Source organism: Liolophura sinensis, chromosome 8 (assembly GCF_032854445.1).
Source record: "Liolophura sinensis isolate JHLJ2023 chromosome 8, CUHK_Ljap_v2, whole genome shotgun sequence".
In the NCBI taxonomy this organism is placed as follows: domain Eukaryota; kingdom Metazoa; phylum Mollusca; class Polyplacophora; order Chitonida; family Chitonidae; genus Liolophura; species Liolophura sinensis.
The window spans coordinates 21,551,070-21,669,719 of record NC_088302.1 but is presented as its reverse complement, the minus strand read 5'-3'; the positions used below and the strand labels follow the sequence as shown (position 1 = coordinate 21,669,719).

At 39.5% G+C, this 118,650-nt stretch overlaps 6 protein-coding genes and 1 long non-coding RNA gene across 7 annotated transcripts; 3 read left to right on the top strand and 4 right to left on the bottom strand.

The window, feature by feature from the left end:
* Positions 1-14,297: 14,297 nt before the first annotated feature.
* On the top strand, positions 14,298-31,373 carry LOC135473307 (kelch-like protein 8). Its single transcript, XM_064753154.1, has 8 exons — positions 14,298-14,309; positions 22,449-23,613; positions 24,429-24,572; positions 25,400-25,511; positions 27,625-27,793; positions 28,188-28,347; positions 29,409-29,610; positions 31,256-31,373. Exons 2-8 carry the CDS (start codon positions 22,572-22,574, stop codon positions 31,371-31,373), a joined length of 1,947 nt encoding a protein of 648 aa, XP_064609224.1. The 5' UTR covers positions 14,298-14,309; positions 22,449-22,571.
* LOC135472816 (uncharacterized) lies at positions 16,804-20,264 on the bottom strand. The gene is made up of 2 exons (XM_064752499.1): positions 19,851-20,264; positions 16,804-19,642 (listed from the first exon to the last, which is right to left on the bottom strand). Exons 1-2 carry the CDS (start codon positions 20,107-20,109, stop codon positions 18,174-18,176), a joined length of 1,728 nt encoding a protein of 575 aa, XP_064608569.1. The 5' UTR covers positions 20,110-20,264; the 3' UTR covers positions 16,804-18,173.
* An 8,670-nt stretch (positions 31,374-40,043) lies between the features above and the next one.
* On the bottom strand, positions 40,044-42,438 carry LOC135472881 (ubiquitin-fold modifier 1). The gene is made up of 5 exons (XM_064752589.1): positions 42,395-42,438; positions 42,247-42,303; positions 41,620-41,677; positions 40,835-40,907; positions 40,044-40,309 (listed from the first exon to the last, which is right to left on the bottom strand). Coding segments are annotated over exons 1-5 (258 nt in total). The 5' UTR covers positions 42,397-42,438; the 3' UTR covers positions 40,044-40,241.
* Positions 42,439-42,512: 74 nt separating this feature from the next.
* LOC135472882 (uncharacterized) lies at positions 42,513-49,176 on the top strand. Its single transcript, XR_010444563.1, has 3 exons — positions 42,513-42,733; positions 47,483-47,610; positions 49,159-49,176. It is a non-coding gene; the product is annotated as an uncharacterized LOC135472882 (long non-coding RNA).
* A 6,003-nt stretch (positions 49,177-55,179) lies between these two features.
* On the top strand, positions 55,180-57,899 carry LOC135473306 (uncharacterized). Its single transcript, XM_064753153.1, has 3 exons — positions 55,180-56,422; positions 56,918-57,587; positions 57,880-57,899. Exons 1-3 carry the CDS (start codon positions 56,300-56,302, stop codon positions 57,897-57,899), a joined length of 813 nt encoding a protein of 270 aa, XP_064609223.1. The 5' UTR covers positions 55,180-56,299.
* A 9,603-nt stretch (positions 57,900-67,502) lies between these two features.
* Positions 67,503-85,356, bottom strand: LOC135473304 (delta-like protein 4). Its single transcript, XM_064753152.1, has 9 exons — positions 85,263-85,356; positions 80,282-80,581; positions 78,416-78,476; positions 77,562-77,813; positions 76,549-76,609; positions 74,271-74,401; positions 73,583-73,746; positions 72,742-72,888; positions 67,503-67,532 (listed from the first exon to the last, which is right to left on the bottom strand). Exons 1-9 carry the CDS (start codon positions 85,311-85,313, stop codon positions 67,503-67,505), a joined length of 1,197 nt encoding a protein of 398 aa, XP_064609222.1. The 5' UTR covers positions 85,314-85,356.
* Positions 85,357-102,757: 17,401 nt separating this feature from the next.
* On the bottom strand, positions 102,758-110,172 carry LOC135472878 (CCR4-NOT transcription complex subunit 7-like). Its single transcript, XM_064752585.1, has 7 exons — positions 110,081-110,172; positions 107,012-107,226; positions 106,491-106,684; positions 106,073-106,234; positions 105,406-105,583; positions 105,169-105,246; positions 102,758-104,569 (listed from the first exon to the last, which is right to left on the bottom strand). Exons 2-7 carry the CDS (start codon positions 107,123-107,125, stop codon positions 104,387-104,389), a joined length of 909 nt encoding a protein of 302 aa, XP_064608655.1. The 5' UTR covers positions 107,126-107,226; positions 110,081-110,172; the 3' UTR covers positions 102,758-104,386.
* Between the last annotated feature and the right edge of the window lie 8,478 nt (positions 110,173-118,650).

Below are 118,650 nucleotides of genomic sequence, written 5' to 3'. Positions count from 1 at the left end.
TAAAATGTAATGACAAAGAAATACTGCGCGGACCAATATCGTTTTATATAAGTCCATTCCACGATACTGTGGTATACATCGAAGCTATGTGTATTATGGCTTTAATTAATCCAGATAAAATGAATGGATCTTCATTGTATTTTTTTTACTGTAACTGAAGCCTTAGAAGTTTTATAGGCTGAAAGCTTGTACAATTTCTCTCATTTACTATATGTTGATGGTGCTAAGCAGCTTATTGAGCTTCGATCGTGACAGCTGCATGTCGGATTATGAATCTCTCATGCCGAAATATAGCTACGTACGTGTGCATCTCCCTCGTGCAGGTAGTCCGTCACGGTTTTAATACATGATTAGATTAGATTATATTGTCGGTAGGGGCCTATTTAATTATACGCCAACGTTAGTCCGCAACATTGGCACTACAGCTGACCACATCACGTGACGTGGCGTTGCCGTCATGCATGACGTCAGACATAATTAACGCAGCGGTCTCGCGTGTTTGCATGCGGCACCACGCTACATGCAGTTGGAACTAGAGCTTTATAAAAATGATCAGACTTGACCTTAGTTGGATATTGATAAAGATATTATATTTATATGTACATGCATATTCTTTAACTTCCATACAAGTATATAGGACGTATACAGTCTGTAGACTAAGTTACACCCGGCATTTCTGCACAGTTCAGTATATAGAGCTGTAAGCTGGGATTTTGCATGCATATACTACAGTAGGTGAAATTTTAGAATACTTTAAAAAAAGACTACGTAATCCAGATCAAATGACAGAGGTGCATGCTTGCTACTAGATGGTAAAATGTCTTGTGTGTTTGTTTGTTCGATTTTTTGTTTTGTTTTGTTTTGTTTTTTGTTTTATTGTAAAGGGGGGGGGATGTTGTTTTTATCTTACGAGAATTCTGCTTTACATATTTAATCGTTCGCAATACGAAAGAGAAAATTATAGAACAAATTTAAAGATTCATTTCGTTTCAGTTTACGTGTGTAACGGCTCACGTGCGCGCTGATCGTTGTACAAGGCATTGTGGTGTGTGTGTAAGTAAGTACATGTAGTCCATGCACACGTTGACATTGTGTGTAAGTGTGAACCATTATAGGCACCGAGTGCCGATAACAGAGTGCCATATGGCCAGTGTTCCGAAGTCTGGCCACATAGTTGGTATATAAACCCTACGGAGACAGGAAACTGTTGATGGACCGTGAGCAGCCTTGGGGGACTTAGGGAACTAGATCGCTGAGTCTTATAGTGGGGCTTAATTAAGATTTATACGCGTTGTATAACGGATGAAACCAAGAGTTAAGCACGAGCGCCGGAGTTTGGTGCAAACACATGTAACTGTTAGACTACTCGAGCTAGCCTATATTGCGGCGCGAATTCCTCCCGTGCTATATGACCGTCCTCCTTTAACAAAACTTTAGTGCGCGATTTTTTTTTTATTCTTGGCGGATTGGGGTGGGATGGCTTTTCTCGGAAACTATTCATGTTCAGATCTACTGAATCCAGCTTAAAGCAAACCTTGCATAAATACATCAAAAACAATTTATAATGTTTCGTGATCGAGTAATTACGACTTCATGTTCGAAATCGTCTGATCACTTTTTGAGTTGACCTGATCTTCAGAACCCGACATCAAAGGCAGGGCGCAGGAATAAACACCGCAGCACTATGTGAGAGGCGTCTGCAGAGGTACGTTGATTCAGCTCGTCCAGCAAAAGTATAATTATCTCAGAAGTAGTTATATACACAAAATATATGCACGATTCACATGTGTCAGTTCGCTTACAAATGATGGTCATGACACGCTCAACATGATCCTGTCACACTCACCAACGCTTTTACACAAATTCTTCTGAATTCTCCTAATACAAGTACTATAAATGAATACGTGTGTCATGATCCTGTCACATTCAGATATGATTATACGTTTACCACCATCCTGAATTATTCACAAATACGTAGGCCAAGCAGCATCCTGCCTCATTGCCCAAAACGTATACCACGAATCCGACACACACAACAATATCCCGTTATAGCTACGATCCTATCACATTTACCAATGCTTTAGCCACTATCCCGTCACATTAAACTATATGTTTAACACGACTTTAACACGTTTTTGTCACATTCACCAGTGCTTTTGCCACTATCCTGTCACATTCATCAGTGCTTTTGCCACTATTCTGTCACATTCACTAATGCTTTTGTGACAATTCTGTCACATTCACTTATGCCTCTGCTACGACCCTGTCAAATTGACAAATGCTTTTGTCACAATTGTGTCACCTTCACTTATGCCTTTGTTACGATCCTATCACACTGACCAATGCTTTTGCCACTATCCTGTCACATTATCCAATGTTTTTGTCACAATTCATTGGTTTTGTCACATTCATCAATGATTTGGCCACATTTCTGCCACATTCACCAATACGTTTTGCACTGTCCTGTCACATTTACCAATACTTTTGCCACGATTCTGTCACACCCACCTAAAGTGTACCACGATGCTGCCATATTCACCAATGATTTTAATTTGTAACAATTCCGTTATATTAACCAGTACGTCACTATCGTATCACTTTCTTGTCACACTGAACCACACGTTTGCCACTATCTTGTTACCTTCAATAATAAGTTTGCCACTGAGTTGTCACATTCATCAATACGTTTTCCACTATGACGCAACATTCACCAATAAGTTTTCCACTATGATGCGATATTCACCAATACATTTTCCACTATGATGCGACATTCAACAGTACGTTTTCAACTATGATGCGACATTCAACAATACGTTTTCAACTATGATGAGACATTTAACAGTACGTATCCCACTATGAGGCGACATTCACGTTTTCCATCATTATGCCATATTCAACAACACGTTTTCCAGGCAGCATCAAGCAACATTCAACAATACGTTTTCCAGCATCAAATGACATTCAACAATACGTTTTCCAGCATCATATGACATTCAACAATACGTTTTCCAGCATCATATGACATTCAAAAATACGTTTTCCAGCATCATATGACATTCAACAATACGTTTTCCATTATCATAGGATTTTCAACAATACGTTTTCCATTATCATAGGACATTCAACAATACGTTTTCCATTACTATGTGCTATTGAACAATACGTTTTCCATTATCATAGGACATTCAACAATACGTTTTTCATTATCACGCGACATTCAACAATACGTTTTCCATTATCATGCGACATTCAATAGTAGGCCTACGTTTTCCAGACAACATCAAGCAACATTCAACAATACGTTTTCCAGCATCATATGACATTCAACAATACGTTTTCCAGCATCATATGACATTCAACAATACGTTTTCCATTATCATAGGACATTCAACAATACGTTTTTCATTATCACCCGACATTCAACAATACGTTTTCCATTAATATGTGATATTGAACAATACGTTTTCCAGGCAACATCAAGCAACATTCAACAATATGTTTTCCAGCATCATTAGGCATTCAACAATACGTTTTCCATTATCATGCGATATACAACGATACGTTTTCCATTATCATGCGATATTCAGCAATACGTTTTCCATTATCATGTCACATTCACCAATACGTTTACCACGATTCTGACAAATGCACCAATACATTTTCCCACTATCCTTCAACAATCAATAATATGTTTATCACAACCCTGGAGTATCCTACAATACGTGCACCACAATTTTGTCATATTCACCGATACGTGTGCCACGATCCTGACATATTCACCAATACGTGTGCCACGATCCTGTCATATTCACCAATTCGTGTGCCACGATCCTGCCATATTCACCAATACGTGTTCCACGATCCTGACATATTCACCAATACGTGTGCCCCGACCCTGCCATATTCACCAATACGTGTGCCCCGATCCTGCCATATTCACCAATACGTGTGCCACGATCCTGACATATTCACCAATACGTGTGCCACGATCCTGCCATATTCAGCAGTACGTGTGCCACGATCCTGACATATTCACCAATACGTGTGCCACGATCATGTCATATTCACCAATACGTGTGCCACGATCCTGTCACATTCACCAATACGTGTGCCACGATCCTGCCATATTCACCAACACGTGTGCCACGATCCTGCCATATTCAGCAGTACGTGTGCCACGATCCTGCCATATTCACCAATACGTGTGCCACGATCATGTCATATTCAAATTAAAGTGAATCGGTAGTTTTTAAGAAACATGCTCTTTGCGTAACCACCGCGACACAAGATACTTATATATAACTTATTATAACCACAAGGACAGAGGAGAGACGCATGTTGTAACCACTGCAACAGAGGACAGGCGCCAGTTATAACCACCGTGACAGAGGACAGGGGCCAGTTATAACCACTGCAACAGAAGACAGGCGCCAGTTATAACCACTGCCTCACATGTAACGACACTATACAGTGTAGCTAGCAAAAGAGAGCGCCTCGTTCATCCACCACGGTAAGGGGAAGAGTGTACTCTTACGACGCAATTATGTAAAATTGTCACATTTTTTAAGTGTTAAAGCTTTACAACATGTTGCTGTAAAATGTGAGTGGCAAGATTTTAAAATGTTCCACCGGGAAATGATTGTTTTCCAGTTGTAACATAGTGTTGGAATACGAGATTTTTAACATTTGTTATGCTGAACATAACACATAAAAGTGTTAATTTGACATAAGATACAGTGCTAGACACCAATATTTCCTAAGCAGTTTGTGAAGTGTTAAAATACTATCACTATACAGAAAGTGATTAAGCAATATTATAAACGTTTTAGCTCCATGTTAGATTTACCATTATTAAAGTTGTGTACATATAACAGTTCAGTTTTATGACAGTATAACTATGCATGTATCTGCAATACGGTTGATGCAAGACGCCCAATGCTAATTATTGCACTAGAATAGACTAACGATTCAAGGCGTTAGTGTAGACCTGTATCTGATGATGCGCATGACGAGTTACAGGTCCAATAATACAGCAGATGCATGTATCGGTTATTTTTAGACCTTTGCAATCCGAGCCAATAAAAAGAAAACAGCTGGAGTTATGATGCAAAATACCGATTGGTTGATGTCACCTTTGTTTCATCTCTTTTCACGAAATACATTTTCTCCCCTCCTGTTTTTTTTTTTTTTTTTTTTGGCAGCAAACTTTATAGCTGGTTCAGCAGAGAATCGTGGATCAGCAGAGCTTGTAGAGTCACTGCCCAATCGATGAACCAGCTAGTAGCCGTGTAAGAGTCGAGTTCCTATGTGAGTCATTAGGCTCGCTTATAATTAGAGTCAGTTTGACAGAAATAGACACGCAGTGCGGTGAGACTGCCCGAGGCAATACCTACTCAACGTGGGAACCGTCAGAAACGAGCTCTGTACAGGATGTGTCTCTATAATACACTGGTCCTCCATCTTACACCTCTATCAAGTGAGCATCTATACTGCTCTACTACACACTTGGAGGTTTAAAAAAGCGTCGTCGTGATGGTTGTGCTCAGTGCATGGTTGCCATCAGGTGAAACATTGAGGTCTCGGGACGTGTTGCTCTTTGTTGATTGTCGTGAGTTTTGCGTAGGCAAATATAGATAAACAGCTAACATTCATCATGACATTGAAAACAGGAAACAGCCAATCTCAGGAGAAAAATTACACCGCAAATCTTGGACTCGAAAACACTCAGTCGAGAAATACCACCTTTGGATATTCAGCTGAGGTTTTTTTTTTACATTCGCTACATTCTTTAAAGAAAAATGAGATTTAATTTCTTTGTTTGCTTATGTGCTTGCTTGCATACTCTTAACATAGCTATCAAACCCTAATAAAGACCGTAAGAATTCTAACATCCAACACGCCAACTTTATTTAACAAGTATTTTTAATATCATTTTCTTCAAAACTCTCAACTGATAAATTAGAAAAAAAAGAGACTGATTTGGAAAGCAAATCTGTCGCAAAAAATGTCAAATAAGCAAAATTTATTGTGATAACATTGCCTAAAACCTAAGGTTGGGACATTTTGGGCTGTTATGTACCGGTATTTTTTTTTTTGGGGGGGGGGGGGGTGTTTTGCTCCTCCTATACGGTTTTAATAACGTTTAGTCTCGTAGACGGCGCTGCCATTGAAATAAATGACCCTCGCTAATCCATTATTTAAAAAGGCATTTGTTCCGACAACCTCATTGACTCTGAATGCCAAACTGACTGCATGCCAAATTCAAGTTGGCTCTGAATGGTAAATTGAACGCAGAGCAATGGATCTGAATGTCTATATATTTGATTCTGAATGTAGATTCGCTCTATGTGCCCAATCGGGTTCTGGATTCATGGATGACTGTAGAATTGCCCAATGTCCCTAAATTCCCAATTACCCTGATCGAATGGTGAGTGCCTTTTAATGAGTAATATTATATAAGGCCTATTATTTAATGCTTACGTATTTTTTTTTTTTTTGTTTTTTTTTTTTAGTTTTTTTTCTTTCAGTCTTATTTGACTGATGTTTGACGCGTACTCAAGAATATTTCACTTATATACGACAACGGTCAGCATTATAGTGTGAAAAGTCCGATAATGAGGCCGTGAGAAACCCACGACAATTTGCAGGTTGCTGGTAGACCTTCCCACGCACGGCAGAAGAGGAAATCAGCATAGAATGAATAAATTAACATACCCGTTAAATAATTGCCTAAATTTTATAGGCCAACATGACAACATTTCAAAACCAGAACTTCATGCACATCCTGTTTATTTATAGGTTTTGCTTGTACTCATTGTAGCTTTATATCTGCGCGTCATATTTCATGATCAATAGATATAAGGTGTAGTACCAGATTACAAATGACCTCACACGCATTGAATTTCTTCCACCCTGAGGGCCTAATTTAGCAACATTCATGGGCATCCCTTTTTTGCTGCACCGACAAGCTGAGAGACGCCAAGCACTCAGAATTTGTGAAAATAACACCAAGTTAAAGTCCAGGAAATGCAATACCTGATTAACTACAGGTTAATTGGAGATTTCCGCTATACCACCGAAGTCGATTCTTCCTGGTCTGTTGCAAAAGTTAACTGTATCTGAGGAAAATCTGCTGATTTGATGCCTGGCCAACTCTTTTATACCACTGAGAGTGACTGCAGTGACGTGCGTTAGTGATGCATACCTGCAGGAATTCAGCTTGTTCAGGCGACATTCTAATGCAACAGTCGCGACTTTGCGATCGTGGTTTATAGTGTATAGCTATGGGTTGACGTTTGGTTGCAATACCAGCAAACTGACAACTTAGCGGAAATAAGTATCACTTAACAGGCCATTGCGCGCGCTCAAACGCGCATGGGCGTTGGAGCTTCATTAACAAGCATCTTTTATGCTAGTCTTATCTATGTAGGTAAACATCGATTACGAATCTCTGTAGAAAATAAGAGCATTCTTGTAGCGTTTTCTGGACATTTTCTGTCATCAAAGCGTCTAACCCACTGCTAGAAGTGCCGGCGGTATCAGTCTCATGTTTATAAGTTATCATGGAGAAAACATGGCATTTCCTATAAACTACCCGTGAAGTAACAATGCTAGGTTATATGTGGTGCGGTGCGCGCCGAGCAGACGAGAAATGATTTACGGTCATGTGACTGGCGTGGCCGGCCGGGCCAGTGATAACGCCAAAGTGTGGCAAGTCTCAGTCTCATTTTGTCGACGTTAACCGACGCCAAGAGTTGTTGGGCTGGATCAGAGTTGATCCAGATACACGCCGTGAACAAGACCCATTTATGCTGGAACTAATTTGATGACAGGTTCCCAAAAAAGAGTGGGGAAGGGAGATTTAAACATATAAACACTGATTGGGTTGAAATGAAGTGAAATTCTGACAGATTCGTACAAACGGTTCGCTGTTGGATCTAGAGCCGCTCGCTAACGTATGTCAGACTTCAGACAGCTATAAACACTCTTCCCACTTCCCTCCACCCCTGAATTATTTGTTAGAAAATGAGATTCTGATGATAAGGAGAAACTTAAATTCTGTAACGAAGAGTACAGAAAGAACTTGATGCCCTCCAACTGAATACCTCATTCCTCATATGTATGCATACGCTTGGAGTTAAACGTCGTTCTTAACAATTTTTCAGTTATATGAAGAGGAACATACACTGTGTGTTCTTGTGGCAGAGCGAATCCGAACCGTCAAAGTGCTGCCGCCACTGCAGTATCATGCCGAAGTCACCAGATATGACTCCCCACCAAGACACATTATACTCACACTGATCAAGCAGTCACGTTTCCTTGCTCAAACCTCTCAGTGCTGAGCAACAAGTGAGTTGCAGCAGCAAATATACCATTTTTAAACATTCGTCATACGACACATGTGTACATCTGCTTACTTATTTACGGCCTAAAGTCGGTAATCCTGTTGAACATAAGAAGAATATCAGTTTATTCCAAGTACAACACACCCCACTGCTATATCAGGGTTATACTTTAGTTCGGTTCAAATCACGTATTTATTGACACCACGTACGTCTGCTTTCACTCCCATTTTGCATCACTGTCAGTTTGCACTATCAATCCATTCCAAATCATTCCAAATTAATTCATTCACACCGCAAAAAGACTATCGCCTTATTTTAGACTTTTACCCTGAGAAATATTAGTTCAGCCTTGAAGAATTTACCGCGCCATGCACCAGTTAGTCGCAAGGAACTTAGCACGCCATCAGTAAGTCGCAAGGAATTTAACACGACATCAGTTAGTTGCAGGGAAGGTAACACACCATCAGTTAGTCGCGAGGAATTTAGCACGCCACCAGATAGTCCCAAGGAATTTAGCCCGCCACCAGTATGTAGCAAGAAAGGTAACACGACATCAGTTTGTTGCAAGGAATGTAACTCGCCAGCAGTTATTCGCAAGGAATGTAACACACCATCAGTTATTCGCAAGCAATGTAACATGACATCAATTATATGCGACAGGAATGTAACACGCCATCAGTTATTCGCCAGGAATGTAACACACAATCAGTTATTTGCAAGGAATGTAACAGGCCCTCAGTTATTTGCAAGGAATGTAACACGCCATCAGTTATTCGCAAGGAATGTAACACGCCATCAGTTAGCCTCCTGAAATTTAACACAACATCACTTTACGCACCAGGAATTTAACGTCATCAGTTATAGGCGCCAGGCCTAACATTACATCAGTCAATCACCATGATTAACACACCATAAAGGGAGTAGCATGCCATCAGCATAAGTAACCAAGTATAACAGGTATATGGCCGTCTCTTGTTAGCATAATACAGTATGAGTTAGATTCCAGGCATAACATCCTATAAGTTGTACGCAGTTAATTAGTTTTTATGCCAATGTAGATGTTGACCACTAAGGAACAGGAAAGTATTCTGTACTATTGTTATCAGTCACGCACAACAAAACACAGTACTGCTCCACTTTAACATAGGCAGCTCTGTTCCACTTCACCATCAGCAGCTCTGTTCTTACCCATCATCGACAGCTCTGTTACACCTTACCATCGGAAGCTCTGTGTTCCACCGTACCATCGGCAGCTCTGTTCCACCTCACCATCGGCAGCTCTGTTCTTACCCATCATGGACAGCTCTGTTACACTCCGCCATGGGCAGGTCTATCCACCCCACCATCGGCCGGTTTGTTCCACCCCACCATCGGCGGGTCTGGTCCACCCCACCATCAGCAGGTCTGTTTTACCCCACCATCGGCGGGTCTGTTCCACCGTACCATCGGCAGCTCTGTTCCACCTCACCATCGGCAGCTCTGTTCTTACCCATCATCGACAGCTCTGTTACACCCCACCATCGGTAGGTCTGTTACACCCCACCCTCGGCAGGTTTGTTCCACTTCACCATCGGCAGGTTTGTTTCACCCCACCATCGGCAGCTCTGTTCCACCACTCAATAAATCTTTTACAAATCACCAACAATCTGTTCTGTTCGTCCATCAGTATATTTCACATCACCATCAATATTTTGTGTCAAATTTATACACCTTGTGTTAAAACCGGGATACCGCTATAAATACATATTCCATCACACCGTTATCTCTTCCACTTTACCATCAGTTTATTCCAACTCCTTATCAATCGATTCCAACTCATCATAAATCTGTTCCTCTGCACCATCAACTCTGTTTAACATCGCCATGAATCTATTCAAAATGATATTTTCTGACATTGTTTTTATTAGACATCAAACTGTTCCTCCCTATATCGTCAGCTTTGTTCCATATAACAGTTCATCTATTCCACATCATCATCAACTCACTCCGAACGATCTATTCACAACAAATGCGATCTATTACATATTACGAACGATTTAACATCAATATTCATCTGTTCCGCCTCGCCATTCCTTACCTTTTACACCATTCATTCAGCAGATAACACCATCAGTCGTGTTAATACACGATTGATTGTTCATCATTACACATATCTATGCATTAAACAAAAATCAAAACAGTCCGAGAAATACCGACTATTATTTCTCACTATTACATATATATATATTTTATTATTTGATTGGTGTTTTACGCCATACACCAGAATATTCGCCATTACATATAGATTTATAGTCTCACTATTCTGATTTGTTTCGCGTTCATTTTACCGGTTTCCTTCCCATTAAACACAGATCTGTTTGCAAAGTTTCGCGTTCATTTTACCGGTTCCCTTCCCATTAAACACAGATCTGTTTGCACGGTTTTGCGTTCATTACACCGATTTCCTTCCCATTAAACACAGGCCTGTTTGCACGGTTTTGCGTTCATTTTACCGGTTCCCTTCCCATTAAACACAGATCTGTTTGCACGGTTTTGCGTTCATTTTTACCGGTTTCCTTCCCATTAAACACAGATCTGTTTGCACGGTTTTGCGTTCATTTTACCGGTTTCCTTTCCATTAAACACAGATCTGTTTGCACGGTTTTGCGTTCATTTTACCGGTTCCCTTCCCATTAAACACATATCTGTTTGCGCAGTTTTGCGTTCATTACACCGATTTCCTTCCCATTAAACACAGGCCTGTTTGCACAGTTTTGCGTTCATTTTACCGGTTTCCTTCCCATTAAACACAGATCTGTTTGCTAAGTTTCGCGTCCATTACACCGGTTTCGTTCATCCGTAATGCTGATCACCATCGCAAAAGTGAAAAATCTTGAGCACTGGTATGGAATTAAACAACAATGAAATCGAAATCAAATACTTCATTCCGTAGAAAACACATTCAGTCCTCTCCATATTCCAATTCTTCTATTCTGCTCCACTCTCAACTTACTCCACACCACGCCTTAAAATGAGGCGTGAACTTTGAGGTGAGTGTTCATCCACTGGTGGTGAGTGTTCATCCACTGGTCTGTTTTCCCATATTTAAAATTCGGTGAAACCGATCTTTGTGTGCTGGTATGTATAATGGAAGGGAGACAACTTGGATTAGCTAACTTGCAAATTGTCTGTGGACTTGTTAAAACCCACCAGTTTGACGTTGTTCCGTCCCCGTGAATATTTCTCCACATTCAATGGTTTCACTTTGATTAATATATGTGAATGCAAACGATGAGGGGAAGAATTCGAAAGGTCGGGTTAAGTTGTCGCAGCACTGTTTCCGTTTACACATTTTAGAATTTTTGCTGCCACATACAGAAAGCATTTTAAATGAAAACGAAGTACGTGGTTGTCCTTCCTGACCCAATGCGAGTGATGTGACGTCACAGCTGTTTCTTTCATTTTCTCATTCCCGCCCACGGAACATTTTGGTAATTGTTAAATTGTGTCAGTTTATCTCTGCATGGTGAAGTATATATTAGGACCATTTTAATACGTGTTCATATTAATGCTTTTTCAGGTGGTAAAAATAATATTAAAAAAAACCTTCTTGAGTTGAGGCGAATTATGTTTACTTCATGTACCGTACACTTCAAGATATGCGTACTCAAGGGTATAGAGGCATAATATTCGCACTATTATACATTGCTACGTTTGCTACAAAGTTTTCGTTCTATTTTTTCTGTTCTTTTCTCCACCTGGTCGATTTTGAATAAACATACCAAATCGAATTTTTCCTGGCTCAAAGCTCACTCAAAGCTCACTCAAAGCTCACTCAAAGCTGGTTACATGTATCGCAAATGAATTAGGAAAATAATCTCTGTACTTAAACATAATTACGTGAAGCGAAAAGCCAGTTTTCATATATATATATATACTGGCCTACTCAGACCAGGTCGTGGAAATTTATCCGGTCTTGCATTAATTGCACCTAAAAGCATCTACATCTACACCTACATAAAATCAAGCATTAAAAATTAAGCTGTAAATAAAGTAAGATTTGCTTGGTTGTTATAATAGAAACATGAAATCACTCTTCCATCTATGCAAAACCTATAAGTAAGGCAAGGAAAGAATAACCAAAATACATCATATGTTCCTAAACACGTTGAGAGATAAAAATTTTGCTACTCTGTAAAGGTACAGAGTTTGGATTAAGTCGCCTGAAGGGCCTTCTTTTGATTCTATGAAACCTGTCCCTTTGCCAAATATTTAGAGTATGTAAGGTAATAAAAAATCAAAAACATTTACGATCTAAACTTACGTAACAGATTGGCCTACTTTCTGCCAAACTCTCGATTTACGAAGTCCAACATAAAAAACGTAGAATCTGGGTTCTATATTCCCGGACAGTATCGAATGGTCTTTCATCTAACATGTACTTCATGCTAGTATTTTCTTTGCCGTTAAACTGGACAAGCCCTAACGGTGATTGGCATTATGATTTTAATTACATAATTAATTTCTATTCACTATATAAATACGATTCAGGTTAACTTAATCTGTGCGACGCTACTCAAGAATATATACTGAAGAGATTTTCTGACGTCAAATGCTATTCAGTATCTTGTCAAAGGTTTATTAGCGCCATCTTACGTGCTTTATATTCATGGCATCAACCAACAATCAAATAAATGAACAGTTTAAATAAGTCAAATTCACATTGCTTAACTGTAGTTAGTTATTGTTTTGGTGGGAAAAAATCTAAAACAAAAAAAAAACTTAGTACAGATAAATGTCTGTCTGTGGTTTCTTCTCCTGTCCGCACACAATCCGGGTACCTTGAGGACAATCAAGTTGCACAAACATTTGGTACGGTATTGATCAATGTATACGTTTTGTTTATTTTTCTAATGTGCATTTCAGTTTTTCTTCCAAATTTCAAACAATAATTTTACAAATATTTTTAACCAAATATTTCTAATCGATTGTCTTAATTATACATTTACCTTCGACATAAGTTGAAATATGGGTATTTTATATAGCGATTGAATGCTAACTACAGATATTTTAATGGATGCCAGATTCAGAGATCGTTAACATCTCGATCGCACGCAAATTTGCCTATTATTTATTTTTACTACCGGTATAAATAAGGAAATTGACACACATGTAGTTAGGCCTAAAAGTTTCTTTTAACCAAGCCTATAATCTTATTGGCTGAAATCAAAGCAAAATTGTATAAACAAAATCTTTCACCGATAGACCGTAAATTATAATTTCTGTTGTACAATCAGTTATGCTTGTATACATACATGCCTAAACTCTTCCCAATGCATGCGATAGATTTCACTGCAACTCGAATTAAAATGTTGCTACTCGAATCTGATAATTGTTTATCGTAGATTTAATATGTTTATTTTTACTGAACCAAACGATTCAGACCTGAATCTGAATCATGCTGTCTTCCTCTCTGGCCGTACGTGGGAAGGTCAGTCAGCAACCTACGGATGGTCGTGGGTTTCCCCCTGGCCCTGCCCGGTTTCCACCCACCATAATGCTGGCTGCCATCGTATAAGTGAAATATTCTTGAGTACGGCGTAAAACACCAATCAAATAAATAAATAAACGAGAACAAGTTTATCACGTGAAGCGGCCTTCAAGTAGGCTTTTGTCATAACATGTTAAGTAGATATTTAAACCGTATTAAGCACTAGATTTTTTAGTGTATAACTTACTTAGAAACAATGAATGGAGCAGTGGTAATATCTTGGTGCGATGAGGAGATTCTGATAAGCAATGACATGTATGATCGTCGCTTCGTTAACCAAACACTCCACACACAACGTTTGATATAAATAGGTCAGTGCCACTTTTAGGTATATTTGGATATGTTAATATTAACGGGTTTACACTTGCAGGCGAAAATAAACTTCGGCCGGGGCTTCGAGAACTTTGACGTTTCGGAAGAAAGTTTTTTTCAAGGTAAGCGAAGTAAAAGTTAACTAGATTCACGTGCAGACTGCATGACGGTTTGCAACTCTTATCAGTTACATTATTCGTGTTTTGCGTGACTACACCAAAGTCATACAGTTTGCTAAATGCTCAGATTTAGTAGCATTTATTTAAATACAACAACAACATTACTGAGACGTCTGTGTTATCGAGGGATGCAACCTGCTTGTTTAAAACCACAAGAAGTCTGTTGTATCTGCGACTTTCAACTGGTGGAGGTTCCTTCTACAGTTGTTCAAAGGCTTGAACGGGTTGTAGTATGTAGATCGGCATGGCTTAGCCTTGGATAGAGCCTATGGTCTGAAAGTAGGTTGTTTGACTTATCAGCGTAAGGAGATCAGGTTGCCAGTAATACAACCCCGGCGGGGCGCATTGATTACTACAGACGAATGTTCAGTTCTCCAGCTTAGAGACGGGGAGAAGTTACTCTTGTTAAATGGGGGTAAACAGTTGGTTTTTTATTGCATCACTGTGTTACCACACTAACACAGCTGTAACACAACCTATCAGATGCGTTGCTTGATACAATTCGCCCCTTTCCAGTTCAGCGCCTCCTAGCGGGTGAATCGCAGACGGAGGAATGTCATGGCCGCGTATGGGGTCATGTAGCAGTTTCGCCTGTTTTCCACAAAAGCTGTCGTCTTTTTCTTTTCATGACATCTGCGTGATTGAGGTGAGGGATTAGAAATAACCATGTATCTATATACTCACGTGTGTTTTGCATGAAACTCATATTTAGTGTTAAAATACAATACTTCGACAACGTAGATGCAGCGGACTCGTTGAAACAACAACAACACTTTCATGTTCAGTAAATGTTTCTTAGATGCAGAATGTAACACTCTGAGATCGAGCAACACAGCTGTGAAACTAACAGAAAGTACATCCCCAAATGTGTCGGATTGTCAGTAAGCGACTTTTACCGCTGTCTACAGTAATTTCGTCTTCCCTGGCGAACCTCACGCTCTTACACATTATCTAACTTAATCTTATATTGACCTTGACAAACATGGACTATGGCAGTAACACTTTCAGGGTCTACCACCATCTTGATAAGGTAATAAATCCTATACACTAGGAAAATGGGATTATTTCACGAACAGACATGATTGCCGTGAAAACTTTAGCTCATAGGCATTTACAGAGGGCAGAGGATTGACAACAATTCTAATGTCTGCGTGAACTGTGGCACATGTCGCTCATGATCAATCCAACATATCTGGAGCTGTTTGCTTCCGTAAATCTCATGAATGTGTTGCTTGATTTCAGAATTACATTAACCAATGTAGTCTTGGTTGGGGAATTTTGAATTTAAATTTTAAGGCTACTTTGTAATGCATAGTGCATAAAATACATAGGTAGTAATTTCTGACTAGTTCATAAATTGCTCTAAGAAAAATATATCCATTTAGCATGTTTTGAATGCATGTGCAATCTAGGTGTTCATTTAGGTTCACAGCTAAATATAGGCCTGTTAAAATGTATAGTTTACTATTGGTATTCAATGTTTTTGAAATATTTTGGACTTAATAAACCTTATTCATGTTCTTGTACATAAAGAATGGTATAAAAGAGACGAAGGGATGCTAGATCTACACTTATACTGACAACTTATTCTTCTGTTTGCTTCCAGAAAGAATCTAAAATGCCTCATCATTGCTGTGTGCCTTTGTGTTCAAGTGACACTAGACTTGAGAGCTGTAAACATTTGTCATTTCACAGTTTCCCTTCGGACAAAGATTTGGTAAAAAAATGGATTGTGAACATAAGGAGAGACATTGGTAAAGATTTTGCCATAAACAGACACACTCGTGTGTGCTCTTTACATTTTACAGAGGATTGTTATCCAAAACACCAAGGCATAAGACGTCGTCTTGTGAAGGATGCCATTCCAACAGTTTTTCATTGGTGTAAAGGCACCTCCACTCAGCATTCTAGGAGAAAGATTAAGAAACAGATTTCCTCAGTAGCATCCGAGAACAAGGAGAACAAAGCAGCTACAGGTCTTCAACAGTTTTCTGTGGAGGAGCATTCTTATTCCCGCCAATACACTGATGGGGCTATGTATACTATATATCCTACAACTTTGAGAAGATATTTGGAGAGCAGCAGTAGTGGGGATGACAGTTTAGAAGATTATGAACCTAGCGTCTCACCTGATAAAGCCTCTGTTTTACAGACCAATTTAAATCTGATGACACTGCGCTATGAAGAAAAGTTTACTTTGCTCAGATTTTGCAATTCTGACAGTGACATAAAGTACTATACAGGATTTCAGTCTTATATATCTTTATCATGTTTTTTTCAGTTTCTTCAGCCAGAATGTAATTTTTTATATTATGTGGGCACAGAGAACACATCATCTGGTACACCGTATGACTTATTAAAGAAACGTGGACCATCTAGATCACTCTCACCAATGGAAGAGCTCTTCATAACACTAGTGCGTCTTTGTAAAGGACTACAAGAAAGGTTAATTGGTGATCTGTATAGCATATCTGAGGGTCATGTATCTAAAATTGTCAACACATGGATTATTTTTTTAGCAGATAGATTTCGATCATTACCAATCTGGCCAAAAGCTGAACAAGTGCGAAAGACCATGCCAGCATGCTTTAGAGAACATTATTCAACAACACGTGCTATTGTGGACTGTACAGAACTATTCATTGAACAACCATCTGCATCTGACTGTCAAAGAGAGACTTTCTCATCTTACAAACACCACAACACTGCGAAGGGACTCATTGCAATTTCTCCGGTAGGTCAACTTACTTTTATTTCGCCATTATATGCTGGGAGATGTTCTGACAAAAAGATTATTCGTCACTGTGGGCTCCTAGACTTACTGGAAGATGGTGATAGCCTCATGGTTGATCGGGGATTTGACATTCGCGAAGATGTTGAAAGAAGGGGGGCTTCTCTTATTATTCCACCATTTCTGCATGGACAACAGCAGTTCACAGATGAACAGTTAAAATTCTCAAGGGGAGTTGCAGCTGTGCGAGTTCATGTAGAACGAGCAGTGAGAAAAGTTAAGGAATTTGAGATCATTCGGAACATTGTTCCTATATCTTTGTGTCCAATGATAGAGAAAGTTTGGCTTGTGTGTGGCCATTTGTCAAACTTTACAGGTACATTATTTAAAGGTTAGTAACTTAGATCAGTTAGCACTTTGTCTAAAGTAAACTGGTTTTAAAGATTAGAATTGCTTCTCGTTTGCTCGAACATCAAAGGGCTTTAACTGCAGCTTCGAGTCAGTAGGTTATCAGGTACTTGGCGAAGGTCGATGGTTTACTCCAATAAACTATGGTTTTCTTCAACCATACACTTCACGAGCCCTCATATGAGTAAAAAATTCTTAAGTACAGCATTATCAATCAACTAAATGTAAGTTGATAATAAGTAAAAAAAAATTATTTCATAATACATTGGCTGGCTTCAAGAAGTGAATTACAACAATTCAGGATTGGCATGGGATGGAATTGTTACATATCATGTGACACTGCGAACAAATTTTGTTTCACTTGGCTTTACTTTTATTTAAGGAAACTCATCATACTCAAAGGAGACATATACATGTATCATCACTTGCTCTATATAATAGATGAAGTTCCTTCAAACTCTCTTACAATTTGATTGAAAATGCTTCATTATTAGTATCATGGGAAAATAACAAATGGAAATGTGATTAACGAATCTTTGGTATGTAGGCATATTTCTCCAGTCATACACATGTGCATGTAAATAGAGTAAATGATGACTGGACATTCTTGAAAAACATTGCTCCACAATATGTAATTCTGACATGACAATTGAAAATGCTTAATATTTCTACAAATGAGTGTATTGGAGGCGATCAACAAAGCTAGGCAACAAATGATGGAAATAAATATCAGATAGCTTTGGGAGCATTTTGTTTTCAAAAAAGTGTTTGTCTTTTTTAATGGAAACAATAACAATATCATCTGGAGGCACAAACACCACCATATCACAAATATTTACACCAGTAATATTAAGCTGACCTTGAATTTGATAAAAATAATCATGAGTCTCAGACAGTTTCACCTCTCCGTCAACATATTTTAAGTAGAAATTATTTTCCTTAATTTGTTGACAAATTTTGACCTTCTTTTGAAACACACTGTAAGGGCACTTAACTTCTACAAGTTTCAATTCACTGTTGGTAAGCACAATTTTATCAGGACTAACACCTAAATATGGTATTTTGGGATTTATTATTAAACCTGCTGAGCAACTTTCACAGGGTTGGACTTCACTATACTTGGCAAATGCAGCTGACTCATAATCTACACCATGGCGGACACTTCTGCACGTGAAAAACTTCTGCTTTCTATTGAAAGTTATTGGATTAGTACATGATTTTAGTCTACAGAAAGTCCCAAAGTTGGATGCCGTTATTCTATGTTGGCGCTGGTCAAACCAAAACTTACTCTTACTCTGTAATCGAGTTTTCTTTTCAATACATCTAGATGTTTCAATATTTACTTCCACAATGGAACTGTAGTGTTGTTTCTCTGATGCAGTCAATTTAGTTGTGTAATCATCCACACTAAAGTTATATTCTGTTCCATTCATTAATTCAAAAAGTTCAGAATGAAGGCTTCCATCCATTTGCTGTTTAGGCAACACTGGAATACATTGATTGGTCCTGATGGTGTCTATGACTGGTAACTTAATACAATTGGAATCATATAAGTTAACAAGTTTCTGAATTTTTACCTGTGTCACAGTGCTTGCAAACTCAGGTACAGGATTATGTTGCTTCACACTACAACCAAGGTCCCCTTTTACTGGTCTCTCTGGGTCATGCTTAACAAAGTTTATGCCAGAAAAAAGCAGTGGTTCGTCTGTCACAGGTTTTCGGACATGCCACATTTGAAGTTTTTGTGTGCATGTCTTAGCATCTGGGATTTTGTTTATCCCTAGTCTGTACAGATCTATCAAACAATACAAAGTTGCCACAAGATGCTTACACTGGCCATCGATTCCAGCAGGGCACGAACAGGTTGACCACTTAAGCCTTCGACTGCCCTTGAAACAGATAAACACATTATAGGACAGCTGTCTCATGGATGCCTGACACTGACTACGGAAATATACATAATTTCCATTTTTATTGCTGCTCAGTCCAGTAACACGACCTTCTCGAAACAGGTTCCAGCCTTCAACACGATGTCTTTTGGTTTCTACTTGAATGACAGACTCATCGATGTCCTCCAACAAAAATTCTTCTCCCCATCCCTCTTTCGGTGCTACTCTCCCTTGAAACCCAAGAAAACCTGAAACGCAGTTTTGACAAATTACCACATGACTGGGTTAACTTTTTCTGTCCTGACGTGTTACTTTACAAATATGATTGTAACAGCTGACTGAAAATAGCCTAACATATTAACACTGTCAGATCAATTAAGTCATTACAATAAACAGTCAATATAATATTAATGTGCCCAAAAGTAAGTAGAAGTAAAATGACCCCGTTTTCTATACGTTTACGCGACAGTGATGGATTTTGTGCCATAACATCTGTACATGGTGGGCAGTACCATCTTCCAACATCATTAACTTCACCCTCTTCCAGATCAACACAGGCAGGATGGAACCATTCGTCACAAAAATCACACTGGATCATTGTTCTATCAGGATCATCTAATTGTTTACATAAACAATAAAGGCGAGTGTCCTCCTTTCTGGTTTTTGCATCACTGATATCTTCAGCCACAGTTTGTTTCTTTCTCTTGCAATTCATGGCTCTAGGCGAACTGTTTAAACAAAATTAGAATATCATTGAAAAATGAATATAATCATACATGTATTCATTCACATTTAAATGAATAAGTCTACCTATCCATAAACTAAATTACAGCTGATAGGCCTATTATGTTTTAAAAGCTTACAACATGTGCATACATAAACAAGTCTCTACGGGATTAAAGTAGGGCGTATTACACTACAAAGCAGTTCTCGGGAGAGACTTTCCATCTTACAAACGCCAAAGTACTGCGAAGGTTAGAACATTGTAAATTGTGTTGTTGTTGTTGAGGCTAAGCTAGCTGGTTGTATTTTGTGTAAACAGTACTATTTTAAGTCCTATACCCTTCTCACAACCATTCAGTGAATCATTATAAACAGTTTGTCCTGTTAATTCACTTTACCTTGATTTTCTGGCGGCTTTGGAATGAAACTGGCGCCTGATAACAGAAAAAACTTAGAGACGGCCCGATGACCCCATACGCGGCCATGACAGTCGTCCGTGTACGACCATCCGCTAGGAGGCGCTGAACTGGAAAGTCGCGAATTGCAAGTACATGTGTTCTGGATAAGAAAGTACCATGTGTACCCAAAAACGTTTCTTAAAGAAGTGCATTTTAGAGTCAAATAAACATAATAAAATATCTTTTGGTAGTAAAACTTATATTTTTGTGGTATGATATCATCTTACCCTCCTATAGATATATGTATTTATCCAAACAAGCTTAAAACACTTTTCTGAAATCAATAGAACTCTCTGAATCAGGTAAAATGTGTTATTTAAATTGGGATGAAATTTTAGGTCAAAATATTGTAGTTCAACATTTAATACGTTAATGGTAATATTACCAATTAGCATCTGTTAAGTTTTGCCTGACTTTTAATTAGTTTTTTCTAATCTTGTGGCATATTTTCATGTTTTGCATATTTATATATGTGTTTGTCATAGTTGAAATTGTACTCACCCTGTGACTGTCTGTTTACACTTTGATACAGTTTATGAGGCACATCTTTATGTATGTCAGCTATGTATGCATTATGATATAACAGTCATGACATATCACCCAAACACCAAACACCTACATGTACATGTATGTTTAAAAACTGCATGACAGTGGTGTTAACTGGTACAGTGGTAGCCCAATGATACAGTACAATCTATCTGGTTTTCTTAAGTTGACTCCTGCCATTAAAGTACATGTATAAGTGAAAAATTTCTGAATACAACATTAAATTCCAAGATTTCTGTGATAATTTTTGTTGACACAGAACTTGTAAGCTGTAGAAATTACTTTTTTTTCTGCAAAAAAAGTTTTAGAAGCCTCTAGGCTTCATTTAAAACCTATGCAAATTAGCCTTATATAAAAACATGTTTTAGTTACATGTAAACGTATCTGACATGCATTGCTTATATGTTTAACTCTTTTTTAAGTTAGTCTTTTTTGAATTTTACATAGTTACCTTGGTTTGTCAGTTTTCTGTCTTCATGTCATTGGACTTGAATTGGCTTGGCAGTCGGTATATACATATATATATATATATATATATATATATATATATATATATATATATATATATATATATATATACCCCTATTCTTCAGCCGTTTCAACCACCACTGTGACAAATATTTTGAAACATTCTGACAGAACTATGGAGTGTAGAGAAATAATGTGCACAGTGTTATGCAGCTTGCATCTTTAGTGACACAAACAAATCACTTTTAGTGTAGTTTTCATAATAATTGTATGCATCAGTTCCACTGAAAAAAGTGCTTTAATTAGTGATTGAAAAAATTGAAGATTTACAGTTAGCAGGGTTGTGAGACGCCTGACATGATGCAGTGGTTTCCCACATCACCCATAATTCTGCGGTCTATGCCATGTAACTTGGTGGTTTTTCCCGGACACTCTTGTATCCTCCACACATAAAACTGATACCATTCTGTAAGTGAAAAATTCTTGAGTATGGTGTTGAACATCAGTCAGCCTGACAATCAATCAGCAGTTGGATAAATATTTGCAAATAAATTCTTCGTGTAACATTTTGTAATGTCCAGCAGTTTTTGTGAAAATATAATTTGTAGTCAAGGACATTATTAAGCCAGACCCTCCACTATGTCCCACCTCCCACATCTGCACGGGATATGAATGCATGATACAGCGTCGGATGTAAATAAATGTGAATTTCTATGTGAATATACGTAAATATTTCCCCCAGGCCTTGCCCATTTTCCTCCCACCATAATGCTGGCCGCCCTCATATAAGTGAAATATTCTTGAGTACAGCGTAAAACATCAATCAAATAAATAAATATGTAAATATCATTTTCTTTAGGTGTGGGGAGGAGAAAACCTTGATGTGATTGTGGGTCTACAGCCATCCATGTCCAGCAGGAGCTGAGGTGGCCTGTTCACATCCATCCACTCAGCTGCCTGTAGGTTCATTCTGCCTCCAGCCATGAGCCTGCCCCACATCCCACTTCCACCCTGCCGCAGAGACAGCCTGCCACCCACCGCCTCACCCCCCATCCCACCCGTGCCTAGTAAGCTCACCCTTAAACCTCAGAAACCTGCCAATCTTCCACGCTACATTCCGTCCTATATCAAAGTGCCTCCAAGCCCAAGCATATCCAAGATGGAAGAATACAGCGTTCAGGACAGTTCCAAATTCGAGTTCTGTTCTCCCAGCTTGTGGCAAGACTCTTTCAAGACATTGTATCAGTTTTACGAGTCCGGCCAGCTGTGTGATGTTGAGGTAAAGGCAGGTGAGAGGTCATTCCGCTGTCACCGGGTCGTCTTGGCTTGTGTCAGCCAGTACTTCAGGGCTATGTTCAATTCCCCCATGACAGAGAGTAAGCAAAATGTAGTGACCATTCAGGACAACAATGTGGATGCAAGCTCTTTAGAACTCCTCATTAGGTATGCATATCTGGCGAAACTGAAAATCACAGTGGAGAATGTTCAACCGCTTCTTTACGCAGCTTCAATACTGCAGGTGGAACCTGTGGCTGAGGCGTGCTGTAAGTTTATGAAAAGGCATCTCCATCCCTCAAACTGCATTGCTGTGAAGAACTTCGCTGAGCAACATGGTCGCTCTGTGCTGATGAAACTTGTGGACGAATTTATATGTGAAAATTTCGTGCACGTGGTGGACAGCGATGAGTTCGTGAACTTGTCTCCAGGAACTCTGGAGTTATTGCTTCGTCAAACAGAGCTCAATGTTGACAACGAGGCTCAGGTTTACGAGGCTGTGATAAAATGGGTGAGGCACGACATCACCTTCAGAAAGGCGTTTCTGCCCCAGCTGATGGCCAAGGTCAAACTGCCCCTCCTGTCACCCACATACCTCATGGAACATGTGGAGAGTGAGGACTTGATCAGGAAGAACCTTGAGTGCCGAGATTTCCTGGACGAGGCCAAGTATTATCAAATGTCATTGGTCAGCCTAGTCCCTGATGTCAAAGTTACTGAACGTGCACGGCCCAGGAAGAGTTATGCAGGTTCGTATACATATAATATTTTGAAGAGAATGATATATGTACAAGTATAATGATAATAATGATAATAATCTACATGTAGATGTTCTCACCCATATCCTTTGCCCTCTTTCATCATTGTCTTTAGAAAACCCTGACTACCAGGAGACTACATTGACATTAGGTCAAAGCAATCATTTTTTTTCTGGTCTTAAAGCCTATACAGGTTTCAGAGAAGCTTTAAAGACATTCACATATGCTGGACTCTAATGAACACAAAATTTTGAAACATAGCCAGCATTCTGGGGAAAATGTTCTGCATGGGTTGAAAGCATACATATCATATACAGTGACTGTAAACATTTATGTCCAAATATCTGGTGGATATGCTACGCCTGCACGTATGCTCACTCTCTCTCTGAGACATAAAGACGTTTGTAATGTAATATTTATTTATTTGATTAGTGTTTTACGCCGTTGTCAAGAATATTTCACTTATACGACGTGGGCCAGCATTATGATGGGAGGAAACTGGGCAGAGCCTGTGGGAAACCCACGACCATCCACAGGTTGCTAACAGACCTTCCAATGTTGTAATATAATAACTGCCAGTATTTATAGATGCTCCGTAACAGAATGTACATGTATGTTATATAATAGAGTCTAAAGTACTCTTCATTAATTTTTGACACATAGAACAAAAGCTCATTTTAAAAAGCTCATTATGTCCATTTCTGCTCTGCTGTAATGGGAACAATTGGCAAACATTTGGGGACAGATGACATACATACAATCTTGTTGAGACTTTATGTTGGTCCCATGTGATTATCTACCCTCAGGTGTGCTGTTTTGTGTGGGGGGCAGAGGTGTGTCAGGAGATCCTTTCAGGAGTACAGAGTGCTATGATGTCAGAAAAGACTGCTGGTTTAAAGTCTCAGACATGATTGCACGAAGAAGACATGTCGGTGTATGTTCAGCAGGAGGTGCAGTATAAAGTGATGCGATTTATTCTCTTGTAGACTTCAAAAATTATTATAGAATTAGTTCTCGCAGGTATACATATTATATTATTGACCCTCTTCAAAAAGCTTCAAAACATGTATGTGGCCTTGTATTATTGCAGTCTATTTATCTGCTCTCCTGAAAGTTACTGGTTAGTGACCAATGAGGCAACAAAGAAAGATATGCCAAAAACAGTGAGAAAAAAAAAGTTTCATTTTTTATGCATATTTTATATTTCTTAATAACCTGTCTGTTCTGTCAAAGATGTTCAGAAATGATGAAGATACTGGGAATGGTGGACCATCTTAGCTCCCTCAATTCGGGCTTTCTCCGTGACAAAGTTTATTTCGACAGCTATCGCCATTAAGATCACTGCAGCAGGCTACTTAATTTCTGGACTAACCACTAAGGCCTTACGAAATTCATGGTTTAAAACCAGTTTTACACCCCAAAAAGAATGCTGAAAACCTTTTTTTGGTAATTTCATATGTTAAGCCACCTCATATACTCTGTATTAAGGAATAAAAACCAAACATTCCCCCTGTATCCTTGAAGGCAGGAGGTTAGTCATGTTGCTTGACACATAAAAGCTGCCATATAAGTTAAATTTTCCTGTGTATAGCAAAACACCAATTACATGTGAAGTAAGGAAAGGTATATATTCAAATTTTATCGCTGAAGCAAATACACATCAATCACAGGTACGGGTGTATGATTTTATAATAACATCTCAGGGAGGGACTCTGCCAATCACCTAAGTCTATTATCTCATCATCATGTTGATCAGTGTCTTATGTTGATGTTGTAGGCTGCGTGTACGCTGTAGGAGGGCATGATGGGAAGGATCACCTGTGTAGTGCGGAGATATTTGACCCAGAGATCAACAGATGGACGGAGCTCACCTCCATGGCAACCGCCAGGTACATGTACATACATTGTCACCTGCATCCACATACATGCACATACATTGTCACGTGCATTCTGATACATGTACATACATTGCCACATGAATCCACATACAATGTACATATACATACATTGGTCATGTGCATCCACCTACATGTACATACATTGCCACATGAATCCACATACAATGTACATGTACATACATTGGTCATGTGCATCCACCTACATGTACATAGATTGTCACGTGCATTCACATACATGTCCATAGATTGTCACATGCATTCACATACATGTACATACATTGTCATGTGCATTCACATACATGTACATACATTGTCAAGTGCATTCACATACATGTACATACATTGTCACATGCATTCACATACATGTACATACATTGTCACATGCATTCACATACATGTACATACATTGTCATGTGCATTCACATACATGTACATACATTGTCACATGCATTCACATACATGTACATACATTGTCACATGCATTCACATACATGTACATACATTGTCACATGCATTCACATACATGTACATACATTGTCATGTGCATTCACATACATGTACATAGATTGTCATGTGCATTCACATACATTTACATACATTGTCAAGTGCATTCACATACATTTACATACATTGTCACTTGCATTCATATACATGTACATACATTGTCACGTGCATCCACATACATGTACACATCTCATGTTACACTGAGAACTAATTTCAGATTTTTTTCAGAATGTAAGAAATGGGAAATTAGTTTCATGTGAAAGCATCAAAAGTGCATTAATTGAGGTAGCCTTGTGTATTTTATACTCATAAATGTTTGTTTTTTATTTCTTAACACACAATTTAGGATGTGTCCTTACATATAAAAGCATAAACAAGCTTCTCGGCTTTCTTCTTGGAGGATAAATATGAAAAAAAAGGATAATTTCACCGATGATGTCATTTCTGAAAATGACGAGTAGGCTGCTTTGGAATAAATAGAGTTCGCTGAAATTGTAGTGTGTATAAGTGCCTGAAGTGCGAAGTAGCAGAATTCCGGCACTACTCCAAGAAAATCAAATAAAACATTGTATAGCTCTACGCTGTGGTGTTAGCGAGGAGTAGAGGTATGTAGAGTATGCACCCAAAACACCCAAGATAAGTCACCTCTAATTTATAAATGTAATGATTTTTGCTTCTCTTGTCAATGCCTAACAAGTTACAGTATATGCACATGATGCTTGGTCATGATGTACCACTCCAAAGCCCGTGTTTTCTCTGTAAATCAAAGTTGTAATCTTAATGCTAGGTGTTTTTCTTCACTCACAAAACAATTTCCCCTCAATCCATAAGATCAGGGAAAAAATTTGTGAATGTGGCATGAAACCACAAGCAAATAAGAAACTTGACTTTATAGCACTGGACGCTGAATTTGGTTGTTTGGTGTTAGCTATGTATACATGTAGATATATATGTGCTCTGGCTGGAGAGGCCTGGTCCTTCATTGAAGGCCTCTGCTGTCAAATTTTAAATATGAGTGACTTGCTGATTGGGCAACATTTACATTTCACTGACTGCCTGTTGAATGGTGGCAGTTTTGTCTGACTATCTGACATGGCTGGTTGGCTGATGCTAGCAACTACTGCATTATTATATACATGCTAAGGAGATTGGTCCACATTCCAAAAGTTTGAAAGCTTAAGTTTTTCATAACCATTATCATAAATGATGTTACCAAGGTTAACACTCCATGGTTAATGGAATATTGATATTCAAGGATAGTTACAAAAAAATAATAGTTTTATTTTAAGTGCCACTGGTTGTACATGTAACTCACACAGACTTCATAAAATCACCTGAGACCAGAGGCCGATTCCATAAGTTTGACTTAAGATAAAACATACATGCTGATAGTAGTGGTTGTTTCACTTAAGTCAAAATGTGAAATACTACTTTAGGGCTTGTGTGTTAGGCCCTTTGAAAGAAAATTTTGACCACCATTTCAATGTTATCATAAGACAGCTGCGTCAAAATTTCTAGTTTCATTACCAAAAACTAAGCATAAGGTTTTAAATTCTGTTTTAAATCGCCCCCAGACCTTATATCTGTTTCCTGTTGTCAGGCGTGGCATCGCCCTGGCCTGTCTGGGTGGGCCTATCTACGCTGTGGGAGGCCTGGATGACAATACCTGTTACAGTGTGGTGGAGAGGTATGACCCCCGGTCTGACACATGGACCTTTGTGTCTAACATGAACATCCCACGAGGGGGCGTCGGGGTGGCAGCTCTAAAGGTATGTCCTGGAGTTTAAAATGCAAGAAGCCTATCAGAGTGGTTGTTTGTCATGTCCTGTTACTGGTGTAAAATTTGGAAACAAATGCTCTTTGTTAAAAATTTTGTATCGTTTTGAGTTGCACATTGAGTGTAAACATTGTGAGAAAACTTATTGTGGGATTTTTTATCATAGTAAATTATCACAAAGTGAATCCACCAGACAGTTATCTAGAAAATTAATTAACTAGATTAACTACAAACGTAAACAAAAAATACAATTGTAGTGTATTTTTTCTGTCCATTGTCCATTATACATATGCATTGGTAAGGCATTTATTTTGATTTTATACCTGGGTCTACTTTAATGAACCCTGTCAGGACCCTAGGTCTAACACTGTCCATGTATATTTTAGGGTCACCTGTACGCAGTGGGCGGAAATGACGGGACAACCTCGCTGGACTCATGCGAGTCTTACGACCCTTTTCTCAACAAGTGGTCTGTCATCAGCAGTATGGCTAATCGCAGGGCAGGAGCAGGGGCCGCAGTGCTTAACGGCTGCCTTTATGTTGTGGGTGTGTATTATTTTCCTGCTGTTACTCCTCTTCCAGGTTGTATGATTTCATGGTGTGTGTTCATAATTGTACTTGTTTACACGGCTTAATTTCATTCCCGTCATGAATGATGACAAATGATACTGTCCAAAGCAAAAGTCTTGACGTGCTGTGTTCTGGAGGAACCTGTCTCAGTGTATCAGGTCTGAAGCCACTTTCACACAACTTTGTAAATCAGTAATTCATAATTTTGTTAAGAAATGAGCTTGCCGTATGGCACTATGACCTATAGCCAACATCATTTATGAAAAATTTATGAGGCCTATAGTTTATAGAGTTTTGTGAAAGTGGCTCCAGACTCTCAGTTCAGACCACCAGTCCAAGACGTCACAAGTTCAAATCAATTATTGAGTGTATAATACTTTAATAGGTGCTGCGTATTTTTTTTCAGAATCTGCAGAGTTCACTCCACTGATAAACCAATCTGCTGTAATATAAGTTAAATATGATGTAGATTTTTGAAATAGTGGCCTTCATGGCCGAGCAGGTTAGCACGCCGGCGTGTTTCAATGGGAGCCTCTCACCAATGCAGTTGCTGTGAGTTATACGCTGGCTGCCACTGTAACAGTGATATATTCTTGAGTACGGCGAAAAACACAAATCAAATAAATAAATTCATGTACAATGTGAAGTAAATGTTTTTCAGTACATGTACCAGGTGAAGAGCATTCTGTTTTGGACAATCTGATCGCTGTCATATTCATGTACTCAGGGGCGGGCATTTTTGAGTGTGGTGTTCAAACGTCAGCAAATAATAAATTTCATCTATGTGCATCAGATCTGTGTGTGTGTGTGACCTCATCTGCCAGGTACTACTATATTAATCATCTATGTAGCTCAACACAGGCATTGTAGATTAATTTCATGAATTGCAGTGTGTTTTTATGCACACGGATATTGAGGAAATAGCAATAATGTGGGCAAAGTGTACATCAATGTCTGATGAATGGCAAATGTTCAAAAACAGGTACCTGCATCAAAAGTCTTCCAAATTTCAATTGAATTCATTTGTTTGTCTCCAGGTGGCTTCTTTGACAACTCTCCTCTAGACACAGTGGAGAGGTACGACCCAAAAACCAACAGCTGGACATTTGTGGCCAGGATGTCCTGTAGTCGAGGTGGTGTCGGAGTTGCCTCCCTTGGAGGTTTGCTATATGCTGTAGGGGGTCACAATGGCAAGAATTATCTCAACTCAGTGGAGGCTTATGACCCGCTGGCAGATCGGTATGTTTATTAATATACATGTAGTGTGATCCTGAAGAAAAAGTGGCCAAGGTTTACTGAGTTACTTTAGTGTGCATTTTCTGTTGCTTTTAACCAAGTGAAGGTGCGTACATTTTGTGTGAAATTCCTGAACTATTCCACAAATGAAAGATCAACTTTCAGAGATATTTATGCATGGTTTTAATTTGATTTTGGAGTCAAAACTTCATTAGTTGGATTGGATAGTTTCAGTGCTTCACAAAAAGTGTAATTTCATCAGTCTACACACAATAATGCTTTCAGAATATGCTTGAATAAACACCTTGCAAACATGCGAAAAGGTTGAAGAATTACAGTAATCATTTTTAGCTTGCTTGTAGCTTATGTCATAACCTGAGCGTCAGCACCAATAACAGGGAAAGCAGTGTTGGACAAAATCTTAGGGGTGGTATCTTCAAAAGTACTGCAGGTATTGAGCTCAGGGTTTGCAGACATGTAGAGCACATGCGATGTGATTCTTTGTGTCCATATTAAATGCTGCAGATTACTGAATTCCTGACTTAGTGTATTGTGTATTAGAAAGAAAATGTTAGGGGTGACACAAGGGGGTTTGTTCCATCGCTGATGTTCTGTGGGCATATTAATTACCATTAATTACCAAATTCACAACTTCAACTAAGGTTGAATTTCATGTGTCTCCTACAGGCGAGCTCTTAAATCTAAGGTGAGACTAGGGATCACCACTGGTTCCAGTTCTCAGAGACTGAGTGATCTCGAAGAAGCTCTGGGTCGATATTGATCAATTCTCTCAAGACTCAAGTCTACAAATCAAACACAGCTACAAATATTTTGTGCTAGAAAATTTGTACACCGATTCTTTACTGCAAAACAATGTACCAACCCCTTGCAGGTTATGACTTAACTCTTAAGTTGCTTGATAAATGCCATCCCTGGCTTCCCTTTTAAGACATACACAAAATGAGTACTGTAATTCTTCAACCTTTTCGCATGTTTGCAAGGTGTTTTATTTAAGCATCTCCTGAGGGCATGATTCTGTGTAGACTGATAAAATTATAATTTTCATGAAGACCTGAAATTGGCCAACCCAACCATTGTAGTTTAAGAAATGTGCATAAATTGCGCTTAAAGTTGCTCTTTCATATGCAGAAATTTTGAGGAATTAGGGTTTTGTGTAACTGTAATATCCAAATAAATATTTAGCGTCATTGTCTAATTTTTGTTGTGTATGGCTAGTACCTTTGTCATCCTGTTATGGTGACGAAGCACTATAAGTATGGTAGCATTGAGAACAGTCTACTACTAACAGATTATTACACTGTCATAATTGGATCTGGGAAGCAAGCCATGGTCCAGTGGTTGAATAGGACCAGGTTCAAACCCCACCATGGCCAGAGAATTTGTGTGTTCTCTCGCTCTCATTTTTTGTGTGGCCTTGGCGATAATAAGCTACACTTGAGTGTTCATTTACACAATCTGATGTTCATTGAAGACCACTTGTCTTCTGCCACTATGGTATGGTGTAACTTACCAACATCTTTTACCTTATAGTGCATAAAGCGAAAATTCCTAAGTGTGGCGTAAAACGGCACAACAGTATTTAAATAACATGCTGCATCACTTTGTGTATACGTGCTTTATATTTCAGCTGGACAACCGTGATGTCCATTCCAGAGTGGCGAGCAGGGGCGGGGGTGGTGTATTGTGACTCACCTGTCAAGGTCGTCCATCAGGCAGCCAGGCGAGGGGCAGTGAGCTGTGTATGACATCACCTGTACTCTCATTTATAGGACTTTTAATAACTGGCTCGGTGGGTGGAGGAGGGGGAGGCTGGAAATTAAGCTTTGTAGATCTGTATATGTGACCTCACCTGTCAGTTCTGAAGTGCTGTCAGTAATGAAGGGAAGGCTGCAGGGCTGATGTATCTCTCACATATAGATACATATGACCACACCTGGCCAGTTATAAATTTTGGTCTTGAGACAGAAGGATGGTAGTAACCTGTGAAACTGTTTCTAGTGGCACTAAATCTACTAGTGCTACAAGAATTGCTTACCAAAATTTTATAATACAAGGCCAAAGTTAAAAATGAACTTGAGATCTTGGTATTTCCACAGATATATTTGGCCATCATCGCCGTCCTGATGTGGAAGAATAAATCTTGTCAGAATGTTGAATCGGATATGAAGTTATCAATTTCAGAGTAATTTTGACCTCCTGTTAAGAATTGTTTACTTTCATAAATATTATATGGGAAAACAGTACTGCCTTGAGTGAGCCAACAAACCAAAACATTTTATCAAGTCTTGTGCATGGAGTCACAATTCTGATGTTGGTTGAGCCTGTTTTTATCTGGAATCTGTTAAACTGTTCATTTTCTATGTTTTGTACATGGAGTCTGTTCCGTTGTTCAATGAAATTTGATTTATACTTGCCAGCATGTTTATCCAGGTATGCATAGTTGCACTCCGAATAAATGCAGGTATTTGTTTGATGTAGAATAACGGCCTTAAAGCGTGCCTCCCGACTAAGGGGCCTCTTCATAGGAGTCAGTGATACAAGATAAGGTTTGTGCCTGACAAACGAATGCTTCCTGTGTAAACAAACTTGGTTGTGATGATGGCAACAGTGAACTTGAAAGAGCCTCATTTGACAGGGTGTAAAAAGAAAAGCTTATCTGTTCTCGTCACATATGTTTAACCTATCTATTTGAGATGATTATTTGATTTAAACACGTGTTGGGGGAGCTGTCTTCATTATCATTCACAAAAGGACTATTTGTATTCTGTTCTCTGTACAACTACAACACCTCAGCATGCTTTTTTGCAACAACAGGATATAAAATGTCCTCAGCATATAGTATTTGATAAATTAGACCTTGTCAACAAGGTCTTGTGTGAGCTGGAAGCAGGTCACGTGAAGGTGTTTATTCTTCTTGTAAGACACGTGTTATTTTAACTGTTATACTATCCGTATTATCTGTAGTTAGTTCTGGACTGTTTTGATACATTGTTTTAATATATTCTGTTATTCTATGCAAACATATATTACATAATGCTAGGGTTTTATATGTTAACAAATGTACAGGTAAGCTACATGTATGCTTTGCCCTGTATGGATGTTAAAACTGTTGTGTGTTCATACAAAAGCTGTGTGAAGGTGCTTTATGCTAAAACAGTGGGGAACTTTGATATGTTTCAGGGTAAGTACTGGTATTAAAATGTTATGGTAACTGAATGAAAACATTTTATTTCGTTTTCAAGTCACCACTACTGCCTTGCCCGTACTAATACATGGCCAATGTTCTGAAAGTTTGCAGAGGCCTCCGTGGCTGAGGGGGGTTAGCACGCCAGCATGGCACAATGACCCAAGAGCCTCCCACCAGTGTACAAGTCTAGCTCATGCTGGCGTCCTCTCAAGTCCTGCATTGGAAGGTCTAGCAGTAACCTGTGGATAGTCATGGGTTTCCCCCAGGCTCTGCCCAGTTTCCTCCAACCAAAATGCTGACCACCGTCGTGTAAGTGGAATGTTCTGGAGTATGGCGTAAAACACCAATCAAATAAATAAATTCTGGAATTTTGCCATAATGAATTAGACCGGTAAATCAGCCTGCAGTTTAAGCCTTATACACTGTACCTACACAAAACTCCAAACTCAAAATCCCACTCTTAGATTGTGGAACAAAAACATGTCAGAAATGCACTGTCTAAAGAAATGGTGCAGTGCTAAGAAATATGTTGATGTTTATGCTGGTGATATATTCTTCTTGATTACCTTGGCTTAAAACACAAATCCATCAATCAATTGAAAAGGTAAGTTTTTTTCTGAACACGAACACTTACAAATAAAGATTGCACAGAGGAGAGTCTTTATTTCTTCAACAATTCCAGTGTTTGATAGTGTTTCATGTATTTTGTCATTTTTGAGAAAACAGTTTCAACGCTTTGAAGAAAGATTATTTAGCGTGGTGATGTGAATGACTACATTGTAGATTTCAGATGAGTGGTGATAAATCCGTGAATCATTTCAGTGCCAAAGACGTGTTAGACTTCGGATGGATTGCAAGAAAACTACATAACCCTTAAGTTCACAACCTTTTCACACGTGAAAGAGCAACTTTCAGTGCAATTTAAGCACATTTTTAATTTGATTTAGAAGACAAAACTACATTGTTTGGATTGGCCAATTCAAGAGCTTTTGGAATATTGCTTTCAGAGTATGCTTTAATAAGCACCTTACAGTCATGTGAAAAGGTTGAAGAACTACATTTTATTGTTAGAGTTCAATGTCACAATTATGGTTTTTCCTAAAAGCCAAAATTTGCCGAGCAATTGTGAAGTCCATCAGAGTTTTAATTTACCGGTTCTCGCTGTAGAAAACTCCTGTAAATTTTGACTTGATGTTATTTATTTATGTAGCATGAACAATTATATAGATATTTGTGCAATAATTTACTGGACAGATCGAGTTTTATTAAATGTTTGTTAATCTCAATATTTAGTTAATAATTGTAAGAGGCTTGCCATAAGGCATCATTTTACTATGGCCATGGTATTAAGGTTTGCTATAATTACATGTATGGTCTTAGGGTTGTTACATTACCTTTTTATGGTGAAAGTTCAAATGATGTGTTCATTTTAAGTATCTGTTGTCATCTGATGTTGTACATTTTTTGAAACATTTTGGCATACAGGAACTATTTCCATGCTGATAGTATCCCAATGCTGTAATTTAAGTCCCCATTAGTTAATTTTTAGACCCAATGCCTACATTAAAATTAACTTTAATAAACTTTAATTGTAACTTGTTAAAGATAGATCGACGTAATACATCGTATTTATACACATTAATTTAAATAAAAATGACCAAAGTCATACACGGACAGATGTGAAAAAATGCTGGTGACATTGTATCATTTTTAATATACAGTCCAGTTCTGTTTATTATAAGCAATGTTTCTGAAATTATTACATATAACATCCACAGGTTCTAGTATTTATACACATTTAGATGCATGTGCTATAGATCTTTCTGTTGCTGTGGTATCCGGAGGTTTATGATGTAAGTAATACTGGAGTTTATTAAATATTTGTGTGGCATCTCGTCACGTGTTGTCGATAGGCCAGAGGTATTTTATAATCTATATTGCTTATTCTGCAATGTACACACAGTGGTCCGATGTCCTTCCTTATTGTTTTTACTGACTGTCATCCTGGCTATTGAAATGTATTTACATTTTACGATATTTAGATCTGATTTGCTCTCACGTTTCTGTGTTACATGTGCCTGTAACCATGTATTTAACATGAATTTAGTGTCAATAATCTATATGTCCCCATGTAGGCCTAAAAGTTTGGGGCAATTTAGACGCTTTTGAAAAATACGTACAGGCTTTGAAGAGAGCATTAGGTGGGTGTTACTTTACAACCTCATAACCATCAGCCAAAAAAAACCCACTGCCTTTGAGAATATACCAAATATGAAATTCAGGAAATAATTTCATAACTTCGTATTCATTGATTTTGACAGTAAAGGTGTTAGCAGTTAAAATGTATTTGAAGGTAACATTTAAGAGGGCCCATAATTATCAAACCATAAATCTTAAGACTTAAGTCAAAAATTTAAACATATCTACAGTTAAAAGATTTTGCTCTAGGAAGTCTGATTCTTCTCTTCAGAACAGTGTCCCAGCCATCATTTGAGTTTCTTTCGGCTCTGACTTTTCCAATAATTGCAATCCATGACTTAAACGGTAAGTTCCTTGATAAATACAAGCCCTGAATATTAACCCAGTGATTGTAGATGTTTATCTGGTCTTCATGCTGACAATGTTCATATACCTTGTATGTTTTGTGTTCTTCACATGGACATCAAAAATAACATAAACACAATCTTTACCTTGTTGAATTTACAAAATTTTTATATCCAAATATTGAACATATTTTTTATGACATTTGATGTCTGTGCCAATGCTTTTCATGTACCAGACCATGTTTATCTGAAGAGTGGACATGACCTACTTGTACATTGTATATCTTGTTACTCAGTAAATAAATGCTTTTTGGGACATTTTTCTAGCAGTTGGTTTTGTTATCCATGACAGCATACTGACAACATACTTTTTTTTTAATGAGTGGACTCCAAAGGTATTCAATCCTAACCTCGGACATGAATGTTCTTGACTCATGAATGTGGAGTTTGACTTCATACTTGAAGTGCCAAAGTGCTGCCGCCACTGAAGTATCATGCCGAAGACACCAGTCACCCCACCCAGTCACATTATACTGATACCAGACCAACCAGTCCTGTTTCCTTGCTTTTACTTTTCAGTCCTGAGCAGGAAGTGAGGAAGCAACAAGTACTATTTATAAAGTCTTTGGAGTGACCCAACCCTGGTTTGATCCCAGGCCTCTGGACTTCAAGGCAAACTATCTAACCATTAGGCCCCCGAAGCATTCGAGTGTTCTGGGAACTTTGGTGGCAATAAGCAGCTGACATGCCCAGCACCATCGAAGTGGTCTTACATGAAGTTCTCTGCTCTGCCAATGTCACTTGGTGGATCATCACGTCAGAAAGTTTTGTCAGTTAATTGACAATGGATAGTGGTTTACGCCAGCTGGCACCCCAGTTTCCTCCACCCATAAGCCTGAAATATTCTGGAGTAAACATTGAACATCAGTCACTCATTATCCTGAAGCCTCCCATTGTTCTCTAAACATCACAATGAGACGATTAAGGGTTTTATCAAAAATCAGAACCTCTATACTGCTTCGGTTGCCAAACGGTTAAAGCATCCGCCAGCAGGTTGGGTCATAGCAAGACTTTGAAAATGGTATTTGTTGCTGCCTTACTTGTCCCTCAGCACTAAGCGGTTAGAGCAAGGAAACAGAACTACTTGGTCCAGTGTCAGTATGTGACTGGGTGGGGTGTCATTTGTGGTGTCTTCGGCATGACATTTCAGTGGAGGTACCATTTCAGCAGCATGGACTCTACCGCAAAAAGACGCAGTATAAGTACACACACCTATTTACTCCTCGTCAAATGACTGAAAAGTTGTTAAGTCTAACGCTAAACCAGAGCACACATACATACATGTACTTAACCATCTAACCCAAGAACCGTTCTAAATAGTTTATTCATTTATTTATTTCACTGATGTTTTACGTCATAAATATTTCATTTGATACATGATGACTGTCAGGTTTATCAAATGTAATCATCACATACCTTACAAACAGTGAAACCTCTTGACATTGGACTGCAAATGGCTTTTGACTGACGTTACACAGTTTTGCTCATATTTTATTTCTAGGGTTCACTTTACACAATGGGCGGGTCACATGTCAATATTCTACACCAATAACATAAATCGAATCTTAAAATTGTTCTCCGTCCCTGGGAAAGTCTGCCAGCGACGTGCTGATGGTCAAGGGTTTTCCACGGGCTCTGCCGGTTTTCCTCCCGCCATAATGCTTGCCGCCATCGTATAAGTGAAATATTCTAGAGTACGGTGTAAAACACCAATCAAATAAATAAATAAAATTGTTCTACCTAGGAAGAAACCAGAAAAATCTTAGGAACTGATCATGTTGAAGCACTATACTGATTGAGCAAAGGGAGACGACTGTTTGTGAAGCATATCGATAAAACCATTTTTATTAAGCATTTTCTGAATTTAACTTCTTAAAATTAATCACATTTCACAGAGTTCAGCTTTAAAGGAAACTGAAAATCAGAATTACAGTGATTATAAAGTTACTTAACTTGGTTATATCTCATGTATTATACATAAAACAGTAAATTCACACAAATTGTTTCATCAGACGGTTTCATGAAATGTATTTAGTGTTAAGTAGCCATTAGCTAAATGCACTTTGAACATCAACAACATATTTTGTCTTGGTAGTTTAGGGCTTACTTAACTGAGTGCACATGAAACCAGCTCATATAAATATTTAGTATTTTCTGCTTCTGAGCAAGCTACTGTTCGTGAACAAAGTTCAAGTCGGTGAACAATGTTCCAAAACCATAAAGGTGAATGTCATTTTACACGTTTTTTTTTTTGCGATTTGTGGATTTAAAAAAAATCATCATCAGCAGATCAGTAAGATACAGGGTGAGGAATTAGCATTATAAATTTTTGATGTTTGCAGATTTAAGTACATGTAACTACCAACTGCTTTAATGGCTGAGACAGACACAGCTAGTTTGTAGATGACCCAGCTGATGATAAAGCAACCAATGGGCTAATGAATATACTGGCAGGTTGCAGTATTCCTATCATGTTTACCTAATAAATACAAAAATGATGAACAATAAACAATGCCATCAATAAAATAGGACTTAGGCCTACATAGTTTTATAGGTACTTCACAAAGCTTATGTTGTGCACATCATAATAAAAGGGATTAGATGATTTCACAGGTTGTCCACAAATTTCATGTCAACAATAAAATCACAAATTTTAACAGAAAAGAAACTCAGATAAAATACTTCCTTGACTATAATATGTCTACATACAGACATTATACATGAATTAATATATTCTAATTTTTTTTCCTTGTAATTGGAAGAGATATTTTGGGGGCTTCAACTATACAAGGGTTTTATAGTAACTGTCTCTCATTACCCACACCCCACCCCAGTCTAGCCTACAACATGTTTGATTGACAGGTGATCTAACCCATATTTGAGAATCCATCATTTACATGACAGTGTTCTGGTCTACGGGAAAAGAAAAGCATTGCACTGTGCCAGGTACCTGAAATCCCTGAACACCAATAGGTGAGCCGGTGTTGAGTGGTGGACATAAAATACAAAATGACAATTTGCATTTTCAGTTTTTGCTTACTGTAAATCTCATTATCCATATACTTCTAAAATGATTTGCTTGTGTCACTATAGATGCGGGCTTCGTAAAACTATGAAAATTAGTTCTCTACAACCCATAGCTCTGTCAGAATGTTTCAAAATATTGGTTTGCAGAGGCAGTTGAAAAGCTTGAAGAATTAGGGTATATCTGTTTTAAGTTCTTATTAACAATATCTGAGAAAAAAAAAACACACACACTAATGCGTCCCTCAGTTTGATGCACACACACAAACACACCTTCTGTTGTCTAGACTTGCTGACCAGCCACTGATCGCCCCACTCATCACAATTTATTTCTTCAAGAGCAAATATCAGTTCACAATCATCAATGAGGCCCAAATTTGACTAACCAGCCCATGTTAAAAGACGTGTCCAAAATTTGACTAACCAGCCCATGTTAAAAGATACAATGTCAAGCTTTGATGGACAGAGTGAGCCAAAGACCTGCTTGATTCAGCTCACGATAAAGGCATATTTCATGTGCATTCACATCCAAGTCATTACCTAGACATGACAAGACATGGGATCACATTTACCAGTTACTACACAATTCTACTGTTCACAACGAAGACTTAAAATAAACACAACTAAATTCAAACTTCATTATGCTCAGAACAACACAAGGGTAGCAGCCTGTGCAATTAGTCACCTCTGCTTTATGATAAAATGAGATAGTACCTAAGCATAAAACAATAACCTTTATTATATATTTTAATTTTCAGCAATGAATCATCTTTTCCAGAAGTGTATCAGGAAGCATTTTTAGTTGTAGCCATCATTAAAGCAACAGTGGGCCTTCGTGGCTTGGTTGGTTAGCGCGCTAGCGCAGCGTAATCACCCAGGAGCCTCTCACCAATGCGGTCGCTGTGAGTTCAAGTCCAGCTCATGCTGGCTTCATCTCCAGCTGTAAGTAAGAAGGTCTTCCAGCAACCTGCGGGTGGTCGTGGGTTTCCTCTGGGCTCTGCCCGGTTTCTGCCCACCATAATGCTGGCCCCCGTCGTATAAGTGAAATATTCTTGAGTACGGCATAAAACACCAATCAAATAAATAAATAAATAAATCAAAGCAACAGTAGTTAATATCCTTTTTTCACAAAGTTCAATGTTCTCCTGTACCAAGTTCAACATTGTCAGAAAGCCTGCCTTAAAGGAGAAGAAAATTTAAATATCAAACAAAAAAGAGTATGCATTTCCTGGCATGTGCATGCCATAAAAAAATTTTTTAATATGTTTCTCAAGTTGATAAATTATAAATAAATTCAGAGCCAAAATCTGCTGTGGGCGACTCCATTTTGCCTAAGAACTAGTCCTGAAGTCTTGGGTGTTAGGAGGAGAATTTCTGCGGAAACCACAGAAGTGCAGTTCGTACATTTCCGGTAGAACTCTTCTTTCCGCTTGACGATCGCGAAACCGGAATCTTGGATGTAGGTTCCATGTTTACACGAATAAGCCGGCAGTTTTAACGACTCTCATTGGCTGAGAAGCAACACATCCCCAGCATAAATTACAGGTTATTAAAGATGGAGGACACGAAAATTTATGCCAGCTTCGCCGTTTTCAGGCTTTACGTGTATGGCGAGAAAAAAATCCCAAAATTACGCAGCAGGCACCACCAGATGTGCTCTTTTCAGCCAAAAGTGCCATTTTTTAAATTTTCTTCTCCTTTAACGTTCTGCACATGAGGAGAACTAAGTTGAACTTGTGGATGAGATAAAGTGATGACTTGAGAGGTTACAAGTTGTTTTCTAGGTCAACAGGGTGTGGTCAGGAGAATCCTACTCGATCTCTGGGTATTAATCGTAACTCAGACCCGTGCTTCAGGAAAACATTTCCTGCAAGACAAAACATTCGGAGCCACCTTAACAAACAATTCTCATTTTAACCTTAAGTAAAAATTAAACACTTCATTATAAGGCTTTGTTTTAGGACCCAAAAGTTCAAGCTAAGAGAGACATTTCTTAACACAACAGATACTTAATATCTATATTTATAGTTCCCAAGTTTAAGGCAGAAAATAGCAATTGTCACCCGACTGCAATCTACTAGGCCATAATTAAAAACATGTTTCAGTATGGCATCTCCATACAGACCAAAACAGAGACCTATTAGGTCTTTAAAATGATTCTTTTTTATTCATGTCAATTTATTTATAATCCTTGTTTTTTAGTGTTTTTTGTTTTATTAGCGTAAATAAAAGACAAATGAAATCCATACCAACCGACACTACACGTGTGTATTTATTCACCACAAGGGGTCGGTTATGCCCAACAAAGAATTTTTAAGGATCGTCTTTTAGAATGCCAATGTGGTTCATATAACAGCACACTTCCGGACAGGACTTAAATCACACAACTCACCTGCATTTTGAGCTGGGTTAATTCCTATACCATCATTAGTTATTATAGCACTTGTTGCTGGGGGAACTTTGAACTGTAACATGAAAATCGTGGAGTTCTTATAGTCAGCCTTTGAGAACAAGAAGTCATAATTACTGATTAGAAGACATTTAATATTTCCTACATGTCTGTAAGTAACCTTTCATAAAAAAATAAAATTTTCTCTAATAAAACTTCCCAATAATATATTAAACAATTCAAAGAAGATTACCAGAATCCATCTTAAAATCAGTTTTGATTAACCATACCTTAAATACTTAGCAAATTAGCCCACAGACATGGTGAATGTTTCAGCAAATTACAGGCATGTTGGTTGATCTATACAGGTTATTATGTAATTCCTTTGAAAGGTCCCTACATAAACAATACATTTTATTCTTCAAAATATAATGAAATTTTTTTCTCCCCAAATAGCATCAAAGGTTGTTCTTTATTGGTGGAATTTGTTGAGGATTTAAAGTAAGTTAATCTGTCACATGCCATCAGTTCTCATACTCTCAACCATCTACTGTCCAACCAATAAACCCAATCAGCATTTCAGGAGTCTCACAAGTTCATTCAAGACTGGACAATACAGGGTGGAGAGTCACGCATCTAAAAGATACATCTCAGGATCAAATACATTTATGTTAGCTACTTTAGTTCAATTTGGCTGATACTCAGTAATAAGCTTGTTCTGTTACCGCCTTTCTTTTACACACTAGATCTCATGCAATTAAGAAATCATATATTTAATGATCACTTACTTCCTCTGCTGCAAATTTCAAGACAGCTGTGAAAGGTGTTTGTTCTGGAACACTCAGACTGGAAAGGGAGAAAAAGGTAAGATTATTCATTTCCGTTTACCAGACAGATCATCAACATAAACAATGGCCTCAATACATAAACAGTAGCTTTTGGACGGGTTTCTGAGTACATTTTAGATTAACTGCCTGCGCATAGCGAATATCCACATCTGGTTAGGAAACATATTAGAAATGCCTGGTAAGTGGAAAGGTCTTCCAGCAACCTGCGGATGGTCGAGGGTTTCCCCCGGGCTCTGCCCGGTTTCTTCCCACCATAATGCTGGCCCCCGTCGTATAAGTGAAATATTCCTGAGTACGGCGTAAAACACCAATCAAATAAATAAATAAAAAAATAAGAAATTGCTTAGAATGGACCCCATCATGTAATTTGACTGAAACAGAATTGGGGTCACTTCTGGGGGTGGTAAAGTGTTACTGTTTTGGTCACGTGGCAGTGGATAATTGTTCAATGTTGCTGGTATATTATTATAATATACTGTTGTTTACGTGGTCATTACCGGTACAAAAAGTACACGTTGTTGTTGTCATCGACGATTAGCGAACTGTCAAATTCTTTCTGTAACTTACACTTTGTACGGAAGTTTAGGATCCGAAGTCAGCGTAATCTTGAAAGTTACTTTCGACCTGAAACCACAAGAACAAAATCAGTGTCTATTTGGCCGTCAAATTTAAATATAAACGGTGAAATATGGTTTGACAAATTCAGCAGACTTACATGTTGACGGCTGTTTGGCTGTGCCCACGTTACCGGATGTGGAGAGCGCAGCGCCATCTCGCGGAGACTCCGCGCATAGGTACCGCCCCTTTCATGTCCAACATCGTTGATATGGGAGAAGGACAGGTGGGGTATATATTGGCTCAGGTGACTTAGACAAGACAGATGGGGACAATATGACGTTCACATCTGGACTCTGTCTATTCTTGCTCTGTTGTTTGGTGCCCACGCTGAGTGTTAAAGAAAAATCCACCGATCACCGACTGATTTACCAAAGCGAGGACATAATTAAACAACAAGATGCTGAGGAGGCCAAGTTGAAGAACGTATCAGCATTAGGTAAGCTACAAGTGACTTAACAGACCCACATGGTCATGCGTTAAGTTTGATATATAAAAAAAGGCTTAATAACAAATGTGCAAAGTCGAAGGGGATTTTATTGTTACATCTTGCATGGAATGTATATATCAATTAATCGCCGCTATACATAGTGCTAATGTTTCTTTTAATTGTTTGCTTCTGATCAATATGAATTATACACAGTTCATTACACCAGGTGTAACAATACTTTCATTATTAAATAGGGTATTAGTTGAGCTGGATTTAATATTAATAGATAGATTGATTTTTTTTTTCTTAAAATTATTATTTTATTCGCTATTAATTGTTTATTGGATATGTATTTATATAGATTTTATTTAATGAACAGTGAAAATTAATATTTTAACAATTAGTAATGGTCGTGAATGGGATAGCGGTGTTAATCAAAACATATGTCACACCCTGTATTAAAATTTAAAATGTTATAAAATAGCCATGTCATTTTATTTAAAACTGAAATAGGCCTACATTAATTAACCAGGTAGAAGTAAGAATTATGTGTGTATACCTAACAGAAGTTTAAAACCCAGCTATTATCTCGTTCTTTCCAGTCTCAAACCGCGCCTCGACACGTATTTAAAGCGTGCGTGCGTTAGCAAGATACGACAAGTGCGTTTTAAACTAGATGTATGTACGGATGCAAACAGACCCATTTAGGAAATGGCTTAAATAGGCGGTGATTGAAACAATGTCATGCCAGATGACGTTCCGACAGGCGAATGACACGAAGCGGTACTATCAGTCGTACGCTGATAAAACATGGTGGATTGTGTGGGAAAGAAAAGGCCATGGACGGCTTGTGCCGTCGGTGCGATTGTCGGGTGCAGGCGAGTACAGCCGAGCGCTGGCCTCCACTGCAACTGGCCGGTCGGGGACTTCCCGACCTGGAGGCCGTGAGCCGTCGCTGCTCCTCATCAAACAGACGTGCTCTCGCTAAACAGATTAACATTTTGTAGGATAGGCATTTCGACCAGCCCCTTATATGTTAACTGGTAATTAAGCTGTAACATTGATGTAATATAATCGCAGGTACAGGACCCTATATGTAGGTGCATGGTAGCTATCAATATATTCGTGTATAAGCCAATTCTTAATTATCATTTCTGACCATTGACCCTCGTTCACGGAGGATGAAAATTGTCGTGAACACGCTGTGTGTAAACTTGCCTTTGCAACGGAAAGACGTTTACCTTTCTTTACACATACATATTATGCATATGTGGGCTTACACGTATAGCGTGAGTTCAAGTCCAGCTCATACTAGCTTCCTCCCCGGTCGTATACGTGGGAAGGTTTTCCAGGAAACCTCTGCATGGTCGTGGATTCCCCTGCGCTCTGTCTGGTTTTCTCCCATCATAATGTTGGTCGCCGTCGTGTATAATTGACATACTCTTGAGTTCGGTGTAAAACTTCATACAGTCAAATACATGAAATAAATGTATATAGCTATTGGACATTTTCAAAATGTTCAAACCCAGCCAGTGCGGCCTTGGTACGCGGTCGTGTATACATTGTAACACTCATTGATGAAGATGTCTTCCGTCAGTGTATCGTGGGCATATCTTCACACGGGAGAAAAGTTCACCAGTAACTTCCCAAGGGTCGGCGGTTTAAGTGCATGTAAATATTTCAAAGCATGCATTTATTTTTCCTATATATGTGCTGTTATAGTAGTCTAGAGGTGATTAATATAAATTTCCTTGTGATAAATATTAACAAAAAGTTCGTTTTAAACTATTCACAATAATTTTAAACACTATATATAGTTCAATTTATTTAATTAATGTCGATCTGCTAAATTCGATCTATATAGTGAAACTTCTAATTGTGCTGGTGAACTGTTTCAGCTCCACTTTGGCCGAAATGCATTGTCTAAATTAAATCAGAGATATACTCATGCTTTTAATTATGCTGACCAGGCAGACAACAACTTAATGGAGGCGCGAGTTCAAATTCATCTTTCGCTGAATACAGTCGATTTGACGGTTCCTATAGCGCCCAATATAACACAATGGTTTTCGTCAACTCTCACGGTGACTTATTGTCGCATATATCGTGCAAAATGTCTCGTCATTTTAGCATCAAATCCATATTGGCCTAAATAGAATACTCGTATAGCTCTCTGCCTATGACAACGTATAATAGTTTATAAATCTCTGCATCTATAAAATATATAGATACATGTATAGTGTATATATTTCTCTTGACAATTACAGTACATGTTTATAAAAATAAAAAAAGAAACAGCACTTAAATGTCATCCTATATGTCGTATTTCACCATCCAGTTGTGCCTTGCGCGTATAAGATATGCCAGGTCCTCAGTTCATATTCTGGTGTTAACGGGTGTATAAGGTGACAGGTGGATGACATTGATGTGACAATATTAGTAGTTATAATCTGCTGATGTTCATTTAACTGTTTGTTATGAAGTCGGTACAAGTCGGTGCCGGATCGCATGTGCCTGCCCACACGGGCTGACTGTTTACCGATTCTACACCCCATAGCAAAAAGGTTAAACTAGGTTTAATGGTAAATACATAAAATAGTATGCCGACAGCTCCGCCTGTGTTTTTCCTGCGCTGCGAGCGTGAAAAGCCGTGTTGATAATGACATCCGCGCGCAAGGAGAAGGTCCACGATAGTCCTGTCGCCCTGCCCAGTACGGCCGTCTCGGCCCAGGGGAGTGTCCCTCACTGGGTACCTGGCGCGGCTTCACCCCATTGTTACACACGTCTCCCCGTGCCCCTGTGTCCCGCTCTGTCCCCCTCACCCTCTAACCGCAGAGCACATGGCCATACAACCATTAAACCAGCACTGAATATTGACACGGCTTAATCGCTCCCGTCGATTGTCCGTTCCTTCCCCGCGCGTACCTTTCATGTGCCCGGGTTTCCCTCATTCATTCACAAACTGTGCTCTTGCCGTCTTCTTCCTGCCAGGCATTGTTTGTTTGTCAAATGCTAACATGTGTATACATATCACCTCTTTGTGACAGCACAGCGTGTTTTGTGTTCAGCACGCCTTTCATCCGGCTCACATACAATTACTGGTCCGGTTACCTATATCTATGCTATACCAAAAAAAGAAATTGAAAGTTTCGGCTCTCTAACTGTGTAGTTATATTGTCAAATAAAATTTATTAAACCATATCTGACTTGGATTTAATTAAATGTATATCGTAACCAAGGTATTTTTTGGCTCACATCTTGATTTCCCTGAGAGAGACGTGAGGTGTTTAACGTTTTCTCGGCGGTCCCATGCAAAATAATCCCTATGAATATTTATAATGCAGCCTCCCTGGAAAGCAAAGGGTAAAACACAGAACTGGCAACAGACCCAGTTACAGTCATGATACAACACCCCCAAAATTAATCTGTTAATTTCAACAGAAAGTCAGTTATCTGAGTGATGCTAGAATGAATTCTGATACCGCAGCAGATTGCTTTGTTAAAAAATGTAACACTCATATTCCATTTATTCAACATAAAGATTCTATTAGACTGACAGGGTATTATGTGGAATATGACAGAATATTGTGTTATAATAACAGGATGCATTCTACAACTGTAATTCTGTTAATTTTAACAGATGAAGTTTTTGAGTGCATGAATTATATGGATCGTTTGTATAAATAAAGGGAAAATGCCAAAATCACTGAGTTTTTCAAGTCTTAAGTAAGACCAAATAATGCAGATTTCCGGTTTGTTTATACGGCTCGGACCATGACATCCCATCACATAATATATCTTAAGGCATTCAAGGAAAGAGATTGTTTGACATCGTTCTGTCGTCATATAAGGAACGAAAAACAGGCCTCATTTTATATATACATGCAGTTCTATCATCAACCGTAACACGTTAACAGAAAAGACAGCACATAATTTAGCCTGAATTATTTCGGAAGAAGGATGAAAACAGACCTTAACGTTCACAGGTTGCCAATTTGTTTTGACGTTTTTGATAAATCAACTTTTAATTGTGAATTCTTACGAGGCCTTGAGATACGCCATGTTAGAGAAACCGTGTGAGTGAGTGAGTGCTTGGGGTTTAACGTCGTACTCAACAATTTTTCAGTCATATGACGACGAAGGAATCCTTAGTGTGCATGTACGTGTAATGTGCCTCCTTGTTTCAGGACGGATTTCCACCGCTCTTTCATTTAATGCTGCTTCACTGAGACGACTTACCGAAGGCAAGTAAGCCGCCCCGCCCCGAGCCATTCTACTGATACGGGTCAACCAATCCCCTTGCACTATCCCCTTCATGCTGAACGACAAGCGAGGAATGTACAACTTCTTTTAAAAATCTTAGGTGTGACTCGATCAAGGATTGATCCTAGATCTACCGGTTCCGAAGCGGACGCTCTACCAACTGTGCTATCCGGGCCGGGTCCCGGAAACATGAAGTGGCTTCACTCGTACCCCCACGCTCAGATATGGCTAAAAGGCAAACGAGGGTTCGGATGACGTCGAAAACGGATGCCTTTTTGGGGTTATATGAATAAATCGCGTCTGATTTGTTAAAATTTACAAAATTTTGTTGTGAACTCAAATGCCGCAGCAGAATCCGCAGAAGCAAAACGAATTTGAACCAGTGATCTCACTTGGCAGATCAAGAGGCTAATGGACCTCGGACTGACATCTTTTAATAATTCAGCGAATCGTCTGTTTATATATAATTCCCGATTGTAATCGTTCTCATTCCAGGCTCTCCAAAAGATTCAGCGGACAGCAGTTCGAAAAAATTTCAAAGTGAGAATGCGATAGAATATTTACCAAAATCAGAAAAAGTGCGATGTTCGGGGAGGCTAACCATGGCAAACTGACTGAGACCGGTAAGTTACAACAACACTTTTTAAAGCCTTTGTTATAAACCCGAACCCGGGTTTGATCCCGTGTCTCCTACTTCGAGGCGGATGCTCCAACCATTAGACAACCGAAGGGGTCATTACAGAATATTGTATATTGGGCATGTGCAAAATGTTGAAGAAAGGAACAAGAAACAAAGTATCCCCCTATTTGGGGAGGGGGGGGGGGGGGTGGTAATACTAAGCGGTAAGAGAACAAGCCAAAGCAGTACCAAGGTACAAATGTAAACGGATTAAAACAAGAATACAGGAACATGATTCAAAGTACGCCGTTCCAAATCAAGAGCAGAATACAAAAGGTTGTGTAAAATCAGGAACAGGATGCAAAAGGTTGTGTAAATCAGGAACAGAATCAGGAACAGGATACAAAAGGTTATGTAAGTCAGGAACAGGATGCAAAAGGTTGTGTGAATCAGAAACAGGATGCAAAAGGCTGTGTGAATCAGGAACAGGATGCAAAAGATTGTGTGAATCAGGAACAGTATGCAAAAGGTTGTGTAAATCAGGAATAGGATGCAAAAGGTTGTGTAAATCAGGAACAGGATGCAAAAGGCTTTGTAAATCAGGAACAGGATACAAAAGGTTGTTAAAAACAAGACTAGGATACAACACATTGTTCACAACAGGATACAGGTACATTGTTCATATTGTTTCAAACGGTATCAGGGTGTAAAAGTTTACTGTTTAAAAAGGAAACAGGACACAAAGATACAATGTTCAAAAAGGAATATGGGACAAATGTACCTTTTGTTCAAAACTGGAACAGGATGCAAAGATACAATGTTTAAAACAGTATCCAGAATACAAAAATAGAATGTTTGAAACAGAAACAGGCAAAGCTGCCTAAACAACAGGAAAATGATACTTTTCAAGGCAGAAAGAGGATGTAGAGGAATACTATTTAAAAAACAAGAAGAGGGATATACAGATACAATGTTAAAAATAAGAGTAATAATTTATTTATTTATTTGATTAGTGTTTTACGTCGTACTCAAGAATATTTCACTTATACGACGGCGGCCAGCATTATGATGAGAGGAAACCGGGCAGAGCCCGGGGAAAACATACGACCATCCGCAGTTTGCTGGCAGGACCTTCCCACTTACGGCCGGAAAGAAAGCCAGCATGATAAGAGTAACAAGAATAAGGTATAAAAATTAGCAGCTTAAAACGTGAAACAAGAAGGTACATTGTTTTAAACTGGAACAAGATACGAAGTAACAGTGTTTAAAATGGGGAAGATTATACAAAAGTACAGATGGTTAGTGCAGATAATACAGAATGTTGTAACACTGTTAATAAATGGAAAATTGTTCAAATAACTTTCTGTTCAAGGGGGCTTTGTTCAGTATACCGATATGGGAATAGAGTGTGCATTGTTCAAAAGGTTGTTAAAGTTTAAATCACGTACTATGTAACTTTGACCATTGTCGTTACTGAATTGGTGGGTGGGGGCAGGAGTGAAGGTTGTGAGTATGGTGTTATGTTTTCACTTTGGCGGTTTCCATGTTGTAGTTGTTGTCCAGCTACCGGAAGGTTGCCGGAGATCTGTTCATTACCGAAGAGGACCGGAAAGTGCCGAGGACGCATGCCGCGCTATTTCTTTAATGTAAAGACAAAAGAGTGTGAGCGGTTTATATACGGTGGCTGTGATGGGAACGACAACAGATTTTGACAATCGAAGACTGTGATAATACCTGTCATATCCATCCCACATTGTGAGTACGATGGAAAGACGCTAAGTGCGTTACATGGTGTTGTGATTTGTACTATTAAATCAGTTGTCTCCCCTGATCGAATGCGTGAGCGTCTAGTCATGGATCTTGGTGGCGGAACTACGATTTGAAACAAGCATAATTGGCAAGGTAGTCAAATATGAAATCGCGGGGTAAATGATTGGCACGCTTACCAGTGACGTCACGGCATGCTTGCAATGCTATACGTTACTGGTTATACAGTGAGTGAATAGGTTGTGTATGCAGATTGCCATACAGGGCCTAGTCGTGTAGGTTTTAAACATAGACCTGATTTTTAAATTGATAACTTTAATACTCATATAATCATAGTCGTACAAAAAGCGTACTCACAGAATATAAGTGTGAAACACTTACAAATGGCTTGTGCCCATTTTTTAAATATATATAATTCTTTGTCATTTCTCCGTTTTTAATTTCAGCCCATTCCCAGCCTTGCATTTATTAATTGTTTTCAAATTCATGCAAAACGCATTTGATTCTAAAACAAATATAGCACCAGTATGATATTTTCTAAAACAAATACGTTTGTGTATGGCGTAATATTAATCTCTACAAAATGAGATGTTTTTGTCTCTTATCACAGGCAAATGAAGACAAAAGTGCTAACTTATATTACGATTTACCCTGAAAAAAAAGCAACACATGCAGAAACAATGCATCTCTGATCTGTAAATTCTATAAATATGCTCCTTTGATCTGTAAATACTTTATTTGTATATTTTAAGGTGTATAAAATTTACATAAATGTATTTTGTTAATAAATATCAAACATGATTTTTTATAAGTCTGACTGAGAAAATACCTTTGTTTGTTTGCTCATGAGTTCATGAAGCCAACTTGACGTGGTAACCGTTTCTGTGAAATTAAGGTGTCCAAATACTTTACGATGGACTTGCAGGACCGAACAGGACACTTCAGATTATTGCGTATTTTGGACGAGCGCATGTCTTTTAACAACATAATGAACTAAGTGATAAAATTTACTCAAGTGAAATTACTTAACTAAAGGTATATCATCAGGTACGTATATACTTTTCAGTTGGGTTTGAAAAAATTACAATGCTTTCTTGAAATAGTTCCAGATTTATTTATTCATTTATACCATACGCCGCACTCAAGAATATTTCACTTATAAGACGGCGGTAAGCATGGCGGCGGAAAGAAAACGGACAAAACCCTTAGGAAACCCATGACCATCCACATGTTGTTGGAAGACCTACCCAAGCACGTACGACTGGAGGGCAACATGAGCTAGACTTGAACTCACAGCGATCACATTGGTGAGAGGCTCCAGGGTCATTGTGCTGCGCTTGCAATGGGGCTTTAATATGTGAAAATTCGACGCAAAAAAGGATAAGTGGACTTTTGAAACTACTTCGGTTTACGGGTGCGTCGAGTTTGGGTGGTTGAAACATGGCACAAATAGAATACCATACAATAAAGATATAGCCCGGGAGGTCATTAACCTGTATTATCCTGCACGTACATGGAGATCTGTAGGTTTTTACGCGCCTGTTATGCGTCAGACCTGCATGTAGGCCCGTTATAATATGTGTGTGTGAATACTGATGTATCACAGAGTAAACAAAACGAAAAAAAGTGAAAGTGAAACTTCATTGTTTATATTGATACATGTACATACTTTACTTACACTAACAAGTCCTGAACCGTTCTGTCTAGATAACAAATGCATCGTCTGTAGCTTCGTCATTAGAAAAACATGAACCAGATGTGAACAAGGCTGTTAACCATCGAGGGCATCTCATTGCGACTTCCACAAAGGGTTCAGCGTTACCCACACAAGTGTGCCGGGCATCCGTTCATGTCGTTGTGTCAAGAAGGGAATTAAGTTCAGCCTAATTCAAATCCACGCGAAGGGCAGTCAGGAGCAATCTTTCCGCCAGTGTTATCGGGATTTCCACAAGGGTTCGGTATTGCTGAGTTCCACGATCAAAAGGCATTAATATATATATATATATATATATATATATATATATATATATATATATATATATATATATATATATATATATATATATATATATATATATTCCTGCACATTCCTGCACAGTTCATCATGATTTCCATTCCATTCAGAAGGGCTAATAACACAACCCGAATCCGTGAGAAATGAGAATCCAGATCATTACGGTGTCTCGACGGGTTCGATATACATCATTCAGATTCTTGTGAAGGGCTTTAAAGGGTAACCTTTCTGCTCATAACCTTAGCGCGATTTCCTAAAGGAAGATCCGTTCGAAGGGAATTATTGGTAACCTTTTTATGTAAATAAATCATGAGACAAGAATCAACAGAAAATGTGCAGATGATTCTTCCCTCTTTTTTGTATTTCATTCACCAAACTAATTCGTACTGTATTGTCTAGTTATACGTCACGTCAAAGAATCACTAAGAAACCATATTTAATAGTTTTGGGTATAAAAGAGATTACTTGAAGCGTATAAATGAAAGTAGATCAGCTGTATGCTGACCAAAACTCTTAGGCTCTGTAGAAATGATGTTCATGAAAGCGGACAAATTCCAGTTTTGAAGAACAAAGACAGCTAATTTGTCCATTTCTTATTTTACCAAAAATAGCATTCTGTACCTAGCTTGAATGCCTAATGAAAATGGGTAAACTTGCCTGGACGATGTACACTGCAGAGGTGGAAAAGTTTCATTGTCGCATAATTTTTTGTTCATGACCACACTAACTATGCCATAATGCATGTAAAGAACGCGAGACTACAAACGTTAATTTTGCAACCATTCAATGGCTACATGTATATTATGTACGAATAAACCACGACGTTAAACCCCAAGCAAACATACATACATGCTTACACACATACATGCATGCATACACACATATATGCATGCATACGCATACACATGCATGCATACACACATACATCCATGCTTACATGCATGCATGCATGCATCCATCCATCCATCCATCCATCCATCCATCCATCCATACATACATACATACATACATCCATACATCCATACATACATACATACATCCATCCATCCATACATACATACATCCATCCATCCATCCATACATACATACATACATACATACATACATACATACATACTAATAAACGTATTGTTTCTGTTGTGAATGACCGCGTACCGTGCGTGTATTTGACTCTGACATATCTACGTATACCATTGATGGAGGGAGGTTTCCGTCGGGCTCGGCCCGGTTTTCTCCCAACATAATTCTGGTCGCCGTCGTACAAGTGAAATATTCTCGAGTACGGCGTAAATCACCAATCAAATAAATAAATAAATAAATAAATAAATACATTTCCCTCGCAATGGTGACTTGGGTCAGTTCTTGACCCACTTTTGCTCTCTGGCAAGTCACGTGTACTACATTGCCAGTCTTCTCATAAACCGTCATGACAAAGGCAGCAATCCAAAACAGCGTGTATAGCTCAACATGACAAAAACAGCAATGCAAACAGGCGACATAGCTCAACATGACAAAGACAGCAATGCAAAACAGGCGACATAGCTCAACATGACAAAGACAGCAATGCAAACAGGTGACATAGCTCAACATGACAAAGACAGCAATGCAACAGGCGACATAGCTCGACATGACCTAGACAGCAATGCAAACAGGCGACATAGCTCAACATGACAAAGACAGCAATGCAAAACAGGCGACATAGCTCAACATGACCTAGACAGCAATGAAAACAGGCGACATAGCTCAACATGACAAAGGCCACACAAGCACGTTTGTCGCTTATTGTCTATCACCTCCAGAACAGCAAGAGCTAGATGCAGATCCTAGAAAACAGCTATCAAATCATAGGTTCCACACCTAATCTGCCTTGAATGAATGTATAACATGCGGATCGAGTGCCGGGCGTAAACCAGCGACGTTTACATGTCATACGTAGGCCAGCTAAGGAATGCGATATCCACCGCATATTGTCATTAATTTAGGCCCCCGTAAACATTGCAAGCCGAGAAATCTTGAAAAATTCCTTGTCTGAGAATGGCATAGATGAGTGAATGGATAGGCCTACCAGAAAGGATATGTACCATATGAGCTTGTATACCGGTACATGTATTGGGATTTACATGTCTTATTTGATATATATATAGAAAGAGAGTAAAGCAGATAGCTCTCTACAGGTTGTCTGTCGTGAAAATTGTGGTGACGACAAACTTCAACTAAAACGCTGAACGAAAGCTCCCTGCCAGGGCCCTCTGCGGTTTCAAATTTGGTCAAGGGGACATAACTCTCAGTGACAAATGCCTGTGGTGATGTCAGCGGTGGTTTGCGCACAGCATGCTGGCAAAGCGACTGAAGGTGTCAGGTAACATTAGCAAATACTTTACAGATTAAAGTAAATAATATCGTGAAAGTTGTTAATAAGAGGCACATCTATGCATAGTACAGTTACGGGAATAGGTCATTTGTGTCATAATCATATCTTGATTGTCATCGAAAACTGGACACTCTGTGGTGCGCATAAATTATATATATGGTTTTTCATATTGGTATAGCGGCAAGTTTGAATGTTACACCGATTATCGGGAATTTTAAGCTTGAGAGTGGCGTCACGTGGTAAAGTGACGTCGATTCATTGAAGAAGCAGCTTTTCACAATGAACATCTGAGAAGGAACTCATTGACAAATTGGTCACCCAAGTTATTACAACTGCCGCTGGCTGTTTTTGTACGTGAGGTATTGCAGTCCGCGTACACTGACTGCTCGTTTAAGAATATTTGGATGCGACTTTTAGGTTGAGCAGTCATGAATTTGGCGTTCCCAAAAATTCTTTAAGCAGCAGTCAGCGTACTCACTCAGATTAAGATACTAGTAGATGATACTGTATCAGTTAGGTGAAGAATTCTTTAAGCAGCAGTCAGCGTACTCACTCAGATTAAGATACTAGTAGATGATACTGTATCAGTTAGGTGAAGAATTCTTTAAGGAGCAGTCAGCGTACTCACTCAGATTAAGATACTAGTAGATGATACTGTATCAGTTAGGTGAAGAATTCTTTAAGCAGCAGTCAGCGTACTCACTCAGATTAAGGTACTAGTAGATGATACTGTATCAGTTAAGTGAAGAATTCTTTAAGCAGCAGTCAGCGTACTCACTCAGATTAAGGTACTAGTAGATGATACTGTATCAGTTAAGTGAAGAATTCTTTAAGCAGCAGTCAGCGTACTCACTCAGATTAAGGTACTAGTAGATGATAATGTATCAGTTAAGTGAAGAATTCTTTAAGCAGCAGTCAGCGTACTCACTCAGATTAAGGTACTAGTAGATGATACTGTATCAGTTAAGTGAAGAATTCTTTAAGCAGCAGTCAGCGTACTCACTCAGATTAAGGTACTAGTAGATGATACTGTATCAGTTAAGTGAAGAATTCTTTAAGCAGCAGTCAGCGTACTCACTCAGATTAAGGTACTAGTAGGTGATACTGTATCAGTTAAGTGAAGAATTCTTTAAGCAGCAGTCAGCGTACTCACTCAGATTAAGGTACTAGTAGATGATACTGTATCAGTTAGGTGAAGAATCTGCTTTTAACGGTAATAATGAACATTTGGCTAATGACAAACAATTGCATCCACTTAAACTTTACAACTGCCAAAGTGAATTCAGTTTAATTTCTTTAATCTGCTCTGAATGAGCAAGTTCCTAGATGTTAATACAGGTAACAGTAAATTTGGCATGATTCGAAGTAGACTTACTGAATTTCCTGTATTGTTTCTTGTAGATGGGGGATTTTGTGGTGAATTGAGTAAGAGATGGGCTTATGTCAAGAAGTGTCAGCAAAACCTGTCCTCTTCTGGCTTCCAATCAGACAGTGAAACACACAGTCAGTCAGACAGTCAGACAGTACATGATATGACTCAGACCATTCTGTTCTTGACCACGTGTAAATGGGGACATGTCGGCTGTAACACCTGCCCTCACAAATGTTCTGTGTGTGGACGAATGGTCTCACAGAATGACCAGGCATCACTGTCCACTGAGTCCCAAGCCTTGCCTTTGTCTGACCATGCCTGTGTGGACTGTATGTTACTGCTGGCAGTGACCACTCTCAATATGACCTTGACCCAAGGTGAACTAAGCTCTGATGACTTTCATAGCTGTCATGGCATGACACAGGCTATGGTAAATAGACTAATTTAATGCTTATTTATTTACTTTGATTGGTGTTAAAAAGACATTCCAAGAGCGCAAACGTTTGCCACAGCAAAATGTCTGAATATCTTCATTAAAACACAACTACCAGTAGATGTATTATGAGCTCTAGCAAAGGGACTCTGCTAAGCAATATGCATTTGTGTCCTAAGTTGAAATGATGAAGAATTATGTATAAAATTCCAGGATCCACTACCAAAATGTAATATATCTAGTGGTTTGATGACAATTTCACCTAAATCAGTGACTGACAAATAGAGGCTAGAAAAACTTCCTTAGTAGGGGTAATATGTCAGTTATTGCAATTCTTCAACCTTTTCACATGTTTGCAGGGTGTTTATTCAAGCATGTTATGAAGGCATTATTCTGTGTGGACTGCTGAAATTATACTTTTTTTTTTGAAGACTGAAATTGGTCAATCCAACTAATCTAGTTTTGTTTCCAAAATGAAATTAAAAATGTGCATTAATTGCAAGAGCTCTTAATCGTGCGAAAAGGTTGAGGAATTAAAGTTTATCATCTTCTGAAGACCATTGAGATTGTATTACCATTAAAGGCCAACACTAATTTGTAAATACAAATTGGTGTGATTTGTCTTAAAAATTGACTCATAAAAATTTTGATATTTTTGCCATCTAAACCTTCAGATGTTCTTCTTCCTTTTTTTTGATTATGATTTTTGTTTTTGTGTACTTAATGTACTTTTCGAATGATATCTGTGTATTTCCCCGATTCATATGTACAGGAATGGTGTCTATTGAAAGGGAACCAGTATCTTGCCTATGCCACTTGTAAATGTGTACTTAGCAGTGTTACTGCTGATGCAATTCGGGTAAGTCTGATTATCTGATTTGAATTCTTGTTTTCATTTGTTGATATCACAAGGTACCACAGCCATATTCATAGATATTTGCGTATTATTTCATTGGAGCTTGCGTAGTTTGCTTGACCATTTGTATTATCTGCTTTGCATTTAATCAGCATTACCTGCTTTCTGTATTCCACGTGAAACTCTAGGAGTATATTGAGAGAGCAAACACCACTGAGGCCTCAACATGGTTGAATTACCTCCCTTTATTAACAATTACCGGTATATTAAGAAATTGGTCAAAAAATTGCTGTATACTCTTTTGTACTAATCTTGAACTGCGTTTGCCGTGATCTGAGGTTGAAGTTCCTTGTTTCACGGAACACTTTGTCTGACTCGCTGGCTCTCATCAGTCTCATGCTTTTGATTTTTAGCGAGTGGGTTTTGTATTTGATATTTTTTGTCCTTTTTTTTTTTTCACCCTGATCATATGTATATACGAAGGCTGTATATTTGTAGGCAGAGGAGTTACGGAATTTCCTGGAAAAGCTTGTGCAGGAATTGGGTTCTGTTGAAGACAGGCATGCAGAGGGAGAAACCAGTTGGAGGGCAGCTAGTATTCTGGACCTGTTCCAACATCTCTTTGGCAGCACCACCGAAGAGGTGAAAAGGATCTGTGTGGATTCCCTGCAAGAGCACTGGATCAGCTTAACCTCTCGCTTCCTCCAACCTCCAGATTCTCAAATCAGCCCTGTTGCCTTATTCGCATTCTTGTCCTTGTGGAAGAAAGTCTTGAACGTCCCTGTAGCAGCTGCCTGGTGTGTGGAGGAGGATAGAAAAGCAACTTCAATCTTGTTGCAATATGTTACGTGTGCCAAGACTAAGGGTTATGTTAGACTGAAGACTGTAGGTTTACTGAACAAACTGATGGCATTTGAAATGGAGGATAGAAGAGACAAGTCAGACGGTCGTTTTTACAGTTACGAGATTGCTGACCAAGTGGTTGACTGGATACAGGCTGGTAGGCTATCAGAAGCTGTGTGCAGGGAGGGCAGTGCAGTTTTTGGCTGGACACTGACTGACCATGCTCCTCAACACACTTACAGCACTGATATCCTCTTCAGAAGAAAGCTTGCCCTTCTCTGTCTGAGAACTATTAGTTTTACCTTAGCCAAACATCGCAATGAAGGTAAGAATCAGTGCCAGGCCTGTACAAAGACATGTTTAGAGTGCTTATATCAGATTACAAGAATTTGGGATACTTTTAACAATACTGAAATGATACATGTCAAGGTTAATCTTGAGTTATACATATACCTGAATTCTGCCCCACCAAATACACATATTGGCAAAAGAAGGTTTCCATTATAGGCAAAAGTAAAGAAAAACTGACCCTTTCAAACTGTTAGCGCCCTTAGGGATAGAAAAAGTATACCTTCTATGGTACACCTACATTTAGGGTCTGTTGTTGCAAATTCTAGAATATATTAGAGAAGCTTGAAAATAGCATAGGTTAATAATAATGAAAATCTTCTGAATTGTAGCCACACATCACGTTACATATATTTGATTTACATGTAGATAATGAAAATATGGGGCTGAGCTGTTGCCAAATGGAATATTTCTTCACCAAAGATGTAAACAGGTAGGCCATTGTTTAATCATCAGAGCAGTGTTTTCACCTATTTGCAGGTGACTGGACTGGGTTACTGGAGTCTGTGTGTGAGTTTTTGGTGTGTGGTACAGGAGCTACACCTTCAGCTTCTTGGCTTAAGGACCTCTTCTCTGAACAGGATGATGACTGGGTCTCAGCCTTGCTCTTTGTCCTGGACATCCATGTCTACCTCCTACACAGGTAATTAGTGAGTGATCACTTTGGTATTAGTGCAGTGTATGTGTGAGAGGTGAGAGATTTTGTCTTCAGTCCTTAGTCAAGACTCATAATTTTCTAAACTTACATTGTTTGTACATGTTTCCATCATCAAGTGGGTCATGGCCAGTTAGTTAGAGATGATTGTCTTTGAATTGCTTCAGCCCACGGAACAATCCGGATTCCTCCACCCGTGAAACAGACCACCATTGTTTAAGTGAAGAAATTTATACAATAGATTACCCTAATTCCTCAACCTTTTGGCATGTGAAAGAGGAACTTTCAGTGGAATTCAAGCACATTTTTAATTTGATTTTGGAGACAAAACTACATTGGTTAGATTGGCCAGATACAGGGCTTCAGAAAAAAAGTATAATTTTATCAGTCAACACAGAATAATGCTTTCAGAATGTGGTTTAATAAACACCTTGCAAACAGGCAAAAGGGTTCAAGAATTACAGTAAAATAAAGTAAAAATTTTACTCCCCCGACTGTTGTCGGTCAACGGTGCTTGTTGGACAATTTAGGTGGTTTTGTTGGAGATCAGTTGCCTCACACCTATTTAGCATGCTCATTGTGCTTGATCTGCTGGTGAAGATCTGCGCATCACATGTTGGCAAGTTCATCATTTACTTGCCAAAGGCAGGTTGTTTACTCTGGTCACTCTGGTTTCTACCACGTATGAAATTGATTGCTGCCATGTACATGTAAGGGAATTGTAGTATCCAAAACTACTTGTTAAAGTCTTTCTGCTACTGTTATTGATTGAAATGATCTTACATTACACCATACCTGTTATTATAGCAAAACTGTTAATTTTCTGCCAATTGCACTCGTTACGTTTTGGGAGATTGTGTTGTTAAATCTGTGAATGACAGAGAATCCGATTTCACAAAGCCAGACAAATTCCAAATTCAAATTTGAATTGAATGCTTATTTTGTGAGCAGGAAGGTAGAAGACAGTGCTGAAGCATCGTATTTAGCGAAAGGCTTTAATGTACACCACTGTTTCCGGCAGTTCCTGGAGATGATGTCACACGACCACACAGTGCTGGTGGATCTCTTATCTTCCCCAGAGACACAGTTCCTCCTTTTTCTGTTAAGGTATTTGAAGCTTGTCCATGGCAACTGGCAAGACTTTGTGAAAGCCCATAGTGAACCCAGTCCAGATGCAACGGGGCTGAATCAGACCATAAACTATGGTGAAGGTCAGAGAGAGGTCCATTGCAAAACTTCCGCTAGTCCTGTGGACGACTGCAAAGGTGTGGAACCAAGGTTTATGTGTTCATCCAGTTTAGAAAATCGAGGTGTGACAGCATTGGGGACACTACCAAAGATGAATCCACTAGAAACAAGCATACATCCAGGACAAAAGCTTGCAACAGACGTTCTGCCAACAAAATTGTCATCCACCAGCTTACCTCCAGGGATGACGGCACCAGAATCAAGCACACTATTAGAAAACAAGCTTGCAACAGACAGTCCAACAAGCCCATCTGAGGGCACTTTACAAACACGACATGATCTTTTGACTAGATGCTCCTCAAACCCATCAGCCCAACAATTGATTTACGATTACAGGGAGCCGGCCAATGACTTGCCCACCGATGATAAAATACTCTCTGGCTTCAGGAAGGATATGCAAATTACTGAGAAGAAATTAGATAGTAAGGCACTGAATTCAAACATTAACAAAACTGACCATTCAATTGAACTGTCAAGAAATACATCAGCTTCACCAGAGAGTTCATTATCCATGGAGATGGATATGGATATGGAGTCCTCTACTGAAAGCCCAGTGCTGTCAGACCACTATGTTGTGAGTTTAGACTCAGTTGATACCAGTATGTGTGACACAGTTGTGGACCAAATCATGAGCACCTTAATTAGACTTCGGTTTGGACTGGAACGCCTTAGCTTAGCGGGGCTGTTTCCCTATAATGCCAAACCCCTTCTGAAAGTGTTACAGGCGATTGAGGACCGTTATGAGACCATGGACAATTCAGAATACAGTCAACAAGAAAGTTAAAATGTTTCCAAAAAAAATACTAAAAGAAACAATCCCAAAGTGTATGTCATTATACTGATTGCCTATATTATGTTTGGCAGGTTTACAGTCTAAGTCATACTTGAGAGTTCATAAGTTACGTGTGGCCATTTGCCAGCTGTCACACACTGTCCTCGCTGCTCTGGTTTTATTCTCCATGCTGTCTTTAATTATATTATAAATCGGCATGGTAAGGGGATTTAATGAGCCTATCACTGACGGGTCAGTATACTTTGATTGGCTGATACATCCGGACTGGCCTACTTTATGGTGACGCCGTCTGGAACTGACCACAAAAATGATGAAAAACTAAGTCTCAGAATATGAAGTTCTCGCTGAGCCAAAACTGTTCACATTCGAAATATTGAAATCGCACATTTAACACGAACGAGAAGGAAAATCTATCCATCGTAGTTCAGTTACTTGGGGTTTTGACAATTATGTCCATCTCTTTACTTCCAGAGTTTGAATGAACGAGGTGTAGAATCTTCAACATGGAAGGGGGGGAGTAGTGATTTTACGATATTAGATGGCGTTGGTTTTTACATGTAGCATTACATATTTTAGTGCTCATTGTAGCCCAACATTGTCTTAACAAACGCTGATTAGGGATATCTCAAAAAATCTCAGTCAGCTTGCACGGTGAAGTTTATGGTTCAGGTTAAAACAGAGAATGTCAATTATTTTGCGAATCCATCGACCAAAAGACTAAAATGGCGACATACAGAGCTGATCGTCGCTAGCCAAAAGTGTGCCTATATGGCACCATGTAAAGATGAAAGTACAATCGACTGCATGTATAATAGTTTAAATGTGTGAACAGACATATCAACTTCTACACTCGCCGCTCCTTCGTTACGTTGTCCACAGAGCCCGAGAATGCCAGAGCTGTTATGAACCGAGTAAAATTATAACCAGAACACATGGTCTTGTTATTTTTAACTTTGGGTCCTAAATAACACCTGACAATTATTAAAGTTTCTGCTCCAAAATAATCCTACCATGAAGTATTACCTATTTTTTCTTGCATGTGTAGTCATATAATTTTGCTAGTTAGTTCTTCCGCTCTGGAGTTTGCAGACCCTGCTGTCAATCAAAGAGTAAAATAATATGTTAATTTTTGTCCAAGAACCGTGCAATTCTTAGAGAACAGACCGTCAAAAGTGACAACTCTTCAGTTATCAGGCCATGGCTTGTGCATGGTCAGTGTATTTTTAATTATATCTGAAAGCAAATCGGGTAATCTTTTCACCTACAGAACCCCGTGGTGTGATCCAAAACTGTCAGTCAAGACAGCCCGTGTAGAATTGAAGTTACTCAGGTTTACTTAACTGAAGTCAGCCGAAGGCCCAATCCTTCGGGTTTAAGGATAGGCAAAGCCTTAAAAGAAAGATTACTTACAGCTATGCGGTTTACTTGTTTTATTTATTTATTTAATTACTTGATTGTTGTTTTACGCCCTACTGAAGAATACTTCACTTATACGACGGCGGCCAACATTATTATGGGGGGAAACCAGACCCAGCCCGGGAGAAGTCCACGACTATCCGCATGTTGCTAACACCTTCACGTACGACCGGAGAGGAAGCTGGCGTGAGCTGAACTTGAACTGACCGCGACAGCATTGGCGAGAAGTTCCAGACTCCACATGCTGCACTAGCACGCTAATAACTAGACCACGGAGGCCCCTACAGCTATATGGCTGTATTGAAAATGTTCGTGCAGAAAATAAAGATGATATTTACAATCTCAAGCAAACGCACATCACACAAACGTGATAAACACGATCCATGTTCTACGTCTCGTTCAAGCAGCCACTGTTGTACGAGTGCGTTTTCGTTCGTGGACAGAAACTACTCAAAGCTGTGAGTGAGTGCTTGGGGTTTAACGTCGTACTCAACAATTTTTCAGTCATATGACGACGAAGGAATCATTAGGGTGCATGCACGTGTAATGTGCCTCCTTGTTGCAGGACGGATTTCCACCGCTCTTTTATTTAGTGCTGCATCACTGAGACGACTTACCGAAGGCAAGTAAGCCGCCCCGCCCGAGCCATTATACTGATACGGGTCAACCAGTCGTTGCACTATCCCCTTCATGCTGAACGCCAAGCCAAGTTACAACTTCCTCTTTTAAAGTCTTGACCAAGGATTGATCCTGGATCTACCGGTCCCGAAGCGGACGCTCTACCAACTGTGCTATCCGGGCCGGTCTCAAAGCTGTGGACTTAAGCCAATATCCCGAAGATCGAAAACTGAGGATTGGTCAAAAGTAAGTCATAAACTGAAACATTGCTCAAAATATTGGTTTGTCATTTTAAAAAATGATTGTGACTTAAATACTGACTTAAAGAGGTCTCCGTGTTCGACAAACAGCAAACAAATTTGCAAACTACTTTGTCTGTCATTTCCTGTCACGAGCAGTAGTTCCGATACTCCTTTTAAAATGTTTTTTATATATATATTTTAAAACGCGTTCTCACGACACTGTTTTACTCATGGCAACAAATACAGGTGTTAAGAGCCGCGTTTGACGCCGTGAGTTCGAGTCCCAAACCAGACAACTAAACAATGGTCGATGAGGCGTTGGGTGGGATCTCAACTCCAGCTTGTGCACCCATGGCCTTATACTTTAGGCGTATTGTCAGGTAGGTGCTGAAACGCTACCATGTTGGGTTTCATCCAAAAAACAATGACGATGATATTTTTAAAACATAGTTTAATACATTCACCTCCCGGCTTTCCATTGGTCAATGCCGGTCGTTGCATGTTTCCCAGCCCCCATTGTTCCTACGGTTCATGGTTTCCCCCACCCATAGACCGCTCACGTATATACCGTATGAAATATTCTCGCGTATGGTAACAATCAATCAATCGATCCATGGCATGCAGCACTGAACAGTAGGTTTATTGAATTTGTGACGCAGTCAGAGAGTTCATGAAATCTTGTATTGGTGTAATTACCATCATTGTGTCAAAGCAAAGTGATGATATAATCATAATTGTCTTTCAAGGGGTAACTTGCTTGTAGGTAAGCACTCGCACACATAACATTTGTTGTCGAAAACGAGATTCACCCGCGTGCTGATAACCATGACAAGAATTCCTGAATCTGGAACACTTGATCCAAAGATTCAGCTTGTTTTATATTGGACAACAAAAAATCCAGAATCAAATGAGCCGGGCACCATATTTTGCTCGTGTGCGAACAATCTGGATCTTGTAATATCGTTGTCGTCAACATCAGTCAATCAGTGTCTGTGGATATGTCATGGGGGTGCATATAAAATGGAAGCTGTGACTCAACTTTTTGGGGTGACATGAACTTGAACATATGCCATGTGACCGTCTTTCGCCGCTATTACCGATATTCCAGATCATTTGACACCGGGATCTGAAAATCAACAACAAATGGTAATTGTCCGTGTGCGCTATGCTTTAGGCAGAGCAGTTTGAAATAAATTCCAAGCGATGTCACTTTCTTGACTTACTAATCACCTGCATTAAGTATGGAAATGAGTATCAAAACTTACACATATTAGTGACAATTGGACATTTAATCACGCATGACCACGAACCATGCAAGCTAGCTGTGTATGTTGGCTGATTTTGTCTACAGAACCCGGGGAGTGTTTTGGTCATTACTATATGACATCCGGTGTTCATGAGCTTACACTTCTGTTTCTGGTTTCAATGCTAAGTAAAAAACAGCTGACTCTTGCCGTTTTTATTTTCTCCCATGTCCCTAAACCTTGAACTTGCACGTGTTCTGGTTACACGTGTAAGTCCACTAATACGGATACATCTTCAAATATTTGGGCAAACTCAAAACTAAAAAGTCCACAGGAAGGAATTCTAAAGATCCATACTTCTTGGTAACTTTTTTGACTGAATAACTGGTAGCTGTTCGACACCTGCCGACCTGGGTAAACGAAATATTCCAGATGCTTTTCGTCATTTATCGGATGCTTGCCAGATCAGTTAAACTCACGGAGAACTTACTGGGTACTATGATGTACAGGCAAACTGTCGTACCTTTAGAACATCAGTAAGAAATGCTCAAAATGCAGCCCACAATCCTAAGCATCAGCTGTGAAGGACACATCTTCATGCCGCATACAACTGCAGGGGCGTAGGAAGCAAATGAAAAGTGGGGGTGGGGGTGGGGGTGGGAGTGGGGGGGGGGGGTCATTATCCCGACCAATGAGGCGAGGGTTCAGTGGCCGCCAAGGCCCCGAAAGCTCTTGGACCCTATATAGCGATGCTAGTACGCACGTTTTAAGACCAAAAATATCCATCCTCAAGGCTACGATGAAGAAGGCCTATAGGCTACTGTGTATTTTAGCACAAATTTAGTTTTCGGATGGCTTCCATTCTTGACATATGTATACTCACTTTCCGTTGAAATACCAATACGCGCTATGTGAGTTGTGAAATATTTACTCTTTTAGCGCATGCGAATAAACTGAACAATGTTTCTTATACATTTCCCAGAGTAATCGGGCCTGTAAGCAGCTAGGTGGAGAGGTGGTGGGGTCATACATGAGCAAGTGGAACGACTATCCTAGTCAATTATAGGCTAGGGTCCAGGGGCCACCCAGAAGGGAATTCATATCCAGTATTATGATAAAAAAAACCTAGGTAAACTCGACATGTATATTCTTACGTTCCTTGTGTTAGAAAACATGCAAGCATCGCTTCATAATACATTAGCATCGTTTGTAAGTATTATCGCCTTTCTGGAAATATGCCATAAAAAAAGGGCAAATACTTCACTGTTTTGCTGAGTGCTGGAGGCTAAGAGGCCTTCCGGAGGAATTAACAGACGTGAGAATTAACTCCGTTTGAATGCTTAGTTACATAGCCCAGTTTTGCAAATTACAAAAATTGAGATGCCATGACGACATGATGACATGAACGCTTTTCCCCCCGAGGCTAAAATATCTGACCGATAAAATTACAGTACTTTAATCTGTTTTAACAAACTAAAAGAAATGCTTTAATATCCGGCTGAAAACAGTGAATAAAGCAATGAGCTTCCACTGTGGTGTGGTGTAAAATAGTTATGCCAGAACATATGCTGCCCCCCCCCCCTTCCCACACACACACACTTCCCACTTTTAAAGGTTTTGGGCACCACCACCCCTCTCCCATTCTCAGGAAGGGCCCCTGTAAATTCGCCGGCGCATGCGCACCATGTGGGTTCTTGTTTAAACTTAAAGCGAATGAAAACAAACTCTGCTTCTCGTATCCTCGAACATTCCTATTACGACGGCTTATATGACATACGTCCCAATGCAGCACTATCGTTCAAACAAACAGCCAGTAAAATAGCCACTTCCATTCAATGTACTGACTTAAGCTTACAGTTCTCCCCTGTACCTCATTTTCCGTCATGGAATTTGGTCCCTCCAAATGTATCCGCCGATCTCCATAATAAGATTAACAAGTCTGATAATCCTGCTATATACTTACTATGTGCTAAAGATCATATCCAGTCTAATTGGTCTGAATATTTGCAAATCCATACTGATTCATCTAAATGCCCTGACACTTGTGTAGTGGGAGCGTCATTTTGTGTGCCAGAAATTAAGTTTAGCAAGTCCTATAAACGGACAAACTCGTTATCTGTGTTCACTGCCGAACTCACTGGAATTATTAGTGCCCTCCAGTCTTTGATGGAACTAAGACCAATCCGCGCTGTTATTTTTTCTGTCTTCTTTACAAGCTCTTGTTAATTTTGGGGGAACAGATCATCTACACTAATATTCGAAATACTTCATCTATGTACCATGCTTAATCACCGTGGAGTGTCTGTGTCGATTGACTGGGTGCCGGCTCATATCGGTATACCTGGCAACGAGCTGGCTGACCAGTTGGCTAAGCAGGCTCTTCGATTACCTGATATAACCCTCACTGTCCCTTTATCGTTGCAAGAGGCAATTAGTTCAATAAAGCAAAACTTCACAGGTATCTGACAGAAGGAATGGGATAATTTAATTCAATTTTAATTCTAATTTTTAATTTAATTCTTTATTTATTTAACGAGGATTTCTCACAGCCAAAAGCCTACTACGGAGATCTCCTCAAAGCATCAATTAACAATTCTGAGAAAGGGTGGTTTTTCCATGAACGTAACGCATCTGTTAGTCTCTACTATGACCTGTCGCTTAATTCGTCGTCAGGGTGAAATACTATTATTTCGACTTCTATCTGGTCATCTATTGACCAACCTATACTTATTCAGATTTGGTCTCCACCATACAGGGCTTTGCGAGGAGTGTTTTGTCGAGAACTCGAATTCACATCTCATACTTCGTTGACTACGTCACACATACCCCGGCACCTGCTGTACGCGGAATTAGGGCCCTCCGGTATCCGTCGTTTTAATGAAGTATCGGTGTTGAGCGATATGAAAAATCATAATAAGGTATTTCAGGCTGTTGCCATATTCCTAACTCGATGCCATAGATTCTAGCTAACGAAATGACATAAATGATTATGGCCACTTAATGTATGGAGCCACTTTTTATTTTTTTTATGAAATGTGTATTTAATTAAATCGAAGGTAATGACACCAAGCGCTGGCTGGCGTGCATCGCCCCATTGGGGTTGAAAACGCGATTACAAATCAAGACATTAACATACATGCAGGGCCTAAACGATGTCTCCCCCCACCCCCTGTTTAATTGTACTTTACATGTATGCAAAATTTGAGTTCAGTTCATACTGTAGGGCCTGCTTTTTGAAATACCACTTTCAACATTCACCTTAACATTGATTCATCAACACTGGAACATCCCCACTCGTGCTATTATGCTTTACATATACATGTATACATAACCTGACTTTAACACATGAAGAACCCAGATATTACCCTTAACATTTAACTTAACATTTATTCCAGTACACAACAATACATTTACCTAAACATTGCTGTACCTTTAATTAGACGAAGACGCTCGGGATATGACATGAGCTAAACAAAAAACAAAAAAACAATATATGTGCAAATTACGGGATTACTTGTATTGCAGGAATAGACTTTTGTCTTACAAAAAAGTTGTAGGAAAAAACTGTTGGTCGTGTAGTTTTGATCGGTTAACATACGTATGAAAAACCAGATAATGGGCTAAAAATTGGAACAAATTTCATCATTCTTGCAATTACAATTTTTATTTTACAAGGCTAAATGGTTTCTTCAAAATGGCGGATATCCTGAAAAAAAAAGAAGAAAAATACCGGTATGTCTTATTACAGATGAAATAAGCACCACTGAACATGGCATGGCAAATTACATATAAGACGCTCCTCTATCTCTAAGTTTTCCCAAAAAACAATCTCGTTGTTTTTTGGTTTTTTTCACTTCGGGTAAAATGTTGAAACTTCCGGTAAGAAATAAATTATTAGGATTCTGGGCCCATGCATGTATATATATATATATATATATATATATATATATATATATATATATATATATATATATATATCCAAATTTTACGAAGCACCAGTCTGAATGATCTTTTGCAACATAGATATTTTTGAGAAGCACAAACATGATAGTTTTGACGCAGGTCTGTGATAAAATTGGCATGATAATATTCCGAAAAAATACGGGACGGTTTCAACCCTGATTACATTAAACCCGCCAAAACCAGACTGATTTTTCCCCGAGTAGCAGGCAACATATGTACAGCTTCAGGTTCGTGGATCAAATGGGTTAATGGGTTAATTGTATGGATTCATTTCTTCCAAGTATATATATATATATCCCTCCCAAATCCCTTGTGATCTCATATCTATAGCATTAAATAGCCAGTATATGAGTCTCTTCTTTGAGAATACAACCATGACTGCTCCTACATATGTTTAACGAATATCAAATGGATGTGTTTTATGTTATGAGATAACAACAGAATATCTCTTCTCACACACGGCCAAATTAGGTTGTCACTTAAGCTGTCGCCATCATCAGAATACGATACGAGAATGAAAGTCTTAAAGTGTCTATTTCTACATAGGCATGGGGAATTTATTACATGATTGGATCCATGTGTGCTTAGCACAAACTACGCTGTGCATGATCGTAAATTGACCACAAGCGTATTTCAGTGAAAATTCTCTCCTTAGCCGTATTGGATAAATCAGCAATCAGTTATAACACCACCCAAAATAAATCATTTCGAAATGGAGGCTGATGCACTGGGAAAATTAGGACGAAGGTTTGAGTACAAAAATCAATGTCCAAATGTAATCATAAATTTATTTATCTTCCAACAAAATAAATTATCTAAAAATGAATGCATCATGGTGTTTGCAATCTACATCACATATACATGTACTCAACGACAGTTAGGTGATCTTGACAGATCGAAGCACCGTTACATGTGTACACATAATACCAGTTGCAAAGCACAAGGTTTCACTTAATTAGTTCACCCCTAGAACACCAGTCTTATCATCGCTCTGGGAACACTTTCAAAAGACTTCTTGAATCAGCTTTTCGTAACATTTCTCATTAATCATGTCACCTTTTCGTTTTAAAACCAAGAAAACGTCATTCCTTCCGAAAAATATTACACGAAAATTCCAATTGTTAAGTTTTGCAATTGTAGCCCAATTTTTTTACTATTGCTTGCGTCTTATATGTCCCTTTCCAAAACAATTGCAGTAAAATCCAGAAGTTTGTCTGTAATAGAATTCTTAAACATTGCACTTTCTTTAAATCCTTGAGCTTGGTTTATACCCATGTGTTTGAAAGGACCTGGTATAGTAAGGCGGGGAATAGGCCCCAGTGCAAGTAACTGTGCATTGGGGCCTGACTATAGTTATGGGTGACAGCTGCTGACACACTCGTGAGGCTACCTATTTTTCAGTTCTGTTTTACACTTGTTTTCCTGTTATATGGCAAACATACACTGAGATAAAGTATAGGTCATAAAATCGAAATATAATAAACTGCTCCAGTCGCACTGAAATATCTTTTTCGCATCAGACACTGTGGAGTGTGGAAAATCACTGCACCACAAATATATCTTTCTGAAAAATTACTGAGTACGCAGATATGCACCAATCAGTTAAATACATATATAACAAATGTTCAGCCTTATACTACCGCTAAGCATAACATGTTAATGTTAATGATAGCTAGAGGACCACATGTGCTCTAAACAAGATTCACGTATGAGTTCGCTATAGTTGCCACACGTTACGTAATACCATAACTTTATCCATTCTAATTCATGATTAAACTTTTTAATGCCAGACAGCCTATATCTTTTCTCACACAAAAAGTATGTTGCTAAAGAAAAAAGATTCGAACTCTTTCTCGATATGCAAACTGTTGTCCATAGAGACTTCGTTAGTTCACTATACTATGAAATGTGCCCGACAGATTACGGCCGAAATACGAATTTTAAACTTGTTAAAATGTGGCAAATCTGATCACATTATAGAGTTTATTTTTTACATATGAAGACCAACGTTAACCAGAACGAAACTTTAACAGCACGTAGAAATACACTTATGAAGGTTTCAGTATAGATATTTTTGTGGTTAACGTTGATCTTCATATTGTAAATTAAAGACACCGTGTCTCGTTTGAACGAAAACTTGGCGTTTTTGGTCGAGAGTGCATTTTTAGCGGGTTATCTCAGCAACCATCTCTGTTATGACCGTTCAACTTTTATAGGTGATTAGACCAAGTTTTTTTACTTCTGATTTGGAAATTTACAGAATTGTGCTGACATTTTGAAATTTGCACTTTCCTATCGTACCTCTCTGGGGCCGATTCCTCACTTTATTGTACCAGGTTCTTTGGACTTGTTTTGAAAGATTGCAAAAGTTATCCTACGCTCCTCGACAAATGAGCCTTTCTTGAAATGCAGACGTTCAGGTTATTCTAGACTCCCCGACAAATGAGCCTTTCTAGAAATGCAGACGTTCAGGTTATTCTAGACTCCTCGACAAATGAGCCTTTCTAGAAATGCAGACGTTCAGGTTATTCTAGACTCCTCGACAAATGAGCCTTTCTAGAAATGCAGACGTTCAGGTTATTCTCGACTCCTCGACAAATGAACCTTTCTAGAAATGCAGACGTTCAGGTTGTTGTAGACTCCTTGACAAATGAACCTTTCTAGAGATGCAGACGTTCAGGTTATTGTAGACTCCTTGACAAATGAACCTTTCTAGAGATGCAGAAGTTTAAGTTATTCTAGACTCATCTTCAACTGTTTTTTTCTAGAAATAAACACAACCTATATGAAATGACAAAAGCTATACTTGATAAGTCCTTGCATATTAAAATGACGATATGTTGAGACTATACCAATCCTCAAAACAAATGACGGGAGTTTGATCTGTATCTCTACAAGTTGCTGTCGACTGCCACATGCTGGACATAACACGAGAACGTGGAAAAACAGAACTCTTGTGTCTGTCAGTGGCGGTAAACAGAACCCGTCCACATGGCGGGCATCATGGGGCGCGCCTCCTTCTTTCCTTAGGCCAGCCTGTCTCTGAAGTAAACACTAAGAAACGAACCACAAGGTCAAGTAGATTAACCATGTGCCTGCCAAAGTTGAAACCTTACACACAGGTATAATAAACCTGTTATCGTCGGCGGAAACTTCCATTTCTAACCTTAGATAGAGGGGGCATGGGTAACGTTTAACGTGGCTAATGGGTCCTTGAACACCTGCCCTGATTTTGGACAACTGTTTCTAGACGAGGTTCTACTCAAGAAACCTCATTCGACGACATACTTTATAATAAAATGCGCGTAAAGTTCTCGCCAATTAAGATTCGATCTACGACAGACAAGGTTGAAATCAGATACAGCTGTAGAGACTACCCTTGGAAGTCTGTAGACATATTCACAGTAAATCACTCAGGTATGCTTACTCACTCATTTGGACACGACACTCGGATAGTCTATTAAGACCATCCGATAGTTTCAGTTGCAATGCAGACTAGCAGTCCAATCAAACTGTCCAGCTGATATTTACAAAGTTGCCAGGCCCATCCAGACTGTCTGGATTGTCGGGTATGATAAAATGGGCTTCAAGCCTTCCAAAACTTACTACCAGCACATATCCTGTGGACGGTTTAAAGCACTCCGAGAAGCTTTCTTTCTGCAAGTGAGGAGAAAGTATGGCGAAGAGAATTTACTGCGATAAAATCTCACAACTCAAATACGGCTGCACAAAGCCAGCAATCGTTGAAAAACAGTTTATGAAACCGTCACATCCAGCCACTATTCCTGATCTCCAATTTGGCCGTCACAAATACATATGTCACACAAATGTATATGTCACACAAATGCATACATCACACAAATTCATACGCTGTAAAACAACCTAGAATCGTAGAAAGCGTCGAGACCCAATGAAACGAGCCTTCCGCGTGGGATATGACAGGGACAGATTTCAGCCGTCCCATATCTTCTGTTATTTCTTTAGACATGCGCAGTTCTTGACAATTCCCTCCACCAAGTAAATCCTTCGAACACTTTTTACATTTCGAAGGCTTATTTTTACACAGATCAGTCTTTTTACAGGCAGGGGAATGGCAGCCTTTAACAGCTGTTTTGCAAGTCTGTCCCTTAAATCCTCTTCTACAGAAGCACATCCAAGTCCCCGTGCTATCTGCTACACATGTACCACCGTTTGCACAGCGAGATGGCGGACAAGGTTGCACGAGATTCTCGCACCTGTCCCCGGTAAACCCGCGCGCGCACCGACACCTCGCTGCACCGGACACCTCGCTACAGCTCCCACCGTTCTCACACCGAACCACAGCGCATGGGTCTTTAATGATCTCGCAGGAGACACCAGCAAATCCCGGGGGACAGTCACACCAAAACCGACCAGGTTCGTCAACACAAGTTCCACCTTCAATGAAGTAAAATATAGTTACGGTGTAATTCTGTCAGCATATCAGAAGTCCAACTTCAAACGCATTTGCTTTGCTTGGTTATAATACCAGTTTGCAGAAGAATGGCCCAAAGGCAGTTGAATGTTAGTTTCCAAAACATGTGTTGTTACGTTCTCGTTGCATCAACCTTCCGGCCACATGCATATCATTTTAGCTAATGACGTCCTAACTATATATTGTAAACAAACAATATACCATGCGCGTAGGACACAACACTTATTATCTCCACAAAGAGGACATATGAAAAAACAAGGATCTTGAAGGGTTAAAAATCATCTGAAAAACAAACATTCGGTGTGCGAGTATGTTTCCGCTAGATATTTTTACAATATTCTGATACGCTCATATCCTGGCTAAGAATAAGTATTAGCATCTATAACTGCTCCGAATATTTTTTCTGTAAACCTGTTCAATATATCAACTCACCATTCTCGCATGGAGAGGACATGCATTCATGCACGTCCATCTCGCACGTCGCTCCGATGAATCCTACCGGACACAAACACCGCCGACCGGAATCGTCCACTGTGCAGGTCCCATTATTCTGGCACACTAAGTCATCACACGATAAACGCACGTGTTCGCACCGCTCCCCGTAGAAGCCTTCCCGACACCCACACTGTATGAAAGAGGCTTTTTCCTGCAAAGGTAAAGACATTTCTTTTGCATACTACATATTCATAGATACATCAAAATACATATTACGGTTCAAGTTTTAATGAGAAAATGCGGCATTCTTGAGAAGTGTAACTTTGTACTGAAGCCTCCCTGTTTGCTGTCCAAGCTTTTTTCATCATGTTTAATGTCGGTGTTTCTAAAGTGATGCCTCACTTGACCACCAAGCTGAAGACACCAGATATCATTGCCCATCTAATCACAGTTTACTGAAAATGGGTCAAGAAAAATTGACTAAGGCTATACCCCGACTGACATTTTTAAATCTTTTATCTAAACCAAAAATTAAACCGGGCTAATGCAATTAAGGTCAAACCTGTGTGCAATCTATAACTTCAAATCTCGTGAAATGTCGGGTGGTCGATTAGTTGTGGACAGAATATACTGCGGGAAAGGAGCACAGCAGTCCCCTTTGTGGCACACTTCTAACCTTTATTTCTTTCTTTTTCATAATATCTGAGATGTTAAGGGTAGGGTTTGAACAGAATATCGTGAAATTGAACACTGGATAATACAAAAAGGTGACACTTAACTCAGTACAGTTATTTCAACAGCGACTAAAGGCAAACTGCAAGTTAAAAAAATATATACTAAGTTGCAGATCCAGACCATTATACCTTGGGTTAAAACAATGACTCCAGTGTAGCCACATGACTTACCACACAGGAACCGCCATTAAGACAGATATCGTCGGAACACGTGACTAGCTGACAATCCTTCCCACCAAAACCACGTGGGCACTCACACGTGTAGTTGCTAGTCCAGTCAAGCCGACACGTGCCTCCGTTCTTACACGGTCGACGTTTCTCACAAAACCGGGCATCTGGAGATGGCGAAAATTTATTTTTCAGTTTTGTAAAATGGCTAGCAAATGTCACAGTCGATGACTTGTTGTTAGTGTTTACAGAATGGACCAAATTTATAGGGATGTTGTCACCAAGACAAAATCGACAATAACCATGAAATACCATGTTGGTACTGCAAGATCCCCTATTCATAATGGTGTCCATAAACTTAGATATGGTACATGTAGCAAGGCTACCCAAAAGTTGGCCCGCAGGACAAGTGAATACAAAATTCCAGTTTAATACATAAAGAGCTTAAATATGTAATCAGAAAAAGAGACTTGATGGTCATGAATTTGGTAATTAGTGAAGCAAGTTAAAAAAAAATCTCGAAAGCCCAAAGTAGGAGTAAGGAGATTTTCAGTCATGTTGTTGTCGTTTATTTCCTTGTGTGTACAGTAAAATCACTCCATACCAAAGTTACTTGATGACATATCAGTGACATAATAAAAGACTTTGCTTTACACAAATTACCATGGATTGTTGATTTATTACAACTTACCGATGTCACAGTTGATGCCTGTCCATCCCTGGTGACACACACACTGCCATGGCTCGTAACAGAATCCATGGTGACAATCCGGGCTCTTCACACACTGTTCGCAGTACTCGCCCTGCCAGCCCAGGCGACACCTACATACAGTAGACATGTATCATTAACACAGACCGATGCGAAATGGGGACAAGTCACTTTGACGATTTGCAGTTTTGGCACACCGCAGGAATTACTCCAACAACCAAGAGAAGATAACTCCCGTTTCAAATTGGCTTTAGTGACTAACAACTCCCATTGTCAACTCCGTTTAATGCACGGTTTAAGTTACGCATTACGTCATGGAATGGTTGTGCATGCATCCAAGTTTAAACTAAAGTTGCAGTATACGTGTTAATTCCCGTAGCATTATTTTGATATATTATAGGTTAGGTTAGGTTCAATAGACTGGAATGTCCCCACTGTGAGTTACGCTTGAAAATTTCATAAAAGTAGTTCTAGATTACTAAACATTGACTTATGAAGGTTTGTATGGAACAGTCACACAGGATCACATTTTGCAGAGGGATTTCTCCCCATTCTATATCTATACATGCACTGTGTAAGGACACCATGAATGACTTCTGCTAACAGTACAACATTCACGAGACCAAAGATGATCACGTAACCTGTCCTACACTGACGAGATTTTACGAGCTAGTACTTTCAGGTCCTTGACTCCTTCTTAAAATCGCGGTGTGTAGCGATATCTCAACTGTTTACCTGAAATGTTGCAGTGGCGTTATTTCATTTGGTATACTTGCACATTTCCGACCACTGTTACCGGTGCGGTCTGTTTTATGAGTGTGACTAATTCCACTTAACCTGGGGGCTAGGGGCGGTACATTACTAAACATAAGACTTGTGAAGTTGTAATCAAAGCGCAAATGAGATACATATTATCGACAACTGGTATTCTAGCAAGGTACACGATGCAAATGCTGATTTCACTCAGTTGCCTAGAACATACCTTGCGTTTTCCCAACATCACTAAAAATTGTTGACTGCTTCCCTTTGCATGATTCCGTCCAATTATCGTACTTTATATACTTTCTTAGTTCTCTGGTGATTTGTGTCATACGTCGTTTGTGGTAATTGGCCTTGCGATTATTGACCTGGAACGTCTTTATTGGTTGACCGCCGATGTACGAATGTATATTTCGACGCATAGATTCAATCCATTTCGTATACGAGTGTACTAGCGTACCAGGTCTGGATTCCAATATGATTCAATAGGACTGGTCTTAAAAAATAAACTGTGTTACATTTTTATCAGGAGTTGGATTAAACACATAACGCATTCCCAAGTAATGGATAACAAACTTTTTCACAGAACTTTTTCACAAAACGATGCTGCAAACCTCATGCTGTTCGCCTCAAAAATGTGTCACTCTGAAACGGAAGTACTTTTTGCTTTTTTTAATATAACTTCCGTGTGCTCACATTCAGAAAATTTCGAAAATATTTTTTTTGGTCTGAGAAATTAAGAGGGCCATGAATATTTCTTATTTTGTAACATAAGCTGTATATGCATATCGGAGAAGCAAACTGAAACTTGTCTCTCTGGGCGGGTTGTGATAAGTAATTGGCTAAGAGCTCTGCACAGTATTCCAGGAATGTCGTCCCCCGCGCTAAAGCTTCACGAGGCTAATTAACATTATCGGTGACACTACCTTAAGGTTCCCCGCCCCGGGCTTTGACATACGCGGCCCGGTGAGCCGACTCGTGTCGGGGCTGATTACCGCACCGTGGAGAACGACATATGGCCTCAGAGAACAGAGAACTGTGTGTATACAGACTTGGATTTTACCAGTGTGTGGAAGCCCATTCGTCTCACATACAAGCAACGTATGTTGCGGTGCGTGTGGGTGCTTTTGCTAAGAAGGATATTTTGAACTGACGAATCATGTACATTGGCTATGACGACAATCCACAAGTACATTGAACCATATGGCATGAAAAGTTTCCCTCTGGCTTTCGTCGGTTTCCTTCCCCCCCCCCCCCCCCTCCCACACCTTATACTCATCGTCGTCGTATAGGCTAAATAAAATACTCCTGAGTACGCCTTAAAGCTCCAATTAAATAAATAAAGGTTCTTCCGATTCTGAAATGTAAAACGTGATTTGTTTCAGCAGCCTATTGAACTGTTGTTGTTCCTACCTGGCTCTGCCCCGGTTTTTCCCCTAATTCATCTAACAGCCGCGACAAGTGAGTGAACTTAGTCCGACTGTTTCATCCCTTAACTCACCTGCACAAGGCGGGACTGTCACAGAAACTGTGAGACAAGTTACAGCGCTCGTGACACACGGCTGTAAATAAACATGATGTGTTTCAGTCAATTTGAATCGGTTAAGCAAAGTATTAAATTTAATTTAAGTTTTATCGATTTGTTGAATGCAAACAGTTGAATGAGAGTAGAACAAGCTCTATTTCATTCGATTTTTAATTTCCCGACAGCAATCGGCCAACAGTTCCGACACATTTCACTTTTGCTGAATTCTACAGGTCAGCAAAACAAATTACACTCTGTGAAATCTGAACCGTTTCCTTGCTGTCAAATTAAATATACCCGTGCTTAATGGTCTAACCTTCGTAAAAACGGCCATTTTAGGGTGAAAAGTTTATTTTGTGAATTCAAACTTAAAGAGAATAAATGGAAGAATACAGGCACACTTCATTTTATCAAAGTCTCATTTCTGCACATGGAAAACACTGGCCACTATTTCTTCACAAGGAGAACACTGGCCACTATTTCTTCACCTGGAAGATACTGTCCACTCTTTCTTCACATGGAAAACATTGACCACTATTTCTTCACATGGAAAATATTGACCACCATTCTTGCACATGGAAAACATTGGCCACTAATTCTTCACAAGAAAAATATTGGCCACAATTTCTTCACATGGAAAATATTGGCCACTATTTCTTCACATGGAAAATATTGACCACCATTCTTGCACATGGAAAACATTGGCCACTATTTCTTTACAATGAAAAAATTGGCTACTATTTCTTCACAAGGAAAATATTGGCCACAATTTCTTCACATGGAAAATATTGGCCACTATTTCTTTACATGGAAAATACTGACCACCATTAATGCACGTGAAAACATTGGCCACTATTTCTTCACAGGGAAAACATTAGCCGCTATTTCTTCACATGGAAAATATTGGCCATTTTTTCTTCACATGGAGAATATTCGCCACCATTTCTGTTCGAGGAAAATATTGGCCACCAAAACAACACAACACGTACCTTGTTCACAGAACATTCCGGTCCATCCTTTTAGGCAGAGCTTGGTGCCATTATGGCTACACACGTAATGACCAAAGCGGTCATCTCTTGCCTTGCACAGGCGATCACAACCGTCCCCGTAGTAATTTTGATCACAAACCACACGGTAGGCGAATGTTAACTCGGCATGATAGTTCCCCTGTTGTCCGATCTTCCACGCTTTGGATGGCCCAGCAGATCCCGTCTTGGTCACCTCCAAGATACGCTTCTCTTCTACATATCAGTACGGATGGATAACCATAAATATTTGGCTGCACGAAATTTACCACGAAGATACTACTTGAATATATGTAGATAATATTAACTACAGGTTCCTTTATGTTGGAAGAAGCTTTCTCCTACTTCTGTTTTATCTGATGCGCAGCTCGCTGTTGATCTCAAGAAGTGTTTTATATGTCAGAAATCTGGTCCTTATCACTGAAGTTGCTGTAACTAGGGAGGTGAGATCCCATTAGTATCCATTAGTGCTGTTGATCTCAACAAGTGTTTTATATGTCCGAAATCTGGTCATTATCACTGAAGTTGCTGTGACTAGGGAGGTGAGATCCCATTAGTATGGAAGCCGATAGAGGGCCTTTTCCTTCTTCCTCGACCTTTGCAATAAAGGACAAGGAAGCGAAGTAGCGAGATCACACACTTGGCTACCTCGCTGTAATAGAAATGTCGAGATACCGAGAAAGCGAAGTAGCGAAGCCCTCTATAGGTTTCCATATATTAGGTACTAAATTTACTACAATGATAAGACTAAAACAAGGGTACTTTGCAGAAATCAGTTCATGCAGACTGACTGAGATTGAAGATAGCTGTTTAAGTACCTGCTATTGACTGGTTCCCATATTCGTCGTGCCACACCTCTATGATAAGTGTGAAGGATTTCTGAACAGGAAAAATAATGGATATTATTTACACAATATCAAACAAACATAAAAGGATTGTTTATAATAGTCTTATAGAATATTTCATTAAATACGACGGTATTCAGGTTTTCATACGTAAAGGTGAAACCAAGACAAAACATACATATAAGTATACATCTAACACAGACACCTATATAAAAAGAAATACAGCATAAAGAGTAAAACGACAGCAACGACGAGAGACTGACAGTTGGCAAATGGTCACAAGTGACCGATGAAATACGGCCTCTTTTGTCAATTTACCTCACTCTTAGGGGTCATTCAAATTGTTCATGTAAATGTTTTAATAGTAGCAAATTACATGCGCCCTATAGCACCATCCCTTAATTAGAATTAGGTAGTGAAAAATATGCAGTGATGTTAACGGCAATATATTAGACGTCACTGATCTAGAATCACTCAATATGCTGTATTGTCATCACATTTAATATACAAACACATTAAAACAATGCATAAACCTAACAAACTTTTGGACAGTCTAAAACTGTACATGAGGATCTGGACTCAAATCCACAACCTTGATGATGACAGATTGAAACAACAGTATGCTTGTATGATACAGTGCCTTACTGATCACTCTATTTTTGTGCTAACAGAGAGACAGGTGGGCTGAAACGAGTGTTTCACAAAACAATTGGTGAGGTACGTGCTATAGCTTATACATATTATCAGTTGACATCTTCGTGTCAGTTTAACTCAAATAATCTTTAGTAATCAAACGATGCCTCTTTGTCGCAGTCAGCTCTCAATACCAACCCTGCTGGTACACTTGGAAAGCCATTCTGATGACCCGATGCAGGCATTAGGCTTTACCCAGTGACAATATATTGTCAGCGGACTGATCCTTTAAGCTTACCACAAAATGAGGAATTACCAAATTTGACAAACCCAGTTTGAGATGTAACTAGAAAGCGTGCAGCTAAGGGAAATACATTCTAATCACTCAGCCGCCAATGCTTTGTTGCCTCTGTGTTTTGATCGATATATATAGGTTTCCAGGGCATATTGCTCGACTTGTTTCTTCCCAAAAACCCGCTGTATGCCACCTTTGCGCCTGCTCAGAGGCACGTTGATCATTTTATTTCAGGTCATGCACAGACCTCACGATAAGGTTATGTATTGCAGAGAAGTCATCATCTCAGGTGGAGAAACAGCTCAGGGCAACGAAAACACGCATGCGCCCAGCGGACAATATAACTGCATGTAACTTCACTATAGAGTATATAGAAAAACAACCAACAGACGTGTGAACCGGCACGTGAGAAGTGTGTATACCCAGGCAGATAAGACCGATTAGTTAGTTAATGCATTATTTAACTAGCATTAAACGATCGGCTAAGGTTACTTTGGGCATACGTAACCGCTGACACAAATTCCCTTCCCCGCATGCAAGTTTTGCTACAAATGATGTATGTTTGCTTAAACTTGTCACTCCATACATGGAATACATTTATTCTGGCTGGTTGGTAGGTTTGCTTGGAATTAAACGTAGGTGTAAACGTTATTCCGACTACGCATCGTTGTAGGAAGACTGTGTTAGTGAAGTCATTTTTACAGTGCTGCCTCACTAGAAAGCCTTGATGAAGATATGGCCCCCAGACATGACACCACAGCCAATTACGATAGACTGACACAGGAGAGACCACTGCTTGACTTTTCCCTTTATAATGAGCGTCTAGCAAAGTTCCACATTTACCAATCATTCTCTGCTTACTAGTTAAGTACTTCTAAACCCCAAGATGGTTTTGGTTTAAAATTACTCACCGGCCAGGAGAATGTGAATGGTAACTTAACGCTGTACGGCCCGTCACCGGTTTCCTCCCTCAGGTCAATATTGTTGCCCCCTAAGAGTGGGGTGGCAAACTGACCGAACGTACAAGACGGGTATGACCGGACAATTTTGTTCTGGTAGTGCATCAAGCAGATGGTGACAAATGTCCGACACTGTTCCCGGCACGAGCGCCGCCCCTCGCCGTCTGATTGGCAGCACTCTCCCTGTGACGTCATGCCTTTGTCGTTGGATAATGACGTCAGTCGAACTTCAAACACACCAGAGCTTTTCACCTTGAAAATAATAAAACATGTAAATGTACATAAACCAAAATGGCACCTGGATAGGATTGCAGTATTTCTAAACACAATAATGATAAGTAATATTTAATGGCGCTCATGATGAAACTGACTCCATGTTTATACATTTTGGGGGTATCAGTTTAGTTTAAAGTCTTGTGTAAGCCGTCACTGTTAATTAAGTGGTTATCAAGGTAGCAGTTTCGACGGGGAAATCTATCCACGGCATTAAAAATGTGCTTTGAGACTTGTAAATGCATCATTGATTGCACCAGAGAACAACATATTGCTTTGGGATCGGAGGGTTGACTTTCTTATTACATCACGACTGAGATGTATCATATAATGATTGCTAACATATGGGAAGCACTTGCAGAGTAGTCGGAATCCAGTCTCAAGGAGGTTTTAGTTGGACTTAGAGGCTGGATTTCACCGGCTACGCCTGATCATTTGCCAATTCTTTCACCGTTGTTGCTGCTCTGGTTTTGTTCTCCAATGCTGTAGTCTTTTATGAAAAAAAAACGTTCAATTATGACTAATATGCGAATGTCCATTACGCTGCACTGATTGGAATTATGGTTGTTGTCGTGTTGCACCCGCGCATAGCAAACATTTACGGGGCAATCTCATCACATTACAGTGTACAGTCGTTATTGTTCTGTTTTTCTTTTCATGTGTTGGGTGTCTTCTGAGGACAGTCCGGGTATCAGTTTTATCATGTTCCCAGACGAAGATGTGCTACGGGACCGACCCTTTCAGTTCACAGCATCAGTTCAACACTCCACACACTCGCGTCCTTGTACTACAGACATCCTCTGCCTGCCTATCTCCCCTTCTAACACACACACACCAACTGATCTCTTCTTAAAGTAAACTTATTTCAAAGGAAGTCATTACAACCTAAACGGCGCTACAAGTCGGTCAGATAAACACTGATTCAGCCACAGTCAGAGTTCTATGTATCCAGCCGCCATGTGCGGCAGCGGACGCTGACTCGAATCTTAATATCCCTGACCCTTGCCTCTATAGATAGGCGTTAGAGACTTGGGGGATGGTCAGGAACAATAAGTGTGGGCATCTCGCCCACGGATATGGCCCACGTAAAGTGACAATAGATATATTATAGCAAATCGACCACGCCACTGGCAGAAAACAGATGCAAGATCTAGAAAATTCTACCATTAACCAAGCGATTACATCGCTTGAAAACTCTAATGGTTTCGCGAGATACATGTTGGACTTCAGTGCAACACCAAACGTTTAAAAGAACATCGAGAGTTCAAGACAAATTTGTTTTGACATATAATTCGCACTTGTCCCTGGACAACAAATAAAGAACCTTCCACAATTTAGTTTATTGCAAAACTACTATCAACCTTAAAACAACCTTAAAAATCAGATTCCAAGGATATGAGCAAACATAACATACGTGCATTTGTGGAAACGAAAGCTGTTTACGCCCAATACAAAAATGTTCATTTCAAGCGAAATCCAAAATTAACTCTGACTTAAAAACATGGATTTAAAGCTCTCTGACGGACATATTCTGCCTATCTCAAGAATATTGTGCATACACTCGGCAACTGAGTGTGTAAATGGATAAATTTTCAGGCAAACGACTGTTCCTTCAGTACACTTAACATCAGAGTTTTGTTTAAAGGCGTTTGATGGAGTCTCCGATAACGGCATCTCCATCCAGGGAAGATCTCTGCATGGCGTATTTCCCTATACATCTGTATAAATTCTGCTTATCCCTGGTCTGCATGGTTGTATAGGTATAAATCCTTTTATTCCGGCGTGGTGTTTACATAAACCCAATTGCAATTAAAACTCAACCGAGATCAGTTTATTTGTTTTAAACCTAGGTTGGCGTTTATGACTTCAAGTTTGTAATCGGGCTAGATTTTGTATGTGGAGTGACGACAAGTAGCTTCTAACATCTGTGAAAATTCGTGACTGCTCTTTCTTTACATCCAACCAGCATTTTTTAAAAAGCATGTATGGTGGTCGTCTATAGTCGTTGTGTCGGAAATGGGGCGTGTGATCATCGCTTCTTGACGTTTCTTTTTCTTTTGAAGAGCTGATAGCGGTTATTGGATATCGTATCTTAAATTTCAAAGAAACTGAAACAAAAATGTATGCTTATAGGCACATAAAAATACATTTTACTGCTGTTTCTATGTTTTCGTTCTTCATTGAATCCTGTTGCCACTGGACCACTGACCACGATAAAAGCTTTAATAATGAAGTGTTATTTTATTGAGTCTTTTCCAGAAAAATTAATATGCACTGCTTACCCTAAAGTATTTTAATAAATATCATGGTAATAAAGGTTTCTTTCGGTTGAGAGAATTGCACACTGTGCGAAAGTAACCACTGCCATATCCAGGTATACATATATCTGAAAATCGTATTAATTCTCTCGCAAAGCCCGCGACATTGAAACTTCAATAACACGATGGCGTGTAGCCATGGTCATTCATTCCAAAGCTTATTTTTGTCAAGGTTTTCTTTTTCGCATGTTTTTTATTCGACCAAACATGCCCTTGGAGGACCTACGACGAGCTCATTTACGCTACAGGGTTGTTAGCAACCTTAATGCGAACAGCATCATGCTTTATACGCCAGATCAGTTTCAGTTTTGACAGGTCTGGAGTCGTGCGACGTGTTATAAGACACGATTCACGTCAGCGCCACGGAAACTTACTAAAGATTCCAATCAGCAACCATCCTATAATGGTAGCGTGAAAGACCCAATTGTAAAATGAAGTAAGCTGTCAACAACACTAACTACTACTCGACCAAGGGGTACGTCCAACAAGAGGCTAATAAACGATGTAAAAATCTCTTCCCTTGAAACTTAGCTCTGATAACCATATAACTCCAGCTCAAGAATTTCTGATAAGGCCGGATGTGTTAAAGTTTCATTTACATGTAAAACAAATCCGCCTTTCACTGTCGATCTAGCGTGTGTGTTGAGGGCTTGACAAGCTTGTGTAAGACCAGTGTCTCTGATCACTGACTCCGCTAAACGAGTAAAAAGAGGTCAACCAAGATCTCTATAATTAGTCACCGATAAAAAAAACACGAAACCCTATCAGCATTCAAAAATGTCTTCTCTGGGACTATTTATATCGGGTATATGAGATTCACGGGTTCCGTAATATACTATTACAGCACGTGTCTAATGGTATTGGCGAGACAGGGAGGGGATAGCGTTAATGATGTGGGGAGGGGGCACAATGACGCTGCTGTAGTGATTCATCAGACCCCCCAACCCCAAGGAGTCGCTCGGAGGAACTGACGGGGGATAACATCTACGAAAAGGTCGAAGACGTGTTATCTGGGATTTAGGTTTGGTCTGACTGAATTGTGTACATATAGGGCACGTTAAGCCCGCTCTGCTCTATCTACGAAACCGTTATTTTATGACCGTTTTACTTTATTACCGTCATTAACACACTCCAACAGGTGGTTGTTAATCTGCCCCATTACAGCTGAACGGCCTGAAGATATTCTCCTGCTTTTTCCCTACCTACAGCGATGAAGTACATGAACAATTTCTGCTTTCGGCATCTCTATTTAATGATTACAACAAGATAGTATGATCACACAGATTGGAGAAAGTAAAGTACAAATCGTTGAGACGATTCAAGAATTTTTTTTTACTTCTAGAATGCTCAGAAAATCATTATTTTGTGATTTCTAGCTATAGTAAGAGCAGGCTTCGAAGACGTGTCTGCATCGCATGTTTATATTTCGGTGTTCAGTAACTGAACATGCCAGTGATAACTGCTCGCAATGTAATTGTGGCCATTGCATTACAGTCTATATTGCATTATTTTCAAGTTCAATAGCATATTACGTGTTACAGAGTAAGCCAACGAACACATCGGTTTTAGTCCATCTAAGAAAAACATAAAAGGTTCGTTATTTAGGTGTATCGCATAAGAATGTATTTAGCATATGGTATGACAGCACATCGTAAGCTTTAAATGTACGTAAAAGTAAATTAATATAGGACTGACCTGTTAGAAGGGGACATAATATCCATGTGTATTTATTTGATTGTTGTTTAACGCCATACGACTGGACTTTTCACAGTACAGTTGAGAAAGACAAATGGTCTCCGGAAAAGATTAGAATTTAAAGTATACATGTAGCTGGCATAAATATGAATTGTGTAGTTCACTGAATGATGCATTAGCGGTTTGTATGTCGTCTATATATAATGATAAGGAATCTGCTACGACATCTGATATTTATCCTAGTAATAATAATAATAATAAGAAGAAGAATATAATAATAATAATAAGAAGAAGAAAAGAAGAAGAAGGGGAAGAAACAGCATACAGGTGCATGCATTTGGAGTACATAACATAAGTGTCTCTCTACAATTGAGAAATTTGAGTTCGTTTTTACGCCTTGAAACTCGAGATTTATCAGTGCGGAGCTCAGCAAACGTACCATTAATCAAATCAGACGTATCATAAATGTGGTATTCTGTATCAAATTAACCCGGTTACGACAAATTCTCAGAGAAATGAAAACTCGGCATAAAAACGCCTAATGGTTCTAACATGTAACAGCCGATGTGACTTACATTTGTTCCAGTGGAATTTCCGAAATGAAATCTATTCGATGATAAGCCGTTTAGCAGCAACATGTTACTTACCATAGTTAGCAGCATGAAGGCAGCCAACAGCGCTGGGGTAAACGTCCGCATCTGTAAAATTAAAAGGAAATAAAGGCAGTCATTTAAACAACTGTTTCCTTCCCAAGATGAACGTTTAGCGAGACACACATGGATGGACATTGGCGCTGTGGTATCTGTGAGACATCTGCATAGTGGGGAAACCCGTCGGCAAGCGGCGGCCAGCTGACGTCAGATCGAGTCCTATACAGCGGTTGGTTACCAGCACGAGTTGTTCGCGCTGCGGCTGAGTATAGGATGGATATGAGTGTACTGGACAGAAGACAAGGCTGCGTCGGGGCTATCATAAAGCACAGACTTTGTGTAAATATTTACATTAGCAATTTCCATCGGTAAAGAATTATAATCTTATCATAATGCCAATATCCGCTCGCTGAGGAAACTCTTTAGAAACACAACTGGCCTAAGTTTATCTCGGATAAGTTCGCAGGCGGGAAGCGAGTAAAACAGTAAGCCATATAAACACGTTATGCTGCGCTAGAACCAGCACAATGTACCAGCTAACTCCAACACAACACACTGCGCATGGTGTAAAATGCACAGTTAAAAAAATTAAAAGATATTTTTTAAAAAGAACCGCCATGCCAGTTTATAAAAGAATACAAACAGTCCTTTATTGCCATTTCACTTCAAAGTGACATATTTATGATATTTTGAGGGGCAAGGATTTTTATTGTTCCAGCAGTTGGTCTTGTTCTTAAAAGCGTTTGGGGATGTGTTTTTACCGTTATACTAATTCAATTAGACATTACAAGGTTTTTTTTATCCGAATGGGGCAGTATAAGAGGTTATGTGGTAACTCAGTCAATCCCCATAAAAGTAAAAACTATGTCTTACCAGCAACAGTGTAATCTCTTGTTGATACAATGAAACTCCTAACATATGTAAGCTGTAATGACCGTGTAGAGCTACAAGATATGGTAGACAACGACTGTGTGGTGGAAATAGTGGGAGTGGACTGCTTTTTAATGTTTCTTTTTTTATCTCAAGAAATGCATACACACCATTTGCGTGAGTCAACTATTGTTTACATTGAAGGCTTTATATACTGTAGCACTAGTAATGCGAAGCGTCCATCTACTTGTCAAACAATAGGAGTTTAATATCCAGAAGCTACCCTTCTACCAATTAAACAATATAAACTATTCATCAGGCAAACTCAAACACTAATAAATCAATATAATCAAACAATATAAACTATTCATCGGGCAAACACAAACACTAATCAAACAATATAATTAAGCAATATAAGCTATTCATCATAACTCAAACAATATATGCCGTTCATCAGACAAATGCAAACAAAAATCAGACCATGAAAGCTACATTCATCAGACAAAGGCAAACAAAAATTAATATAAGGTTTGGATGTGCTTAATGGGATGGATTGATGGATGAATGAAATGTTTGCTTCATGGATTGGTGGATAGATTATTTGGAATATCTGTATAGTGCATTGACTGATAAATGGATGCATGGATTGTCTGATCGATGGATGGATGGATGGATGGAATGACTGCTTGAGGGATGGATAGATGGACGGATGGATTGGTGTGATCGATCGATGGATAGATGGATGGATGGATTGTGTGATCGATCGATGGATAGATGGATGGATGGATGGAATGACAACTAGAGGGATGAATAGATGGATGGATGGATTGTTTCATCGATGGATGGATTGTCTCATCGATGGACGGATTGTTTTATCGATGGACGGATTGTTTTATCGATGGATGAAGGGATGGATGGAGGAATGGATAGCTTGTCTGATCAGTCAGTGATCTTGTCAGTGGATGAATGGGGATGGATGGATGGATGGATTGATGGATTGTCTCATCGATCGATGGATAGACGGATAAATGAGCGGATGGAATGTCTGATTCATAGATGGATGGATTGTCCGATTGATGGATAGATGGATGGATGATTCGACTGATAAATGGATGGATGGATGAACGGATGGATAAAATGCCTGGTGGATTGATGGCCTGATGGTTTGGTTGATGGATTCACCATCAGCTGACGTGCAATATAATCAAACAATGTAAGATTGGGATGTGCTTGATGGATGGATTGATGGACAGATGAAATGTTTGCTTCATGGTTGGTGGATAGATGTATGGAATATCTGCGTAATGCATGGATGGAATATCTGATCGATGTATGGATGGACAGTCTGCTTGATAGATGAATAGATAGACTGATGCTTGATGGGTGGATGGATGAATGGATGGATTGTCTCATCGAAGGATGGACAGATTGATGGATGGAATGGCTGCTTTATAGATGGGTGGATGGATTGTCTGATCGATGGATGGATGGATGGATGGATTTATGGATGGATGGATGGATGGATGGATGGATGGGTGGATGGATGGATGGATGGATGGGTGAATTGTCTAACCGATGGATTGAGAGATAGATGGATGGAATGCCTAATAGATGGATGATGAGTTGATATATGGAATGGTGGATGGTTGATGGAATATCGGATCGATAGATGATAGATGGATTTTCTTATCGATGGATGAGGGACGGATGGATGGATGGATTGTCTTATCGATGGATAGGTGGATGGAATATCTAATCGCCAGATGGATTGTCTTATCGATGGATGAGGGATGGATGGATGAGGGATGGCTGGACTGTGATCGATGGATGAATAGATGGATAGATGGGATGGGTGGATGGATTTATGGATGGAATGTCTGTTTATAATGGATGAAATGTCCCTTTGATGGATTGATGGATGTCTGTTTAATAGATGAAAAGCCTGGTGGATTGATAGCTTGACGCCTTGATTGATGGATTCAACGTCTGTTGGACCATCCGGATTTATAGATGAATCTGTCGACTGTATGCTTTATGGACAGATGGGACGGATGAATGATGAATGGTGGAAGGATGGAATGTTTGCTTCGGATGGAGAGATGGATGAATTGATGTGTGGGTATAATGTCTGCTTGCAGAATTGATGTAATGCCACATTGATGGTTCGTCTGTATATATAGTTTGGATGTATGGAATATCACCGTTGTGGGTATTTGGATAAAATGTCTGCTTGATGGATGGATGAAATGTTTGATGGATGGCTGTGTGGATGCATGGAATGTGTGTGGATGGATGGATGGATGGGCCGATGGAATGTCCGGGATGAAATGGATGGATGGATTGTCGTTTTGATAGATGAATGAACGAGTGGAATGTTTCCATGATTGACAGATTGATAGATGAATGGATGGATGGAATGTTTGCTTGATAAATAGATGGATCTATGGGTCGAAACAGATATTCGTATACTAGTCGTCAACCAAGATGGGCGCTCCAGGTAAATAGTCACAAGGCCAGTTCCCAACACAAGCGACGTTCAACACAAACTACCAAAGAACTAAGAAAGTATATGGAGTACGAATTTAATACGGAGTAATGCAAAGAGAAGCAGTCAACGGTTTTCAATGATGTTGGAAAGACGCAAGGCATATTCTAGGAGAATGAGTGAAATCAGTATTCAAACCGTGTGCCATGCTTGAATATCAGTTGTTGGTAATAAAAGATGTATCTCAGAATCGCTTTGATTGCAACTATTCATATATCCAACGTGGCGATCTAATTCAACACGATGAATATACAGCCCCTAGCCCCGGGTTGGTGATGGTTTCAAAGGCGTTGTCTTTGTGGAAATCGACACGTACAGCAGATGTTCAAGGTATCTTTGCAACAATTTTTGATCCACAGCTCAACAAAGAAAATTAATTTGCTCCCTTGAATCCTGTGTTATTCTTAATTCACGCTATTAAGACCTGTATGTTTTTGCTTTGTTGCTGAGCACGAAGCTTAAATAGCAGGTGCGCGGTGTCCACACGCCGGACTGACCGATGGTCACCTGATACGCTGTCCGGACTGGACAATAGAGCGGTCAGTGTCCTTAGTACCACCTTCATTATAATACACTAGCCTTCATCTCAAACCCTAAGAGCAAGAGAATAAAAGTGTAAAAAAACAAAAACACCAGCTGAAACAACGCCGAGCGTGCTTTTAAAAGGTTTTTCCTAATATTTATTTTAATAGATCAATATTTTATTTTGAAATAGATCAGGAACATATTATAAAAGTAAACACATTTTTGTCCCTGTTATCACACATTTTAATACTGTGATCATTTTTTCTTTTGGCTATAGACTATTTGTATTATCCGCATAATTCATCTACTTATTTCCCGTTACCCATGTAATGTATATTCAAATATGTATCAACAACTACTGGACCATGGGGCCTCTCACCAATGCCGTGACTGGGAGTTCAAGTCCATCTCATGCTGGTTTCCTCTCCGACCGTGCAAGAAGATCAGTTTGCAGCGTGTGGATGGTCGTGGGTTTCCCTCGGTGTCTCCCCGGTTTCACCCCACCATAAAGCTGTCCGCCATGATATAAGTGAAATGTTTTTGAGCGTAAAACACCATTCAGATAAATAAATAAATAAAACCAACGGCTCAGTGCAGAGCCTATTTGACATAGTGCAGAACATGTATGTATCCGTGGGAACATGTGTTTGTCTGCTTGCCTGTCGGTATGGTACATGTATATTCTTTGTGCGCATAGTAAATGGTTATATATACAGTTATATGGCTGTCTACGGGACATAACGACCGCGAAATATTCCCCCAGACAAGCAGGCGTGAGATACCCTGAACATGATGTATGACACAATGGTGACGAAAATAGCCCGTCATTTGGCTGTGCGGGGTCACATTTGATGGTTATGGTGTGAGAAGTCGGTTTGTTCGATTACACAGTCGTCCACATAACCCTTCCCACAGGCCTGGGGGACGGGACGTGAGCCGTAACCGCCTCGTAACCCAGACGTGATTACAAGGACGCACCCTGATTTATAGTAGCTTTTAGCTGAATTATTTTTAAACTGTATAATTAATTTAAGACCTCTATATTCCTCTGTTTTTTGGCACTTCCCTTACTCTTTCTAATCACATGGCTAGAAAAACTTACACTTGAAAGGTGCACGGTAGTTCTGCGTGGCGTATACTTCACCATGTATGTAATCTGGCAGGATTCAGTGCAGTAGTATTCCCCACCCCCACGCAACTACATGGTTGCCCCACTCACGACGAATTGTGTAATCCGTTACGTTACAAAGCCCTAACGTCAAATGGCGTCGGCATGCCTATCAGATGACCCGCCAGTTTCATTTATATATACGCTCAATTCTCATCAAAACTAAGCGGCCTACTTCAAACTTCACTGGCATGTTCATCAAATTCATAATTATATACCACAAAATAAATAGAAAAATAAATAATAGCTTCCCCATATGTAACATTTCCATGCTTTAATTTAGCACCTAGGCTACATTTACGATAAGCATATAAGCAGATGCCATTAACCTATATGGCAAATCGTCTGGCAAATACATAGATCCTCGTTAAAACAGACGCCAGCGCGTTTCACAACTATGAAATTAAGGGTATACGAGATGATTTATTTTCTTTTAACTGGTACTAGCTATTCAGCTTTCTACTTCACACATTTGTAATGTCCTAACAGAATAATCGATATTGCCACATCCAAACAGTTTAAGTTTTCAGCTGACAAACTTTATTTGTTGCATCGAAGAGTATCATCCAACCAGTTAGCGTGAAAACCGACCTCTACCATGGGCGTCAACATTTTTTAGCAAGTTCCTGTCCTGCTTTTTTTTTTTTTTTTTTTGTCTTGCAAAGAACCCGCATTCTTAACGCCTGGGGTGAAAAATAAACTTTGAAATGTTTTTACTTGTGGAGTGGAATAGTCTTAACGAACACGTTTCTCGACGCTAGACCTGTCATTGCTCACTGTAAGTTCCAGTCACCTTGTCGTTCCATACCACCCGCGACAGACCCGCTGTCACAGTCAGTGTACACTCTGACGGAGAACAGAAGTCGCTCCCCGTGGGTGGTATAAGTCCCTGATTGATAGATGCGCCGTTAGTCTAACGGTCATGCTGCAAAACCTGGTGGTCGGACGGTTAAACGGTTAAAACGCTCGAGTGATAAACTTATGTAATGCAAGCTCCTTTGATGGAGTTTGGGGTACGCAGAACTGGCACACACGGCTATGTGCTGAAAGAGATCCCGACCACCAAATTCATAGATCACTCCGCATGAGAGAGTACGTGGTGATGATGGTGACTTGGGTGGGGTAGGGGGTGGTGGGGAGGTGGGAGGGGTGTGTGCAGGCAGTCTCAGGGCATGCATGGTGACACGCTTACAGCACCTATATGATCCTGGCTCTCACACATACAAACACTTAGTCATTGGCCAGAAGGATATATACCCATGATGACGCAAATTTTAAAAGTTCTTTGATGGAGTGCGGTTTCAAGTAGAGGTTAAGAAATCATCTGATTCTGTCGACAGTTGCCATAAATCTTCATTCACCACTATTACGACTATATACGACGTTATCCGAAGCTATTCACCAACTGGTCAGATGTCTGGTTTCTAGATTCTTATCAGAGAAATCATTTCATAAAACTATACTTGGCTCTACTCTCTTTTTTTACCTTCTTTTAATAGGAAAACTTCAAATGATGAATTTCCATAGACAGTCAAAATCGTAAAATCTGAGTTTTATGTTCTGTAGGTTCCTTGAGGTTATTTCGGTCGTCAAAGGAAAATAATTTATCTTTTTTCATAAGGCATATATATTTTCGTACACGGCATTAAACTGGAAAATTAATGATCCAGTTCAATTATCTGAAAACAGCCAGTCTAGTTATACGTGAGCAGATTTAACCAAGGTTTCTGGGTTCCCAAGAAAAAGTAGGCTTACACGATGGTTCGTACAAATGTATGTACCTAAAGAACGTATATCCTTGCAAACATAAAGATCATCTGTGTGCTTGATTAAGATTTGAACACACTTTAAACATTATCATGCCAAAATCATTCACAAGGGTAACCTTTTCAACTTCAACAATGAGCATATTCCTGATCTGAACCGTTATATGCAAAACGGTTCAATTCAGGAATATGCTCAGTGCTGCCCCACTGCAACGATATGCCACTGACACCAAACATGATATATACACCTATATATTTCATTACGATTCAGCTAAAGATAAGACATAAAGCAGTTTCAATTAATGCCACAAAAAGCGTGCTTCCATATCTATCCCAAAATTTCAAGAAGATTTGTAAATTTATAAAGTAACTGATTGTAAACAAATCATCCAATATATTTATACTGACCTTCATGCACGATGATCGCAAATCTCAGAACTGAATTGAACTTCTGTAGAATATAGTCCAAGGCTGTACAGACTTCTGAACAATCACTTCAGATATCATCCGAGCCCATAAACTGTTCTGTTTGTATGATTCTTGTGTGATTACATATATCCAAAATGTCTTGGCTCAGAAGATCCATATGTCACTACACAGCACAATTTGTATTCATCAGATATGATCCCAGGTTGTATCCAAGTCTATAAGTGGTATATAAAAGTTATCAGACAACATGCTGGATCGTCCGAGTTCTCCAAGGTGTATTCTGCGAACAGAACAAATTCAACTCAAGATGCCAGCCTATCAAATAAGACACTGGCAATGTGACTTTAAATGACATGACTTTAAACCATCTCTAAAGTTTACAGACGGGTCATAATCAATTTCTTACTGTCACATCGCCGGCTTACGTTATAACCAGTGTTGTTGGTCAGCATATGGCTTCCAGACAGAGTAACAAGAAAAACTCTTGGACATGGCTCATCCTTTTACGACCACAGATCGCCTGACGCTGTGTCCCGTTTAGTTGACGAGTGTGTCGTTGATAATGGTATCCAGACGGACTGATCAGGAAACCTCTTGGAGTACATGAAAACACACAGACAAAGGCGCGCTCACACATGACATTGTCAGCCGCGGAATTGGAGGCACGCAGCCGACACGGGGCGCTCAAAGATGCTTCAAAAGGCAGCGTGCTTCGGTCGTCTGTCGTGCAAATGTCAGGCCGGGCGACGAGAGACAGCAAACAAGCTCACGGCCACAAACCACTGCATTGTGACGTGGACATTTCTTAATTCAACCGGTAAACATCTGATGATGAAATCTACAGTTGCAAAGATACAATGCTTTTAGGGGATTTTGGGGAGTTTGTGTTCTTCCGGAATGCAAGTCGCCCAAACACTGCCCAATTCCATTGTCTGAACTCTGTTACTAATACTGCGTATTTTCAACAGGCCCTAGACTCTGTGCAACCTGTACATAACTATTCTCACCTTCAAAGGAAGTTAAATACCCTTCTACAATGGAAATCTCAAAAGCTTGATACAGGGTACAGTTATTACGTAAGAACTGCGTGGACGACACTCGTGTGCTATAAAAGACGTACAGCACAGATAGTAAATCCAGAGCAGCAAGGGCAGTGTGATAGTTGAAAAATCACTACGGTCACACGTAGCCGGTGAAATGCGGCTTCTTGTCAATTTACTTAAGTGAGGGTTTTATTCTAACTGCTCACGTACATGCATAAATAGCAGTAAATTACACGCCCCATAGCACCATGGTTTGATCAGAATTAGATAAAAACAATGCAGTTATGATAAATGCAATTTCTTAGAAATCACTGGTCTAGAATTCCTCAAAATGCTGTGTAGTGATCATATTTAATATACAATAACATTAAAACAATGCAAGGGCACCAGGCCTCGGGGATGCTTATGACCGCTGGTTTAGTCTAACTTCATTGAAGACCACTTGTCTTCCAAACATACGGTGTGCAAATCTGTACGTCACACGTGGGAAATTTTTTTTACCCATAGAACTGATCGTCATCATTTTATAGTGAAACATTACATGTCCATGAATCAAGATGGATTGGTCATTCCATGTAAAAAGTTGTTAATTAATGCCAGCGTTGAAATGCCAATAACATAATGAACGTTGACATGGTATGTAGTTTTCGTGAATCCTATAGTTTCTATAAAATCCGTGGTGTAATATTAATGCTGCAAAACCCTGAAAGTTCAAACATTGTTTGCAATATGAATGAAAGTTAGGCATATCTGGATCTAAGATCAAGACCGATCAATCCAGATTTGCAAAGTAAGTATTACTACATATACATGTATACTCTATCGATCAATGCGCACTTTTTGTGACAACAAATTACAGTTATTATTCTAATAAATCAATTAAGAAATGGAAAAAAGGAGATTTACTGAAATCTTTCCAAAGACGTCAATTTTTTTTTTTTTTTTTTTTTTTTTTACATCTTCCATTTCCTCGACTAGGGGCTGTATATGCATTATGCGTTGGGCATAATCGCTAAGCTGAATATATCCACAGTTCTAATCAAAGTTTAACAGCATGGAACGTGTGTTTTTGATTAACGACAAATTAGCATGCTACATGATTTGGAGATTAAAATTGGGCGTGTATAGAACAATCCTTGCGTCTTTGCGGCATCGGGGAAAAACAGGTTCTCTTCACATCACACCGTCCTAACTTCTTAGATCTTTGGTGATTTGTGTTGTTTTGGAAACTGGCCTTACGATTAATGACTTGAAAAGTCCACCATAGGGTTGACGATTGGTATCCCAATGTCTCTTACGACGGCCAGATTTAGACATCACTACAGGGATTTGGACAAAAAATACCAAGTTAAGTCGACCCGGTATAAACTTTTTGCTGTATCGTGTTGATAAGGTACATGCTTTTCTACTAAAGCATAAACTCGCCATTAATTGCACACACAAAAAATCACCAACCAGAGAATGATTCAGGGAGTCAGTCTCTAGTCATTAAATGTTATATGGTGAAATAAATGTCAGTGGGAACTACGACATCTAGACGTAATCATTAGGTTCCTTAACGCGAGACATAACACATAATTAAAGGCACGAGGGTGAATTTCGTGCACATTCTTTTTATGAATTGCGGGATTCATTCATAAAAATGTAATAAAACTGTATCAAAGGCCCACATGAAACGGAACTCTTATTAAACGGAAGTTTATGGTTTTAAGGCAAATTACGAAATTTATGCAAAAAAAATTTTTTTTTTTTAAATATCATTTTCAGACATCATCTTATATAATAAAATTTATAATAACCCCTCTATTTTATGCATATTTTCAGTCAGTGATCTGTAATTTAAAGCCATTTTACGCCTCAAGAAGAAAGAGGAGAAGCTTTTTGTTCTGTTATATGTTAGAACACATCCGAAACTGCATATTAAGAAGTAAAAACCAACGGTTTAATGTATTCTTCAACGCAAGTTCAGCCTGCGTGAAAACCCAGCAACAATAAGGAATAATCATTGGCTATATACGAGAAGAAAGCGAGGTTGTTTATGCTTACCTCGACGAAGATATTTCCTGGGCGATCCCCTCTGCCCATATATCAGCTGGGGATAAGTAAGTGGAAGTCACAATTAGGGGCTAAGGGAGCCTATAGAAATCTCTTGGGTAGCTCATGCAAAACCGTATTTTCTCCGCTACACAGATCAGTCTCCGGTCTCATGTAGGGCTACATCTATACGTAATTACTTCTACGTTAGTGGGACTTGCGTGGTTGATGTTGTGTGGAACAAGAACACATATACCTAACACGGAATTAGCTCTATTTGTATTGCTGTCCTTGCTAATCACGTTCTGGTTCAGGTGTCAACCCTGACACCAACATCTACTACCTCTGTTTTTAACTCGCCTTAACCAAACAAACCACAGACTCTCGTGCTGGGTGGTTTTGCCGGCTACCCACAAGATGAAATTCTCCGAGTCTTCCCGAATTAGGAAAGACGACAAGCGTCTGCTTGAGATCGGGCGGCCGGAAGACACAACACGGTATACAAATACTAGCTAATACTGAACACAACCTGAATTTTACTATGCTTTACCACGTGGACATTTGCCAACTATCACACTGTCCTTTCTCGTCTGGTTTTACTCCCTATATGCTGTACGTCTTTAATTACATGATTTCCTTTTCAATCGCCACCTGCTCACCAGTTTCCACCGGTTTGCAGCACACTCAGTCACTTCTATGATACCTTCAGTGCAGTGGACATAGAAAAAGCATAAAGAAGTTAACAGATGTCCATCACATGGCTGCTCGTTTGATTTCAATTATGGAATATGTTGGATTAACGGGAAATATTCCGTGTTGCTAAATGTTCTCGTGATAATGCGGAAAGCTGAAAGATATCCCAATGCTAAACATAACATATATCTTTGATACTGGCTGCTGGTCCCGCACAATCACTACATAAATAGAGCCTCATTTTTTCTGTTGATGGAGTAGATCCCCTCAATAGCGAATGCGATCTCCTCGGTGGAAAATATTCAGTGTTGACCTTGAACAGGTGTTTTCGGTAATTAATGCCCTTTTCTCTATCAGGGTCAGCAATGAACTCGATTTTCGTAATGCACCTCTTTATCATAATCAGGCTCATTATAATGGATGCGGGGGCCCCCGTGGTTCAGTTGGCGTAATGACCCGGGAGCCTCTCACCAATGCGTTCACTGAGAGTTCAGCTTATGCTGTCTTCCTCTCCGGCCGTAAGCGGGAAGGTTTTCCAGCAACCTCCGGATAATCCTGGGTTTTCCGCGTGCTCTGCCCGGTTTCCTCCCACCATAATGCTGGCCGCCGTCGTATAAGTGAAATATTGTTGAGTACGGCGTAAAACACCAATCAAATAAATCAAATAAATATAATGGATGCGATCACTCTAATGAACGACTTACAGCCTTCACTCACTCGCAATAAGATAAAGTAATTCATTTATTTTATTCCATTGTAGTTTAACTCCGCTGTCAAAAGTGGTTCATTATTGCAACGGTGATCAACTATGCTTATGTGTGAAGGATATATCAGGTGGATGAAGGTATTTATCAGGTTCAGTAATATTGTGCGATCTCCGTAATGGAGATACTATATATGAGCTCCGAATCGTGAGTTTTCGTTTATTTATTTATTCATTTCATTGGTGTTTTACGCCGTACTCAAAAATATTTAACTTATACGACAGCAGCCAACATTATGTCAAGAGGAGTCTGGGGGAAACCCACAACCATCCGCAAGAGGGCCTTCCCACATATAGTTATACAAATATCTCATTAATAAGTAGTCAGTAAACTAAATGTATATTTTTCGATAATTCGGATAGGAATCCGAATGATCGGATAATAAAACATTCTGAATAGAAAACTGTCCAGACATTCCATATTCGTTAATAGTGCATGCACTTCGACGCGCATGGAGTTGGTTGGAGAGCTTGGGGAATGAAGGCATGCGGTAGGCCTGCACGCACAAGTTTCTCCGAGACTTATTTTGTGCTGGAAATTTTGTGCTCGCGCGCGGTTTCTCGAACAGTCTCTAATCTGTCTATTCGTGACATCAGGACACTGTGTACACATTGCTGAGACAACACTCCACGAACTAGTCTGTATCTCCCTGCTGCGTCCATCAGTCCTGACTCTTCCCTCGGCATTTGTTTCCCAGCCGTGAGTGCTGTCCCACCGAACGGTAAGTGTTGACACGTGAAGACTCCAGGATCATGACGTCCACTCGACAAGCGCCTCCCCATCCTACTCCTCAAATTCAATTACTTTGTACGAAAGTCGGCCAGAAAGCCGATGAGCGGAAAAGTCGCGGTGAAGGGGATTAAAAAAGTTCCACTTGAAGACAGGATGTGTGCTGATTTGCCATTGTTCTGATAAACAAAACTCCATACTTTTCAGGTGTCTCCTAATTCCATGGACAAATCTCCATGTATCTCGGCTGACTGCAGGTATTCACGACGTAGACAGGCCCGCAGATGGCGGCGTGCAATCAGGACTTTGGGGTGAGCTGTCCAATGTACAAGTAATTTAATACAAGCCACAAATCGGGCATTACTATACCACTCATCAGTCGAGAAAAAATTCGATCAGTTGATTTCTTTTCATCGCCAAAATCAAGAATCTTTTATTTATTGGATGGCCAACAGTTTTACTGGAAGGAGAAACCGGGATAAACCACAACAATTTGGCAAGCTACGGGCGACCTTTACCACGCGTCACGTACAGAAAGGCAAAACATATCGGTGAAAGGCAAGCAATCTTCAACGAAAACACAAACACCATTGCCCGCTTATTGCATCTAATTTGGGCACCCTAGGAACTGTAAAAGCGGAAAAAATGGCGTTGAAATAAATGATCAAAAGAGTCCATTTCGGACACAATTAATCGTCAACTGCAATTCCCACAGGCATCTTAACAAATTTGACTGAGAAAGTTTGAAAGAGAAGTGGTTGTCTAGCTTTAATGATAATATGGAAGAACTCATATCATGCAGATTCACACTTGAGTTCCGAAAATACTATATAATTTCAAATGTAATGTATTAAATCCCGCTGGAAAGAACGCCCAATGAAATATCCTGATTACTGCAGAAGCTTCCTCTTCTGTGTACAGTTCACACGACATAGCTATCGTCTGGTATTTTGGCCTGTTTGCCTTTGCGCATGTGCGTCAGATTCTGGTGTTCCTGTGTTAAGAGTGATGATTTCAGATCTATGCCACAAGTTATGGATTCAAAAACTAGTGTGTCAGGGCATCACTCTGTCAGTGCCCTAAATGACCATAAATTACGCCAATGACTAACTTGCCCATTTTTCCTAATTTTGAGAGTACCATTAATTTTAGAAAGGTGTTTTGAGGTTTGCTTGGAACATGACATGACATTCTTCCGGAAGATTGCAAGTTTCAGCACCAAAAATAATATTTTGTGCCATTTATTTGCCTCTAAAAATGCATTTTTGTGTCATTCACGTGGCATATATTCATAGAGCGTCCAGGTGATCTGTGCTACAGTTGTATCTATTTCCGCGAATATTATGTATAACAGTTTGAACTTTTTCGTATCGTGCATATTGAAGCTTTAAATATTGACTTAACTAACACTACAGTCGGACTGTGGAATCGACGGATGTTACTCATGCGATGGAGGTCAAGTTTACGTGCACTTGAACCATTAAACACCAGATTTCTGAACACGCCCGAAATAAAGCTACAACCAGCTACAACAACATTCGAATATTCCACCACATTGTTCTTGAAGTGCTACAATTGGCTTCCTGGACAACTCGTTTTGACCCTTCCCCCAGCGAGCGACCCAGAATCAACATACACTGTAAGGCAGTGGACAACTTATAGGTATTTATGTATGCTTGGAGTTTAACGTTGTCCTCAACTTGTGACGACCAGCAGTTATTAGGTCTGTCTCCATATATTGTTTTCTTGCGGCAGGGGGAGCCTACGTCACAATAGTGCTGACGCCACTGAAGTAGAATGCCTAGGACACCCTACCCAGTCACATTATACTGACATCGGGCCTACCAGTCATGTTCCTTGCTCTAACCTCTCAGTGCTGAACGCCAAGCGAGGCAACAGCTTAAGTGTTTGGTTTGACCCACCAAAGCGGTCTGGCCAATTACTTATATGTAGCATAAACAGTGCCTCGTGGAATCTCTAAGCCTTTAAAGGTAATTACAAAAACAGAAGAACAAGTGACAAGTATGTTCTGCTATGAAAATTAAGGGCTCGATTGCCTTAATTGGGTTTTATTTACAAGTCCTTAAAAGAAGACAACAGATGTCTTTTAGCATAGCAAAATAACCACTACTTACACTAGAATAAAAGCAACAAAAATGTGCGAAAATAAGAGGTCATTGCAAGCAAGACAGATGTACTCACAGTTGGTTTAATTTTTTTAAGGAGTCCGGCAGACAACATATAGCGCCAAGGGCCGTAACCCTCACACTGTTTGGTCAGAAGACCTGGTCGGACAGAGCCAGACGACCGCTGGCCGGTGTTGTCAGTCTCAAGGTCTTATCAAGGTCACGATCTGGGTGGAGGTGTGGTTTCTCAACGCCACTCTTAAAAACAATTATCACGCACACAGCTTTGGACTAGCTCACACTCTGCTTGTGCCTTGGGTTTACAACGTCAGCATGATGGTGATCAATCGGATTATTTCTCGTCGCAAGAACCTCATAGAGGTATTTACTCCCTCGACATAAAAATGGACGTTGATGCACAAGCACTTGGCATTGGTCAGTAAAATTATAATCCATCTAATTATAGCTCTAGAAGACACCTAACTGATTAAATTCTTCAAAGAACCATAAAAAGTTATTACCGTTTTGCCAAAAAGTCTAAGGCCTGTGTTTTTTTAGAATCCAAGCCACAAGCAGGTAGTCTGTTGTCGTCAACAAACTATTAAAATAACCCAGAAAACCGTGGGGAGAAATTCCTCCAAATGTCATTTTTTAGTGTGGAATGAACGGCCTAGGAGCAGTGCCTTTCTTTGCTGTTATAGCCCTGTTGAAAAACAATAATCACTGTTGGGAATCAACAAGACTGAATTGTCGTTGTTTGAATTCTAGGGAAACGCAAACCGGGTTGGCCATTGTACAGACAGATCAAACATAGATTTGGGGGAGAGAGGGGGACGACGGGCAGTCGGGTTGGTGGATGCTGCTGCCTTCAGTCAACTACATTGTGGAAACACTCAAGGAGTCGCTGGTTCCCGCACCTCTATGTTCCTAATATTTCGGTACCGTGCCTGTCGTCGGATGTCGTGTCCGCTGATGTGCAGACCGGAGCATTCCACATAAAATCGATCGGTTCACAAACGGGTTTATAATTTTTACAAAAAAAAAAAAAAAAAAGAAAAAAGGACAATAAAACCACTTCCAATCAGCTACATCCCTGTTTTCTGAACTAGGAATAAATTAAAATCAAAGCAATTGTACAGAATTTCATTCGTACTGATTGTAAGGACGATAGCCTGTTGTTTCACCCTGTTATAGTAGCAGGGATATAGAATCAATACATCCGAAAATTCGGTGATCTAACAGCAACTGATCTATTTAACTGTAAACCATGGAGAATTTGTCATCTTTGACCTCAATTTGATTAGGAAACAGAGTTGGTGGCCCTTGTCAAAGACTGGTAAATCTATGGCAAGCAGTATTTAAAAAAAACACTGAAGCTACCATGTGGAGTATTAGGTTTGTTTACAGCCTTAGAACACCTACTTTTCTTAGAAAATTGGGGGGGGGGGGGGATGTGTCCCTTGGAGGAACACATTTGTGGCTTGGAGAAACCGTTTGCTTTTCTGAATCTGTCGATAGTCTTTGTTAAAGAAGGGATATGTCGTCATGGAGTTACACGTACGTAGTAGACCTCCGATCTGATACGCTGGTCAGTCATCAAGCGGTCAATTGTATTGGTCATTTTGAAGTCACAGGTCACACAAATTATCTAATAAGTCAGGCCAGTTTTCGTGCGGTTCTCTTCTCCAGTCAATCGATCAGGTCACTGTAGTGAATTTTTAATCATGAGTAGTCCCTGTGTGTCTAGGTGGCTCGACGCTACACTTTTACCATTTGCCACAGAGACGCGCCCGCTTCACACTTCAAAATACCTCGCAAAAGCTTTCCGTTGTGTCGGTTTTCAGTATTCCCTCCAAAACTGGTAAAAATGTTCAGAACATTAGCAGAATTTGTACACACAAAGAAACTGGACAAAAAAAAAAAGAAAAATACACCACATCAGTCAAGAACCTAGCCCACTACAGCAGGATCTTTCACAAGTCACCCATTCAGAAGTATTTAGCTAGGTCGAGTCCGGCCAAGAGTTAATTCCCCTGAAACGTGTGCGTTTAGGACAAACGGCATGGTTACAGTTGCTCGCTGGATTGGTTTTTTCTTATGCCAGATACAGTGGACTCGGAACGGGAGTCCGCAGGAGATGTCAAGGCAATGTAGAACTTATCCGCCCGTGCCTGCAACTCGTTAATAAATTTGTATGTACCAGTGACATGTATTTTTCGAATGTTTTGATGAAAAGTGATGATAGTGCTGCCTTCAAATACAATCTAAAACATCTCCCACTGGATGAGAAAACGACCTGTTTGGGTCGCTATGACATGTTCCCTGTACAGGGAAGTTGGGAAGGGGGTGGAGGGCCCTGATGGTTAAGGGAGGTGGGGGTGGGGCACAGTAGGGGGAATGGAAGAGCCTGAATAGAGAGGCTCTCTTAGAACATCCACTTCATAAGCTCTACTGTCACATGCACACATAATCTCTTCTCTACTTGTTACAATCCATGATTTAAAAAAAAAAAAAAAAAAAAAAGCCCTTAGTTGTGTGTCTAAAGACACCTTGACTTCTATCTACCTTAGTCAAATCCTAGTTACTTTAAGTCGAGAGTATTTAAAAAAAGAAAGAAAAGGAAACCAGCAAATCAACAGTCTCATGCTACTCTGTCATTCACATCCTGCCAGCCTTTCTTTGAGGAAGGTTGGCCTATACATGCATATCAATACACGAACAACCCTCAAATATCTTTTCATTAAAAAACCTGTCGGAAAACAATGGTCCACTTAACAACAGAATAATGTGGAAAACGTGGTTAAGCTTTAAAATAAAAAGTCAGGGAATCACAAATCTAATCTGTTGAAAAACATAACTTCTCCAGTTTATAATCGAGCGTCTCACAAATCATATAGACAATTATATGGAAGACAAAATACACAGATGTCCACCTTCCAGTTAAAAACAAAATGGCCTCCAGACAAATCAGGGAATCAATATATTTTAAAATAAAAACATAAAAATTCCTCAAATATTTGGTCCAGTGTAACAGTCTGGAAGCTTAGTGATCTCCATATACAAATCAGTAGAAGCCACAGGCCCATACAAAGACGTAACAAGTACAAGCCATCTGCCTCCACTGAGGGCTAAGTTTCACAAACCTTAGTAAATAAATTTTCCATAACTTTCCTAATAAATAACACTGTCATGAGGTAATTTAGCCGCAACAGCGCCGCTTAATTAAAACAAAAGTTGTGAAAACAGTTATTTAGAAAGTTTTTATGAAAGTGGGCCCAAAGCTTTACAAAACAGCTGACATTTGTGCAGAGACAGTAATGGCGCCACCTACTGGCCTGTCCAGAGTCTTAAAGGGGGAGATAACAAGCTTAAAACTCTTATATAAATACAACACTTACAGCAAATCCAGATTTAAAACCAAGATGACCCATTGTCTCTGTATAGCTTTTCTTGAGAGCGAAACTGGTAGGAGAAGAGACAAGAATATGTGGTAGCAGACAGGCCCTATTAATTTAGGCTGATTAAATACTGGTTACATTCACCAGAAAATCATTTGATTAGCCTAAATTTACCAAACCATCCATGCCTATAACCAACGCATCCAAGGTGACAACGGTACTTGGCGAACGTTCCGCCATTATCATCACAACTGCCGTAGGGTAGATGATCTTCCACAAGAACAAAAAAAGACTAAGACTTTTCTTCACTTCTACAATCACAGGACATTAGCTATCCAGATTTCATCTCGTCATAAAAATTTAAAATACATCCCCAAAGGGCTGACTATAGGATAGAGCAAAACGCTTACACACACACATGAAAACATCCCACCCTCCCTACCACAGAGTTGCCTGCAGTGACGTGAGTATGCTTAACGTCCATGCTTTTCTAACAGAATAAAACAATGGTGTAGAATTGTTTAGTAGACTAGACAGATTTAGAGAACAGATGATATGGAAGGTGTGACGCTGAAGTTCTTGAGTGGCATTGTGTATGATCCTTTGTTCATTCTGCACCCCCCCAAAAAACTAACAGGAGATTAACCTGCGACCTCAATTCTCTAAAAAAAAAAAAAAACAGGTATACATTACTAGTTTGACAGAAAAAAAAACTTTTTAAAAGCCAGAATGTAGCGATCTTGAAAAAAAAAACACAGGTGAAAATGACCGACGAAAAAAAAAAAAAAAAAGATACCAGATTTAGACTTTACTTTGGCAGAAAATATCTTGAGATCAACAACGCATTGTGCCTGTAAATCGCTGAATAGTGTACATTGATGACAGCAACAGAATAGTTTGTCTGTGTAATGATTATATGAGATAATCCCAATCACATGTACCGTCATGTGACTAATGTTCTGAACATGGGCAGGCCAGGCCTGGGATGTAGGAGAGAGAGAGAGGGACGACGACTTGGGACACAATGAGTATCAACTGGATGATAGGAGGTTGGAGCTGGACTCCTCCGTCCCGTTGTTGACCGGTGGCGTTGCATGAGAATTCGTTCCCTGAAAATTGTTCTCATAACCGCCGCCATTCTGGATGTATGAAGTCCCGAGGCCATACAAATGTCCGCAGTACTTGGCATCATCGATGTTGTCTTCGAAAAACATCTGAATAAAACAAAGAAACAAAACCTGGTTTTCAAGCATGAAATACATGTATCTCTACTATGAATGCCAACCAATAAATGAAACATAAAGGCAGATTCTTGCATGTCATACAAATAAATAACTGGTGTAGATGTTTGCTACATCTATGCTGTTGCTTGTTAGGCAATAAAATCAATTTTTTCAGTGCAATTCTGTACCCAGTTTTCATAAAATGTCAATGCTAAGCTTTCCCTTTGCAGCAATAATTCAACAGCTAAGCAAATATAGGGGGACTTTTTGTTTGTTTAGGGTTATATCAGACATGACACTCCATGCTCTCACGGTGTACTGACACCTTTTCCCAGTTTCGTAAGACTATTACTAGATATGGGGATCATAGGTTTCATAATCACTTCCTATTCCTATGAAATTCCCATGGAAGAGATGGGGCAATTCTGAGAACAATCGCAAAAAAGACACAAGGATTTCAAAGTCTCACTCAATCTATGCATAGCATGGTCCACCACACCCAATCCTTAAAACGCATGTTCCTTTGTATACTTTGGAGGTAATGGCAGAAAAATCAAAGTACACAAAAATAATTGAAGTTCTTGGCTTACCTCCCTCATCTTGAAAAATGCTCCCCCTGTAAGCAAACTGTCACTGCCTGCTTGATGCTGAGGGCCTATCCTCTCGATCTGAAATGAGAAAGTTGGCCGACATTTAAAGTCAAAAATTGCTGAAACAACTGAGAATTTATTAATATTAAAACTTGAATACTAAAAATATATTTCACCTATACTACAGTTTTCAACTTTACAGGCAGAGCACACCGGGCAGAAACAGATCAAGCTTACCTCTAGCTGCTCGGCCACCTCCTGTAAGCCTCCTTTCAAATTCTTGCAGCTCTTCATTAGGTACTTAACATCATAGATGTTGGGAAAGTAGATCCTCAAAAGATCAAAGAAGTCAGCCTCTTCTTCAGGGAGGTTACAACTGGTCAGTAACTTTAACAGGTAGCCAAAGTCATAACCACTGTTAAGTAGAACGGAGCTCATTTATTTTGCCTGGAAAAGTGCCTGACGCTTTCACACACAACTCACCATATTTCATTATCTGAATTAATTTAATACATACTGACAGCAAAGTCAATGCCTTTTATTAATCTGTGTTAATTACATGTACAATCATTCCCCACCAATGCTTGTTTTGCAGGTAGTTTAAGTCTATAAAACCAGGTAAAAAGGGCAGATAACCGGGGGGAAGGTGCAGCAAAAAAAGGATTATCTCCCCTTTCAATACCATAGCAACAAGTTGTCAGGTCCTTTTATAAATGCACCCTCTCGCATCATTATAGTATTTAATTATAACCTACTGCAGTGACGTGGCAATTCTACAAGTTGAATTTGTTTTGCAGGGTAACTCTCTTCCAAAATAATGTCAGATTCCAGCAGTTAACCTCAGCTATCTTCCCAAATCTTACCTGTTTAGGAACATGTCGAAGATCATAAACAAGTGAATTACCTGTGAAATGACAGCCATTTGACCTGTTCACTCAGAACAATCCCAGACGTCATCAACAGCTCAGCAAAATCAAACACATCGATTCCATCTTCTTCATGTTTCTTGAACTGGATTCCCGAGTTTTGTAAGAGGTCAATTGATTCCTGGGCATACATATCCTCCCTAAAACACCAACAAACCATTCATTACCACATTTTATGTTATAGCAATCGCAATTCCGTTTCACTAGGGTTTTCTCCAGCATCTAATACTCATCATTGGATAACCATGCTACCACAAAAAATTATAAGTAGGGCCTAATGTACCTTACTATGTAGACGAAACCGCATGGATATCAGTTAATTTTCACATCAAATAATAAAATGAGCATTTATAAATAAGTCTAAAATGTTAATGATATTAAACAAAATACACCTACGTTAAATTAAATTTGAAGTTGAACTGCCACGTTGATACTGGAGTAGCAGACTGTCCATTTTCATCCATAAATGACATGCCCAACTGAATAATTTTAAGAAGGTCAACATTGCATCTCAGCAGTTGATACTGGTAGTCCGCAGTGCTTCGAAACTCCCCGATAGGTCTGGCGACAACCCCAGGAAATTCTGTATCCTGAAAAACCAAGTGCCACCATTCTGCGGTATAAACATGACCTCAGTACACTGTACAAATACCCTCTTCAACAGGTGGTTAACAAATATGGCACATTTCTAGGGTGGCATTATATATTTTCGACGTCTTATAATAATCTTATTTATGCATTATTTGACCATTTAAACATGTGACAAAAAACTACAATTTATTTTAAATGAAAAATGAAAAGGGGCTAAGACCTGAAAGTTTACATCGAGAATGTGTTAAATTTCTGTTGGAAAATTGTGTTTCTTTGTAAAAATAAATAAATAAATAAATAAATAAACAAATAATAATAACACAAACCATTGCGACATATTTGTACTTCTGGATAACGTGGCGTATTTGTCGAAATTCTTCCTCTAAATTACTGGCCCACACATCGCGGATCCCATATGCTGAAGATGCTACAGAGGGCATCTTAGCTTCATAGCCACCTGTCTGTGTGTTCCCAACTACACACACTCAGTATCTCATGGAAGGCTGAAGGACTTCTTAAGGGTTTCAGCTAAAACACAGGGCTGTGGATGAAAAGACATGACGGACTTCAGTGTTATTGTTTCAAGACGAGGTGGCTTGTCATGATGTGCTACCATTTAGCTGGGAAAAGGCTCATTTCATGCATTCTTTTCATTTATTTATTTGACTGGTATTATATGCCTTACTGAAAAAAAAATTTCACTTATACTGATGGCTGACAGCATTATGGTGAAAGGAAACCGGGCAGAACGCGACCGTCCGCAGGTTGCTACCAGACCTTCCCATGTACATTCGAAGAGAAAGTTAACATGGGCTGAACTTGAACACAGCCACCTCACTGGTGAGGGGCTCTACAGTTGTTATAAACCACTAGCACACTAACCACTCTGCCTCATATGTATTCTATAACCTGGGAGTTGATGTGAAATCAGTTTGTTCAATATCCTTTTGGCACATTTTCTTTACCTTTATAAGGCAGTTCAGAAGATTGAAAACTATGGGATACAGCTGTTACTGGTAAGTCACAACTGAAAATGTATTGGCAAGCTTTCATCACAATCCCCATATCACTGCAAAAAGAGTTCTACAGTGAAGCATAGGTATACTTCACAGTGAAAATTTTGTTGAACAGAAGGAGTTATTCCCCTTGTTAGGCCCTCATAACAACATCTGATATTTCAGAAGTAATGTAAAAAAGGGACATTAAGACAGCGCTGTTCATTTACGAGATGAAGGACATGACAACGCTACAGTCATTAGCCTATTTAAGCCTTAATATGAACATTTGAAGTTTCTGGGAAAACTCACACGAGCCACAGGATTTCGCAAGTTACTATGGGTAACAGAATGAAATTGTGGAAAGGCTAGTACTCAAAAGTTATGCAATGATATTACAAGATGAATCATCTCATTACTCCTTCCTTTTGTACATAATGACCACTGCTGTAAAGTTACTGATGTAAATAGTCAATATCAAATCAACAGAAATCATTGTATAAGGTGAAAGAAACTGTCCAATTAAGAACAGATGAAATGAGATTTAAGGGTTAGAGGTTAAAGGGTCACAAGTATAATGGCTCCCTGATGAAGATTAACTTTGTCCTGATCTGTACATGTCTTTGTTAATTATTGTGTATCATCTACGACAACAAAACTATAGTTACCACTAGGTATACTCTGTATATTAAATAGAACTGCCTAAAACTAACAAGAATTACAGAAGGCCTGATTTGGTGTCAGGATTGAAAAGTTGACATGGAGTGCTTACCTTCAATTGACCATGAATAAAACAACAGTTGTTAATGTTACCAGACCCCAAGTTGTTTCATGATTCGACTACCAGATGAACAACAATTCCAAAACGACTAACATGGTCACAGCGTGTATGACCCATCCATGGTCATGTCTGCAAAGTCCCCAATGAATTTTTATTGAGGAGTGAGTGAGTGAGTGAGTGCTTGGGGTTTAACGTCGTACTCAACAATTTTTCAGTCATATGATGACGAAGGAATCCTTAGGGTGCATGTATGTGAAATGTGCCTCCTTGTTGCAGGACGGATTTCCACCGCTCTTTTATTTAGTGCTCAATTTTTATTGAGATGAGATGCACTGCTATACAAGCATCAAAATAAATAATAATTAAGATATGGAACAGTCGTCCATGCAAATCCAGTGTAGTGACCTGCCTTCCTGCAAAATGATAACTCTCAATTTACAAGATCCCATGGCTTTTGTGAAAAGTCCACCAAACTTGAATGGGGCTTATTACATTCTTATCCAATGTTTAATTGCTTGTTTATTTTCTTGTCCATGATGATCCAGGTTACGTATGAAGAAGTGCAACTCTCAGAAAATTAAAAGAGTCAACGTTTTGTGATGACTGCTCACATACGATTTTCTCCCATCCAAACCCTGCATCGAAAGTCCATTTTTCATTTTTGCCAGCAATTATCACTAGATGTGAAATTATCATAAATATTGCCAAAATAATAAGGAAAAATGAAAACTGTTCCACCCTTCACACTAGTCCTTCCAAAATACTACAAGATGAACAAAGAATCAAGTGTTGTAGAAATTATGTTAAAGAACATGCTGCAATGAAGTTCATCTAAACTGTAGTAGCAAAAGTTATATTTTGAAATGGAATTGTAAAGTTTATTTATTTTATTTTACTCGGTGTTTTACGCCGTACTCATGAATATTTCACTTATATGACGGCGACCAGCATTACGGTGAGAGCAAACCAGGCAGAACCCGGGGAAAGCCCATGACAGAGTCTGCAGCTTGCTGGCAGACTTTCCCACGTACGGCCAGAGGAAGCCAGCATGATCGGGACTTGAACACACAGCGACCGAAGTGGTGAGAGGCTCCTGGGTCATTGCGCCTCGCTGCCACACTAACCTCCTCGGCTAAGAAGGCACCAGTATTTGTAAAGATAGGTTTCCATGACTGTAGCTGCACAAATCTAACACATTGCAGTCTCATTACAAAAAGGTTTATAAAGCACACCATTCACAAATCATGTCAGACTTAGAACACTGACACTATTTACAGCTCTGTTATGATTGGATATTCACTTCCCCTTAACATGTTGTTGTTGTTGTTTCGATTACACCTTGACTGCCCATTAGTTGTGCATTTGTAGGTGAAGAAAACATTTACATCATTATCACCACATTATTCATAACTGCGATAGTGTGAAGAAGGCCAGGGAGCGGTCAGATATCAAAATTTGTTTTGAAAGGTTTTAGTAAAAATAAAAACTTCAGGTGACCTGCAAATCGAAGGGCTCCCGGATTTTATAACACGCTTTTCAGGTAGCATATCAAGAGCTAAAATAATTATTCATGCAATTTAAATATACATCAGATCGCTCAAATTTCACACTATACTTACTTGTACACACAAAAGAGACAAAATGTGAATACAGGACAGAAAAAAGCGTTGTAAGCAAGCACTACATATTTCCTTTGTAGGTTTCACTAGTATCCATCGGCATATGCGCACAACTACCCGGAAGACGAATAGAGGGCAGGTTTTGATGACGTTTTGCACGTAACGACAAGCCATTGACGAGTACCTTTTCTACAGCAAATCAGAAAGCAACACGCTTTTCGCGGTAATCTTGAAACATGAAGTTGAAACTGCCTCGACATGAGCTAGAGTTTTTGCGTTCGGCTTTTCAACGCGTAAAAACTCCGACTTAATTACAAACCACAGTTACAAATATTGCGCACTGATGAGCAACACAGATCTAATCACATGAAACCACCTATGGAAATAATGGCATACAGCTACACTCGCTTACTCAGGATTGTTGATCGCTACAATCATCAGGCCCTCGATCATTGAGCTAGAATGAAGACGTCCGCTCGAATCCATCTGAGATCTGGGTGCTTCGGCTGTGGTTTTAAGCCAGGAGATTCACCAGGCACTTGGCGAATATCGGTGGTTTTCTCCGCCCCATTTAACCTGACCTGGTACGTTAGGTATATCGGTGAAAATTTCTTGATCACAGCATGTTAACACCGATCAAACAGAAACAAGAAATTATTCACACAATGTTCTGCATTCAATACCCTGACGACGGTATCTTCTTAAAATGATTGTATGCACGTGTGCTACAGGTGTTACGCCGCACTTAACAGTTTTGTAGCCATGTGACGAGGAGGAGTCATTAGAATAGGTGTGTGTACATAGGCCTATAATGTGTCGTGCTGCCAAAGTGCTGCCGCCACTGAAATATCATACCAAAGAAACCAGACATGGCATACCGCCCAGTCACATTATACAGACACCGGACCAACCAATTCTGTTTCCTAGCTCTAACCTCTCAGTGCTGGGCGCCAAGCGATTTTATGTGCAAAAGTTCATGCATAAAGCAGTGTATAGGCCTACCCACTGAGTAGACATTATATTGTCCAGAGTAGTTTGTATCGCAAACATGGGCAGAATCAATTAAATTTTAGAAAACAAACCTGTGTGAAGTCATTGACGCCCAAAATGTAAATATTTTCGATGTCAAAGGCCATCTTTCAGTTCAAATACTTAATGTACCAGTATGAATTTAGTTCTGTTCAAAAATGTTTGAGAAAAAGTATCATTTCCAAGAGTATCTTAACTAAAAAGTTAAAGTTCCCTTGGAAAGTAGTTGTATTTGTATTTTCTTTACAATTTCAAACGCAATATTCCTGAACTGAAAGCCTATTCTACCATTGGGAAAGTCTTTCTGATGGATATACAACTTTTTGATTTATTCACCCGACGTTTCAGTGTAGTTACTAACATCGTAATCAAGTGAATCTCATCAAAATATTTAGAGCTTAAATATAACAACTAGGGAAACAAATGTCAACAGATGGAACAAAGGATAGATGTGATAAAACAGTACTCTGGGTGATTAAGGGATTAACAGTTTTAGACTGGGTGGGGTTCTGGTCGTTTTGGAGGATTAACAGATCATAAGCTGAGGCGAGATGAAAACCTTGATCTCTATTCTGACTTGGCTTTAATTTCTTAATCTAGATGGCTTCCTGTAGTTTCCGTTTCTTCTAGTTGGGTTGATTAGAGTTCAGCGTTGTGGCTGTGTTCCAGTTGATGTTGTGGCAAGGATTTCCTTGGATGTGGTCACCTATGGCGGCTTTGGAATCAGATTTTTCGACGGCTGATTTATGTTCCTTAACTCGGGTTTCAAGCGATCTTTCCGTTTCTCCAATGTAGGATACGCTGCAAGTACATTTTATTTGGTATATAACTTGGTGGTTTCTCTCTTTCTTGAAGCTTGGAGATGGGATTTTAGCGTAGCCTGGCTCCAAAGGTAGTTTCTTGGACTCTCGGTTGCTGGTTGGGTAGAGGTTTCATAGCGTTCCGGATTGTTTTGTTGATTTTGTCTGCTGGGTATCCACTCAGGTAGCTGAGGACAGTGCTCAGGTGTGTGATCTCCTCGTCCAGGTTGCTAATGCAGATGAGTAGATGGTGTAGACAGGGCTTTGTTCTGTAGTTCGGTCAGATAGATCTCGGAGACTATCGGAGGCAGTGGGGATTTAATAGGTAAACCATGGATCTGCTCTTAGATTGTGTCCCCATTTGAAGTATGTAGAGGATAAGCAACAATCTAATAGGCGTGTCATGCTCTTTGAGGAGAGGGAAGTAACGGGTGGGGAGTTCGTTATTTTGTCTTTTATCACACCCACGGCTTGGCTAGTGGGGTCACTGGTAAATAAATCGACAACATCATCGTTCACAAGTTGATATGTAGAGGTTTTACACCTCTATATATATATAGTCTTCAAATCCCATCTCTCAGTTACCTCAAATGGCTGAGATGCCGCATATACGAAAAGACACCCGCAGACTGACATGCATGTATGGCCCAAATGGAGTCCGTTAGATAACTATTTGTACTTCGACAGCATGCAGATAATGTATACACTATACACTGGACCAATAACTCCAAGCAAATCACGCTATATGTATTGCCCAAATCTATAGGCTAATGCTGATAATGCAGTCTTCTTTTCCCTATGTATAAATGACTATGCCATGTTTTAATACCTTATTCGTGTCTGTACTCTCCAAGCTTCACTCATATTTGGGCGTTCTCAATTGATTGTCATCTGACCGCCTTTCCGATTTCAGTTTTTCCTTGAACATGTGTCTAAATTCATGTTCAAGGCCTGCTTAGATCCGCTCATACATGCACGTACTCTTAGTCCAGACCGACTATGTACATACAGGCCTTTCAGTGAAATATTCATGAGTGTATGGCTTAAAACGTCAATATATCAAATAAATACATAAATTATATACTCTCTTTTCTGTCTGGCCTGTTTCACCCTTTGATTTCTCGCATGTTCAGATTCCGATCCCCGCCCCATCACCCCTTAAATGTTTTACCCTGTATGAATTCACTATGTGAGAATATGTATATGTTACCTCCCCTTCCCTCCGATTCTGATGTATGTATCTCCAGTCATCCATGCTCCCACCTATGACGTTATAAATTGTATATGTATGTATACATAAACGCTTCTATATATAGGTTAATAAGCCCCCAAGCAGGAGGCAGTATATAAATGAATCTTTATTCCTCCGTGGTTCTATACTATCCTATGTAGCTCTCCCACATTTTCCACTGCATGCACTTAATTGCCCGATGGCTCAGTTAGTAGATCGTCCGCTTCGAGGGGCGGTTGATCCAGGGTCGACCCTGAGTCGGATCACACCTAAGACCTTAAAAGAGGAAGTTGTAACTTCTTCGCTTGGCGTTTGGCGTCAAGGGGCTAGTGCAACGACTGGGTGACCCCTATCAGTATGATGGCTCAGATGGGGCGTCTTGCTTGCCTTCGGTAAGTCGTCTCAGTGAAGCAGCACTAGATAGAAGAGTGGGGAAAATCCGCCATGCAACAAGGAGGCGCATTACTCGTACTGTACTCTAAGGACCCTTTCGTTGTCATATGACTCAAAAATTGTTATATACAATGTTAGCCCCCAATCACTCTCTCACTCACTTAAGTATTTTACCATCCATATACACCAACGAACTCGACCTAAACACACTTACATGTATATAGACCTACATATGTCAGTTTGATTATACCATACGGCCATTTATAACCCTTGGCTTTACTGTATCGTTGACTTACATATTTCATAGCGTTCCACGTATACAGATGTGTTGGGTGTATATGCATATATAAGAGAGGTGCGGCCTTTGTTTTGTTTTTTTATGTAGCACGATGAACATTAATGTATGTCATATACTGAACCGGGGAGATGACAGATACGGGTATGTATATGCAAACACGCACGCATATATGTATGAACCAAAAGGGCCTGTCTGAGTCGGTTAGAAGCTATGACGCTGCAGGGTATTTGGGCAACATGCTTACATACAGTGACATCCTGTAGTGTCCCACCCACCCATGTATGCGTGCTATACGCTTTACGCATGCACGTACATATGTACTCTGTTTAAGGTTTACGCTACGTGAATAGCATAACGTTGTTTATTAGGACGTGAAATCTCACATACGCATACACATTGTGTGTGTACATGTAATGTATATATCCACAGCTGGGCGTTGCAGTATGAGTGTGTATTGACAGAGTGAAAGTAAAGAAACAGTTATCAATAACCTTTTCACACTGTATGATGAATATTGTACTTACTTGTAAACTTTATACATAAAGCACTGCACAAACAAATTACGTCTCACAAGTGTAAAATGTGTTTTTGCGAAACATTTCATATATTTTCGAGTAAAATTCACAATCCTTCAGAGTTCACTATCGCATAAAACATTTCGTACCTAAACAGTAAAATGACGTAAAGGATTCACCCGTCAGATAGATTTCATCATGGAATAGTGTATCAAAGACTCGAGCATAAACAGCCGGCGCCGCCCATCTGTGCTATATACTCAGTTAACCAAGGCGAAAAAAGGCAGACAACATCGTGTTCGTGTACAATATGCATGTACGTACTCTCCCAAAAAATAATCTGCTAATTTCAACAGAAAGTCTATTACCCGAGTGATGTTAAAATATATATTCTGTTATTATGACACAATACTGTCAGTGATATATATATTCTACATACTATCCACTTAACCTGATGTGTTTAATCTGATATTTATGTTTATTTAACAGAATATGTGAATTACATTTAACAGAATAATCTGATGGAATAACAAAATACATTTTAACATTACTCAAACAGCAGGCGTTCTATTAAATTTTACAGATTTTTTTTTAGTATATGTAGGCTACATATACAGAAATGGGATTAACACCCGATTCCATCAGAAAACCAAAGTAAAACATATACATGTAGGCTATATGTACATATGAACTGAGTGACCTTCTTGGCTATGTTCATAGCAGGTTTGAAGAAGAATATGTGCTCACGTTCTCTATAGAAACACGGCCATCATATAGCACCATCTGCACGTGACCTAATTAACATATACAACGACCTAAGACTCTTTATACAAATATATACATTACGTAACGTTTAAACGTAACGACATGTTACCTTTATACGTGTATATAATATTACTTCGGGATTTTAATCCGGCTCTACAAAGCAACCGTCGGCTAAGTTCAGTGTGCCTATCATGGTTATCTATATACATATTGACGATATCTGTTGCCATTTGATAGTTACAATCAACTTAGCCTGTACGCTCAAAAAATCAATCTGTTATTTGTAACAGACAGTCTGTTGTCTGTGTGATGCGAGAATATAGTCTGTTATTTTAAAACATTATTCAGTCAAATTCAACACATTATCCTGTTAGTCTAACAGAATCTTTATGTTGAATTAATAGAATATGCATGATGTGTTATATTGAACAGAATAATCTGCTGCAATGACAGAATACATTCTAGCATCACTCAGACAACAGACTTTCTGTTAAAATTAAGAGGTTAACTTTTCAGTGTATATTAACACCATGTTTCCTTGCTCTCGCCTGTCAGTGCTGAGCGCGAAGCAAGGCGGTAACGTACCATTTTCAAAGTCAGTGGTATGACCCGACCCAGGTTAGATCCAGGGTCCCTCGACTTCAAAGCTGACGCTTTAACCTTTAAGCCGCGGAAGCGGTCAAATGGTATATACATTTGCTATTTGTCAAAGTTTGGAAGACTATACAGGATTTTATTCCGATAATCATAAGATCAATCATATCGGGGCACGTACTCACGAAGCGTGAACGTGAATCTCAAGGCGACTAAGTTGAAGATGTTATGTTGTCACGCAATCAGAGTCCGTATCGTATATATAATCGAGGGGTCCGGGGTTCAGTCTTGGACTAGGTAATATTGATCAAGCAGGAAAGTCCCGTCACCTCACCCACACACACCTACTCCTTTCTAATGTGGATGTTAAGACTTTTTTCATGTGTTGTACATAGGAACGCATTTTTCCCCACCAAAAGGAGTTGCTGTGATAATTTATTATGTACACTGCCTCGGTGAACCAATGGTCAGAGCGTCCGCCACCAAGTCGGGAGACCTGGGATCAATCCAGGGTCGGAACATACCAAAGACTTTAAATAATGTACTTGTTGCTGCTTCGCTTGGTGATCAATATTAAGAGGCTAGAGCAAGGAAACAGGGCTGTTGGCCTGCCACAATAATGCTGGTCGCCGTCGTATATAAGTGAAGTATTCTTCAACATGGCGCAAAACTGCAATGATATAAATAAATAAATGTTGGTAAACCATCGACCCGCGACAAGCTTATGACAATTTTTCCCTGTGCAAACTACCGATCTGCACGCCCTACAGGTGAATGATCAATGGTGCTTACTTTGAGCTGAATTTGACCAAAACTTGTTGTAAAGTTGTTACAGTAATTCCTGAGGCTGGACGCGGACGAATTCTGATACTTTTAAAGATACCCCTTTTAAGTCCCAAGAAGCCTTCACCCCTGTGAAGTGGAGGGACACCCAGCAGTCCACAATGTCATACACGTGTATACTTGTTCAACCTACCAATGATTAGTCTCATTCAGCAGTGCAGCTCCAAATAACTGTATTGGTCACCTCTATATAACTGGAGAACCAGTTAGCAACCTTGGTCAGCAGGACCACCTCTATCCTCGACGGTGGACAACCGGCGAGTGATTCACGTATTCCAAAAGGGGAACTGCCTTGTTTTCCTCTTTAATACGAACGAGCGTTAGACATCAGCCTTGTTAAACCGCTACCTACATTTTTCGACGTTCATCCATCCTCTGTTGACTGCTTCTTCTGTCATACATGACTTCGTCCCATTTTCTTACTTGAATACACCTATATCATTACTTTCTTAGTCTTTTGATAGCTTGGGTTGAACGTCTTTTCGGAAGCTGGTCTTAGGATTAACACCCTGGAGCGTCCAGTGTGCTCGACGAATGCCATCTATGAGAATTTCCTTTGTCATGCTTATGAACATATATCAACTGAGATATATGAATAATATATGAATTATGAATAATTTCTGGTACATCGTACCTCTGCAGGCGAATCTCCTAAACCTAGATAAATTGACTTTTCATGTAATTACGCAGCTTTATCTTCTCTCATTGCAGGCCTATATCTACGTCGTCATACACTGGTTGTATTTCACAATGTATGTGTGTATAAATGCCTGTGTTTAACGTTGTACTTAACAATTTTTCAGCCTTAAAACGACGTTGAGTCATTGAGTGTATATATATATATATATATATATATATATATATATATATATATATATATATATATATATACTGTTTCATTTTGTGGCAGGGCGAGTTCATGTCACCAAAGAGCTACTGCCACTGAAGTAGCAAGCCGAAGACATCAGACATGACACCACACTCAGTCACATTATACTGACACCGGGCCAACCAGTTGTGCTTCCTTGTTCTAACTTCTCAGTGCTCTAACCTTTCGAGGCTCTAACCGTTAGGCCATGCACTGAAGCGGTCCGTTTCAGCATGGATGAATGCTTATTAATTATTACTCGTCAGATGGCTTTCCTCCATTATGCTCAGACGAAGAAGAAAACATTGCTGACCATATACCACTTATTCTCCTGTTATCATTTGCGTATACCAAACAACAATGCCTATTCCGTATAGAAACATAGCCTTTATACAGTACCGGTACCTTGTATGTGTATGTATGTAGGGCATCTAGCATAGACATATAAACGTCCACATAAGCTTCGTTGTTTTCCAATATATGCAGATATCCGACCCTTTCCGCTGATCTTGGACTTTGAGCTCTGTAACCACAGAATGTGGGCATTCGCTGACAAAGAATAGTTTCTGTCGGAAGTTCCCAAGTCCTTGACACCTTTTGACGATGCCGTCCTATTTATAAGTCACCAGATGTAATCGTCAGATTTATACTAGGCGGCGGTGTCTATAGATGGCGCTGTCCAATTTCCTAAACCCACACACATGATCCGTCTGTCATCGCATCAAACAGCATCAAACACTAGCCGAACAGATAAATATGCGCACCTTGCTTGAGCCAACGGGAAACATGTCCAGTGTGACCATTCTTCATCATAACTTCCAGATGATTGTCAACAAATGACCCACAAATTTTGATAAGACTTTGTGCACCCCTTAAATTATAGCCTCAGGTGGCTCAAGCGCCGATTCATTACATTTTGGTGGCATAACTCGGATTGATCCGGATCCAGGAAGTCTTAAAACTGTTCTGTACAAATGCCAGATTTCGGAGTTTGACGAAACGTTGTGCACACCACAATGGCCTGATGGCACAAGCGGCAATCTAGTCACTTCAGACATTATTTCGGTTAGGCATATTCGCAATGCGGTCTCCGTGCATATAGCAGGCCAAACGGAATGCCGACATTTAGTTATAGTGCTGCCTCACTGGTATGCTATGCCAGTCACGTCGCCCAACCCAATCACATATTACCTACCCGCACCGGGCTGAGCAGTACTTGGCCTGTTCCTCATAT

Excerpts from the sequence above, each read along its gene's own strand:
- LOC135472881 (XM_064752589.1), bottom strand. Across the intron at positions 40,908-41,619 it reads TGAAATTTGCAGCAGAGGAA|TTCAAAGTTCCCCCAGCAAC; the intron begins GTAAGTGATCAT and ends TTCATGTTACAG. Across the intron at positions 40,310-40,834 it reads TAACCCAGCTCAAAATGCAG|GAAATGTTTTCCTGAAGCAC; the intron begins GTGAGTTGTGTG and ends TTTGTCTTGCAG.
- LOC135473307 (XM_064753154.1), top strand. The coding sequence starts at position 22,572 with ATGAGCCTGCCCCACATCCCACTTCCACCCTGCCGCAGAGACAGCCTG. Across the intron at positions 23,614-24,428 it reads GCCCAGGAAGAGTTATGCAG|GTGTGCTGTTTTGTGTGGGG; the intron begins GTTCGTATACAT and ends ATCTACCCTCAG. Across the intron at positions 28,348-29,408 it reads CGGCTGCCTTTATGTTGTGG|GTGGCTTCTTTGACAACTCT; the intron begins GTGTGTATTATT and ends GTTTGTCTCCAG.
- LOC135472816 (XM_064752499.1), bottom strand. The coding sequence starts at position 20,109 with ATGAATTGCAAGAGAAAGAAACAAACTGTGGCTGAAGATATCAGTGAT. Across the intron at positions 19,643-19,850 it reads TCCATCACTGTCGCGTAAAC|GTTTTCTTGGGTTTCAAGGG; the intron begins GTATAGAAAACG and ends ACTGCGTTTCAG.
- LOC135472878 (XM_064752585.1), bottom strand. The coding sequence starts at position 107,125 with ATGCCCTCTGTAGCATCTTCAGCATATGGGATCCGCGATGTGTGGGCC. Across the intron at positions 106,685-107,011 it reads AGTACAAATATGTCGCAATG|GATACAGAATTTCCTGGGGT; the intron begins GTTTGTGTTATT and ends TTGGTTTTTCAG. Across the intron at positions 105,584-106,072 it reads AAATGGCTGTCATTTCACAG|TGGTTATGACTTTGGCTACC; the intron begins GTAATTCACTTG and ends TCTACTTAACAG.
- LOC135473306 (XM_064753153.1), top strand. The coding sequence starts at position 56,300 with ATGATATCTGTGTATTTCCCCGATTCATATGTACAGGAATGGTGTCTA. Across the intron at positions 56,423-56,917 it reads TTACTGCTGATGCAATTCGG|GCAGAGGAGTTACGGAATTT; the intron begins GTAAGTCTGATT and ends GTATATTTGTAG. Across the intron at positions 57,588-57,879 it reads AGCCAAACATCGCAATGAAG|AATATATTAGAGAAGCTTGA; the intron begins GTAAGAATCAGT and ends TGCAAATTCTAG.
- LOC135473304 (XM_064753152.1), bottom strand. The coding sequence starts at position 85,313 with ATGCGGACGTTTACCCCAGCGCTGTTGGCTGCCTTCATGCTGCTAACT. Across the intron at positions 77,814-78,415 it reads TGGGAACCAGTCAATAGCAG|AAGAGAAGCGTATCTTGGAG; the intron begins GTACTTAAACAG and ends ACTGATATGTAG. Across the intron at positions 73,747-74,270 it reads AGGCATCAACTGTGACATCG|ATGCCCGGTTTTGTGAGAAA; the intron begins GTAAGTTGTAAT and ends CGCCATCTCCAG.